The sequence below is a fragment of the Astatotilapia calliptera genome, chromosome 5 (genome assembly GCF_900246225.1).
Source record: "Astatotilapia calliptera chromosome 5, fAstCal1.2, whole genome shotgun sequence".
NCBI lineage: Eukaryota > Metazoa > Chordata > Actinopteri > Cichliformes > Cichlidae > Astatotilapia > Astatotilapia calliptera.
This window is the reverse complement of record NC_039306.1, coordinates 30,766,869-30,885,020: the sequence shown is the minus strand read 5'-3', so window position 1 is coordinate 30,885,020 and position 118,152 is coordinate 30,766,869. Positions and strand designations below refer to the sequence as shown.

The window sequence follows — 118,152 nt, the reverse complement described above, 5'->3', positions numbered from 1 at the left end:
CCAAGCGAACCATGACATTTTCTCCACGGGGGTCAGTGTCCTCATTTCCTTCATTATCAATAGAAAGTCTTGTCTCTAGCTTGACATCATGTTGTGTACTCCAACAGTGAACTAAAACTAATGAAAACCAAAGGTGGGAAAAAATGTTGTGTTCTTAGAAATCTAATTTATTCGAAGTATGTCTTTTGGTGCTTTATTACAAGTAAGAAGTATAATTAGATTTCTGACTCTCACTCACATGTGTTAAATGACAGACGCATATGGAACACAATGATATGGCAGGAGGCTATCCTTAGTCTTCCTGTGGAAGCCCAAATTTTCCGAGGTTGTAAACGCTGCAGCGCAGCCGCTGAGAAACAGGAAGCATGAGTTGTGATTCAGCCATTTCCATGTTGTAACTTGGATCTAAAATTGGTGCTTTCCTTCCCTGACTGTTTCATCACCTTCTTGCACTTGGATGATCTGACTGTTGAGTACCTTCACAGAAGATTTTACAACCCAGCATTTGTCTTAATCTGTGTGAGTACAACAATTATCTAGTGAGTTTTTGGAGGCCTGGTATCCTGTGGAGAAAATAACTTGAAATGATTTATGGTTTAGTTTTTGGGATCAATTGTCAGAAGAAAAAAAAACACATCTGGTGCAAACAAAATCCTGCTGTTTTGCCCTTTAGCACATTAAGTTAGCCACAGACTGTAAATATGGTTTGTCAGATGTGTTTTGCTTCTTGCCCCGCCACCCCCCATGCGTAACTGAGTTAAGCATACAAATGAATTTTACTTGTTGGTGTGTGAGGATGCAACTTGTTACAAGCTTAGTTGTGTGCACACAAAAGGACAATTCAAAGCTACATCTTGTGTTCTTCCCCAATGATAATGGATTATTCACAGGATCTATTGCAGAATAGCACAGATAACGCTTCCTTTTCCTAGCCCATCAGTGTGTGGTCTCGTAACACACAATGCCACAAGCAAGCACTGTGCTGTAATTCCTTAGGTAGCGCAGAAGTGTCTTCTAAATTTCAAGTCGAATAGAGAAGAATACAGTAAAATGCATCTTTCATTTGTCAGACAGACCCTTCTTTGTCCTCTTTATCTTTAGTTCCTGTGTTAGGATTCCCTAAAGGTTCGGTCACGTTTCAGCAGCAGTTTATGGGAATGTCATGACTCCAAGTACACTCCAAATATCTAATCATTCCATGTGTCAAAGTGAAACAGCAAATAAATTAGAGTGTAAGCTGTACTGTTTGTACTAAAGTGGAAGTACAGTGTATCTGAAGCATGTAATGAGAGTAGAGCTAGAAATTTGATTGATAAAGGGATTTTCTTCTTCTTTTGGTAAAGTAACAAGGTGGTATTAAGAGTTGAAGATGCTAAGATGTTCTTTGGGGGTTACCTGGATGAACCTGGATGGATGAAGATTAGAAATGAGCATATCACAGGGACAGTTCAGGCTGGACACAAAGTTAGAGTAGTGAGGAACAGATGGTTTTGCCCAAGTGCAGAGGAGCAATGGTGAATATATTCGGCAAAGGATGTTGAATATGGAGCTTCCAGGCTGGAGGAAAAGAAAAAGAGCATAGCCGAGATTCATGGATGTGGTAAAGGAGGACATGCAGAGGGTTGGTGTAATAGAGGATAAGGATAGGATGAGATGGGGGTGGCTGTGGTGACCAGAGATGGGTAACGCGTTACTGTAATCTGATTACTTTTTTCAGCTAACGAGTAAAGTAAGGGATTACTATTGCAAAAATGGTAATTAGATTACCGTTACTTTCCCGTAGGAACGCTGCGTTACTGCGTTACTAAAACCGTGATTTTTTTTGCGAGAATGTCTCATGGCAGTGACGTAAGCGAGTGCGACGTTCGTGACAACAGCTGTGTGCAGATCAACAATGGATCACATATCGAGTGTGGGAGAGAGTATGAGCGTGCAGCGTTTAAAGCGTGGAAGTACTGACCTTACTTTGAGTTTGATTCCGTAAAAAGTGACAAAAACATTAGCGTCCATTGTGCGTGGGAAGAAAACGTCTTTTTAAAGCGAAAAAACCCCCTAAACTTCCAAGCAAACACCGACGTAATGGGAAACTCACAGAGAAACTCGCGGATTCTTCCACTGACCGCTGCGGCACACCTGCACCAGGGTAAACCTCCGCCTACCGCAGTCCTGCTTTACAGGTGAAAATAGAGCAACAGGACCGCTGAGTCTTTGACTTTATTTATTTTCTGCTGTGTTTTACTTGCATCTATTTGAAAGAGTGAGTGTAAACACACACACAAAAAAAAAATTTTATGTGCTGGAATGTGCAGAAAATAAGTTTAAATGTTAAACAAACTTCTTCCAGTCAGTGAATGGTGCATATAATTAAATTTTTGCTGGATGCATAAAGTTAAAAGATTAAAACTAATAAAACAAGTTTTAAAAAGAGACTTTTCCCTTTGATTACATTTTGTATGATGGATTATGCAGAAAAAGTAGAATTGGGCTGACAGATCTATCGCTTTATTACCTATTCAGGTTGTAAATCGTGTTTTTAAAAAGTAACTAAGTAACTAATTAATTACTTTTGAAAATAAGTAATCAGTAAAGTAATGGGATTACTTTTTTGGGGAAGTAATCAGTAATTAGTTACTGATTACTTTTTTCAAGTAACTTGACCAACACTGGTGGTGACCCCCAAAGTGAACAGCCAAAGGAAGAAGAGTGATGTTTTATTAATTAATTAATTATTTACCCATAATTACCATGGTATCAGTTTGAGTTTGTTACCATGGTATCAGTACTCTTACAGGATCACAGTGCAATAGGCTAATTTAACAAATATTTATACCTTGACCAACTACCCAACTGACACCTTTCTTAGTGTTGACTTTTAAGTGTAAGGTAAGACTCGACACTGGGGAAACAAAAGCCCATGACCTTGATGAAGACCAATCGGTGTCTTAGGAACTTCCTGCCAAGAAGGTTGCAGCTGTAGGTGTGTTTTACATGACCGTTGTCACTGCATTTTCTTGCAATGACAGGAATAATATCATGAATACATAACAAGCCAAACTAAATGCTCGCTGGGTTTCAAAGCACATCACATTTTGGCTGTTTTCCCTCCTTGAAGTTGTTGAACTCCTGTAGTCCATTATTTGTAATGCTGCAATCAGTCAGTAAAGCAAAAGAAGGTACCAGTATATATTAGCCAAGAACAAATATATATGTTATCTTTTGCCACTTACTAAATACTCAAAAATAGTATGATGAGGAGCAAAAGAGTTAAACAGTTACGGTATTTTTTTTTAAAATGAGGATTTCTTTGTTGTAACCAATCCACGAAGCCATCAGCTGGTCTGCTGACTTGGTGTCTGGGGCCACGGGCAGTTTCTCAGGGCTTTCCATTTACGCAGTGGTTTTTAAGGCCAAGACATTCAGTAACACCCGCTGGTAAATGTTCACGAATGCAGATATATTTGGAAAAACCAATAAAAAGTGAAATTGTTGTTAAGTGATAGCTTCTGCTTTTATAGACTTTGGACGGATTTATGTTGCCATTGTTGGAGGAGCCGTCAGACTCAGTGCTTCTTTACACTGTCTAAAGTCTTTGTGTTTCTCTGGTGAGAATCTATAATAAATATAAATTCTTACAATATTATTTCTTGATTTTTTCCCCCCAAGTTTTTATTGCAAAATATTTTACAGTTTCATTGTACTGTGAGCATCAATATAGTTTGATATTTTAAGAAAAAACTGAATACACCACACGACTCCGTAGCTTTTGCATCATGAATTTGAAGTAATCATTTTCTGTTTGACTTTTAAAGTCTCACATTATTGTGAAGGAATAATCCCAAGCATGAAAGATATCAGCAATGATCTTGGGGAAGTAAGTTGCAGGCCATCAAACTGGGATGAGTTATGAGGTCATTTGAAGTCCATCATTCCACCGTGAGAAAGATTATCCTCAAGTGGGTCATTGCTGCCAATCTTCCCAGGAGTTGACTTCTCAGCAATCACCTGCTTCTCCAATCACCTGCAGAGTATTTTAAAACAACTCTTTATCTCCACTCACCTTGATTACTGCGGCTGTTTCCCTTTTGTTGTATTTCTTCATTTCTTTTACAACATGTTGAGAATACTTTAGAAAGGCTGAACCTCTTTAGGCTGTAACACTTCACCATGATTTATATGTTTAAGAACAGTGAGACAGTACATCGATCTCATGTTGCATTAGAAAAAAATGTTCTGCTTTTTGGCATCTTTCAAATAAGCACTGAATTTTAGAACAAATATAAGTTACATTTTGACATGTGATAGCTGAAAAACCTAAAACAGATATGTGGGACATACATTTATAAGCATTCAGGTGCCACTATACAAGCATAGAGCATAATAGCAGTTTTTACTTTTCATTTTTCTTCATTACCCACTGGCATGTTTTCTTTTTACTGTGTGAAAGGTTGTTGTGTAAGACCGCTGTTGGTATGTCACATAGCTGACTGCAGTGCACATTATCTTGTAGTCAGGAGATAATGTTAAAGGCTGTGTGAGGTTACTCAACTGGTACAGAAGTACTAGAATAAAGCAGCTCTGTGTCAGTGAGTAGGTCAAACAAACAGTTTCAGGTCAATTTTCACTAGAGGGCGACAAAGCCAAAAAAAAGCCGAACAACTTCACTCCTTTTGACCTGGAATGTTGTTTAGTGTCTAGGTTACGTTTTCTTAATATTGTATCTGAATAATATGACCTCTTGGGATTTGGACCTAAAAAAGACTTTGTTTTCAATTAATTGATTAATTGTTTCAAAAGAGAGTAGCAGCAAACAGAGGAAAAAGTGAGAAAATAAACAGAATTGTGTGCTTAGTCATTTAATTACATCAACATTTACCCCCATACCTTCAGAAACGCAGGCTAAGTGAATGTTGATAATAAGCTTCTTTGCATAATGGAACTTTTATCGGCGTTTGTTGATGGCACAAGGAACCGCGTTCACACACAGCGATTTTTGGAAGTGTTCCCAAGCCCATGCAGTGATTTGCATGACTGGATCATGCGTGTTTTTCATAAAGTGTCACCTGAGAACTCAAAGATCCCCAATGTTGATTTTTGGTATTGCACAAAGAGATTTCTCAAGATTAACAGGGAGAGTTGTTGGAATATTATGTACTTCTGCTGATAAGGCATTTTGATTTTATTTAAGTTTTACATTGAGGAACATTATTCTGAAATTGCTCCACAATTTGTTTTGCAGTTTTTTTCTTTGCAGATTTGTGAATCTTTGCCCATCTTTACTTCTGATAACCTCTGCCTCTCTTAGATGCTCTTTTTATATCCAGTGATGTTACTGATCTGTTTCCACTTAACCTGATTAACAGTAAAGTTTTCCTCCAGCTGTTTCTTTAAAAATATAAAATATGAGCTTATAAAATTTGCAGATCATTGGATTCTGTTTTAAGTGAGATTTTGTGCACCATGCCAACGTTTTTGGAAGTGAAAGTGTGTGATAGGAACTGATTTGTGTTTTGTGTTGATAAGCTCCTATCTACATTTAAAGCTTGCATTACACATCTAGTCCACATAGTGGCACTGCAACAGCGTGTGAATGCTGCTTCTCTCAGTACAGCTGTTGGATTGAAGTTAAAATTTATTTTAAAAAAATCTAGTGTTGCACATTAGATAAGAAAACAATTAGAAAAAGAACACATTTGTACATAGGGCTGAACAACATTATAACACACAGCATGTGATTTTGTCCTGTCAGTGTGAGTGCTCTGTCTTTACTTGGCTTCCTGTTGAGTCAGTATCTCTCCAGCTGCGTCCTAATAATCTCAAAAACCTGCAAAAGGTTTCGATTCTCTGCCAGTGTGATCACATGAGATTTTGAAGACAAAGAAAAAGCAAAAAGATGTTTTTCAAGGGGAAATTACCCATCCCATACTGGCTTACCTTTAGTTTTTACTACATGATGATGATCATCATCACCTTTATGTATAAAGCACTTTAAAACAACCACAGCTGACACAAAGTGCTGTACATTGGAACTATAAATAAAATTACATGAGATATAAATAAAAACCAAATAAAAGAAAAGTAAAATAATTAATTAAATAACTAATTCAATTAAAAGAGAAACTAAGTCTCACTGAGCAACTATACAAGATATAAAACATGACTTTCTTGATACAAATACATAGATAGCCTGAAAAACATACACTAGAAGACATTAATAAAGGGGTAGAAATACATTAGGACATCGCTACATAAAGTGGCATCCTCATATCTCAGGGTTTTGTTTTTTATGCACATTTGTCACACTTACATGTTTCAGATCACCAAAGAAATTATAATATTAAACAAAGATAACTTGAGTAAGTAAATATTCAGCGTCTAAGGGATTACTTCATTTGTTAAGGGTAAAACGCTGTCCAAAGCTATTTGACCCTGTGCGAAAAAGTAATTGCCTTTCTTTGTTAAATTATTAAACAACTGTTAATGTTACATAACAAAATTACTCCAAGACTGCACTGACAATTCATCCAGGAGTTCACAAAAGAACAAAAACAAACCAAAAAAAATACGAACTTGCCTTATATTTGCCGGAAAACAAACATCTTGATGATCCGCTAGACTTTTGGGAAAATATTCTGTGGACTGAGAAGACAGAAGCTGACCGTCTTTGAAGGTTTGAGCCCCGTTATGTCTGTTATAAAAACAATACTCCATAAAAAGAACACAATATCAACAGTCAAACACGGTGTTGGTACTGTGATGGACTCACAAGCTAGTGTACTCATAGTACTGGTGCCAAGATTGGATAAATGGAAGCGGTGTGACAGCAAGGACAGAAAATCTGTACCACATCAAACTGGAGATCTGTCAGCTGTGGTGACGCCTCGGGAAATAAGGGAGCAACTCAAATTATCTACCTGTGTGTTGTGCATGAAGATTGCTGGAAGCCTAATTTTACCCTAAAGAGTCATCTCCCCTTCCCTAAAGAAATAATTACACAGCCTATAAACTGCATGTTTGCCATGAACGTTGAACAGCTAGCAGAAAGGAACGTGGCAGATGTTGGCAAATCATCAATATGGTTTGAGGAATATAATAAAAACAGCCATAATATTTAAAAATGCAAAAAGGTTTGTTTTTCTTTTTCTTGGCTGGTTTTGATTGTTCTTTAAATTTAAACTTCACTGTCTATACACAGTGTCTGTGTTCTATGATCTTTTTTCCCCCACAACAACGAACTAAAAAGCCCTTCATTTTTACAGAATATGTGGGGGTTGGGTTTCATTTAGTGAAAACCCACTTAATTAATTCACCCTGACCTGGAAAATACTAAAGACACGCTGAAAAGGCCAAGCTGTGAGGAAGAATGATAACTGGTGGCACAGGACCACGGCACAACAGCTTGAAGGTTTAAAAGAGGGGAACGGGAGGGTCAGTGCTCGTTTATTGTTGACTTTACTTATTGTCATCCAGTCTTTGTTCATATCAACCTATTCATGAGCATGTGGAGTTTGCTTGGAGAGGATCTTGGAAGTTGGCCGGAGTTAATGTCTGTCAGAACATAAAGGAAGATGACATTAGCAGCCCATCAAGGTCAAGGTTGGTGTTGGGTGAGTTAAGCTTTACTGGAGGGGGTGGGGGCAAAATGCAACCAAAGACCCAGAGGACAGGATGCACACCAACAATGGGCCAATAACTGTGTGACAGTATGTCAGTCAGAGGCCACTCTCAGGAGGGTAGACTTGTCTACGTGCTAACATCTGTTCCACGAGCACAACATAATCCCTTTGTGTTTAAAATCCATGGCTTCCTCCCTGTGCACAAACTAAGGCCCTCTTTAGAGAGTTTCCCCATCTTGTCAGTTGTTTAACTTCAGCTTCAAATCAGCTGCTTCGCATTTATTTGGCTTAAACAGATACATTTTCAGTTTTCAGATCTTCAGTTTTCTGTGAGGTAAAAATGAGTTCATGTACTGCAAATAAGGGTTTTCTTATCTTGGTTATTCCATTTTCTTTTTACATGTATCTGCTTTCCCTCTGTACTCCATATAGGACATTTTTTTGTTACTGTTTTTCTTTGTCTTTTTTAAATAACTGGGTAACACAATGGTGCTGTTGTATTACCATAATGAGAGTACAGCTTATTTGAAGTGTCATCAGAACAATAGTGGGCTAATCTCAATGGGAGCCAAGGCCAAGCAGAGATTTGGTGTGCATGTGAGGAGGTTTGGGGGGGTTTGGTGCACACATGGCACTGGGGTGAGCCTAATCACAAGCTCACAGAAATCCTCACAAATAGGAGGGGGGTTGGGGATGTCCCTGGGGTTACTCATTTAGGTTTGGTGGGCATTTAGCTCCAGTAGCACAGCACGCCTTCGTTTAAACATGAGGACCTTTTTTTTGTTCTCTCCTCCATGCATATACAAGGCTGAGGTAGCCAAGGGAACGTCACCTTATAGCAACACCAGCATGTACTTCAGCTGGTTCATAATAAAATGGACAGTTTCATCCCTCCCATTTCCTTTCTCCTGGAGTTTCTGTGGATTACTCAGCTTTCCTATTGTTGAGCCAACCCCATGTAGGCACAACAGTGTGGCACTCCTTTCCTTTCCTGTGATCACTGGAAAGTCTATAATACACTGGTGTTCTTACAGGCCTGCAATCTAACCTCAACTCCCTGCACAGTATTGCAAATATATTGTGATGTCAGATGGATAAACATGATGTGATGAATGAGAGTGAACCAAAGCATTAAAGCAGCCTGTCAGAAAAGCAAAACGGTGAGTAAAAACATGCTAAAAGGCTCCAAGGAGAGGAGCTGTGGGAAACTGGGGTTTGGATAGGGTTTCCCTTTGAATTTGGCACTGCAGGTGCTCCATTTGACATGAGCAACTAACATGAGCAAACATGAGCAAAATAAAAATGAATGATTGGTTATATCAGAAGTTGTTGCACCTGGCCGTCCCCAAAATCTACTGAAAACCTGGTGCTGTGGAGCTTTTTCAGCTCTCACCGCCAAAGTATTGTTGTTGTTGTCATTGTTTTATTGATTTGTCATGTGGTGTTTTGTACAGCAACCTGTTTGGATCGGTTGGAGAAGACATTTAGCTGCTCGTGGGCCATTTTGCATCCCTGATCCTTTTCTAAAACTCACATTCATTTTTCCGTCGTGTAAAAACTGAGCTGTGGGAAATATATAACACTTTATTCCACTTCGACAAAACGCTTCTCTGACTTCTGGTAAAACTCTCATATGATCGCCATAAAAGCTGCTTGCTATTTGTGTGTCTATTGTGCACAGTTAACAACAACATAAATATATTGGGGAGGTACAACCGCCAGTGCGAAGGGATTAACTATGCCTAATGGACTAAAACTGGCTAAGTCTGGTGCAATAGGGAATACATTTAAAATTACAGCGGTCTTACGAACATAAATTGCTGAATCGCTTTTTAAATCTCCATTACTGAAAGTAGTTAATCTTGGGCTTACTCTGATACAGTGTTTTGTTTTTAATTGTCTCTTCCGCTGAGCAATGGTGGATTTGGGCAGCAGAGAGCGCCTCTCTATTGGCTCCCAACAGCAGCAGTGGGAAATTCATCTGCCCCATCAGGGCATCAGTGGAAGGTAGCGAAGAGGAGGAGGAAGCCGGCAGGAGGCGGGGAGTGTGAATGGATGGGACTCGCCGTGTGCGTGGAGTGTGGTACAGAAGGTTACTATGCCGAGCAGGCAGCAGCCTCTTCTCCTCCTGGACTTTTCAGCACGACTTCCTCTGAAGCGGCTCCTCATTTTAGCAAGAAGTCTCATTGTGAAGAAGCACCCGCTTTTAATAAGGAGCGCGTTTTTTTTTGTCCTTTCAAACTGACCGGTGTGCGCTCAGACGCTCTGCGGACAGACAATAAGTAGGAGCGATCACATCACAACAAAAGAAATACGGTAAGAATGGTTTCATTCGTACGGGAACATACCGCTTAGAACCGTTTGTTTTTTTTCTGGAATAATCTAATGTAAACACAGTGTGAGGGGACCTGTAACAGGCTTTCTGGCAGCCACACCGTTTGTTTTGTTTGTCTTGGATTATCAGTATGTGCTCATGTGACACCTGACAAGATGTTTGCTCTTCACCATACTCCAAGCTTGTAAATTAAACACTTCATCAACTCTTTGAAAAACTATATTGTGTGGCAAAAGTTTAAAAACACAAATCTTATGACTGTGACTATGACTGGATCCTATGACTGTGCAACCCGCCTGCGTTTTCCGTGACTACTACTGACCCAGTGTCAGCTGGGTGCTGAACTGTTGACATGTCAACGTGAGTGACTTGCTGGTGTGTTTATGACGTTGTCAATGATTAGTGTGTCCCAGTCAGTAACAATTGTGGTGCGCCGTCAGGTCAGCATAAAACTGAACTCGTGAACATTTTTTTTTTTAAAATGCAAAAGTCTTAAAGTACTCTGTGGTCAGCCGGTCATTCTCCTGTGTGTGAATATCCTGTTTCCTGGCCAAAACAAACAATGGTTATCCAAGCACGTGATATCCTGTATGGGTCTCATATGAGTGTATTGTGTAAGTGTGTGGATGGTGAAAAACAAAAATACTTTAAACTGAGCCTCTCTATATAAGAAAAGAAGTCAAGGCAAGAGTTTCTCTTCTCTTAAAGTGGAATTCATTTGTGATGATACAGCTCTGGCATGAGGAAACCCAGTGACAGGAAGTGTGTGAGTGATACAGAACAAAGGCACGGGGCTGCTTTGTATAGGTGACTATATTGAAATTGTGCCTCATGAGTGCAACATGTGCTGCCTGTCTTTCTCTTTTGACTCACATACAGAGGCAAACTGCAAAGGCAGCGCTGCTTTGTGTTGACTTTTAGTCTAGGATGTTCAGCTGCTTTTAATGGGGTCAGCGCTTCTGATTCAATAAAGCTATTAACTGTCGCAGAATATTCCAATGCTTGCCTCGGCAGATAGGAGTCATTTGCCCATTAGAGTCCATTAACAGCCTTAACCACAGGGCCGGTTTTTTAAAGGGTAAACAGTAATAAACACCACGTCAAGTCCACCTGTGCAGTGTGACCTAAGCTGCACAGGTGCACGTCATTGAAGAGACGTGTTCTCACCTCTCCTCAATGAACCTGCTTTGTGTTAAAAGTTGCTCATCAGCATTTTTTTCTTTCCCACGCATCTAATCATGCATAGGTATGAATGATAACATTTGTCAGTTAGACTATGTGATACAGTCACCATGCAGGTTCATGCAACCCAGCACTTTCAGCAAGCAGAAATCCTGCCAGACTGGTCTGAGAGATGTCTTCCACTCTGGGAGATCAAACTTACTATCAAAGAGTGCCATGTGACATGATGATTTAAACAGCAATTCTTCCAAATTTTATACAGAAGTATAAAGTTTGCTTGCTCCTTTAGCAAGCTTGTGAAAACTTTTAAAAGCGGACATCAGGTATTTCAAGGGCACGAGATTCAGACAAAATATCATAAAACTAACGTAAAGTATATTTAACAGAGCAGGTGCCATCTTAATCTTAACTAGTATCGTTTGAGCACCAACAAAAATCTGCATTAGTGCATTAGGACTGTATTGACATGACATTTTTTAACACTTCAGAGGTACAGAATGCATTCTTCACTCATTGTAACTAAACGTGTGTAAATCCAATGCTTAGATAGCATTAGCTAACATAGTTTTACTGAAATGTTTAGATGCTGCCGGCCATTTACGATTTGTATCTACCAATTTGTGGTAGGTAGCATCAGTCTACAGAAACTCTAGCAGAATCTCTGTGTTTATGCTAACTTTGTTTTCTCCCTCTGTTAAAAGCAACAAATCACAGAAGAGTCTCTTGTGTGACTTGTGTTCAGATATTTCTTTTAAATTTAAGGAAGCTTGAACTCGTGGCCTTAAAATGCATTGTTTTTGTGCATCTCCTCATTTCCTTTAATTGCTACTGCATGAGGGACTTCTGGAGTCTCAATGACTGCATTAACTGGAAATGAGTGAAACTGAATTCTTCATTTGTAAAACGAGAGTTAGCTTTGCAGAAATTCCAAACATAAAATAGATGTTGCCCTTTGATCATCTGACAGTATTCAAGTGTTGGGTCAAAAAGATTTCTCATAACTAAAGCAAAAAATGTGTGTTGATTAGACCTCTCGGAGTGCTTGAGGCCTAATTAAAAGGTCAGACGCTGGAGTGTTTTTCAGTTCAGTGTTTGTGGGTCATCAGTAATCTATATTCACAGTGGAAATCTATTCAGATCACCAGACCTCAGGACATCTGAATGAAGAGGTCATGCGGACGTTTAGTGAAAATATTTAGTCCTAAATGTTTTATCACTAATGTGTCAGTCCTCCAGTGTTTGCAGTAAATGACTCTAGTTCTTTCCATAACATAATCACTGAAAAGTTGTGTCAACAGGAATCTGTTCCTCATTGGTAGTGAAACAGCTACGCAGTGTGCAGACATCTCTTTTCCTTTCAGAAAGGACATCCTGAGTAAAACAAAGAGTCTGGACCACAGTTTCGCATTCAAAGCACAGACACTGGGAAATTTCCCACTTTAATTGCCAGTTTCAAAATTTGCAGTACCAAAAATGCCACATGTGTACAGTGATAGTTTTCGCTTGGTTGCTGAGGGATGCGGTCCTTTAATGCGGTGTGCTCAGACTCTGTTTGTGTGTTTATTTCCCTTCAGAATAAAGCAGAAAACACTTGCATCAACCTTGGAGAGTGGATCTGAGCTGGGTTTGGTATTCCTCTGGGAGTCTGTTTCCATATCATTTAGATAAAAGAGACTGCATTAAAACAAGCTCCAATCTGTTTAAGGGCAGGCCCTTCCCAGTTTGTGGACAAATTCCCCCTCAAAATGCATCATTCAAGACCACCTCCTTATGAATTATTTAAAGGATGGACACAAGGTTATATTCACGGGTTACCCACGCGTATCAGTGGCTACTGAACCAGGGACAGGCACAGAATAAAAGGGTAACATTTGTGGTAAAATAAATCACAGTTTCAACTGTGCATGGCTATACCAACATAAGTGTGTTCAAATTGGGCGAAACAGGCAGTTGGCGACCGTCTTGATAAGAAAGCTGGTCCACTTCAGAAGACTTTTGCACAGTATAGCACAGCCCACCTTTTTTTAAAAATCTTTATTAGATATTGCTATATAATGTTGTTGTTTTGTTTTTTTACACACAGCTAATGTATATACACTCCAGTCCCAGTTCAAACTCCCAGTTAAGTCCAAAAACTAGCTGTGATGCATTACATTCAAACTCCTGCTTTCTGGGTGACACCGCTGTCCTGTCAGTTTTTCTACTTCCTCATTTGACAAGATGTTTATCTGGAGCATAACCCTGCAGGCTGTACGGGAGCCCAGTGAGTTAACAAATGACAACAAGGGGTCCCAACAGTATCTAAAGAGATAGGGTGACAAGGTGCTGTTAATTAGGCATCTGAAATGTTGCAGTATCACTAAAGTGTCAGTGAATACAAGCCAAAAATCCCATCTTGCAATTTGTCTACTTGTATCACCAAAAGTGTTATTAATTCATTTTTATGGTTATATTTCTGCACCTTTAAGGGTCATGAAAGGATTCTGTTCAGGATCTAAGGTTGTCCACTCCACTGTTTGGTGTCACAGTCCAGTGCTTTATTCATCCACCGTCAGCCTCATCCTCTTCCCTCTAACGTTTCTTTGGTACATGCTTTGTTTATCCAAAGAAAGTCATTGCCTGTGACCATAATCCAGCCAGCGATAATGTTTGCCAACCTTGTGTAATTCGGAGAATAACTGAGGGTGTACAGATAACAGAAGAAGCAGTTTCAGTGATACTTGTTTCTATTGCTGCAAAACCCTGTCGTGGAATTATTATTATTATTATTTTTACTATGATTCCAACAGCAAGCGGGTCAGTAATGTTCCCATTTATTCCAGAGGATAAACAGTAAAACCCACATAAATGTGTTCGGGAATAACCGGTGTCCTTAATAAAGCTTCCGGGGAGATGCATAAGCTAGAGCGGACTCACTCATTTTATGACAAATGTGGAAATTATGAAGCAGTGGATACCAGTTTTTTGGCATCATCTGATTATTTTTAAAGAAAAAGCGGTGCTGTTAATTTGAGCCAGATACAAACACATAAACTCAAAGTAATGATTCTTCATCCTAATTTTAAAATGCAAAATGCAACTGAAATATATAAAAATCAAAGATTTACTTATTCAAATAATTAATAATGAAAGAAAATCTGAATGTATACCAATTAAGTACATTTCATTTGACCTGATTTTAACTAATTTCATTACACAAGTACAGTCAGATATTTATTATTATTATTATTAATAATAATTTATTTTGAGTGTATAGACCAGGGATGTCAACCACATACAGCCACCATGAGTAAAATTGCAGAAAAAAGTCACAATAGTTGATTCCACAGACAGTAGGAAAGTCTGTGCAATGAACTATCAGGACCTTTTTAATAAAATATAAAGTTTTTGTTCATTTATCTTTTATTTAATTTGGTGGAGTATGAATGGTAATGGGAGTGAACAGTCTTCATCAACAGGAAATCGTTGCACTCCTTCATGGATTAGAGTTTTTGTCGGGCCAATTCTGGCCCCCGGGCCTTATGTTTGACACCCCTGGTATAGACAGACACAGGCATTTGAATGCCACGTTGGTATCAGGATAGGCAAATAACCATTTTTAAACAATGTCTCTCCAACCACTTACATTTCCTGGTTTTCCCAACTGTCTGTATTCATAAGACTTCTTGAATCATAACACTGTGTACTGCTGCTCAGGTGTGCAGTTGAGATGTGGATCTTCTAGCAGACCTGAGCAGAGGAGCGCCTTCCTCCTCCCAGTTTCAGCCACATCCTCGGGCATTTAAGGGAACCTTGAACCCAACAGCTCAGTGCACAGTTCCGCTCCAGAAGTGAACACCCCCGTTTCTGTTCTTCCTCCTGCTCCTCATCATTGCCTGTTTTTCCGACTAGAATATAATTGCTGTGAGGCTGAGAAAATGAAAATAACAACAAAGCAAAGCCCTCCACCACCTTTCTTTCTATCTGTGCTGCTGCTGTCGGCTTGCCCGGGAGGTTTTTTTTTTTTTTTTTTGGAGATATGGAGGGGAGTGACTCTCCCTGAAATGATGCCGCTTGTGCACCTCTCTCTATCTATTCAACAATCCCTCTCCTGTAATCATTCCCCATTTCTCTGTATTTCACTCCTGAATACACACTACACCCAAATTACACATTAGGAGAGCTGCGAGGTGGTGATGTAAAGGCGGGTGCTTAAAAGCCTGAATGTTCAGAATGAGAGTCCCTGCCCGGCAAATGTGTGTAAGGTAAAGGCGGAGGGATGGACGGAAAGGGCTTGAGTTGCTATTATTATCCTCTCAGGCACAAATGGAGAGGTACATGGTGGTGGAGCTGGAAAGAAAAAAGCAACCGTGCTTCCCAAGCAGACATACCCCACAGCTTCATACCCACAATGATCAATACTCCTCAGCTCTTAAAACCCCATGTGAGTGTTTCACACATTTAGTGCCAGAAGGGTTAGAGGCATGTTAAAGACACACACTGGAGACTTCTGTGAATATGCGATGCCCTCATAACTCCTCACAAAGTAATTTCCTGCTGAATTGGTTTGATTTTTTTTTTTCAAATCATATCTCTATAAATTTATTTTGTGTGGGTCTGTGGCCGTACAGAGTGTATATATTGATGGCTGGATACTGCAGGTGCTCGCTCACTAGAGCGTAGCATTCATCATTAATAGAGGGGTTACCTGAGCTTCCTCTTGTACTGGGTTAATAGTGGAAAGCAACGCCCCCGCTCCAGCTAATACACATGCAGACACTAGCTGCTCACAGATCGCGTGAGTTTAGAAAGACAGAAATCATCCAGCTGCGGTCACCTTCACCATGGCAGCTTGGGATGAGGGGAGGAGTTGGGGGCAAAGGGGGTGGAGGGTGGGTTAGAGCGATCTGCAGGAAGTAATTATCACCTGCCCTGTGGACCGAAAACGAGCATCCTGCTGGTTCACTCAGACAGATCAGACTGAGCTTTCGGACATGGATGAGCGTCTGCATTTTAGCTCTAACATGCAGGAAAGATTTAGGAGTGTGACACAATGACAAGGAAACTGCGTCATAGGGGGAAAACCTGTAATTCAATAGAAAAATACGACTTTGATCTAGAGGGTTTTTTATTTTCAAGGTTGCATTGTGTTCCTAAGAGGCTTGTGTACTGGGTTTGTACAATGTGAGAGTACCCTTTAACCTACTTTATACTATTGTATCAGCCGTGTGCTTACTAAGCACTTCACAAAAGTGTGCTAAGCAACAAGTTGAGGTCTTCCCTCAGCAATGTTACCTGCAGAATCAGACCTGGACTAGAAATAAATGATGTCAGGACAGCATTTGATGACACTCTACACTGGACTTGGATGGAAAGCTGATATGGGGGTTGTGTGCAGGGCACAGTTATAACAGGTGTCGAGCACACCGGGAAGAAAGATGACACTCGGTGTCCTCAGGGGCAGCGGTGGTTGTCATAGTGGCGAAGATGATCAGTGGTTTAAAATTTGTGTGGTTACATTTAAATGGTTTTCCAGAATGGACTTCTGAATATCATCAAAATTAATCACATTACATTTTAGGCATGCCAGAAGTACCAGACATTTGGTAGTTTGTGGTAGTACCAGTAGAACTGCATGAGTCTCGATATCAAACCAAAATGTATCCCATGTACTTAATAATTGTAAAAAAAAAAAAAAAAAAAAAAGTAGACTGGGTACTGTACTGTAGCGTTAGCAAGTTTAGCGTCATTAAGCTAGCTTACGCATTTAATGTTAGTCATTACAAACATTTTAGCGTATGGACTGCAGCAGCTAGGGGCAACACTAGCTGTCAATATGGTAAAGTGTATTTCCAGATAACATAAGCAGGATAATACTTTGGATTTTGTTGAATACTGGACTGAAACTTTGTTAAAAAAAATTGTTAAAAAGATCAAGATCAAGATCAAGATATAAACAGAAGATTTAAATTTCTAGTTTATAAAATTTCACTTGCAGTCGTCACCTTTGGAAATCTCTCATCTTCCTCTCTTGTCCTGTGCTTCTCTCTCAGTCACACTTTAACATTCTACCACGTAGAAAAACGTTGCTCCGTTTACATTTGCTGCTCTTCTGTTCTACTAGCATATTGCTAAAGTTCTGTTACCGCAACTTTACATCTGCCCCTTGAATGCATCACAGTGACGATGAGGGAAAAGGGAGGTTTTGAAGATGTAAGCAGGCTATGTCCTTATTTTCCGAGTAAACATCACCATGGCATCAGATGGAAAGGCATGAGAAATTAACTCATTTGACAGTATGAATTAACCTGCCCATCACATTTAATTGCTCATTAACTGAAGGTGTCAGAATGTCATTCCAGGCCTGTTTAACCTCTGGCCGTATGCAGCTTCCTTCAGTTCCAGAAGAATTGCTTCCCTGGTAGAAACGCTGCAATAAAAGACAAGCAAAAAAACAATATCAATAATATACCACTGTGTTTTCAGAATTTTGATATTGAAAAGTATTGTGCTATTTATTCAGGTAACAACTCTGATTTCATGTCATAAAGAAAAAAATTCAAACATTTGCAACATTTTCTGCCTTTATTACTTTTATCAATATTATTATTACAACTCACAAGTTATTTCAATTCAAAAGGTGACTGGGCACCAATAATTTGCACTTTGCTGACAACTTTTGCATGTTGTCTTTATCATTTTCAGTCAAGCCACAAAATTAGAGTTCAGAAAGACTCAGATCCTGTTAATGTTTCTGCTTTGATGCCCTTCGTGTTGTTTTCTTCTTGCTTCTTGCTCGCAGACCACAAAAACGGTTACATGTCATACTTAATGGTCTCTCTGGTTTTAGCTCAGTTTAGGTCTCCGCCTGCTTCACTCACTTCGTCTGATGTTTTTTGCTGTTGTTGGCATCTTGGTCAGTCTGTCATTCTGTTCTGTGGGTCTCTCTGAGTTTTTTGGCAAAGTTGTTTTTTGGAAGCTGCAAATACACAGAAGGAGAGCAGCAAGTGAGGACTTTCAAGCTGTAAAAGCAAAACGATGAACTTAAGAAATTCTCAAATTTAACACAGAGGCAGGTGGTTTGTTTGTTTTATGACCTCTTTTTTATTTATTTATTTATTTTTAAACCAAAGAGTTATTTAAACCAGTTTCAAAATGCAAATACGGATTGGTTCAGCTTTGTGCTTTGCAATGCAGCCTAGTGGACTATATTTTTCAGCTACTGCCTCATCTCTCTTCCTAATCTCAATTTTTGGATGCTTGTGTGTTTCTTTACCACAAGAACTGGGTTCTTTGTCTGAGCTTTGAGCACTTTTTCTGTCTTCATGGCAACTCCTAAGAATATTTACAGTTAAAATTTTAATTTGCTCTCATGTGGTGTGTTTTCAAGTCAATAAAATATTGAAAAGCAATGAGACATGTTTTCCATCTGCTGTGTAGCAGCTGTTTCAGAATTTGTGACCATATAAACAGTAAAAGTATTGAATTAGACATACTTGCAGCAGTAAAGCAGAAACAGATGCCCTGTTTTTTTTTTTTTATATTTAGGCTCTTTGCACTACAAACTCCATGCACATATAAATCCCCATTTGACTCGCAATGAACTCAACTCCACTTCAAATCAAGGCACCTCATGAAATTGCTCTGACAATGCCAGCACCTTTGGGAGCTCTCGGCCCGCTGAGAGCGCTTGTATTCATACGACAGGATAAAAATAGAGGTATTCTACCATATTGGTGGCTTAATACTGACAGTACAGTATTCCCATAAGACCTCCCATAAGTCTTTACTTTAAAGTGATGTCTCCGTGAGTCTCACGGGTTCTGCAGTGTGCCTGCGCAGGACAGGGGGGTAGACATGTGCACTTCACAGCTGCACATCTGTTGTGGTTTCTCAGACATGTGTTATATGGCCAGATAAGGCCATATCACTGATCTGATTATCTAGTCACTAAATTGGATTGGGAATGATAAGCCAGAGGGACTCACATGTACAGATGCAGATATCATCTGCCAGGTCTCTACTAATCGCGAACCGTGGCCACAAAATGGATTTAGACACTTCAGAACGGAAATGTTTTGATTTAACAGATGGGAACGGGAAGACTCAAAGGAATTTCTAGTGTCAATAATTTTACGTGTGTTAAGGGCACAATTTCTGTTATCAGATGAAAACCTGCCAATACATCAGAGTATCAGATCACTTACCCGGGGTGAAAATCAGATTAAGAAGCAACATTAGGAATCAAATTGAACATCCAAAAATAATGTAACCACAGATACTAAGAGTAGCATTAATGCAGGCAGGCTCAGCCACAGTACCAGCAGATCACATCTGCTGACATAATTCTAATAAATTCCTCTGGGAAATTTCTTATATAGGGCACCGACAGCTGCTGTACCTCTGCAAGCTGCTTGGCAACCCACCTTCTCCTTGCAACCTAGCTCTCCCTGTTATGCTGTATCCAGCTTAGTCAGTGTGCTGGGTCTCAGATATAAATGACTGCGGAGCAAAGATTGAAATGCATTTTTCAGCCAGCTGGTGAGCTGTTTTAAATATTTGCAAATAATTGTCTGTAAAGTGTATGAAATTTGTATGAGTTGTGTCATAATTTTCCCAGAGCCATCTTTTTAAATTGTCCAAAAGTAACTGATTGACAGCTGACTAACAGCTGTATTTCTCTTTAAATTCACTCGTGACTTCTGATTTCGTGGGGTTCCAAAGCATCATATTTCAGTTTTTTGTATTTGCAAAACAGTTCTTAGTGTTTCAGATCATAATACAGATTTAGATCATAATACCCTCTCAATAACTTCACCCCGTGCATGGCCTCAAGGCTCATTACAGACTGATAGTGTCTCCTCCCCTCCCCCCGCCCTCTGCTCCGTCCCTCTTTGTTTCACTGGGATGCCTGTGGTGATGTGCACAGTGGCCATTCATGTTTTTCGTCACTTGGATATGATATTGAAAACTTCTGACACTGGCTCTTTATGCTTCTTCTAAGAAATGCCTGGGCAAATCTGTGCACCCGCAGTCCCTTGAGGCAACATTTTGTCGTGGCAGTCAGTGTTGGGCTGTTGACTCATATTGTGGCCTCTAGGCCCCCTGCACCCTTCCCCCAGCTCCTGACCTCCTCCTCTTCATAGCATCTGGGTTATTCACACACATGGTTTGTCGTGGCCTGTGGCCTCCAGCGTGCCCCTAAGGGCCATCCTGTACAGCAAGAGGAGCTGGCCCCAAATCCCTAGTCACAACCCAAAAGCCAATAGGTGCATGGTGGCAGCCTGAAGCCCCGGGCCCTTGCCTCTTTCCCGGTCTTCTTTTCTTTTTCCACCCCCCACACTGCCCAAACACACACAGACACACACACGCAAAGCTTTTCTGTCTCACCAATGATTGCCAAATGGAGCTCTATCACACAGTGTTAATTGGCTGTAATTAAGATGTCTTGTGGTTTCTTAAACAGATGCGGTGACAATTTCAGTCAAGATGCATAATAGATATCTCTCACTTACGCTGCCTTGGTTGTCAAATCTGAAAGCTTTTGTCTTTAAAGGATTAGTTCTTTCTGATTTATTGATTTCAAGCCATGTGTCAGGGGGAGGTTAACAACAGTGAGAACACACAAGATGCATAACATCTGATAATTAGCGTAGCCATGCTTGCACTATTAAAGCCCTTTAAAAAGTAGGACATAGACTATGCATGACCAAAGATGGCCTTTTTAATGTTTTATGTTCCACATTTGTTCATCTGTGATGTATGATTACAAATCATGCTCTGATCGGGTGTCATGATCTCAGACAGCTGTGTCCACCTGCTAAATTTCTAACTACAACTGACAGTCGGGAAGCGTGATAAGTGTGTGTGGGTAGGGTCCTGTGAGGAGACGGTACTGTAAGTGAGAGTGCCGACCTGCGTGCGTTTGTATGTGTGTCAAGCGTACTGTCCAAAATGTCTTCCATTCAGTGTGTCAGCTGCAGTCTCTGTATGTGGCAAAGCTCGTCAGCTGCAGGCGTGTGTGGGTGACAGCTGTTTCCCTGCCCTGCTCCGGCTCTGTTCTGTTCACCGGGAGGCCTACCCCGTTTAGACTATTAATCTACCACTTACTGTACACGGTAATTGCCATCCCATGTTGAAAAGAGCCCCGGGACAAGAAACCGTGATGATCTTGGCAGCGTGGCTCCCCCTGTCATGCCCTGCCTTGTATTCTCTACAGATTCAAGCCTATTAACACGAAGCTTCAGGGATAGAATTTGGCTAAATTGTAACAACTTGCCTGTCTGTACTCTTATTACATTTTCAATCCACATGTCACAAGTGAAATAAGAGCTTTATGTGAGGAGAAATGGTGTGACATTGGCAAAAAAAAAAGCATGAGGAAAACCCTCCAAACAGAATAATTTACCACAAAAGGATTGCCTCCATTTGCCCCCAAGGGTTGTCTGACACCCTGTTACCCCATCTGCTGGCAATAAAGGTGCATTGCAGCGTCCGCAACAATGATCGTATTCTGTCCGAGGTGAAGTACAACAGCAGCTGGAAAAGAATGAGCCTTTAAGTGAGCACAGCCTTGTGAAAGCACATGACTAATTCAGAGTGACACACAAGTGACATCAGAGGGGGTGACGGACCATGCTGTGACCTCATGGTATTTACGGCTGCTGTGACAGTGGACGATAAGAGGGAACACAGGTGATAAATTCTCTCTGTGAAAGCATTTATTTAGCTGTCGAGTAATCACTTTACCTTGAACTGAGTGGACAGATTTGTACTTGCAAGCTTGTTTTGTGTGAGATTTCAGAAGTTAGAATGAGTGTGTCACTATGATCACCAGGAGACAAAGAAACCTATTTCAGGCATGCAGAGATCAAAGCTGGTTTTGTTGTCTTTTTATGTTGTTTTTAAGCTTCAAGCTCATTTGTGCTCATGAGTTTGCAGACACAAAAAGCAGAAGATGCGCCATTAGTCACGATTGGCCGACACCACAGAGCCCAAAATGCAAGTAACTTGGGAACATAATGGAGCAATTATGTGCTAATTAGCCACACATCCCCTCTAAGAGTTAGAGACTGAATGACTATTCAATATGAGATTTAGTATTTGAGTAGTTGTCACAAGGTGTATACAGTACTGCATCTGCCCAAAAAAGCAGTTATTTAAGATTTAACATTACTTACAGATCACACAGAGTCACAGAGTATCAGATAGATATTCTAAATATGTATCTACCCAACGGATGATATTAACTTTTATCTGGAAAAGTTCATATCAGTTAGTTCCTCTTTGAAACTTGGTATAGAGAGTAAAACTGTGTGTCTTAAAGACAGCATCTGCATGTCTATACACTGATAATTGTTTGTTTAACCAGTGTACCTAGCTAATTTATTGTTCACTCTACATAATGAATGTACCCACTACCAAATGGGTTCATTTAATTTTGCAAGAATCAAAGAGTGATCTTTTTTTTTTTAATGCAAGAAATTGTTTTCAGGCAGTTTAAATGCTTATTAACCAGGCAGTTTATGTGACATGCTCTAAGTGGAAAGTCAAGATGTTTACATGGCAGAAATGTGTGCCACAGATGCATAAGCCCCTGTTCATGTTTCAGAATGATGTGGACCAGAACACATCGGCCTCCTTTGCACACATGGCAAGCACGTGTGTGTTCAACAGCAGCAACAGTGTCCACCATATGTTTGGCTCTCTCGACCGCTGCCCTCCAGGCAGCTGTGGCTTTGCACGCCTGTCCGTGTTTATTATAGTTAGCTGCAACTTTACATTTAGGACAGTGAATCCTTTCACTTAGAAGTAGATCCATCTGATTCAAGTGAGATGGATTACAACATCACATGTATTTAATCCTTTCTGGACGCTTGAAATGAATGCAAGAAAATGAAAGTGTATCCCTGGCATGCTGTTCGGTACAGTGATGGCACATTACCAATCTTTTGTTTGCCAGGGGCTGCCAATCTGAAAAAAGATGACTTAAATGAAGTAGGAAGGGAGCTAAAACAGACAGTAGCCTGTGCACTTCCTGCACAGAGACGGTGCATGCATAGCTGCGCACACAATGCATTTTAGATACATGGCGGCTCCTGATGGGTGCTAAGGTTGTGTTTGTTTACACACAAACCTTCACTTCCTGCCCTGCTTTTTCATTGGTAATTAATAATACACAATTTTCACTAATAGGCTCCTTCTCTCACCTCTGTCTCCACCCTTCTTCTGTGTTGTCATTGCAGATGTAGCAGACGGTTACATTGATCATGTGCATTGAAACGGCACCTTGTTGTCTGTGGCCACTTTTAAATTTCTCAGAAACTGGGATCACATAGACAAACATCAGGATATTGCTTCGATGTGAGCCGCAGCACTCCCCCATCTCTCCTTTCGTGCTGTTTTTGCTCAACCTTCTCCAAGTTGTAGGTCTGACTCAGGTGTTCAGCTCACGCGTGAAGTTCACCTATTATTTACAGCCGTATGAAAGGAAGAAACAAGGCGTGTTTGCATCAAAGCCCTCCCAACTGATTTTCCCCAGACGGTATCACTTTTAGTTTTGCCTCGTCAGTTTTGCCAGCCATGCTGATCCAAACAGGACCAATTATTTTTAGTGTTTCTGCAGAATATAGAGGGTGGGAATGTCTGGACTCCTCAGGAAATTGCTCCCCACATCCCAGACAAAGTGACGGACCATTCCCACACCCTTTCTCAGACAATGAAACTGAAATAAATGCTGAAATAAAAAAGTAATGCGAGAGATGTAGTCATTCGCTTTTGCCCAATCCCCCCCCCCCTCAAAAAAAAAATTCAACATTATACTACTGTGAGCCACAGATGAACGAATGTGGGACTTTAGAGTGGCCAGCTGAGGTTTGTTCGCATGTAAGTTGTATTAGTATACAAGTGTGTTTATGTGGTGGGAGATGGAGCCTTTGCAGCAGGGGCTTTGTGGTTCTGTCCTGCCCTCCCCTGCACTCTGTGAGGCAGTGTTTTGGACTGGGGCCCAGGACCAAGCCGGAGGCACGCTGCTCTGCTCCAGCCTCTCCAGAGCGCCGACTCTCACTGACATTACATCAGCTGGGGGAGACATAGTAGACTAGTGTGTGTGTCTGTGTGTACTGGAGTGTAAGTGCTCCCTTTAAGCTTGTTGCTCTCAAGCAAAACAAAGTGGTCCACAGATCAGCTCTTCTACTCATTCTGAAAGTGCAAGGTGTCACCAGTAGAAGAAGAAAGAAAGGTGGCCAGCGGAGAGAAAGAGCATTCGGACATGGCTGTGCGTATCATGCGTGGGATGGAGGATCTGGTGGCATCGGGTAGCCAGCTTGTCTGGAGCCTGGCGCATCAGACACTGAGGAGCTGGTACAATCGTGGGCTGATGCCATGCAGACGCTTCCTAGAAGCCTGGTTCAGGATTGGGAAATGCTACCAGGTATGAGGGCATTAGTGTAAATATCTCAAGTGGGAGGAAGTCAGATAAAGCTGATTTTACTAGCTGCCTGGGCAGCACTTGTGATTAATTACTGTATTGGATTTTTATGGCCAAACTTTCCTCTGACTGAAGTGAGTCAGTGCTTTTTCCTCATCTGGCTCATTAGTGCATGCATGTGTTTATTTGTGTGAACGTGAGGAGGCACAGGCTGCCTCATGCTGAGTCACAAAGTCTGTTTTTTTAACAAGGGTCCCTCTCCCAGGACACGTGGTAATAATTTGGAAAGCAGCGTGACCGGCCGTTTGATCTCGGCGTCCGGGTAACAAGGGGCACTTCCAAAATTTTCTTTGAAATGCGTGGTTCCTGGAACACCTGAGCGCTGTCTGCGTGGTTTACGTATCTTACTTTCATGGACGTCATCTGGGCAGACTCAGGTTTCTCTCTCGGGTTTTGCTCTTTCCCTGCATGCTATCATGTGAAGGTAAAGTTCATTTGTGTCTTTGAAAGAGCAAACAGAAAACCTGACACTGACTTCTTTGAAAAGGAGTTCTGAAAAAAGACAGGTATCACATCCCTTTAATTTTAAAGCAGCGCTATTTTCATTTTCATAGTACTTGAAATTGACTTCCTCAACCCCCAAAATGCACATAATACAACAATTAAATGTAAGCATTCCTCTATGTCACTGAAAAGTTTGTTGTTTCCTAGAATTAATCTCTGAAGCATCAAAGTGGGCCTGTCTGTGTAGCTTTCAGTCTGTATTATTTGTTTAACCTCTTCATATATTTATAATATTATAATTTTGTTTTCCTTTGTATAACCACTACTTATCAGAATCAGAATCAGAAACTTTATTGTCATTGTCATGAGAACAACGAAATTAAGAATGGTCCCCGATCATTGCATCATCCCTAGCAATATCAAAATATAAATAAAACAATAAAATTCAATAAATAAAATAGATAGAATACTTAAAATACTAATAAGATATAACAGTAAAACATTCACATACATTCCCACACACATGCTTCAGACCGTGCATAGATTAACACAAGAGTGGCGTGATGGACATTTTTTTGTAGTATTCAGATGTGTTATTGCAGTTGGATAACAGCTGTGTTTGAGTCTATTAGTCCTTGCTCTGATTGCCCTGTACCGTCTGCCTGAGGGCAACAGTTCGAACAGGGAGTGGCCAGGATGTGAGGTGTCTTTTATGATGTTTTGGGCCTTTTTAAAACAGTGGGCGTTGTGTAGAACTTCCAGTGTGGGGAGAGGGCAGCCAGTGATCTTTTGGGCGGTGTTAATGATCCCTTGGAGTGCTTTCCTCTGAGCCCCTGTGCAGCTAGTATACCAGATGCATATGCAGTAAGTTAGAACACTCTCAATGGTGGCTCTGTAGAAGGACACCAGCAGTCTCTGTGTGATGTTATTCCTCCTGAGAATTCTCAGGAAGTACAGCCTGTATTATTTGAATGAACTGATAACTAGATTGGGAAACCATGGGTTAATTTAGTGAGGTGATAACCTGATTTTAGTCATCATAAAGAACGATACAAGACCTTGTTTCTGCTGTGCACATTATTTTACGGAGGACAGGATACCGTTATAGACACTTTTAACAAATAATTAAACATTGACACGGAGAGTAAAAACTTATGGATGAGAGGCTTTGTGTCCCACGCAGTTTTAGATAGTGAGGTCACTTTAACGACTGGCTGTGAGTTTAAAATCGGACCATTATCTAAAGACCTTTGTCCCTTTCTTTCTGTTTTGATGTCCCCGGCTTACAACAATACAGCATTGATAGATAGGCTCTTGGAAGGACTGTGGCTTGGACAGCAACAACAACTCATAAAAGGGTTGCTATAGTGATTAATCCCTGTTTAAACAATGGACATTACTGTCATCTACTATAATTCTTATCAAGGCAAATCTTGTTATGTGTGGAGTTCAGGAGAGTCCTAAATGCAAAAATGTGGCTAAGAGGTAATATAACAATATCAGCTTTAATACGACTTACCAAAACTGTTGCAAGACACAGTTCAAACATAAACCAGCAGAAGGTCAAACAGCACAACACCAAATCAGAAAGGCAACCGTACAGGTGGCCAGTAAACAGATAAACTGATGACTAACAAAGGGAGGACAGGAGTCTAAATACACAGGGAATTAATGAGACTCTGGTCAACGCAATCAAGAGGCATGTGACAATAACAAGGCTAGAAAAAAAAACCCCAACAACAACAAAAAGAGGGAGTAAAAACGTGACATGACGCACACGAAAAGATAAGAAAGAAACACTGACAGACACAGACAAGAAAGCCCAGGAGACACAAGACAAAAGAGAGCAAGACACAAAGAAGTATGAAAAGAGAACCACATAATGGGCAGACCACAACAAAGCTGCCAAAGATGTGTTTCTCATACAGTCGAGCTGCTGTGATTCTTTATGTTTGTCTTTGGCAGAGATTCAGAGGCTTAAACCTTTGGACACGTGCACAGTAGACGGAGGAGGTCGTTTTAAAATCTGGAACTTTACAGCTTTCAGCAAAATTATGGCACAATAAAAAGTTAGCATGACCGTACACACAACTGAACACACACATCCAGCTGTCTCTGGAAGCGTAAGTCTCACTGAGGTTTTGGGTGTTGAAAAACAGCAGCTTGGAAAAGCAGCCTGTGCTGTATAAAAGTGAAATGACTGCTCTGTTGTGGTGCTGAGAACGATATGTCCTAGTACATTTAAGGTTAACAAAGTGCCACAAGACGTCTTCCCTGCCTGTGGTCTCCCTGAATGGAGGTCAGTGTGACCCTCAGTTACCTCCAAAGAGGCCAAATCCCAAAAGTTGTCACCTCAAGTAGGGTAAAGACCCTGCAATGACAGAGGAAAAACCCCCAACAATCAGACAACCCCTATGAGCAAGCACTTGGAGACAGTGTGAAGAAAAAAACTCCATTTTAACAGGAAGAAACCTCCAGCAGAACCAGGCTCAGGGAGGGGCAGTCATGTCCTGCGACTTGTTGGGGGTGAGTGGAGGAAGGCAGAACAAAGGACACTGTGCGAGAAAGCCAGACTTTCAAAATAAAAGATGAAATAGCATAGTGGTGTGTAAACACGTGGAGAGTTCCAATGATGGAGAAATGCTCAGTGCGTCATAGCAAGCACACAGCAGCTGGGGCCTATTACATCTTAACTAAATGATCACCTGATCCAGCCCCAATGAGAAGCTTTAACATTATCACTATAAGCTTTCTTATATGTTGAGATTGTGTTTGCTGGCGCTTCTTCCCTCTAGTGTGTTTCACAGGCTCAGTCTACTACATGATATTACAAAAACCACTTTGGGCTGGTCAAACTAAGAGGGAATGAAGTTTTTGAAAGATGAAATAACATTGAACCATGTCAATGTTTCAGCTGTGCTTGTAGTCGAACTTCCTTTTGACAGTACCAAGCTAGCTGCTTCCCATTGTTTCCCATCATCATGCCAAGCTAAGCTAACAGCTGCTCATGGCAGCCTTATATGCAGCTACTCTACAGACAGGAGTGTTTGAATAAAGCCTGCAAATATGAAGTGTGTTCATAGTACATTGTAGCAGACCGATGCCTCCACTAGCAAGGAATAATATATGTTAACACAAGGAAATGAATATAGCAGTGTCGCTGCATTCCTCAGTGCTACATAGAAATCCCTTTTCTGTATTAATGGCACTTGGAGTGTGCACGTCTCAAATGATCAGAACCAGATCAAAGTGTTGGTGGCAGCTTAAAAAATTAAGTTATAAGTTATCACAAGACAATAATGTTTACGGTGCTCTGCAGTGAAAGACAGTTCTGCTGACTGCAACATAATGAGTCTTACAAACCATTCATCATAAACAATAGACTGGGAATTCAATTAAACTCTGGAGGAGGACATCATTGTCTTTCACTGCTCTTTCTTTACAGCAGAGGAAAAAGTGGGATGACGACATCTTAAATGTTTTCATAGGACTAGTGTTGATGCAGAGGAAGGATATGTGGGTGAAAAGGACACACCAGCAGACAGGATATGGGATCCTGTCTGGCGGCAAAAGAATCTCCATGTCTTTTTCTGAGATTCACTGTGGCCTTATAAAAAGCAGACCTGTGGCCAAAGTGTTGCCAGTGGACTTTTAAACAATAGTTCTCAGACATGTAAAGAGAATGATCTTGTGAAGACTTTGATCTTTGGGAGCGTGGGTCCCAAATGGGTGCTTAGCTTGTGGATTTTCTTACCTATTCACTCCTTCATCACAAAGCCAATCGTGACACTGAAGAGGACCTGAAAAGAGGCCTGAAACAGTGGAGGCACAGCTTTGAGCTGAGACGCACAGGTGGATGTGGAGACAGTGAGGTGTTCTGGTGTTGTTTTACAGGAGTTGTCTTTGTTTCTCCCCTCTAGATGACAGAGGGCCGCCTGTGCCAAGTTCACCTCCTTGATGACCGCAAGCTGGAGCTGCTGGTTCAGGTACGTCACCCTTTTAATTTATTTCACATTGTATTTATGGTGTTTTATGTTTAAAAAAATAATAGTAGTAGTAGTTTAAACTGAGCTCCTGCATATTATTTAAAACTTTACAGCCCAAGCTTTTGTCCCGTGAACTGCTAGATCTGGTAGCGTCACATTTTAATCTGAAGGAGAAAGAGTACTTTGGATTGTGCTTCATAGATGACACGTAAGTACATTTCCACATGTGTACACTTTAATGCAAAAGTGCACTTGAGGAAAATTTACTTTAACAATAAAAGGGAAATAATTGAAAAATAGCTGTATTGCAAAAATTATTTTCTTTTTTTTCTTTTGCAATTAATCCCTGCTCAGTGGCCAGAGTAACTGGCTCCAGCTAGATCGTAAAGTCCTCGATCATTACTTCTCCAAGACTTCGGGGCCTTTGGAGCTCAAGTTCCTTGTGAGGTGAGTGAGTGTTTTACTGGAAGCATCAGCCTATCATGTCTTATTGTTCTACACACTATAATAATGAGAGCCCCGTTTTGAAGCAACATCCACTGTTTCGTCATGACCAGCAGGTGGCAGTAATGGAACATGGTTTAAATCCAGCTGTATGTCTTCCAAACAGCATTACTGTGTTGAACATGATGATGTGCTTAATGCTCAAACACTGGCTGACTTGCACTGGCAATCTGTTTCTAGTAAGCCTTACTGACCCAAAATAAACTTTTCACAGGTTTTACATTGAGAAGATCACCCTCTTGAAAGACAACACAACAGTGGAGCTGTTCTTCCTAAATGCTAAATCTCTAGTGTTTAATGTAAGTGTTTGCGAGCAAAATGTGTTTTATATAATATATATGAGCAAAGAAAATCAGCTCACAGCAGGCTATGTGAAGTTGTTACATCTGAAGCAAAATATTTTAAAAAATTATTATTATTTTTAATATTTTGTATAAGGGTATCCAAAACTGGCATTTTAATAAATTGCACACAATAGCTGATTGCATTATGGGAAGGTGCATAACAGCTCTGGGTAATTTAATTTTGAGTAAATATTAAGAAAAAAAATCTACATGATGCACATTTTAAAAATAAAACATTCACTTTTCTACAGAATTAATATTGCCCATTTTGATTCCCTATTGTTTTAGCATGACAAATCACAAATTCCCATCATTTTGCTTCAGATGTAACAACTTCCCATAGCCTGCTATGCGCTGATTTCCTTTGCTCATGGTTCTTTACACTGAATTGTTGTGCCTACGTAATATTTATTCATAATATACTGTTATATCTCTCAGTAGGCCCTCTACCACTGCTCAAGAGCAGAATGCTGCTTTCAGTGGCAATTGGAAACCACCTAGTGTTGTTCTAATTTACTAACGGTGTTATCAAAGTCGAATGTTAATGTTTAGGGTACATTCAAACAGAACAAAAGGTTTCAACACAGAAATGAAAAACTCAGAGCTCCGGAGTCACTTTCCCTTTGTATTTTAGTTAAATTATTTATAAAAAAAAATTAAGCAAAATTATTGTGCTACTTGCTGACAAGAGTTAATAAACGTTAATAGATACTGGTGTTTGATTATTTTTAATCATTTTGAAATAAACTTAAATGTGTGAAGTTCTGCGCAAATTTGCTAAAAGAGGACAGGGGAACGTGGGGTATACGAGGAGCACATGAAGGCAGCACGTGATCAAACGTTGCGGTTGCCGTTTTTTCTTTTCGCGGGGAGAGCAGACTGATCTCCATGGGAGACGCAGACTGTTGAACCTGCTTTCGGACCGTACCACTTTGCCGAGGGGGCAGCAACTTCAGTCAGGGCATTAACCCAGGCTCTCTCTGCACTCCGGTGTGTGCGTTAAGTTTTAACGAGTAAACGACAGGATAAATTCGGGGACTGAAAAACATGTTAAATCCTCTTCACGGGCAGTTTTTTTTTTTTTGTAACACGGGGTTGACTTTGCGAGAGTGGTTCAGTCGGTAACGGTGGGACCGAGGTACGGGACGGGAAGGTTTTTCTCTCAAGTCAAGTGTTTCAAACGGGCTACACATTGTCTTTTTAAATACCCTTGCCAATTTTTTCTTCTTCTTCTTTTTTTAACAACAGGAGACCATTGAAGTGGAGAGTGAAAATGTGTTCAAGTTAGCCGCGTTCGCATTGCAGGTAAGAAAGATTTTGTCGCAGCCTTTCCAGGCTAAAGTGTTGTCACTCAGCCCAAACGAGGACGCTCGGTGGACTCGCAACATTTGAAAATAGTTGTCTCTTGAGGGGGTGGGGGGGCTACAGTCGGAGCTGTTGTTACCCAAACTGTGCCTTTTTATATCAACAGTGACGTCTAAAATCACCTTATGCTTCGACTACATGCTTGCTTTTAGCTATTAGCTATTGAAATGAATGAAATTCAAAATTAAACGTGTTGATGTTTACTATGTAATGTTGCCTTTGTAGTGACTGACCTCTGCGGTAATGTTAGCTACTAGCACAGTTTATTAAGTCTTGACTTTTCTAGCAATATTTTCACTAATTTCTTTGTTTTCCCATTTTTAGGAGGCCAAAGGAGATTACAGCAGGTAAGAACCCCTTGAAATATTGCCTGGCTCAAAGGTCTTTATTACATCAAGTTGATTTTCATTCAAAACAGTACTATCTGTTGAAGTTTAGAAAGATGTTTTGATGTATTGGATAAACGGATTTCCATACACATTTTTATAAGTTAAGTTATGCACTTGAATGCAGGCTTTGCATAATCTATAAAGTATTTGTTCCTGTCATCTATAAAGGAAGCAGAGTTTGCCAAGTTCATTGGTCAGTTCTGTTTGTTTAAACGATGGCTGTCTGTTAATGTACAACTTGCTGGCTCAGATTTTGTATTATGGTGGACTTATCTGAGTTAATAATTTTGTTTTTTCTTTTCTTTTTTTTTTTTCTGGTTGCTCTTGTGGCATTTACCTGAACCTCATGTGGCTTGGCATTATCCACATAGTGCTTTCAAAGACAGATTTACTATTAATTCCTGCCTTTGCGTATGCAATTGCAATGATGCAATGTGTTTGTGCTCTAAACATATGGAACACTTTACAGATTTACTTTTTGGCATGTAGTGATGGCGTCATCTATTAATAAATGTCACGTACCCTAACAAACATGGCCTGAATGACACATGTACAAACATGGGACGTAGTGTACACGATTGGGTCGATGACACTGGTGGGAGATTCTGTTCCAGAGCTCAATAATCTGTTCACTAGTTGTGATAATGCTTTCATAGTCAACTTGCTCTCAGAAGCCTGCCTAGTGATAAAGTGTGTGTGTGTGTGTGTGGGGGGGGGGGGGTTGTTTGTTTTTTTTTGTTTTTTTCCCCCTCCAGTCATAGAAGTGAAGGACATTTGCTGCCACTAGTAAACACTGGCCTGTCTGATTGAATGAGCAAGCAGCTTGAAGCAGCCTGAACCTGCATGTGTTGTCTCTTTGCTTTGCCTCTAAAGGCCTCTCCGTCCATTGTGCAGAAACAAAGATTTGTGCTTTGTAAGGCGAGTGCGCTTGTGTTGTTTGAATGGCGATATATATGCAATGCTGAAAATGCAGTTCAACCTCTTGTCAAACCTTTGCCTTTGTTCTCCTGCAGGAAAAAAAGGGAAAAACACAACTTGGCTGCATCTGCTTGTGCTCATTAACTTGCTCCATTTTCTTACAAGCGCGACTGACCTGATAAATATTAATTACCATTTATTATAGCTTCAATGCAGATTTATTCCTCTTGTGTTTCATTTCAGTGTGTTTTGATTTCAGGCTTGTTATATCCTTAAAGTGTAACATGCACTTTACTGTCTGAACTTTCAGTTCATGTGGGTGTAGGGATGGGCTGTACTTTGCCCTGACTCTGAAAGCACAATAAAAGAAAACTGGCCAACAAATCTGGAAGAATCAGAGAGGATGATGGGAAGTTTCCAAATCAAACAGTTCTGTTTTAGTTTTTTGGGAGTTTCGTTAGTCTGTATTTGCAGGGATATCTACTTGCATTGTGGTTGCTAGATTTTAGGCTGTAAAACACAATAGATTTTGTTTACTTTACACATTAATAAATAGAATGGATTTCCCTCAGTGGCAAAATACTTTTTTCCTTGTCTGACTTGATCATAGCACCCCCATCCCATTTATCTACCACTATTATTGTCCTGGTGCATCCCCCACTTCTCTGTGGAAGTATTTCTCATCCCTGTCAGTGATCTCCTTTATTTCTACTCCTGTGAGAGAATAGGCCAAGTAAATCCCCTCAGGAAGCATATGAATGTGCCTCCCATATACTGTATCAGCGAAGGGTCCTGGAGCAGTAAAGATTAGCTGCGGAGGAGTCAGGGAGCCCTCCGCATACAGACACAGCTGCCTTAAGAGGGATGAGCCAGACCCACTGTCCAATTGCAGACAACTTGGCGTCAGGAGGACTCACTGTAGTCATGCTTTTGTTTTGGTGTGGGCTGGCCCCCTGCTGTGATTTGAATTAATGCGCCATCAGGTCTCCCATTGTGTTCTGTGTTAGAATTCCTTTTCCTGTGCAGTATTGCATACTGATTCACACTTTATTGCTGTCCTCTCCGCACCTGCAGGTATAATTCACAGCAACAAGTTTCAGCAGTTCTCTGGGGTTTGGTGGAAGCATTGGAAATCACTGAACTGATTGATGGCTTTAATTATGCCTTACAGTTTAAAGAGCGGCTGGGGATTTTTTTTTCTTTCTTTTGAGTAATTGTAATTACCTTCAAACGTAATCTTCAGACATTTGTCTATTCATCTGTTGATGATTTCGAGTTAACTTGAGTGTCTGTTTAGTTCAAAATGTGCGGCGCATAAACCGGCATTACACCCAGACAGTTTTGGTCTTCAGTTCTATTTGCAGGTGTACCCTGTAGTTAGTGGTCGATTCACAGCAACCAGCTCTCTCATTGTGCTCTCTTCCAAACTCGCCATGTCTCAGCCCTGTGGAACAGCTGACACATGAGCATTATCGCTCCCACACTGGGTAGGCTGCTCCGGGTTGGGCTGCACTGGGTGTAGGAATTGCCCCCACGCTGCATTCTGCGGGAAGATAACAGACATAGTAATGAATTCCAGATTGCTGACACGGCAGTGCGGCTGCAGAGTAGATCACCTCGACAACACCAGGCCCCAGCTCCCCATAAAATGTATGCCATCAAACACACAGCTAAGTGCCGTGGCAGCAAAACCCAGTCAACCTAGGAGAGGTAACTACAGGGGAGAATGAGTCAGGAGCCTCTGTCCTTGTGGTGGTTCACTCTTTTCCTTTGGTTTAGGGAGCAGGTTCGCATAGCTGGATCGTTAGGGTTCCGTCTTACCGTTTGATTCCATTACTCTCTGAAGATGAGCTAAAGTGATGACCACAAAGTCAGCTTGAGGTTAAATGGTTATGATCTTAAAGTCATTCAATACTTATTTTCAAGGTTATTGTAATTTAGTTAGATAGCACAAGAACTGAGGATGTTCTAATAGCTTTATATTAAATATGGTGTGATCTACATATTAATATTATAGGCCTGTCTGAGAAGACATGGATTGTTTTGTAATAGGACTGGCCCATACAGTACTTTTCAACACAGGCAGAGGCTGCCAAGTGCTTGTGAATGGCTTTTGTTCAGGTCTCCAGTGGACTGGCCCGCCAAGCCTGAGCCGTTTTTGTCTGACAGAAACTGTAGACCCAGTGCTCCCATCTACAAGAGGCTGCAGTGACTCATGGTTCAGTATCAGAGACCTTGACAGTCAGTAACACCACAGTTCTGTACAGATAAAGTGATTACAACAGTTGGTTGGTTTGTGCATGAGAACACCCCTTCTTTGGCTTACCCGTGAAGAGGAATCGATATACTATTATTTACATGCAGTAAATTACATAACTGAAGTGGCTTACTGCGGAGAACCTGCATAGAACGGCTTTGATATTTTTTAAGAGATTATTTTTCTCCAAGCCCTTTGTGACTTAAAAGCTCTGCATGTGCTGCGCAAATGAAGTCTGGCAAGACATGAATAAAGCCCAAGTTTTGTCTTGGCGGGACGTTATACTCTTTCTACCTCAGATAAGAAAGATGAAAACAATATCCTGACAGTGCACCTTTTTTAAAGATCTACAAGGGTGAGTTATTGCTGCCATGCCTTAAGATTGAAATCCAAAACGCACTGTGAAAGTCCGAACATGTGGAGAAATGTTCTCGACACATTTTTAGACTTTGGGTTGAGATTTTTGCGTAAACACTGAAATTTTCTTTACTCATGGTCAACACAGGCCACTTACTTTAAGGCCAAAACAGGATACCTTGGACTTCTAAGCATGATTCCCATGTATAGGAAGTCTTGTACACTATTGTGTGTTAACAGGCAATAAACGGTGCAGTTTTGGTGCTTTACTGTCACACTGCCAGCAATAAAGGATAGCACAATAACTTTTTCTGTTACTGTAAATTAACAGAATTTTTTTCCCCCACTCCAGTGCTGAAACTGCTACATCAGACCTGAAACAGCTACCAGTCCTGCCCACCAGAGTATTAAGGGAACACCCGTCTCTCAACTACTGGTAAGATATCTGAGATCTTGTGGTCTGAGAAAACCACAAAATGCACGAGGATAATGAATGATTAAGTAGTTTCGGATTAGCACCAAAGAAACTTTTAGCCAACACCACAGCCCCTTTCTTCACGACTCTAACAAATCTGCTCACTGGTCAGCAACGCCTGGTTGAACACAGCAGTTAACTCTTCTGATGAGCTTTTTTAGGTGTCAAGGTTGAATGCAGACCTAGTCTCTTATTGTCAGAAGCTTTTTCCTCTGACAGTGTGACTCATTAGCGTCTGGGTCGTGTTAATTACGTTTGCTCATTAGTCCTGGAGAGTACTGGGAGGTGCTGACAGCCACAGACTGTCTGAAAGATCACTGTCTGCCTCTTCAATCCACTTTGCTCTTGCTTATCTTGGTCATCTGAGGCTGCTACAGTCTCTGAAGCTGATACAGCAGTTTAATATCCTAATTAAAATTACATTGTTATGGTGCTTGGGTGACCACATGTACACGTCTGTCGTTCTCGCTTTCTCTGTGTGTTAAGTTTCAGTATGTTTGCAGTGTGGCTGTTAAGAAATGATTACAATGGGATGTAAATGTGAGGCGTTTGCAGGAGAGGTAGACGAGAGCCATTAGCAAGCCAGTAGGGCAGACTGCATTTTCTGCATGAGCAGTCAGAAAGTGTGTTGGAGAAATGGCCCTCGCACAGCAATCCCTCTGTGGCTTCAATATGCTACACTTGATGGATTATTCATTAAATGTTTTATCTATCCATTTACAGTGAGGAAAAAGTGATTGAACATTACAAGAAGCTGATAGGACTGACCAGAGGGCAAGCCATTGTTCAGTAAGTCATGAAAACGTGTGTGTGTGTGTGTGTGTGTGTGTGTGTGTGTGTGTGTGTGTGTGTGTGTGTGTGTGAGACTAAAAATGATTTAAGGCTGAACTTCTCTTCTGCATTACAGCAGCTTCTACGTCAGGTCTTACTCTTTAACTTAACATGTCTGCTCTGTGGTGGCTGTTGTTTTAAGAGGTGACTGTCACCATGCCAGAATGTGTCATTAATTAGAGGAGGTGCTCTTAGAGTCGGCAGTTTGCCAGCCAGCCTTGGGAGAGTGTCAGCCCTGCACTGTTTTTCCCAGGACTGTAATTCTGTGCAACCCTGGGTCATTTACACTCCGATGATTTCTGCCCTTGAACTGATCAATGGACTCTGTCACAGCCCTGAAACAAATCGATCAGCTTGCCACTTCAAATGATTGTGGCTTCTCAATGGCTGTAGCTTAAATCCCACTCAGTCTGTTGTATTACAACAGCCAGATGACAGTGATGAAGTGTAAGTGGCTGAATTCCTGTTAACCTGTTCCTCTTTCACTGAAGGTATCTGGCCCTGGTGGAGTCCCTGCCAACATATGGAGTCCATTATTACCCAGTGAAGGTAATGGCAGTGCCTTGTGTCATACAGTAGCTTAACATTAAAACAAGCTTACGTCTACATCTAGTCTAAACACATCAATCTAACCCCTATTCCTACTTTTTTTTCCTATGATGGTTGAAATGTGAGCTTTTTGATTCAGCTAAGACAGCAATCTATCCATTCAGCTTTTCTCACTTTCTTATTCATGCACAGTTTTATTTTTCCCTTACCAAACCTAATTAAATCAAGGTGTGTGAGGAGATCAAACAGCAGTGTTGAAGTTTTAAGAGCTTAAATGTATTTGATCTCTTCTTGAGTTGCAATTGTTGTGAGCCTAACAGGGTAATTACTTTGGTAACAGGCCTCTTTCTTTTTTTTAGACACACCAATAAAGTTACCTCTAAGGAGTGAAAGTGTGGTTTATTTGCATGTGTGTGCTTTCCTGCAGGACAAGCAAGGAATACCGTGGTGGCTGGGAGTCAGCTATAAAGGCATTGGCCAGTACGATTGGCAGGATAAGCTGAAACCTCGACAGGTGGGTTGACCTCTCGTTATAGCTGCTGTATTTGCCACAGTTGCTCTTCTTTCTCTTGTCCTGTCTTTGGTGAAGGTATACTTGTACTGCATTCATCTGTTTGTCAGATGAATCTACTTTGCCAAATTGCATGAAACTTTATGGAGACACAGAGCCTGAACTAAAAAAGGGATATGTTAAATTTTGGTTTGGATCTGCGTTCCTATTTATAATTTACTTGTTTTACTTGTTTGTTGCTTTTGTTTGGTTTGCAAAGTTACTCAGACTAGCTTAGGGTGTGGGCTTTATAAATAGACCTGGCTTTCTTACAAGTGCCATTTAATACTTGATCAAGTCACTCATCGAATGTAAAGTTGAAAGCTCTTAAGTTTGTGGAAGTATGATGCATTGAGGGTCATTGAAAGGCTTTGTCTGATGACAACTCTGCTTCCACTCATGTGTTTCTTGCTGGCTGGTTAATGATCCATCCAGACTGTAAATAGGTGTAATTAAGCCTCTGGTTCCCATGCCAGTCAGGAGAAAGAGGAACACAGATAGGGGGGGGGAAATATTTTGGAGTGTCAGTATGTGCGTAGTGCTTTCAAGGCTGCAGGAGTAAATACAGTATGGACCAGTATTAGCAGGGGTGGAATGCAGAGTGGTATGGATTATAAAATCTGCTTGCTAAGTTTAAGTGGTAAAATACACAAAGACCTACACTTTGAAAAAATAGTGTCATAGTCCTTTTTTGATTAATTCTAAAAATATATCACCAGGCCAGTGTGTTAAATAAAAATAACAGCTCTTGCAAAGCTGTTTTTTTTCTATAATTTGTAGCTTACTCCAGTTATATAAGATTAGTGGCTTTAAAATTATACTTATAACTTGTACTGAATTTGTAGTGGTGTGTGTCTTAAAACATCACTCTGGTAATAATGTAGTTTGTATAGTATCCATTGCAGTTTAAAGATTCCCTGCTTATAGGGCAAACGTTCTTAATGTGTAGCTGTGTCCGTGATTGTTGTCTCCTTTGTCTGGGAGGTGTCATTTAATAATGTTCTACCCAGGCATTTTCACTGGCCTCTTTCTTTAGTCTCATCATAGCTGCTTTTATACAGTATGAACCTGTTGACATAGCAGGGTGTGCAGTACTGAGGCAAGGCATTAATGGGCAGACGCACAGCGTGGCTCTCCCAGCAGTCCTATAGGAGGGGTAATTATGGTGCTCCAGGGAAGCAGCAAAGCTTTGGGACCAGAGTTTTCTCCTCGATAGCCAAGTGGATAGGTAGAATTTGTATTTTGGGATGTTGGAAATGTTCATCCAAAGCAAGACTGCCTTTTTGCCTTTTCTAAGTCTTCTACTCAGGGCAGGAGCATAAAAACTTCATAAGAGTTTCCTGTTGGGGGGGGAGAATGTGGCTTTTTTTTTTCTTAATAACTCTTTTTGTTGTTCTTGCTGGTAATTAGAAGCCTCTGTTTCCCTCATTTTCCTTTACCTTGAAGGGAGGTCTCTATATCCGGGTAGTATTCTTGTCTTAGTTCATAGCCCTTGTATTCCACCCATCCCATCCCTCCTTGCCTCCTGCCCATCCCCTCTCAGCATGCTGCATTCATTATGGTAATTGTGTGTGTGTGTGTGTGTGTGTGTGTGTGTGTGTGTGTGTGTGTGTGTGTGTCAGAGGGAACACAATTGATCAAACAAAACAGTTATCTGTGGATGTGGGTGAGGTGCTGGATTTTAGTATTAAGGGGACCATCACGGCAGTTTTAAATGTAATTTTCAATTCTGTGTGAACATTTTCCCTTCTCAACAATGTTGCTTTGAACAGTTTTTCATTAAATAGATAACAGGAAATTAGTACTTGCTGCCATTGTTGTAGTGCTGATTTAAAGAGGACAAAACATTTGCTCAGTGCTGCTTTTTTATTTTTTGATTGTATAAGTCTAGTAAAACTAAAAAGCAGCTATGATAGCTTAACCCAATATTATCTTCTTTCCACACACCCCACTTTGATCACTTTTAACTGAATACCCTGAAACTGAAAAGGCCCCTTTCCCTGCTGTGCTTTAGAAAAGTGACATATTTAGTAAAGTGAATACTCTCCCGCTTCCATTATGCATACATAATGGAACTGTATATAAGCATGTAGATAACACCCACTGATTATCTATCCCAAAGATCTGAATGTGGAATGGGAGGAAAAAGATGCAGAATTGTAATTAGGAAGCCTGTGATGCTTTAATATGAAGGAGCAAAACTGGAGTGCCACAACTGTTTCTGGGACTCAGGCAGATGGCAAGTCGACATTTAATTTCTTCTTAAATTAAACCAGGAGTCAGTCTCCCTCTCTCTCTCTCTGCGTCACTTGGGCTCTCTCCCTTCATGTAATGGGACCTCATGCTGGTCCACACGTACGATGAGCCAGCAGAACCAAAACCAGTCTTCAGGTCATTACGAGACAGTGTCAGCTGGGGGTATAAAAGTGTTCTCACTCTCTGTTCAAGAAAAATAAAAACTGAACAAACTTCTTTTCTATGGTGTGTGTTTTTGTTGTTTTCCTATTTTCACTCAACTCACCTCACTCCTGTTATGAAATAAAACAGGATGTTTTTTGTTCCAGGAGCTACATTTTTATCAGTTTATCACTACTTTGAGCTGTGTGTCATGTTGTGTCATGCCATGGAAATGTACAGTGTTCAAGTAGAACCCTGGTATGTGACGTACTCTGTGATGGGTGTGGCAGATCTTTTTCTGTATTGGCATGTGAGTCAGGGCTCCTTTTTAAAATCCATGTATGATTTTTGAGGACTTGTGGCCCTGGGGGTCCTTGGGCTTGTGGGTGTGTCTCCATGAGAACAGCCTGATCCCATCTGAAACCACAGGCATTTCTGGCACACTTCCACCTGCCTGTAATGACACATTTGGCAAAAACAAGGAAGATGACAGAAAATGAAGACAGAAAATTTTTGTGTGCTGTTAATTCCGGTTAGTTTTCTGGTTTTAGCAAACTGATTCTGCTTTCTCTAAATGTGATCTGGGTGATTTCATGGACTGTTTCCTCTTTGAGAGGTCGCGTGATTGCCGAGTTTGAGGTGTGTCACATCTCTAACATTTTTTCGAGCAGTGGTTCTACCAGAAGCCGCCTTAGAGTTTTATTATGCGCTGGCACACAGGTGTGAAGTTTCTCTAGCAGAATGAGTGAGCCAACACAAGTATCAGTTGTTACTGTGTGATTGATGTTAAATGGTGGTGACTAGACAGTGGTAATTTTCGTGAGGACCTCCACAAGAAAATTAGGTCTTTAAATGTGTCTACCAGCTGCTAGGAGTGCAGTATTTAGTGGAATGATCTGTCATGCTGGAATACCCTGTTTGAACTAAGCATTTATGTACAGTTTCAGTATTGTAGGCTCAGGTTGTAGGGTAATTTGGGCCATGCTGTGTGCTCACTTGCTCTCACAATGGCAAAGAAAGCCACTGCTATTAATGATTATCCCAAAGTTACTTATTGCCAGCATGTTTTCTTGGTGGGGGAGATGGTTGTAGTGGATTATTATACATGGCAGTGCTCCGTCTTCTGTTTACAGTAAGGGCGGCAGAACACTTCCCACATTTAGTGTGGGGCATTTAAATGTCTGTGAGTGACAGTAAGCAGAGCAAAGGTGAAATATCTGGTTCATCAAATAGTTGTGTACAACCTGCTTATCTGGTTTGACCAAAAAGGAAGAGAGCTGCGTAGAAGAGAAGGGGGGGGGGGGGGGGGAAAGAGAGTGCAGAGCAGTACTAAGCACTGGAGGCTGCAGGAGGTGTCCCTGCTATCGTAGGAGGAGAGAGAGGTGGAGGAGGGGTTGGGGTTAAGGAGGGGGGGGGGGGGGGCGTGGCTATCTCAACCAAAACTCTTGCAACACCTATCTGGCTTCACAACAGACAAGAGAGAGTATTGTTCGAAGAAGCTCAAGCCCTGTGGGAAAGTCAAAGGATTCAATACAAGTCCAGAGAATTCCTCAGAGATTTGATAAGCACAGATACAACGTTCACGGTAAGCCATGTTGTGGTGTCCACTAGTTACCTGTCAGGCTGATTTAAATAATCTTTAAGTTGGCATGTTTTAGTATCTTTGTGCTCTTCTCTAGATTGTTAGTGTGCTGTGCTTTCTGTAATGTGTAAAGCATTGTGTCTGTCACTGCTGTGATGTGCTGTACTTGTTTTACTGAGAATAAACTCTGAAAATGGAACTGGATACTGGATTCTTAGCCCGAGAAGCATGTGTGTGTGTATATATATATACGTTTTTGTACAATGGGGCGTTTCAGTCCTTGTCTCGTGAGTTGGTATCAGGTAAAGCAGTTTCTATGAACACTGGCAGCCCCATTGTTTTGGTCTTATTATTATGTTTTTTCCTGTACGTGAGCAGAAAAGAGTTCTTGAAAGGCAACAAAAACTTTAAATCTGTTTGAGTTGTTTCCGTATCGGTAGAACAGATGTTTCTTCTGACACAGAGAAGTCGTGTCTGTTCTCTTCAACAGAGAGAAATGAAAAGCTGGCTTGCTGCCTGGCACAGTTTTGTTCCTGCAGTTGCAGCAGCTTCATAATTACTCTTTTGTTAGCCTGAACTTACACCTGACTGGCTGGCCCACTGAGTCCCATTCATGACTTGAGCAGTTATTTTGTATACGTTATAAACCGTGTTCACAGGCAGGCTGCTGTGGCTGAATCTAAGCCAGTTTTCTAGATACCCACCTCTCTGCTTAGTATCTTTTGGTGGTATTGATTCCTCTTTTTTGTTCATGTAATGCAAATCCATATTTCTATAGTGTTGTGTTGGCTGATGTGTGCTCAGTGATGTGTAATCTATCTCTGTCTGTCCCTTCCCCTCCTTTCCGCCGAACCCTCTCTGTGTCTCTGCAGTTGTTTCAGTGGAAGCAGTTGGAGAATTTGTATTTCCGTGAGAAGAAGTTTTCAGTGGAAGTGAACGACCCGCACAGGTCAGAAGACAAACCAACTTACTTTATCTTCACTTAACCTAATAGCTGCTTTCCTTGTATTCTGAAGTGTTCCCATTTTAGCAACTGCTCTTGCTTCCTTATCCTACACCTTACACACTGTGAAGGTCATCTGCAGCCACTGGCCCATTTAGGACACCTTGTTAAAGCCTTTTAACATGTCTGTTAAATGAGTCTTTTCCTGCTGCTCAGTGGCTGTTTATTATTCTAAGGTTGTTATAAGCCCTCTGCCCTTAACACAAGCTTTAATGTGCCACTTCCAGCAGTTAAAGCCATTATTAAACCTAACAGACAGCTTCAGATTTAAAATTATTCCTCATATCTACTTAGTATATTATTACACAGAGATCTAGAAGTTTTAATTATTAGTTTTAATTAGATTTAATAATATTTTTGTTCTCCTTGTGCTGTCTAGTTATTTCTAATTTCCTTTGATTTGTTATATAGCTGTTATGTATGTAACGGGTTCTGTAGTTGGATAACAAACACTGTTGCTGAACTACGTGAAATGCTTCGTTGACACTTGAGCCCTTACTTCCTTTATGTACCCATATAAATGTGTTATCCATGTTATCGCTCTGTAATCAGGTTAACTAGCTAGCAGCTAGTTTGGCACTCCCTTAAGCATAGAATGACTGCCTCGCATTCTCCATTTTCGCCAACTTGCTAGAGCTGTGTCCACTAGGTCTGACTTTAAAATGTTTCATCCACAAACAAGCATGTTCTTTTGCTGCCAGTAAGAGCTGACTTTTAGAAGTTTCTAATGCTCTCTGAGAAACTGAGCACCCGGTGGATTAGTTTTTGATGACAGTGTCCTCACAAGAATAGGAGAGTCTGTAGTTGCACTATGCTGCGAGCTAATGTGGCTGAAGTAAGCATTTGATCATTTGCCCACAGGCCAGAGCTAAGTGAGCACCGTAATACTGAAGGACAATCAAAAATGACTTAAAGATTGATTTGAAAACAATAAATAAGAATTGGCTGTGGGTTACTGTTTTTTCTCTTTGTGCTATAGTGGAAGCTAAACTTGGCTGGATTTTTTTTTTCTTTTTTACTGTCATTCCCTTTTAATATATATTTGTAATATAAATACATGAAAAACAAGTTGATTAAAACCTTGTGCTTTATGGGATGATATGACGAGTAGTCTTTTCTGGATACATACCAGATTCATACTGTTGATACCAGCCAACAGATCTTAGACCAGCATTAGTTTGGCTTATATTTCCTGGGACTGTTTGGGGCACACTGGGCTTTAGGTACACACCCAAAATAAAATGAGGAATCTTTAAATGAACATATTATAGGCACTCGAATTTAAGCAATTAAACAGATTGTATCTGCAATACAGCAAGTATTGGATGTCCATCTTATCTTCTACAGAAGAGCAGTGACCAAGCGAACCTTTGGACAGTCTGGCCTGGTTATTCACACGTGGTATGCCAGCCATTCACTAATTAAAACCATCTGGGTGATGGCCATCAGTCAGCACCAGTTTTACCTGGACATGAAGCAAAGCAAAGTGAGTGTCTGCCTGTTTTTTCTCCTCCATGATTCACTTTGCTTTGTTCACACTGTCTGCCAGTTTTTCTATTGTGAAACACAAAGAAACAGTCTACACCAGTTTACACCAGTAATTTACACTGTTTGATGTGTTTAGAGAATATGCATGGTGGTTTCTCGGAGTAGAGTCAATCATAAGATTGAAGAGACCATAATGGACTTTTTCCTTGTTTTTAGTTTTTAAATTTTGAATGCTAAATCTTCTTGTTATTTGCATGTTTTTAGTTTGTCTTGTGGTGTTGACCTATTTTCAGTAGGCTGTAAAAGGAGTAACCTCTAGATGGATTGCAACAAAGAAAAGCTTGCAGTCTTTTTCAGTTTGAACAGTGACCGAATGATGTTTAAACGGTTTGTTGTGTCACAGCCTTTTACAACAATGACTGTTCTTCATGTGATACACTGCCTGATCCGTGTCCCTTACTCGTGACTAGTGTAAATATCTTGACTCAGAGTTTATCGAGGGCTTCCAGTTTTAAAGTAAACAGATTCCATGCCATTGAGTTTTATGTTGGAAGGTTGTTAGGTCTTAAGTTTAAAAGCTGTTATAATTCATGTAACCAGACCCTCTCTAATTCACTTTTGCAAAATGAAACTGAAAGTGCACAAAGTGCTTGAAATTGCACCCCAGGAAATACTTTTATGATGTTGTGGATATAGTATTCATTATAGAATTGTAGTATTTTACGTATTTTTGTTTTATTTGTAGCTTAAGGTGGGGGGATAAGGGATAAGGCACATGTGCACAAAGAAAGTATTTAGTTTGGAAAGCACAGAAAAGTAAAATACACTGTGAATTAAAAGCAAAGATCCTGGAACAAGTGTTCAACTCTTCTGGAAACGCACACTGGGCTTGAGCACTGAGGCAGGTGTTATGTGTGTTATGTGCATTTCATAGTTAAGATGGTTGAGTGTGTGCGGTTGCAGTTATATGAAGTTATTCAGGCTATGTCTTGGAGGCGCATGGCATGTCAGGTTTGATGCCATGCACAGGAAGTCAATGAAGTCAATTGATGATAAATATTTAGCATGCCACTGCAGCTGTCATGATGCACTGTGCTATCAATAAAATTAAATACTATCGCCTTCCCTTTTCTCCTCCTAATCTTCTCTTTCCTCACTTACAGTCAAAGATGACCACTACCAGGAGTTCAGGAGACATCGCAGTAGACCTCACTGAGATCTCCGCCCCCCGGATCACTAAACTTTCCAGTATTGAGAGCAAAAATCACCTAATAATGGCCAGCAATGGAAGCCTAATCTCAACTGGTAAGCAGACAAATAATCAAATAATGACTTCTATTCTACATCAGATTGATAGGTGATAATGTATTAATTTTTTTTATTTTATTTTGTCCCTGTTCCAGGTTCTGCTGACTCTGAAGTCAGCGAGGAACAGAAGAAAGAGAAGATCGCTGAATTGAAAAAGAAGGAAAAGGAACTTCAAGACAAACTGTCAGCAAAACTTGAAGAACTGAAAAAGATCTGCTTAAGAGAAGCTGTGAGTGTCTGTCTTACTGGATTTGTTTCCAAAAGTGTCAAATTCTCAGCTGACTTCTGGCTGCTATTCTCATTTGCAGGAGCTTACAGGAAGATTGCCTAAGGAATATCCCCTGGCCACAGGTGAGAAGGTTCCTCACGTGCGACGGCGTGTTGGGACAGCCTTCAAACTGGATGATCTTTTCCCCTATGATGAGGTGAATGCAGATATTTGTTTGTGCTGTGGTTTTGCTGTGTGAGGCTGCTGTGACACTTGAAACACCATTAGTGCCCCACTGTTGTTGTTTAGCTACGGCTCATTTAGATCAGCTGACTTTTTAAAGTGAGGCTTTTGGAGTTCAGTTCTGTTTTTGAGGCCTACACTGTGTAACATATCATATGAGACTCTTATGGGGAGCTGTACCTAGTTTCTGTCTTTAACTAAAGATGAGTATATAAAATGACTCTAAAAGACTGATGTCTTTGTGTTTTTAGCTTTGAGTGCTTTATGTCTGTTTCTTTGTTCATATGGGTGCCTCTGCTCCAACAAGATCTGTGTGTTTTTTGGAAAGTCCCCATTAACTGTGTCAGTCTTGTGTTTTCCTACAGGATCCACATCTGAGGAATCTGGAGAGTCGGTTTGCCTTGCAGCAAAAGATTGTGGAAGCAGCCATGAAGCTAGCCAATGAGGCTGACCTGTGCAAGACTGTGAAAAGGAAAAGGAAGCACAACTATCTTGACGCTATGAGAAACCTGGAAGAGATTGAGAAACAGATCAACGACTACAGGGTCAAAAAAGGACAGAAACCCACTCAGAGAGCCTCACTGATCTTACGAGGTAGATTTCACGAACAGTGGCAGTGACACATACTTGCATATCAGAGCTTGTAGAACATTAGTCATAGTGAGACAAGACTGTGGATAATAATATCAGAGACATTTCTTAGAACACTTGTCTCTCTCTGTCCTCTGACCAGATGATCCCCAGCCTTCAGAACTCAGCTCGCTATCTGACAGCCTCACTCTGGATGATGGTTAGTGTGCTCAGTGTGCATGTGCTTCCTAAATCCCATCTCATTTATGAATGAGTTATACTTAAAACAATGACTTTTCATTCCCAGATGATGAGCTTGGCTCCCAGAGGCAGCGGTCTCGTTCAGTCCAATACTCCCCCAGACCACACCACGCAGACACTCTGGATGCTCATTACAATAAAGACAGACGAGCCTCTGCCAATGACCAGCTCGCAGACAGCAGGTATGCGACCAGCACCCACACTCATGGAGCATACTTTATTAGTGTCCTAACACTGTGACTGAAGAGGAGACTGAATGTGAGCAACTACACAACTCTGTTCAGACACAGTATACAGGCAGAGCTCAACACACAGGCAGTTGGAAGTATGCGTGTAAAATGCTAGAAAATAAAAACAAAGATACATGTAGGCAAGTTGAGAGAACCACTGGATTGATGGGTATGATGACTGATGACAGGGAAACATGGCTGAACTGTTTTTCTGTGGAGATACGCAATGCCTGTTGTTTCTCCAGGGGCCTGAAGCGTGAAGCTAGTACAGACCTGTAGAGTAGATCCAGAGCTACATTCCTGACAGTCAACCTCCTCCCTCCTTCTCCTGCCTCTCCAACAGTCTGCTTATCAGCCCAAACACACCGGCTTTAAAAATAGATGAAAAAACAACATGTCTCTGCCTGTAAAGGAGCAAACAACAATCCCAAGCTGAGAGGAAAAGGGAAACAGAAGGCGGTGCTGGAAATGTTGTTTAAACACCAGCTACTGCGTTAGTGTTTAGAGTGGTGCGGGTGATGTTTTACTCTCAGGTTCATTTAAAAGAAGGGTGGTAAAAGTCATAATGCTTGCTGCTGCATGAAAAGATTAATGGTCTATGCAGTGGAACTCATTCAGGTGTAAGGAATGACTAAAGTGCCGCAGTCGAGCAAACCCTGTTTTGTTTTTTCCTTTTTTTTTCTCTTCCTTTCCTAGATTTACTGTCAAGAAGATAGTGGTGTTAATCATCTGAACATATTTCCTATCTGTGTTCTAGATTACATTATGACCAAGACCAGGAAGCGCACCATTACAGTCACAATGACACCTTATCGGTCTACAGCAGCCCATGTAAAGCAGCTTCCAGGCAGCCACGTGATGCACGCAGCATGCCACCCACTCCCCTCCTCACCCGCAACGCATACAGCAGCACACAGCTGAGGTATGAGCTTTATGTAGTTCTTTCATTATTTTGAAGACCCGCTTCATAAACGGCTCTTATGCATTACATTCACTAAACTTTAATTTTAATTGCAGATCAGAGGATTCTCCACAACACTTCCGCCAGCGTAGCGGGAGTCTGGAGTCACAGTCTCAGCTCATGATCGAGACCAAACCATCCATGCCAACACTGACTGTCCCGTCAGCTCGACGCAGCAACAGCACCGAGATGCTCGATGACGGTTCCTCCTACACAAGCCAGTCTAGTGTGGAATACAGCGTCCCTGGTAACCACCACACCCACGGGCGCAGAGTGCGCGGGCGCCACAGAAAAGACATGTACGCCAACACGGGCAGCATGCCCAACCTGGCTCAGCCAGACACTCGGTGCTATGGCTACCAGCCTCGGGCTCGGCCCACCACAACAGCCTACTATGTCACAGGCTATCCCAACTACGCAGAACCGGAGCCTTACTCCAATGGAGTCTATGTTTACGACAATGAAATGGAGGGACACTATAATGTTAACCCTTCCTACCACCACACCCAAACAGCTTATCAAAGCCCCAGCGTGTATGGTCACTACGGTAATGACGAGATAGACGGTGCATCACAGAACGTGTACGCCACGATACGGCCATCCAGGCAGCGTCCAGTGCCTCGAAGCAACGAACAGATCAACAAGAACATCCAGAAGGCCCTGGTGGCTGAACACTTGAGAGGCTGGTACAAACGTAACACTGCACAAAAACAGGCTGCGTACGACTATGAGTATGACAGAGGCTCCCAGCAGAGTCTGGGCTATCCAACCACACATGCACCACAAGCCTACAGCAGCAGGAACCTTTCCTACTCGTCAGGTTAGACAATTTCACAATGTCCTCTGAATTATGTTTCTAACACTGGTTCTACATGTTGGTGGGTTGTTTTCTGACTTGTACCATTTTTCTGCCATGTCCTCAGTAGCCTCCAGTGGAAACTGGCACAGTCACATGACCGGCAGTGCTATGCTGGAATATGACATGCCCGTGCATGCACCGCAGTCTTTCCCTTACAGCACAGCCTCCTACGCCCACTCCACCCACAGCAGGTAAGATGGGAAAAACCTGGCCCTCAGCTCTTCTACTTATCCAATAAGCCACTCCCTGATCCTTCTTATCCTCAGAGTTAAGTGCTAGTGTTTAATTACCTAGAGGGAATGGCTACAGAAAACACGAGCTGCTATTTGGTGTTTTATCCCTTACACCCATCAGCAATGTGAAATAATGTGTTGCCAATTTCATCTTTTCTTTACCTTCACCTATAAATTATGAAACTGAATCCACAAACAGGCCAGTGTTTAATTTCACAGCCGTATTCATTGATGGGATTAGAGGATCTGTGCTGCCCGCAGTCAGTTCCTCCTAAGAGCTTAAAAATGGTTCTGCTCTCCCTAACTGTCCACTGGCCCCTGCTCTCTTATAGATATGGCGACTCCTGGCACAGCCCTGATGGCCAGAGGTGCTGTGCCTTTATCCCTGCTAGTTCTTCCTCCTCTGGTTATCCTTCCACTTCCTCCCTGCCCTCTTCTTCCTTTCCCTCCTCCTCCCCCTCCTCCTACTACTCCCCTGGCTGTCGGGTCAGGCAGGTGGCCTCCAGCCCTGCGCAGCCACAATCCTCCAGAGGGCACAGGCTCAGTAAGGTGTCTTTTTCTAAAGGTAGCTCATAGTAAGTAAACAGCATCGGCCAGACCCCGTGCAGTTGCTTCTTTTAGTGTGCCCGCAGTCTGACTCGTGAGTCTGCTTGTTGATGTTTTGAAGTGAACTTTGCATTTTTGAGATGTTTGACTGATCATTCAGTGTCATGTCTGATACTGTGATTGCATGGCTTCCTTAAGAAAAAATATAAAAAAATATAAATATGCTTGTCCTACTTCCTCCTCAACTGCCACATTGTCATCCAGTGGTCACATTTCTCCGCAGTCTTCCTTTACTGTCAAGATTTTGTTTGTTTTTGTTTGTTTGTTTTTTCCCTCCACTCTTTGCCCATGCGCTTTCATTCACCACTGACCTTTGCCCCCCTCTCATGCACAGATGTCTCCCAGAGTTTGAGTGGCGAGGATGTGATAGGATGGCATGCCCCCCTGGGTATTTAGAGAGGTGTGGTGGTGCTTCCTATGCTACTGACCAGGAAAATTATCCCCTCCCCCCCAATAATCAAAGTCACAGGAGAGAAGAAAGGGTGAGAAAGTGTAAAAACTTCCCCACATGGTGATGGTGATGTGTTAATTTTTATGCATAGCAGGGACTGACAGAAAGCACCAGATCATTTGATTTCACTGACGAACTTTGGTGCCTCGTGGTGGTGGTGGGAGAGCACTTGTGTGGCAAAGGGAAAATGTGACCCCTGAGCACTGTTGCATTGGAAGGCCATGTGTTTGTGTATAGACGGCTATTGTGTCTGTGTGCATCTGCCTTATAACTGGGTGAGAATGTTTGACCCTGGCTTTGAAATCAGCATTCACATTACAAAATCTGAAACACAGGTGATGGCTCACATTGCTGTTTTATATTGACATTTTACCTTTGTAGTTTAGATGCACAGCCCAGGGTTAATCGATTCTAACCCCGTAGTCAGTCACAGTCAGCAGTTTGCAGCCTAATGTGTTTGTTTTGTGTGTTCATTACAGATCCTATATAGATGTCAGCCAAATGGACTCCCACATCAACAGCCAAATGCACACTAACATGGACCCCGAAGAACAGCTTTACTGGCATGAAGACTCAAAACCAGGAACAATAGTTTAGCCGGATACCTTACAACTGTGCAAAAACTTCACCTTGACAAAACGTCACTGTGCCTTAAACTGCACTTACCTGTTTTGTAATTTCCTTGTAAAAGGAACCCAAAGAATGAAGGAATTTAACTTCTGTGGAACTCAGCACGTTAAATGAAGTATTCTCATTTCTGGATCTCTTGAACGCAGTTGCCAAACTGATGCCCATCCCTGTATTTTAAATCACAACAAGAACCCCATTGGAGTGTCTAATCATGGGGTTGCGAGTGTTTGTAGTGATGGGACCTGTGCACTGAAACTATACCAAGCCCTGCAGTGGACTGAATGGTATAGCAAAGGGTATAGCATTACTCTTTAGAGATACTGAACCAAGGACGAAAACTGTCTCTCTAAGAGGATACCGAGCGGCAATGAACAAAGAACATGACTGATCCTGTTGTGCTACTTGCACACTCATATGAACACTGTAACCATGAAGGATTAGACACGGATTTATAAGGTCATTAATGAAGCACTGAACTCGTTAAATAGGAGTCGAGAGAAAAGGCTACTTCCGGAAACATTCTGCAGTCACCTGATCCACGTTTCTATTACAACATCTGTTACCGTTCCGGTCTCTACACTCGTTTGTCATTTACAAAGTATTCAGTTTGCTTCACTGTCAATACTTACACCATAATTGAGCCAAATGCTTATTTGTTGCACCACTTAAGTATTACCTGAGTCACCAGTTTCGAATATTACTGCCTCTGTGGGAAGACAGAAAAACCAGTTTTGTTTTGTTTTGAACATGGTTATTTCATCCATGCTGGAAATCATGGACTGGTGCTCCAAATTTCTCTCAAGAGATTAAAACTGTGTAAATGTTGGTATGTAAATACACTGGCTTAGTCTTTTTTTATTATTTTAGAGCATTTTTATGTATTTGAAAAGCATGTAATATATAGTAAACAATTATTGTTAAGCTGGTTCTTAGTAATTTGTATAATTACAATGGTTTGGATTAAAAAAAAATTGAATTTCCCAGTGCTTTTGTTTGTGGGTGATATTTATTTAAAACTGAGCCTTCGAAGCGTCTTATCCCCCTTAGTGCAGGACAACACAGGATTTAAATCCAAATCCTTTGAATTAGCTAAATGAACGTCTGCTGGGCCAATTCAGTTAATGAAATTGGGTATAAAAGTGCAATAATCACCACTTCCAGAAGGAAAATAGGTAGAAAACCTAAAGTGTCATTTACATTTAATGACTGCAGAACACAACACAAATGAGTTTTCCTCATATAAATGGTTTGGAAGCTGCTTATCTGGTGTTCATTCAAGGAAGCAGATTATAGTAAGAGAGATAACTCTAAAGTACTGGGTTTTTTTCTTTTGAGCATCTTAAGAATGAATGAATACAGAGCTGCAATCACTCATAATGACAGTCAAGTGTGAATAAATGAGCCGGTTTTAGAAACTCACTGCTCTGCAGAGTTCTGTCGCTCTGCTGTACTTTCTCACTGCCTTGCTGTGTAACCAGGCGCTTTTTTGTGTGTGCGGGTTCTTAAGCTGTAAACTGACCAAACCAGTCTTTAAAGGCTGTCACACCCACTATGGGCTATAAAACCTCTCCTTGTGTCTTCTGTGTGAATGACAAGCTAGTGTTTATAGCATCAAACCCTCCCTGCAGGCATTCATGTTATGAGAAGTCTGTTTTACACATGTTATCCGAGCCCTCCTCCCTTCACATTGTACTATAACCTTTCACTACCATTCCCCTTCCTTTCCTTCCTGTGCTGCTGCACATTTTCTATCGATGTATCCTGCCTCGGGTCCCCTCTTTAAGACGGCCAGAGTTGAGCAGCTTTCCTTGCTCAGAGTGCCTCTCAGTTTTATGCTTCTTGAGCAAGCTCAAGGGAGGTCTTGGACAATTCCAGCTCCTCAGGCAGCGAAAGAGGGGGAGAGCTCTTCATCCAGCTGTCTCCCTGTCTCGGCCGCGCCACACCAGCTGTAGTTACACATCATGGGAGGCTGTTCCAGCTGACACTTCACTACATAAACAATAGATTTCTATTGACTTTCTCTTTATCTAAAACGCAACACACAAAACTCTTGTAATGCAGAGTGGATTAAGGCTGTACATGGACTCCAATACCTGTGTGACTAATGGAAACGTCAGTTACGCAAAGTATTGAAACCTGTCAAGTACTGGAAGTACTGGCATCAAATATCTGTATTACAAGTTCATTGACTGAATGGTTTCTGATTTAAACCTGCACTAAACAGTGTTGAATAGTGTATTAGATTACCATGAGAACCATAGATTGTACATAAATGATCGACACAGCTCCTGGATCCTGAAGTGCCTTAGACCTGCATTCTGCATAGAGGCTTATGGGGAAAAACAACCCTTGGGGCAAACTAGGGAAGAGAGTGGTTGGAGACTGCAGCACAACCCAAACTATCATGAATGTGTGTAATGAACTCCTCACTTCGTGTCCTTGATGGGGTCGCTTCGTAGACAGGGACCATGTCTACGACCACTTGCTGTCAGTTGGCTTCTTCAAAAAGACTTTGGTGCCTTGATGTGGTGATAAAATGATAAGATGGAGTCAGTCTGCTATCAGTTTGCAACTGAATGAGGTCAAGTGGCAGTTACAAGCAATGTGTGAAAATACTGAAATGAACTATAATAAACTGCAAATGTGTTACAATCAACAATGGGAACAGAAATTTCAAACAGCTCCAAAAGGACAGTGATCCAAGTGGAAAATGACCCGCCTGCTGGGCAGCCTTGCTTTATATAGGTAATATAACCAGTATAACGGTCATATTTTGTGTATGACAACTCATGAGTGGGTACTGTCCGTTGATTTTCTGTCAGGTCCCCCCCCCTCGTTCAGCAAGTCTGTTTCCAAAATGACAATAGCAATGGCGGAAACACACGCACGATGCCTGACAACTGGACTTAAATAAACAATGGGTGGCGTCATGGTGGCATGGTGTCCATCTTTTGTATACATTTTCTTTTGTGTAAATAAGTTCAAGGAAAAGAAAAACACCAAATCCCCTAAGCTCCATGGCTGTCCGTTTTAGGACCTTTCAGCTTCTTGTTTCCGCATTACAGCCCCGCAGCTAATATGTTTTAGTTCAGTTTCACTTTTTTCATTAATCCTTGATTTTCGTCAGTGCAGGCAGTTATATGATAAAGACTGTAATAGACCAGCTGTACACTGAGTGATTATTAAATATAGAATGTACAATGTTCCCAATGGTAGCACACACAGGAAGTGTCACACATGAAACACTAAACTGAGCAGCCACAGGGCTCAGCCAAACTGAGATTAAAATGGCTTGAAATCATGCTGTGCTTACTCCCCGAATCCTGCGACTTCCCCAGGATTCAGGGAGTAATGACTCTGACAAGCTATGAAAGGTGAACGACTGGATTAGCTGACCAGGTCACATGCTCTCACAGCTCATTCCTGTCTCTTCCTTCAAAAGGAGGCAACAGCAACAACAAAAAAAAACAAAAAGCCCATGGACAAACCGGAAGGTGGAACAGCTCACATGAGGATACAGCAGACTGCACAGGTCATGGTGGGTCATCATTAATGGGTCACATGATCGACTGTGGTGTAGGTGTAAGCAGCCGAGCTCTGCTGAATGACAGGCTGTTTGAGTTATGAGGCTAGCTAACCAGCTTAGCTAGCCACAAGCCAAAGCCTCTCAGGGAAAAGGAGGGGGGTGGGGACGCAGGGGTCAAGTGGAAGGCAGCACAGCAAGTACGCGTAACCATGCAAAAGCAAGCACTGTGTACTGTACATTGCTCAGTGACTCGTGCAAGAAGCGCACAGCAGGTGAAAGCAGCTGATTTTTGCCCAGAAATGCACAGAAACAAGATTTTGGTATTGTAGAGTGTAAAAGAGGCCTCACTCCTGGAGAGACTGTGAAGAAGAAAAGACCAAACACACACACCTGTTGGGTGTGCAGCAGCACACGTGCCGATACGATCTTCGCAGCAGCTGCATCAGCAGCTAGAACAAGGGCTTCCACTGTGCCCTCTGAGACATGACTTTACTTGACTAGACTGCCACCGGTGCTTATACTCACTCGTCCAAGTTTCACAATATGGATGCTGATGAAGCACCGCAGGACATAAATCAGTGCTGAAGTACAAAAAGGAGGGGAAACCCAGCAGCTGAGTCTAACTGAGCAATGCGAAAAGATCATCATCTACAGCAAACTTAGAAAGCAAAGGGTTAACATGGACCATCCTCTCGTTTTCCCCTCGCTGCCGCTTCAAACCGAATAACAGAGCATTAGGTTCTGGATGGATTCTTGTTATCTGCAATCAATTTTAAATGGAATCCAATAAAAGAGAAGCTGACACAGCGACTAAATCAGGTTTGGAGGTGAGTGAGTGCAGATGAATCTACTGTCAGCTCTCTGCACTATAATCTACTGCAAGCCCACTGATTAGCATTTGGGGTAAGTGGAGAGGAAAGTAAAGTTAACCAATCCATCACTGTCAAGATGAAGCACTCAAAGATTCAGAGGGAACACTGATGGTCACGGGTCACCTTTGAAGTCTTTATTTTACAATATTGACAAAGCAGTTTGACTTGAGACACAGCAGTCCTCTCTCTTTTGTCTACTTTTTATTTGGATGAGCATCGGGTGGGCTGGTGGACTGAAGCTGGTGTTACATTTTACGTGAGCAGATTATTCAATCCAGCCTCCGAGCTTCTTGGCAGTACAGCTAAACTGAGCGTGCACTCTTCATTCTTTGTTAAAAGGCAACACTCGTGCTGCTTTCGCAATTTTAGCTGAGTACAAACAGACAGGGCTGACGGCTGTTTCTGAGAATGATTGAACACAGATTTCGTACCCAGGGTTAAGTCTGCAGCTGGTTTTACAGGAACACTTGCACACTGCATAGCAGAGATGTGAGGCTGCACTCACACGCCCTCATCACTGTTCGGAGAAAGAAAAAAAAAAAAAAAAAAAAGTACCCTGACGAGTTCTGGGTAGAGTGACAGAAGCCCTGAGGTAAAGATAAAGCCCTTTAGATAACAATCTTTCATTTTAAATCACAAGCTGTGCATGAAACTTCAAGGGGTTTAGACTGAGAGAGACAAACGTATGAAATCTAAGCAAAATTTAAAAAAAAAAAAAAGTCAAAATCTTTGGCGCACAGATGTGCATTTGGTTCTTCTCAAATCCAGTCACTCTTTAACTTTTAATTCAGAAAGTTGTTTATCTTTTGAATGGTTTCCTCCTGCTGACCCAGAGAATCCAGCAGAATGCCCATAAACGTCTTCTTCAGTCCAAATCCATCCATCTTGTTCTCCAGCTTATTCTGCATATTGCGTTTGCGACATGAAGCATGTGCAAATATTACTGAAAAACAAACCCGTAGAAAAATGTCAGCTGTAATATCACACTTTGAGGATCTGGAAAATGTGTTTCATTGATTTTGAAACATTTCATGATGTCACAAATGCAGTGATCATTATGCTCTGAAGAATTATTAGACATTCAATCACCCAATCCCCTCTGAAAGCCAAACTTACAAGTCAGGGGTAAAGTGATGGCCCACATGAATACCAAGATGCTCCCCAGCATGGAAATCAATATGCAGCTGGTAACCATGATCAAAATGATGAACGCTGAAGGTTTCTGCTTCTTAAAGTTGTTGATCGCAGCTCCGTTCTCCCCCACCCACACCGAAACCACGAACACGACCGACACCACGACTATGGCTATGAGCGTCTCCAGAGGTTTCAGGATCCTGCAAGGCAGCAGCATAGAACATATGAGGGCAAGTTTAAATAGCTTTGGCATACTGCTGAACTTGACGCCATGGTAACGACGTACAACCCTTGTGTGCAATATTCGTCTGCCCAACTCCAGGTCCTACCCCTCGGGTTATACCTCCTTATGTGCATTTTATAATATGTAAAATAACTTGTGTAAAGTGCGCTTTTCTACTGCTCAGCTTCACACGATTATGACACTCAGGTATACACAGACATACACAGCCAGTAAATAACTCATGTTCAGTCCAAGCATGCAAAAGGCCCACTTTCACTGTGTACATGCTGCATATAATGTATTTTGTCAGTATATTTATGTGATTTAAGGCTCTTTTTTTTTTTTGCCTTAATGTCGTTATGCTTGCATAATGACAATAAACAGTCCCGAATCTTGAATCTGACATGCAGCTGGAGCACAGGCGCTGTTCTTGTGTGCTAACTGGCTCCATCAAGTGGTCAGATGCTGTGTGTGCAACAGCAACTGCTGAGTGGATCAGATTGGTTTACAAAAATCAAATCTCAGATTAGTTTAATTGTACGAAACAGCAGTAGGGGCAAATCAAGAAAAATTTAGCGAATAAAAAGAATTAGAATAAAGTCAAAATTTCAAGATTAGAGTCGCAATTCTATTTCGAGAAAAAAGTCGAAATGTGGAGATTACAGTTGTTCAAGACAAAATGCCACGGTTGCTCTGCCCTCTGAGTTGGTGAAACTACTTCAGAATCAGTTTTAGCAACAATGAAGGGAATGATTTCTCTTTTGAAACAGCTTGTAATGGACAGTTCGTAGGGCATCGATAGTTTCAATATCAGAGCATGTATGTTGTATCACACGCTGGCTGATCACTAACTCATGTACACAGGCAAACGTGGCAGTTTGTCTTGAAACAACTCCATTTTTCTTAATGTGCCCCTAATACTTATAAGTGTGTGTACACTTGGGATGATTAATATTTTTCCACTGAAACTGAGAAACGCCCCTTGCTGTTTGCAACCTGATGCCACTAAACCTGTTTCATAAAAGAAAAATGGAAAAGTTGTGAAATGCAAACAAAACAAAAACAGACAAAAAAAAAAAACCCAAACAACTCTGGTGGAACATTTCACACTAAAACTTAGAAATATGACTTGATAGAAAACAAGCATCCAAAACAGGTTGAGTTTGCCCGAAGTGTTGCTGTTAAAAGATTCAGAGAACACAGTCCAAAAGTGTGGGGGTGTCACCGAGTTAGCTGTGACCTCTTCAGACCCGTGCGCAACACTGCATAATAGCACAGGAACACTTCTAAAAACTACTGATGAGAAATAAATTTTAAACTGGTACATCCACAAATGCAAGTTAAAACTGCATATAAGCAAAACCAGAGCTGTCCTCTTTGCGCTGACCACATTCAAGATGGACTGGAAAACTGTGCTGTGGATATTCTCAGGGCTAAAGAGGAAAAGCAGAATCAGTGATGGTATCAAGGTGTGTTAGCGCACATGTGCATGCCTTCATGCATGTGTGAAGGCCCTGATAACACTTAACGATTTAAATACTTGGAGCAACATATACTGCTATGCACATGATATCCTTTTCTTTTTCTTGTTTCATGGAAACTACAGACAGTGCAAAAGATGCCAAACCACATTCTTCAACAGCAGGGCTGCTAAACTGGCTCGTCGGCGGCTCAGATGTCTCACACACTAAAAACATTTAGAGCACTATGGAACAGAAAATAGAATTAACTTTTGTGAGGCTGAAATCTTACAAATCCAGGATAGGACAATCTGAGCATTTATTACATTTTCAAAACACAATAACACTTCTCATTGTCCAAATTTGATATAATCACATTGTCTAAGGTTTAAATAAATCAGCAGATTGAAGCATTCTATTCTCATCTCCATCAAGACATCAAGATATCTCTTGTGCCTGTGCAGACATATTTGCTTTGTGATAGATCCAGCCTTGGCACGACGACAGTGATGCCACCAGGCCAAGTCCATGACCTCAGTAAATGTGGCTAGTGGCCTGCTAAGCAACTTAGTCAGGCTTTGTTGGATTACTGGCATCAAAAAAGCTCAAGAAAACTTCAGGAAACACGGCTTGATGAAGGTGGAAGCGGTTAAAATGTAGCATGATCAACTCATTGTCATATGCAGATGTTCGTCCTTTTATAGCAGAAAAGTTAATCTCCACAAAGTCCACAGAGGCTCTTTGGGCATTCTGTAGTACTTTTACTTGGAACTTTTCCTTTTGCAGTGACTTTTTCTTTTAATGTCTTGTTACAGTCACCTCATCTATACTTTGACGGTTTAGCTCTACTTCCTCATATTTAGCTCTATTGTTTAGTCAACATGGAGAGCTGATTTCTTGCTAATTTGTAGGAATGTTGCTCTAATCCTGAAAATCCTCTTCTTCTTGTAGGTTTGGTCTACAGGTATAATACTGAGTACACTGCACATAGTCCCTACTTAATCTGCCTACACTGACTTTTAATACTTCTTTGGTAAGCTTGCAAAAATGCCTTCAAACCGTACAAACAGTATAATATTACACTGATTTATCATATATCATATACAATAACACTATAAAACAACTGACTTTCACAAACACACAGCACAGAGACTGTTTGCTCTACACTGAATGGAAATAGCATCACAGGGTTTTCTGATGTTAAGTGGTTAAGCCATTCTGTCCAACTTGTTTGAACTTTGACACGTCTGAAAAACCAGACGTGTCAAAGTTCTCCCTGACAAATTTTCCAGTGCTCACTAATCAGGAGACTGGGGGCCTCTGATTAAGTTGCTGTTTTATCACCAGTGCTATCTGCAATATAACAGCTGACCAGAAGGCTTATGGGGCTTTCATGACCACAGCAACAGTGTTGTGGCACAGCTCAGTGGACATCATTATTTTTAGCAGGCTGGGCTTTAGAAGGGGGGGGGGGGGGGGGGGGGTAGTGAGAAGCAAAGCCAGGATGTTTTAGATCAGAGATAATATATGTCACATCTACCTTGTATGTAGTTACAAGATAATAGACGACTTCAGAAAATTCCTTTGCATAGGCACGTGTCTGTGCATGGATCTTGTTTTAAGTTATTCTACTTAAGTCCATTCTCAAAATTGTTTGCAGATACCTGTTTCACTGTTTAGAGCAGCCCCCACAAACGCAGGCTGTTTCTCAACTATAGAGTTAATATATGTGCATTTTAACACTGCTTAAATTACATTCTCATTTAATGATCGGTCGTTGGTTCTGGCACCAAAGAAATAAAAGTTCATATTCAGAATATAACAATAGCAGTGCATCACAGTCATTGTACTTTATGCGAGCTGGGTAAATAAACAAAAAAGACGAAGTTCTCTGATATAACATTACTTACCCGACGAGGAGGAAAACGGAGGTGACCAAAGACAGATAATTAGTTTGATAATAAAGCAGGTTGCTGACGACTCTGTTGTTCCATTTCGTAAAATCTTTGTCTGGTTTTGCGAATCTATTTGAGCCCGGAAAGAAGTCGGTCCACGGTCGGAGCGGTGCCACCTCCACCCTAGCCATCACTTCTGCCCCCTTTACTAAATCTGACAGCGCACAGAATCTGACAGACAATCGCCCTTAACTTCAAACCAGAATCTCGCGAGACTTGTTGTTGCACGTTCGTTAAAAACACTGCCTGACGAAACCTCGCGCTATTGGCTAGTAAAGTGCCCGGTATGGAAACTCTTCCGGCCAGCTTTCACGAGAGATAACAGGACGGTGTTATGGGAAATAGTGGCGATTTATGCGCATATAATCTCCTTGTTAAGTTGTAGGTCAGTTTTTCTGTTGTTTTTGGTTACACATACGTTGGCGTGGAAAAACATCAACGTGAAATGTTCACGAGAGCTGCTCGAGCGCAGGAGCATGCGTTCAGTGACTCATAGCTAGCTAGCTCGATAGAAGTAGTGATACACAACCAAGCAGCAGCCCGTGACAACTTGTCTTTTGTCTGTGCAGATGTGGAGCAGGTTACTGAGTCCTCGTGTGAGTGGTAGAGCAAGTTTGTGTTGGAGAAGCCTGTTTACCATGCAGCTAAAGACCAGCGAGTTCCAGTCCCTGTTCACTGATGGACTGAATGGATTGGCAGGTGAGGCACAGCTGCGGAAGGACACGTGCTAGCTGCACGGTCACTTAAACCTCTGAGTTTTCGCCTATTTGTGAAATGTTAATACCCGTGCACAATGACAGAGTGACTGACAACTTGATCACTTCCTATTAAAAATAAATGGGGACACTCGGAGAGCAGTTAAGTAACGAAGACCGCCCGTCGGTCTGTTACTTACTTTCTTATACAATTAATTATTAATGCAGTTTTTATTCAACATCGAGGTTTTTTATTAGGTACAGGTTTATTGTTTTAATGCATTGCGCTTCCATGGCGAGAAATTGAGTTTACTATACCGGAAAGAAGGGTTTGATGATGGTTCTTCTATGTTGATAGTAATAATTGCTTTATTTATTTAGTATTAAAACAGAAAGCTTGGAAATTGGGACCAAATATAAAACGGGATTTAAAAAGAAAATAAATATTAAGACAGAAAAAGCACTGCATCAGAAACGTATTATATTGTAAGAGCCAAAAAACACACGAAGCACTCTGAGAGCCCAAATCTCCACCAAGGCAGCTCACTCGCTGGACAGTAAGAAACACTTTTAAATAGCTCTGTGTAGCATTATTATTGTTTTGACCTTCAGATCAATCTACTAACCTTGAATGAGAGGTTTAAAGCCCAAATGGGACATGAAATTCTAAATCTTTATACAGTGCTAACCACACTTGTAAAAATCATAGTTTCTAAGTTATAAAGCTTTTTGTCAGTTTATGACCAACAAGTCATTAAGTTGACCTTGAAGACCTCAGTGGGTCTAAGCCAAAATTTAATGGATATCATAATTAATGTCAAACTTTTGAGCTATCGTGTTTACAGACAGAAATACACACGTGCATAAACAGTACCAGAAACACAAGCTCCTTGAACGAAAGCAAAAGAGAATTAAAAACCAAATGAGAATATAAAGCAGCAATAAGAGGGCGAAAGACAAACCAGAGAGATCAATGATGTCACAAAAGCAAGTTTATAAAAATGTGTTTTTTCTAGTGATTTCAAGTAGTCACCAATTTTACCTTATCTCCTTGGGCAGATTGTTTTCGAAAGCTTGGGGCTGTGATGGCAATAGCACGGTCACCTTTAGATTTAAGTCTTGACTTTAGAGCAACCAGAAGGGCCTCAGCTGCTTTAAAAGTGACTAGTAAAATAATTTAAAACTTTTAAAACACATTATAAAACATGTAGAGAGGTAGAAGCAGAGCTGCTGCATTTTAATCTGGTTGGAGGCGAGACTGACTTTTCATTTATGCCAGAATGATTGAATAGCCTGTGGATGTTATTTTGAAGAAGCCGGGCCAAATAGGTTTTCAACGTTTGCGTGAAAAGTCACCAAGTTATAAGAAGCTGTCATTCCCTGATGTTGTCCCTCAACCTGCCTGAATAAATCCTGTTGATTAAAACAGCCATAGACCCTTTTTTCACATATTTTGATGGTATGAAAAGCAGAGTTGGATTTAAGTGGGAGTCACGTCAGTAAAACATGATAGTGAACTAATCAAAAACAGAACATACCCCAGAGTGACTGATTTAACTGATATTTGTGATGATGGCTGCATTTCAAACTTCACTTTAGCATCTTTGATGCAGTGCTTCACAGATGATGCAACTGTTCTTTCTCTTCTGTGTCAGAATGTCTGCTTCAGGACCAAAGCAGTGTGTAAAACTTGCCCCCTTTTTTTTTTTAAAGGTATATTTAGACGAGAAAGAGATCATGAGATGTAAAACTCCCTGTTTTATTAACAGACTAAGGATGAAATAGTTAAAATTTTTAAACTTATCAGGTGATTTGCAAGATAGCAAATACACTGCAGAGGTCAAAACAACCTCCAGGCACAACTTCTGAAAAGTTTCCTGAGTGTGTTTGCACGGTTTTTCCAGAGGTGTTTGAGAAACACCAGCATGAGCTGAGGATAGCTGGAGGTGCTGTGCGGGATCTGCTGTCTGGGAAGCGGCCTGAAGATGTGGATTTTGCTACCACAGCCACTCCAGAGGAGATGAAGCACATGTTTCAAACGGCTGGGATCAGGATGATCAACAATAAAGGAGAGAAGCACGGGACTATCACTGCACGAGTAAGAGGCTCTGCTGTGTAACGCTGATGAAGTCTTTCATTTGTCTAAATAATGCTAAAAGCTGTTTTGAACACAGTGTTAAACTTAACTGTCAGCGACTGCTTAACCAAACTTGCTGTCCTGGTATAGTTATGGTAGCTAATGTTGTTTGAAAGGAACAATAACTTTATTACTGATTTCTTAGAAAATGTATATTTTCTGTCTGTTTTTGTCTAATAGAAAATAAAATGCACTTAAGAAAATAATAAGTATTTAGACAGCTACATTTGAAGTGTACTCTATAGATAGATGCTGGGTGTCATTTTTAAAGATTCGCATGAGGTTCAGATTTTAGAGTTGGTGTTTATGGTAAATATGGGTGAAGGGGAGGTCATGTGAGTTAACAAGGCAAGAATTAGTGAAGCTTAAAAATGCATCGCAAATATTAGAGCTAGTTTGTCCAAATCAACACTTGTGATGATTCTTAAAATAAAAACCAAATGAAAAAAAAACAAGCCAGTCAAACAAGGTTTTAGGCTGAATGAGCTTTCTTCATAATTAGGATTAAGAATTAAATGTTTTAAAATTTAAATGAACAAATCAAAAAGTTCGTCTCATACAGTAGCTGTTTTATATTTTAAGGTAAATAACCTACAGAATTACAAACTAAAAGTGTAATTGTCCAGATTCTTCACATCTGTTTATGACCACGTGGTCATGTGAGGGTCAGTTATAATGGTGGAATAAAGTAAGTGTGCAAATATAAAGTAAATACGTGAGCAAAGATTGTGATGATTCACTGAGCAGCCAGCTGCATCATCAGTCTGATCAGTCAAATCTTAAATCTTAATGGAAAGATTGTAATGGTTGAACGGCCCTGATGCATTGCATAAATAAGCAGCCCACTAACAGGATGATCTTGATGAGTGTTTCCTTTATTGGGTGTTTGCAGCTGCACAATGAGAGCTTTGAGGTGACCACACTGCGAGTGGATGTTCAGACTGATGGACGTCATGCAGAGGTGGAATTCACAACTGACTGGCAGAAAGACGCTGAGCGGAGAGACCTCACCATTAACTCCATGTTTCTGGGTAATTTCCCTTCTTCTCCACTGAGCCTAAAAATGGACTGTACAAAGAATTGATAACACTGAGCTTCTTTCACCTGTACCTTCACCTTCACCCAAAATCTAAAAACCATTTTCATCTAGCACGTTTTTTTTTTTTTTAATTATGATGTTTCAAGTATTGTACAGCTGTGATAATGGGACAGATTCACCATTTAAGAAATAAATCTGGTCTCCAGAAAAGTGAAGCCAAAATTAGGAATGTGTTCTTGGTGTTTTTCCTGAAATCTGTTAACTGATGCTTGACAGTGAGTTCAAAAGGAAGCTTAAGCCACAGGAAGCACTCGAGCAGGTTGTCCAGAATTTTCTTGGCAATCACAGAGCAGAGAACTTGAGTTTGTATTGAGAATAAACACATTAAAACAGTTTTGGAAGTACTTAAAATGTCAGAAATTATGTTGCTATATTGATATTTAAAAATGTCAAAACATCAGTGATGTGCATCTCAAACCTGCCATGCAAGCTTAAATTAGTTTTCATATGCGAAATCAATGTAAAAACAAACAAATTAAAGAGAACTAGAAGAAGAGTCGGTCTGAATTTCCCAGTTGCAACCAAAAAGTATTGTTTTTGCATTCCAATTTTTTTGTGACAAGTTGTGTGACTCTGCTTCCTATAACAGGTCTGGACGGCACATTGTATGATTATTATCGTGGATATGAGGACCTGCAGAACCGTAAAGTGCGGTTTGTTGGCAGCGCTGAACAAAGGATCAAAGAGGACTACCTGAGAATACTACGATATTTTAGGTAACTTTCTCATTTCTTTTTGTATCTACTTGAGACTGTGAAGTTTAAAAAGCAGATTGTCTTCCTTGTTTGACGTGAGCCTACTAACCACCTCACTCCCATCATTTTGTCGCAGGTTTTACGGCCGAGTTGCTTCGGAGCCCGGTGACCACGAGTCTGAGACACTGACTGCCATCAGGGAAAATGGTCACGGACTGGGCGCTATATCGGGAGAGCGAATCTGGGTGGAGCTAAAAAAGTTGGCGGTCGGGAACCATGCTGCTCACCTGCTACAGCTGATCTATAGCCTGGAACTGGCTCAGTACCTTGGTGAGAGAGGGAGGGCACGGCTGGGTGTCTTAATAATTAATAACTCCAGATAAAAAATGTTTATATGTTTATGTTCAGCTGTTTTTAAAAAGAAGAAAAGGTAAATCTGACATTTTAAGAGTTTTTCACATTATATCCAGCACTACCAAAGATGAATTAGAAAAATTAATTATTTAAAAAAGGAAATCATGATGGTTGCAGCTCAGATGTCAACATTAGTTTTTCCCTGTAGGTTTTTTTTTTTTTAAATTTTATGTATTTATTTAGCTGACGGTTACACATACACTCATACTCATAGAACTGGTTATTATTTGTGAAATATGCTTTTTGTAGACAACATTTTTTACCCAATATGGTCAAATTTGACCTCTTTGTGTAGAGCATGGTATCCCTTTTGCCTTGGCACGGATCCTTCTTAAAAGTGGGCTGAGGGGATGGCAGTGAAATCATTGTTTTCTTAGCATAGGTCTGGACATAATGGATCAAATGTGCCAACCTTTTTCTTGCAATTTGCAGCTGTTTATAACTGGGAGAAAGTTTTGGTTTCCTTCCCTGAGATAAAGAGGATTAAGTGCCTCCTGATGTCTGTGGTCCTCTGAGCTCTATTATTGTCTCGTATCTAATAAGGTTCTATTTCCTCTGATTTAACTCTTGTTAAATTAGTATTTAATAGGATTGAGGGAGAAATCATTCTACCAAACATTTTCTGTCTTGTTACACGTCAGTTCTGGTCACTCCCTCCTGTCCCTGCTGCTCCTCAGGGTTACCTCCAGATGGCGATATTGACGAGATGAAGCGAGTGTGGCAGAACGCCAAAGACCGCTCTCCCAAACCCATGACCATCCTGGCTGCTCTGTTCCGCTCCCCAGAGCAGGTGGAAAAGATGGACATCCGATTGAAGGTGTCCAGAGAGGAGAAGAACCTGGCACTGTTTCTGGTCAAATACAGACGGGAGCTCTGCAAGAGAGAAGATGAGCCAGACAGCCTCAAACCTTTCACTGACTTTATTATTGACGTAAGTTTCTTCTTCTTCCACTCAGTCTGTACAGAGAATATTATTTCCAGACCAATGTGGTCACTGATATTAGTCACATATGTGTTTAAAAAGCCAGTTTCACAGACATTAATTAACCCTTTGAGTCTGTGAATGTTCCCTACCATAGCCTGTGTCGCTAATGTTCAAGAGTTGCCAGCCTGCAGCCGTCATTCACAACAGACTGCAGCATGTTCTCATCCGACTGTTACGGCTTTGTTTTCAGAGGCAGGAAGTATTTAGGAAATGTGTGGCATCGTTAACCAGAGCTGAACCAAAACCACTGCTGATCTTTGATGAAATATTTATCTTTGCAATGTTTGTAGAATAAAAAAAAAAAAAGTTTCCAAAACACTCTGCTAGTTCTTTCTGTAGTTAGTGCATCTTTCACAAACCGTAGCTCAACTTCAGTTTTAGTTGTAGCAGTATTTTTTTAAAACTGTCATTGAAGTTCTTAAAGACATAAATATGAAATTGTGTTTAGATTTGCTAATTAGACACATGATTCCACATTCAAGCTAAAGTATAATAGACAATTTCAACACTATAAAGCCTACATTATTGACATTCTACACTTTCTTTATATTTCCATGTATAACTAGACATACATGCTGGGCAGTATTTATAAGGGAATAGTATTGTCTTTTATATGTAGTTATTTTGTTTTCTTTGTTCTTTTTAAATGTACTTGAAGTTTAGTGCAGTAAAATTAACACATTTTAGGGACTAATTGAAAAAAAAAAGTGTTGCCAATGCAAACAAAGGCAGCAGGATTTTACAGATAAGACATTTTATGAAAGTTTAACCTAACTTGACCGCAAAGAGAGATCAGAGGTACAAAGTACTGTGATATTTAGAATCCGTATATCAGTCGCTATATGCTTGTGGTCAGTACAAACAATGGTAGTAAGAACCATAGTTTTAAATGGCTCTATACAACATTATTATTATTACTTTGACTTTAAGATCAGTTTATTGGCCAGGGGTCAAATGCGACATATTTTAAATCTTTCTACAATATTTTCTATATGTTGAAACTACACACCGCACTTGTAAGTATTGTTTCTAAGTCATAAACGCTCCCGTGCTATGGAAATGTGCTTTGCTACCAGCGCGAGTAGTCGTGTCTTGAGCTGGTGACAAAACTAATTATGGAAACTAACAAACATACTGATTGTGACATGAAAGCCTCGTAAATGTCAAGATGAGGTAGATTTTTACAATGTTTTGTACACAGACAGTAAAGAGTATGACCATCAACAGGAAGTATCCTGAAGTTTAAAAAGAGCCATCAAGACATTTATGCAAATATAGCGAGTAAAGGAGGGAGTTGGTTTATTTCTGGTTTATTTAATCCAGTGACTCTTGCTTCATGTCATTCAATTAGTGAATGAAAATCAGCTGAACAAGTAAGAGTTTTAAGTTCCACCATTTAATGGTTGCAGCTTTCTTTAAAAAATAAAAAGTGATCGGTGCAGAGTCAGCTTAGGCCAGGAGGGCTGCCTGGTTTATAACATGCTGGTGGATCCCTGACTGTGAGCGAGGAAGTGAACATGTACAACACCTTGTAGGATTAAGCAATAATTGAAAGATGGCATGTTTACTGAATATATAAAAAGTCAGTTTGGGAGAGACAGTGTTCTGTTCTCACCATTTTTCTAAAGTTATTTTCAAAACCAAATTTAGTCGTTGTATCTTAAGCTGTCACTTTTTTTAGACTGTTTTTGTTCTTATATCTTTTAATTTAATTTTTGTTTTACTCAGGTTGACATTGATAAACAAAAACACAACCCTTCCATCACCAGAGGCACCACTGGATAAAGTAGACGGAGAAAGAACGAAGACTGGTTTCTCTGGTTTCTCACTGGGCTTGTCTCGCCTTATAGAGCAGATTTCTTTATTTGGGTTTTGCTGTGTGCATGTTGGTTTGACATCGGCTGAGAGTCAGTTGGAAAAATGTGCAGCTGCATATTTTTAACCACTCAGGATTTAAGAGAATTTGAGTCAAAACGGTGGCGACAGTTTAAGATTTGTCTGCTTTTGTTGCCAGACCGCTGTCAGTCAAACCTGATCAGACCACAGTGTCCTGAACAGTTCAGCCAAGTATTTACTGTAAATGGTAAACCTTTCTTACTGTTGCTTGTGACTGGGATGTTCTAGAAAATCCCTCTGTGGTTACTTCGATTCACACACATGTCGCATCCTTTCAGAGTCGGGAGCTGGATTCCCAGAGTAAAGTGTGCGAGCTGCTCAAGTACAAAGGTGAGGAGAAGCTCCTGTCAGAGCTGAGCAGATGGTCCATCCCTCGCTTCCCCATCAGCGGGCACGATCTGAGGAAGCTGGGCATCACCTCGGGCAAAGAGATAGGCGCCACCTTACAGAAGCTCCGTGACATTTGGAAGAAGAGTCATTACCAGATGGACAAAGATGAACTGCTGAGTTATGTAAAGCTATAAACAAGCAGAGGAGCAGAAATGTTTTTGTTGTGTTTAGATGGTAATCACATGGACGCTTGATGCTGCGACTGCACTGCTCCTGGGTATTGTTTGAGCAGCCTGATGCTCAAACAATCAGAAAGGACGCTACGGTGAGTGAGACATGAAATCGGGCGGAAAAATGCTCTTTAGCCTGAGCCTGCAGCCTTGGGCCACTATTGTTGATGCTCAGCCAGTTGAATTCTCATCTTTTGCAGTAAACTCGCTCTGACCTGTAAAGGACGACAACACATGGAATAAATTCAGTTTATTCACAGTAGATGTTAATTTTCATTGTTCACATGATGATAGGAAGCAGAGGAATGTTTGTGTCTGTGGCTTTTTTATGTTGACTGTATTTCTGTTTTCTGTACAGATCATTTTACACTTCTACTAAAAGGTTGTTTTCATGGCTGCCCTTTTCTGCATGCTCTGTACAATAAAAGGTGGCCCCTGTGTGTGAATGCTAATGTTTCTGGCACTGTGAGAAATAAATTTTTCTGTGCTGGAGTGAGATTGCTCCTCCCTCCCACAGAGATGAGACATAAAACCCGCTGATCTCCTTTACTACCGCTCTCTGTGTATGAAGAAGCTCAACAGTTGTTCAGCCCGTGTCCCTCCCACCGTCGTTTTTACATTTCGATGAAATCGCCAAGAGTTTTCTGTATCGTTCGCATGCCGCCTCTGCCGCTGGATTCACCTGGAGTGGTTATTTAATCCCCTCTGTGCTGCGCTTGGGTTGAACGCATGGCTTGGATCGGTGTAAATATCAGTAACGTCTCTTCGGAGAGTGCACTGATTGGTGACGATCCTCGGGATGAGCGCTTGGCGCAGGTGGAAATCGCCCTTCTCGCCATCATCTTCATCACAGCGGGGATCCTAAACTTTGGGATTTTGCTGGTGCTGTGGAAGCGCAGGAAGCCGCTTTCCAGAATGCGCGTCTTCGTTTTCCACCTGTGCGTCGCTGACTTGGTGGTCACATTTTTCCAAGTCTGCCCCCAACTCATCTGGGACATCACCGACAGGTTCATCGGTCCAGATGTGCTGTGTCGGGCGGTAAAGTACCTGCAGGTGGTCGGGATGTTCGCCTCCACGTACATGATCGTAGTGATGACTATAGATCGGTACCAAGCCATCTGCAATCCCATGGTAACTTTCCAGAGGCGCAGGGCGCGCTGGAACGGTCCGGTGTGCGCCGCCTGGTGCGTCTCCGTCCTCTGCAGCCTCCCGCAGGTCTTCATCTTCTCTCGGGTCGAGGTCGCTCCCGGCGTGTACGATTGTTGGGCGCAGTTCATCGAGCCGTGGGGACGGAGAGCCTACGTAACCTGGACGACTTTGGTGATATTCGTCCTGCCAATTCTCACCGTGATCGTGTGCCAGGTGCGCATCTGCCGCGCAGTGCAGCTTAACTTCCACATGAAGACGCACCACGTCGGGAAAGCGGTCAGCAAGCCTCCGTCATCGAGGGCCAGCAGCGTGGCAGGAGTGTCCAAGGCCAGGGTGAAGACGGTGAAGATGACCGTGGTCATCGTGCTCGCATACATCCTCTGCTGGACACCTTTCTTCACCGTGCAGCTTTGGTCTGTCTGGGACGACGAGGCACCCACACAGAGTAAGAAGACAGTGATCCCACAACACGCAAAAAGGGCACAGTCTGACATAAAAGTCACTGGAAAGCAAAAAAAAATTGTTATTACTGCAAGTTTAAGTGGCTACAAACGCCATCATGCTCAGGAAAACAATAGAGGAGGAAACTAGAATTTTCTGCATAATTGCTTTGAACTCATTCCACTTATACAATCCCGTTACACTTAATACATCCAGTAAATTACATTATTTCTAACATCTACACCTTAAAATCTCTTAGTATTACAATGAAAGTGAACTTTGAAAGTGAACTTTAAAAGTGAAATTACGAGGGACGGATGCCCTCTCCACTTGAATGAAGTCACTGTAATCGACAGACAGTACATTAGGTCAAAGGTTAATGGTCCTTAATTTCACAAAGCATCAACAGATAACTTAAAATAGCCACAAATCTGTAAGAGACAACCAAGCCCAAATAAAGTGACTCTCATGTCCTCCTCCTCTATCTCCAGGTGCAACCTTCACCATCTTGATGCTGCTTGCCAGTTTAAACAGCTGTGTGAACCCCTGCATCTACATGCTGTTTAGCGGAAAGCTACCCAAAAGGGTGGTCAGCCTGCTTTGTGTAGGTCAGCCTGACCTGAAGGAGTCCATGCAGGAAGAAGCCACTGTGGTCAGCTCCATGTACATCAGCCTCAAGAGCCTATCGGACTGCAGATGAAAGCCCCGATGATCACACACTGATTACACCTCATTTCACATGGTGTGAAAGTACGGCTCCCTCATGGTAAAGACTGAAACTCTTCTAATAAGTGTGAAGGCAAACAGCCTAGCAGTGTAATGTTCCTACTCTACAGATGATCACTGCATACAACGCTTTCATACAGAAAATGCCAGACACACGATCTTGCACATCACATTTTGAAAACATTTTTCAAATTAAAAGAACAAAAACAATAAAAAAAAAATAGCTGTGACTGAAATATGTCCTCAAGTACTGGATAAATTCACTAAAATCCCAAATTTGACATTCGTGGTGCTCAGAGGAAGAGTCTCTCTGCAAGCACTAACCTGAGCTTGAATATTACTTTGACTTTATTAGCAGGAAATGCTCAGATATGAATGGTCTCCAGCTGATAATAACTTGAGCAGTAGCGTTTTCGTCTGGCACCGTTATCAGGTAGGAGTTTTATTTTGTCTGAGACCAGCTGACGAGTAAAAACCTCGAAAGCCAATAATCACATCCCCACCAGCTTCAGTTGTGATTTGATTAAAAAGACTGTGGTGTATGACTCAAAATGTTGTTTCTGATATTTTACTGCGTTGAATATTTTCCACAAAAAGGTTGTTTATCAGCTGATCTTGTGAAATGTTTCACCTAAATGCGATTGTTCCCATGTCTGTGTTTAAATATCTCGTATGTCATCTGAATTAAATACTTCAAGCTCCTTTTACGCCCATGTGTACATACGATCATGTGTATGACAGTGTCCGACCTACACTCGGTGGCTGAAATAGTTAACAGGCGACATCAATAGTACTTATTTTCAGACACTCTGTGTTCAGTGCCCCTAGAGAGTCATTGATACATGTTGCCATTTTTCCTTTCATCCCCCAAGAATCTAGGGCTGTGATTTCTGATGACTTGTTTCTTTCTTCCCATCAGCACCGTCACGTTGAGAAAAGAAAAAATCCCTTTGGATTTAAAGCTCAACTGTTTATTTGCACACGGAGGCCTCGGTTACACATACTTCTGTTTGCTCACTTTATATTTAGGCCTCAAATTTTCTGCTGAAGATCACTTAATAGCGTTTCCATCTTCCACGTGGAGGATGGAATGCAAGCGTATGTAATTATTCAATCGTGCGCTATATATTATTATGCAACATATCATTAGAACTCACGGAGAGCGAGGTGGGAAAGATTAGCAAAAACCCAGCATGCGGCACATCTTTCTGAAGCGAGCGGTTGAAGATGTGCATCTTCTGTGTGTAATTTGCTAGCCAGGAGAACTTAATAAAACATTTCTGTGAAACATCATTACGGCCACAAGAAATGCGCTTCTGTGCTTTCATTAGGCTGCACAGACAAATCCGACACAAATTGTCCAACAATAAATCTGCTTTTACCCTCATCAGCGAGCACCCAGCAGGGACTCGGCAGGGACATTTAACAGTAATAAGAACAACGGCTGCTGGGCGCTCGTGAGGTCATTAATATTTAAACCAATCAGCGCACCCCCTAAAATATAAATGGTTCCCTACACCAAGACCAAAAGTTCACCATAGAACTTGATAAATAAAAATATTGGCCACCCCACTTCAGTTTTCATGCATTACAGGGTCGCATTTCAGTTCTGCTTGGTAGTGTTTATAGTATAAAACACTATGACGTGTCCTTATTCTGGGATTATACTGACCACATACCCAGCATTCAATTGGAAATTACTTACAATAACTGACATAAAATAACGAAACACTGACAGCTCAGTAATGAAATATATAAAGGCCTACTTGTAACAATTGTGTGTTGTCTAGAAAACCTCAATAAAGTTTGTTTGTGCTGGCCTGTGCTCCCTGACTTCAGTTTCTATCATCACATTCATCCGTCGTCGAATCCCAAAGCTATATTAATGTTCTCCAGTGTCTCATGATTGGTCACAACATTTACACTACTTGTACATGAGGGCATTAAAATAGACATGACTTGAAGGAAAAAAAAAATTATGCACCAAAGTCAGCACACATGTGAATGTGATTAACTCGTCTGTTCACTGTGTTATTCATCTCCGTCCTTTAAAAAAAAAAAAAATCAATCTCCGTCCTTTAATGCGAGTATTGAGCTGATTATTCTGTCTGATATTTGCTACTTTTGCGTCTTCTTTGAGGAAGCTTGAATGTGCATGCGTTAACTACTCACATCAGCGAAAACGATAATTATTACGAAGGTTCACTTTTTTCAGCATCCTCCTGTCTGTCTCAGATGTGTTTCAGCAAGAGTTTTGCAGATGCTCAAAACATTCTGCGCATTAAAAACGTACCACACCTGAGTGTTTTTGGGATATGTAGGAAATGAGCACATCTCAGCCATGTTGCTCAGCCTGACTGTAAACAATAGAGACAACTTTACCTTTGGTCTGTTAGAACAACAGAAATATTTCTGTGATCCAGCCCCTGGACAGGGCTCAGCACAAACAGTGGCCACATGAGGCCATTTTCATGTTTCCATGTTCCTAACAAGCTTGAAAGCCATTATTTGCTATGACCACTTTTATTCTTCAGCACAGTCTGAGCTCTCTTATGTAAGCTTTTCTTGTCTTTTTTCAGTGCTGTGTCAAACTCTGACAGTACCTTTCTGAGTTTGTAATTCCACCAATTTTGACAAGGTCCCCAGCACCACTGATTGACATGCAGCTTGATACCATGATGCTGTTGTACCTCTCTCTTGACTTCCCCAGTTAATGATATTAACAATGATATGAAATAAAAAGGTGAAATTTGGATCAATCACCCCATAAGCTCTTTTCAGCCCAGTGCTTTTGTAATTTGGCATACATCAGGGTTTTTTTTCCCGTTTCCCTTCCATTCAGTAATGGCTTCTGGACAACCACCCTTCCCCTGACACCGAAGTATGCCAAGTTTTCAGTTAATGGCTCTTTGGGAATCACCTTATTGGTGCATCAGTACTATTTTATGAGTGTCAAACTGTGTTATCGTTGACACTTTTCATAGATTTATCTAAAGAAAGTGGATATTTTTTCCAACATAGTAACAAAGAGTTAAAAGATACAATTTAAAATTGGTTCTCTGCTAAGTTCTCTGTTCATTGCTTAAGTTAAGGAACATTGTTTATTACTGAATGATTTGTAGGTCATTGGTGGTCTAAAAAGAAGCAAAAGCAAAAAAACACAACCCCCCCCCCCCGAAAGACCTTTAGAAAGCCTGCACAACTATTGCTTAAGACCACTTTAGAAATCTGAAGAAAATCTGGCTCCTTGGAAAAAAGCAAAAAGAAAGAAATGTGGGTTTGCTACATTCGGCTTTACTATAACTAAATCAAGCCTTATACGTGAAAGAATGACTTCTAGTCTCTTCCTCACAGGGAGGTATGCAGTTTACCGACTTGATAATGGTACATACCCAAAGCCAGGACACGTGTGTGTAGGTAGCACTGAAAAAACATACCCAGGCTTTCTGTCTTCACCCAGTCAAGCCAATCTTCCCTGGCAGAGATCTTCAATACGTCAGACAAAAAGCCTTAAATGACCCAGACACTTGAGATCCAATATGTCTATCTTTGTCACCACAATCGATTCTATCACTGAGCACAGTGTGTGTTCAAGAGGCATTTAAAATTTTCTTTCCTGCCTTTGTCTTCTTAAGGCTGTTGACGCCAAAACACGTAAATCTCAAAAGGTTGATTGAAGAAGGGTGTTATGATCGGGCCATTTACCATATGGTGGATGACAAATGCATTACTTAACAAACCACTTCATGTGCACAGAGAATAAACTGCTTGTGTCCTACAATTTAGAACAGATTTGAGAACAAAAAGCCTCAGAGATGTCACGAAGACACAGAACATATCGTCAACATTATAAAAATAATAATAAAAAAACACCACACTTAAGTGATACCTCATGTTCATATTGTGCGTGAGCGCAAATGTGTCAGGGCGTGACTCCTGAAGATGTTTGAAACAGTTGTGAAACTGTGAGTGTGAAATAAAACTTGGTGGAAACCACAAAAACTTCAATTGTTATGGATTACGTCTGGAATTTAAACAGAACCATTTCCTTACTTTCTCCTGTCCTGATGCAGTGAGCCAGTAAACACAACAAACAGACAGAGCACGTGCAAAACAGTGTATACCTGAGATCTATTATAGCATCCAGGACATGTGTCCAGGCTGCTGTCATTAGAATACCATACATAATCAAACAGATGTGCATTAAGGTGCTTTACAATACAACACTTTCCCATCACATGTGCCGATGATATTTGAAATATGGGAAAATTGCATTGGATTATGTAATGGAAGGAAGAGGTGTTTTGATCCAGGTGTGTCATTGTCTGAGGGCTTTTGCTATTGTCCAAGCACGAGTTTCTAATTAAACTTTTAAAGAAAGTGCAAAGATGAATAAAGCGCTTTATAATTCATGTGCATGACCTCAGCTTGATTAAAATAAAATGGGGCTGTGACTCCATAATGGCTGCTAGTCCCAGGAATAGGTCTGTCTTCTTATTATGGTCCATGCCTGAGGGGCTGTGTCCATTTATCAGAGCGGCTATTAGGCCCAGATAAGACAGCTCTATTCAGAGGCTTGAGGGAAGCAAGGTCAGGAAGTTCCAGTGTTGTTAGTATACTTAGCCTATATAATATGTGGAATATGCAATGTGCAATGATATAACCTAATTTTTGTGTTTATAAGAAGCTTAATGTTGAATGTGATCCCATTATTATAACAAGAAAATTTCATACAGATAACAGTGGACTGCTGCACATCTTACTCAACTGGTCTGATGTTCTTCTGGAGTCTAAAAGGTGCATAACACATATTATTGCTGAATAAATGATGTATTCAAAATTAATTTGAAAATCAAGAATACCTGTTTATCAGAGTTAGTAATGTTATGGGCAGGGTCTGCCGTGCATCTCACCCTGTGGTACTCCCTCAGGACACTAAACAGATGAGAAAACAGAGTATTTGCTATTTAAGATACTGCACTGTTTATTGCTTATGAATCATATATAAAGAATTGATGGCACAAATCATCTGAACTCCTTTATTCCTTTTCTTCATGATGTAACCACTGATTTTATATAAAAGATGTGCAAACCCAATAACTTAACAATGCCCATTGGTTGTCAATGAGTGGCACTTTTAGCATTTTGGTCATCACCAGGTTAGTTTACAGGGGCCACAAATGACCATATTTCGACAAAGAGGGCCGTACAAATGTAGGTATCTGATAACTAATGCAGATGAACAGTTTAATTTAGTAACATTAAAAATTTACTCACCAAACTCCCTGCATGCTTAGCACCCCACAGTAGGCCATATTATTCATCTGATAACTCCAATAAAAATGCTCCAAATGCACTGACAGCACAAATAGGATGCAAAGATTGAGTTCAGTGACTGGAATAAGCAGTGGTGAGGCCTAGCAGACAGGCAACTGCTACAGTTTCTTGTCTCAGCATGCCATAGATTATTAGAGCATGTGCACCCCTAACCATAAGCATTACCAGCGTCCGTACAGTTGCGTTGTCACGTCTTTTTTGAAGGACGTTTATCCACAAAAGCCATTTTTGTACCAGGTTTTTTACTGCTGTGAACTTGTGCATTTTAACAATGGAAAATAAGCGAATTGACTCAATTCTGAATTCAGCCTCAAGTGGCCACTTGAGGAATTGCAACCTGTTGATCATTTCTTTTTTTCTTTTTCTTTTTTATCCCACTTGATTGTATTCTTTCTAACACATGACTCAGATGACCATCAGGTGGAATAAAGCAAATAAGTAAAGGAGATTTGTTCTTCAAGTATATGAATATGATATACCGGCCACTTTATTAGTTACAACTAGCTATCACTGGATTCGTCTCCTTTCATCTTCAGAAGTGACGTCGTTGTTTGTGCCATAGATTTAACAAAGTAAGTGGCCTGTATTTGTATAGCGCTTTACTAGTCCAACTGAGGACCCCAAAGCGTTTTACACAACCAGTCATCCACCCATTCACACACACATTCACACACCGGTGATGGCAAGCTACATTGTAGCCACAGCCACCCTGGGGCGCACTGACAGAGAGGAGGCTGCCGGATACTGGCGCCACCAGACCCTCTGACCACCCAGTCTTGCCCAAGGACACAACGACTGAGACTGTCCAAGCCGGGGCTCGAACCAGCAACCTTCTGATTACAAGGCGAACTCACAACTCTTGAGCCACGATCGCCCTGAAGTGCTGGAAACATTCCTCAATCTATTTTACTGAGCTCTGGTGACTGTGGAGCTGACCAGTTGGAGCTCAGTCAATAAGCATACATGAAGTGTTGATCTTTCTAAGTGTACTGTGGCTAATACTGCATGATGTGTGTAGTACTTTGAGGCATTTTAAACCTATAAAACATGTTTATAATTGGTGCTCTTTATAATTAGGTGGCCTTTTGGTTAAGCTTCACTTGTTTAACCCTGTCTTGAGATAATTCAATGCAAGAAAGAACAGTCTGTTTTGCTGTAATTATTTGTCCTGCTTTCAGTGTAAAATGGCAACAAAGAGGTTTATTGTGGCAGCAATAAAGGAAACGCTGCTGCGTCATAAACAGTTGCTGTTTCATGGCAGAATAAGGAGTAAAAAACAAAGCTACTGTTAAATTAACTGCATATAACATTTGCACTTTCTCTGGAAAGCCTGCAGGAGACTGCTGTAAACTTGAGCATTTTAACATTTGAAAATAAGTGAATTGACTCAATTCTGAAGTCAGCCTCAACAGAACCTTGGCAGCTTTTCAGCTTCATCAAATTATTTCAACATAATTCGTTCAACATTAGATTTTTGATTGATTTTAAAAAATAATGTCTAAAATCTTAAAACAGAATACTTGTGGAAATGGAAACAACCGCAGCTCAGGACTCATTGTGAACAAACTGTATTCTAACACTTTTTAGACCTTGTCAGTCGTAGCACATCCTCTACTGAACACCATCAATGTAATTAATAGACAGTCCCTGAAAAGAATTTGATGGGCTTTGAATAAATGAATGTTCAAACCTTACTTCTTACAAATGAGATGGAGAATTCATTATGAATCTGTGATACGCACTGATCGTCAGCTTCATCTATTACACTGTTTGATGACTGCCTCGAATGCCCCACTGAGTTAAAGCGAGCAAATATTGATACAGATCTTGGCAAGATATAAGAGAAAATATATGATCAATACAAAGACAGCATGAGGATGTCAATCCTCCCTCGACCGTTGTAGACTTTGCACGAATCAGAGCGGTGGGATGGCAATATAATAAGACATGAATTCCAGATGAGCTCTTTCACACCTGAAAGCCTTCTCGCCATTAAAGGAACTTATTTTTTTATTTTTTTCCCTACACAGAGTGATTTTTCTTTTTTTTCTCACGACAAAAGAATAATCGCTCTCGCTTTCTTTTATCGTCACTCACATATGAGATGTATCCACTCTTTGTGCATTTTATAGAGCCACTTCCAGAACAGTGAAGAAGAAATGGCACTACTACCTTTTTTGCAGACACTAAATCAAATTATGCACCAAAAAATGAACAACGGTGACACCAGACCACAAGTTTAGCTTTAAATGTTGTGCAATTGTGTATGTATGTAATTCGGTCCCAGGTCTGTCTTTCCTATCAAGATGTCTTCATACTGAGGCTTCTGTGTTCTACTGATAACAGATAATTTCCCCTCATCTTCATATATATCATGATTTACTTAGTGTAAGCTGCTGCAGTAAAAAGTGAGAGGTCTGTATCCTTGTCATTGTTTTTCAGGTGTGTTGTCGCTTCAGAAAGTGTTTTACCTGCACCTCATTTCTTCACTCTGCATCGAGGTTGAACTGAACTGCTGTCAAGGGGAGGCGCGTGCCCAAAAATGAAGCACCAGCGAAGCTAGATTGAAATAGCTGCTGCATATAAATGAACAGGATGTACTCTGTGGAGCAAGGGTTTGTGCATGGCTGACTGAGTGCTGCACAGCAAACATTGACTTACATTTAATGCTTGTGAGGACTGATGTTTTAAACAGAGTGTGGTGCACAGATTTTAGCTTCATTGACAAGATTTCTGCTCTTAAGTTTTCATTTACAAACTCTGTTTTTCAGCTGCCCAGTCTGAGCTCAATTAATCTCCTTATTAAGTGAGGGAGTCGATCATCACAGTCTGCAAGGTGGCTCTGAGACACCGCTCCCACTCACCCACTCAAAGCTTTTTCACACGGGTGTATTTGATAAGCACATTAACTGTGGTTCCCTGTCACTGTGCAAAAGTCCCGAGTCACCGTTCATTTCTTAATGTCTCTCTTGGTTCGTCGGGTTCAGTATCAGAGTAACTTTTGGCTGCTCCTTCAAATTTGATATTGAGCTAAAAAAAAAAATGCTGACTTTTAGCCAAGTTAAAGGCTTCTTAGAAAAATGCAAAATTTTGTGGTTTTACTTCTTGGCTGCTGTAGTCGTCATTTTGCATTCTCTTCTTTGTCTGTTTTTAAGCAAATAAATAAATATATATATCCAGCCCTGATATATTTTAGTTTAGTTTTTAAGCAGAGATGATAGCGCACTGATCACTTTATTACAGAAACAGCTTCGTGCGCACTGCCTTTATATCCAGCCACACACACAAACCAAACCGCTGCACACTGTTGTTGTCACGAGCTGAAAGCAGGGACTCAAGCGCAGAGCAGGTTGATGTCTCAGAACACGATTTATTTACACACCCGTGCAATAATATATACAGTGACGGGAAATTCAGGGTTCCAGGGGATAGGGGAAGGCTCTCTCTCTCTCACGCTCGCTCACGTCCTCACACACGTTCGTACCGCGGGGAGGTCACAGGTCCGGGAAGATAAGCTGGAACAGGGAAAGGGAGACATCACTCACAAATCACGAAGGCATAAAGGTGTAAGACCACGGGAGCTGGAAAGGTAGACTAACGTCAGTGGCGCAATCATCCCGCGATGAGAGGATCTGTGACCCAGCCTCAAATAGAAGACGGATAATCAGCTGATCGCCAACAGCTGTGAGAGCCAAGGGCGGGAGCCAGCTGTGAGCTCCGCCCAGGCAGAGAGATAGGGGGAGAAAGAGAAAAAAAAACACAAGTGTAGCCTTGTGAGGCCGGCTGGGCAGGCACGGGGACCATGACAGTACCCCCCCCTCAACGGGAGCCTCCCGGCGACCCACCAGGCTTACCTGGATGCCTGCGATGGAAGTCCCGAAGCATATTCCTGTCCAGAATAGCCGCCCGAGGCACCCAGGAACGTTCCTCTAGCCCGTAGCCCTCCCAATCCACCAGGTACTGAAAACCCCTGCCGCGGCGCCGGGAGTCCATGATGCGGGAGATGTCATAGACCAGCTGACCACCCACAAGCCGGGGGGGCGGCGGGGGCCTGGCAGGAGGACACAGCGGGCTGGAGAGCACCGGCTTGACCTGGGACACATGGAAAACATTGTGAATCCGCATGGTACGAGGCAGCTTGAGGCGAACGGACACAGGGTTGACAATGGAGTCTATGGGAAAGGGGCCAATGAACTGAGGTGACAGCTTCTTAGACTCCGTCCGCAACGGCACAAAACGGGTAGGCAGCCATACCTGTTGACCGATGGAGTATTCAGGGGCCGGTGTCCGGTGACGGTCAGCGAGGGCTTTGTTGCGCTCCTTAGTGCGGAGTAGAGCGGCCCGAGTAGCACGCCAGGCCCGGCGGCACCTGCGGAGGTGAGCCTGAACAGAGGGGACAGAGTGCGCACCTTCGACAGCTGGGAGCAGGGGTGGTTGGTAGCCCAGGGATGCCTCAAAGGGTGACCTGCCCGTGGCGGCGGAGGCGTGGCTGTTGTGGGCGTACTCGATCCATGGCAGCTGTTCACTCCAGGTCGATTGATTGTGGGAGGCAACACACCGGAGGGCAGCTTCCAACTCCTGGTTAGCCCGTTCGGACTGTCCGTTGCTCTGTGGGTGGAAACCAGAAGAGAGGCTGACCTTGGCCCCCAATGCGGTGCAAAACTCCTTCCATACTCGGGAAGTGAACTGTGGTCCCCTGTCCGAGACAATGTCCTCGGGGATCCCGTGGAGCCTGAACACATGTGAGGCGAGGAGCCGAGCCGTCTCCAGAGCCGTAGGGAGTTTAGGAAGGGCGACAAAGTGTGCTGCCTTAGAGAAACGGTCGATGATAGTTAGTATGGCGGTGTAACCTGCAGAAGGAGGCAGTCCAGTGATGAAGTCCAGCGCGATGTGTGACCATGGTCGAGCCGGCGTAGGGAGAGGTAGAAGATGGCCCGACGGAGGTTGGTTTGACCGCTTGTTCTGGGCGCAGGCGGGGCAGGCAGTCACAAACTCCCTGGCATCCCTCGCCATGGTGGGCCACCAGAAGTAGCGTCGAAGGAAGGACAGGGTACGGAAGACCCCGGGGTGGCATGAGAAACGGGCAGTGTGAGCCCACTGGAGTACCTGGGAGCGGACCGCCAAGGGGACGAAGAGGCGGCCCGTTGGGCCGGTCCCAGGATCCGGTTCAGTCTCTTGTGCCTCCTGAATGAGGGATTCAATCTCCCAGGAAACGGCTCCAACCACCCAGGCCGCCGGCAGAACTGGTTCGGGTACCGACTCCTCCTCCGTGGTGGAAAACTGCCGGGACAGGGCATCCGGTTTCACGTTGCGAGATCCGGGCCTGTAGGTGATGGTGAAATCAAAGCGAGCGAAGAACAATGCCCACCTGGCTTGCCGAGAACTGAGGCGTCTGGCCGAACGGATGTACTCCAGGTTCTTGTGATCCGTCCAAACAATGAATGGGTGAGCAGCCCCCTCCAGCCAATGTCTCCATTCCTCCAAGGCGAGTTTTATGGCCAAGAGTTCCCGATCCCCGACGTTGTAATTGCTTTCTGCGGGTGAGAGACGGCGAGAGAAGAAAGCACATGGGTGAAGCTTACCGTCGTCCTGTTGTGAGAGAACCGCCCCCACCCCGGAGTCAGAAGCGTCGACCTCCACCACGAACTGCCTTGTGAGGTCCGGCTGCCGGAGGATGGGCGCTGAGGAAAACCTCTCCTTGAGCTGGACGAAGGCTCGCTGAGCGGCAGGGTCCCACAGAAAAGGAACCTTCGGAGAGGTGAGTCTAGTGAGAGGGAGAGAGATCTTATTGAAATCGCGAATGAATCTCCTGTAGAAATTAGCGAATCCCAGAAAACGTTGCAGTTGGCGGCGATTAGGAGGGACTGGCCATTCAACCACCGCACGCACCTTCCCAGGGTCGGTACGTAGATTTCCGTTCTCAACTATATAGCCCAGGAAAGCCACCGCAGGCGCGTGGAACACACACTTCTCCCCCTTCACAAACAGCCGGTTCTCCAAGAGGCGTTGCAGGACCTGTCTCACATGCACCTGATGCTCCGCGAGTGACTTAGAAAAAATGAGAATATCATCCAAGTACACAAAGACACAGCGATTAACAAAGTCACGAAGCACCTCGTTCACCATGGTCTGAAAAACAGCGGGAGCGTTGGTGAGGCCGAAGGGCATAACAAGGTACTCAAAGTGCCCCTGGTGAGTATTGAAGGCCGTCTTCCACTCATCCCCCTCCCGGATGCGAACCAGGTGGTAGGCGTTGCGCAGGTCCAGCTTAGTAAAAACAGTCATGCCCTGGAGCAGCTCAAAAGCAGAGGAAAGCAGCGGCAAAGGATACTTGTTCTTGACAGTGATCAGGTTAAGGCCGCGAAAGTCGATACACGGGCGCAACGAACCGTCCTTCTTGTCCACGAAGAAGAACCCAGCCGCAACCGGGGAGGAGGAGGGACGGATCAAGCCCGTAGCGAGCGACTCAGAGATGTAACGCTCCATAGCGACCCGCTCCGGCTGGGAGAGGCTGTACAGGCGGCTAGACGGCAACGGAGCCCCCGGAAGGAGATCGATAGCGCAGTCATACGGGCGGTGGGGGGGAAGGGACCGCGCCCGATCCTTGCAGAACACGCCACGCAAGTCATGATAGACCCGCGGAACCGCCAAAAGATCTGGGGGGTCGGACGGCGAACCAGAGGGCAGAAGCGGAATGGGCGCCGTGGCCGCCCGAAGGCAGGACATGTGACAATTAACACTCCAACCCAGGACGTCACCCTTCTCCCAGTCAATGTGCGGGTTATGGAGCACAAGCCAGGGGTGACCGAGAACCAGCGGAGTGAGTGGAGCCGTGAATGCAAAAAAACAAATCCTCTCCGTGTGATTGCCCGAGAGAGACAACGAAAGGAATTCCGAGACATGAGTGATATCGGGCAGGCGGTGACCAGAGAGCGCGTGCACGCGGAGAGGGCGTGACAAGGGCTCCAAAGCGATGTTCAGCTTGGCGGCGAGCGAGGTGTCAATAAAGTTCTGCTCAGCCCCAGAGTCAATGAGTACTGAAAGCGAGTGAAAAACAGATTGTACTTGAAGTTTGGCCGGTAAGAGAAGTCTGGGGAGAGGGTTTTTACTAAACAGATCGCCCACCAGCACCCTCTCAATCACTGGCGAGCGCGCCCTTTTGCCAGCGTCGGGCACGAGGAGACAGAGTGACCCTTACGGCCACAATAGACGCACTCACCGGCGGCCAGACGGCGCTGGCGCTCTGCAGGCGTTAGCCGCGAGTGTCCAAGCTGCATGGGCTCCTCCTCATCACCGGCGTCAGAGTCGCGCGGCCCGCGGCCGGCTGGAGAGGCCCCGTGATAATCCAGTGATTCCTGTCCCGTCCGTGTGTGCGAGCTCCGGTGTGCACGTACTCTGTCATCCAGCCGAACGCACAGGGTCATAAGCGCGTCTAGGGAAGAAGGCAGTTCACGAAGCATCAGTTCTTTCTTTATGTCTTCGTTAACATTAGAAAGCAAAGTACTTTTTAAAGCCTCCTCCCCCCACTCTGTCTGTTCAGCTAAGGTGAAGAAGTCAATAGAGAAATCAGCCAAACTCCGCTTGCCTTGTTTGAGCGCGAGCAGGCGCTGGCCGGCTGTGAGCGTGGTGGATTTTCTATCGAAGACGCCTTTGAACTTATCCAAAAAGTCAGAATACGTTATGTCAGGGTTGGCGTGAAGCACAGCTTGAGCCCAAATCAGAGCCCGATCCTGGAGTAGTTGAACTGTTTGTGACCCGTGGTAGGTACCTATTTAAAATAGGACAGAGCCGTAGGCGCACAGTCAGTTTAAAAGAGTTTAATTTTTTAATACAAAATAAAAGAAACAGTGTAACAGCGGCACCTCAAACCAATTAAAAACGTTACCTTATTAGAGACGATAAAACTGTGCGATTGCCCGTGAGACGGGACAAGCGCTGCGGGGAACCGTTTAAAAACAAATCGACATAGCACACAGGTTAAACATGGACGGCAACTCACACATGACCCCAAATGGGTAAAACACTATAGAAAAAAAGTCAAATCTTCAGTGCCGTCTTCACTCGGGCCCACCGCTGTGCATGCAAAAGCGGGGAGACAAAAAAAGGATTTGTTTTCCCTGCAGCGCCTTCACCGTCTGCGACAATATATATATATATATAAATAAAGGGGTTAAAATACTAAAAGGATCAATATCTGTGGTGCCTACTGATACAGAAAAAGTAAAACCAAAAACCAAAACCATCGACAGCCGCAGCAGTCAGTCTGTCGGCGTACACCAGTTTAAAACAAATTAAAACACACTGATGTGTCGGGTCCTTTGCCCGCAGCCAGAAATCCACCTGGCAAAGCAGCAGCTCGGTACTCTGTGAATAAAAGACAGGAGATCACTAGCTGGACAATAAAACACAGGAATATTCCTCCACTGAATTGGTTTTGTTACCTGTCCACAAGTTCGTGTCACACCCTAATAAATGTGGGTCAGTGGCGATGAAGTCCACTATACCGTTCTCACGGGAGCAATGTTTCCCACCTACAAGGGTGCAAATAACTGTAAACCTCTGCCAACAGCCAGAGCTCAAGTGGTACATTTTTGTGTAACCTACCGTTCTAACAGAAGTTTAGGGGAAGGACGCGTATCAGACTTTCATAATTAAGAAACACCAACTTGCCCAACTCGGACCAAGCACTCGCAGCTTCAGGTTTGCAAAGGAATACCCAATTGCCCACACCTGCGCTTATGAAAGGAGCGAAGACCAGCTCCGCCCACCAGGGGCGGTCCCAAATCTCCAGGTCTCACCTGTCACATTCATATGCAATCTTAGCACCATCGTTAGCAAAAGCTTGCGGTTGCTGACGAAACTGAAGGGCACATTGAGTGAGGAAGCCAGCACATTTATCAATTTCTCCGGAGAAAGCTTTCGGTGTGGGTAGAAATCTGTTAGCTTGGGAAAGTGAAGAAGCAGGAGGTGTGGCACTTACTGCTGAGGCCGAGGCTTCCTGGAGAGGAGCGGCGGCAGGTGGAATTGCCGGCAGGGGTGTTCGTTGGGCCACAGCCTGCGTGAGAGCAGCGAGCTCGCCACGGAGATGAACAAACATCTGTTCGTGTCGGTGTCATGGTCCTGGGCCATGTGGGCCCAGTATTCTTAGTTCTTTATTCTCGTATTTCGTTCCTTATTTAGGCCATGTCTTCTGAGTTGCCCTGTTGTGTTGTTCCCTAAGTGTTTTTCCCTTCATGGCTCTCTCCCCCCTGTGTGCCCTCTATGTATTGATGAGCCCTCGTCTCCCTTTGTGGTTGTTTCATGTTTCCCCAGCCCGTTATGTCTGTGTTTTCCCCGTGCTCTCTCTCCTCCTGTCGGAACCTCTGTGCCTCTACATGTCATGTTCAGTTCACCCCGCCCTGTCTCGTTATGATTATCAGTGTCACCTGTGTTCCCCGTGTGTGCCCACTTTCCTCGTTTACCCTCTGTGTATTTCTGTCTGAGTCTCCCTCTGTTCGGCGTCGTGTTCTCCCTCATGCTGTGTGTGATTCCCCCGTGTTTCCTGGTGAGCTTTACGTTAGTTTTTCCCAGTTTAGTTTTGTATCTCCCATTGTCTTTTGTCAGCAATAAAGCTGCTTTTTGAGTTCATCCCCGTGTGTGTGAGTTTTGCATTTTGGGTCCTCCTCCTGCCTGCCACACAGCCGAGCCATGACAGAAGAACGCGACCACGATATGGACCCAGCAGTTCACAACCCCTCCGCGGACCTCCAGTACGATCTGACCATGTCAGACCCAGCGGACAGTTCGGACGAGATTGGGGAGGAGCTGCAACGGCTCTGCCGGCTCATGACGCGCATCTGTGGGTGCACGGACCCCAGAGTGGTGTCCACCGGGTTGGCGGCCATTGACGCAATCCTTCAGCAAGCGCCACAGCTCCGGCGGTTTCCCCAGCTTTTTGAGGCGTTCGACTCTCTGGCCCCCCTGAAGGAGGAGCTTCGCGCTCGCACGCTGGCCCAGAGGGTGTTAAATGCCGCCTCCGCACCTACGACTCCGACCCGCAAACGGTTGTCGTTGCCGCTGCCTCGCGAGCCGGAGGCAGTCAGAGTAGGGACTCTGAGGCTCACCGCTGCACCGCCATCAACTCACAGTTCGTCTCCGCCACTGTCAAGCTACATAGCCCAGCGCACTGAGATGGTGGAGGCCACAGATTTCGACGATGATGAGCGACAGCAGGTATTGCTAGCTTTACGGGAGGACGAGCTTCGTTGGAAGCCCTGGCTCATTTCAGAGGAGGAACTCACACCTGTTGCACCGCCTCGGACCAGCCGCTCGCCCTCCCCACACTGCTCAGACTTTACTTCGCCTGCCTCTTTTCTGGCAAGGATGTGGGCGGACGACGAGGAGATCGCCGCCACACCACCCTCTGCTTCGGTGGCTCCAGCATCCATCGTACACACTTCCAGAAAGAACCGGCGTCAGCGCCGCCGTCGCGCACTGCTACGTCCTGTCTCGCCCTCCACGAAGCGTCCCGCGGACGCTGTGGGGGTCCTGGACGTCGATCACGAGGGGCAGCAGCACGCCGCAGGCGCACAGCTAGTGGAAGAGTTCGGGAGGGAGCCGTGGCTCGCTCCTGATCATGACGAGCGCTCTTTCCGGGGGTCTCGACTGGCTCTTGGGGGTCCCCGGAGTTGCCAGGGACTTCCACCGCTCACCCCGCCCGCTTCCACGGATAGAAAGAAGCGGCACTCTCGCCGCCGGCACCCTGAGCCTGCCATTTCTCGGACAGTTTTTTCTGAGCCTGCTCCTTTTCCTGCTCGTGTTTCTCCTCCCAGGTCAGTTCAGTTAGCTCCCTCGCAGCCACCCTCAGTTCAGTTAGCTCCCTCGCAGCCACCCTCAGTTCAGTTAGCTCCCTCGCAGCCACCCAGGTCAGTTCAGTTAGCTCCCTCGCAGCCACCCTCAGTTCAGTTAGCTCCCTCGCAGCCACCCTCGGTTCAGTTAGCTCCCTCGCAGCCACCCTCGGTTCAGTTAGCTCCCTCGCAGCCACCCTCGGTTCAGTCTCCAGTAGCTCCAGTGCCGCCTGTAGCGCAGGCCCCAGTAGCTCCAGTGCCGCCTGTAGCGCAGGCCCCAGTAGCTCCAGTGCCGCCTGTAGCGCAGGCCCCAGTAGCTCCAGTGCCGCCTGTAGCGCAGGCCCCAGTAGCTCCAGTGCCGCCTGTAGCGCAAGCTCCAGTAGCTCCTGTAGCCCAGTCCCCGATAGCAGTACGGTCCGCTGGTCAGCTTAACATCCAGCCAGGGGTCTCAAATCTCTCTGGCTCTGCATCAGCTCCTGCTGGGAGCTCGGATGAGCTCATCCAGGACTCCGCGGCTCCCACGCCGCCATCTACCTCGTCAGCTGGAGGGTCCGAGGGGCCCGTTCAGCCTCCTGTCTCCGCTGGAGGGTCCGAGGGGCCCGTTCAGCAACCTTCCTCGTCAGCTGGGGGTTCAGGAGAACCGCACCAGCCTCATGCCACGTCAGCTGGAGGGTCCGAGGGGCCCGTTCAGCCTCTTGTCTCTGCTGGAGGGTCCGAGGGGCCCGTTCAGCCTCCTGTCTCCGCTGGAGGGTCCGAGGGGCCCGTTCAGCCTCCTGTCTCCGCTGGAGGGTCCGAGGGGCCCGTTCAGCACCATGCCACATCAGCTGGAGGGCCCGAGGAGCCCATCCAGCCACCTTCTGCTACGCCTGGTCCAGCCTGTCCTTCGTCAGCTGCAGCCTCAGAGCCTTCGTCAGCTGCAGCCTCAGAGCCTTCGTCAGCTGCAGCCTCAGAGCCTTCGCCTAGTCCAGCCTCCGAGCCTTCGCCTGGTCCAGCCTCCGAGTCTTCGCCTGGTCCAGCCTCCGAGTCTTCAGCCTCGCCCGCCGCGGCTCCGGCCTGTGCCTCGTCTGCCGCGGCTTCGGCCTGTGCTTCGTCTGGTCCTGTGCCCACCGGGCCATGGCCAGCACGCCTGACACTGGAGAGCCGCCGCTGCCTTCCGCGCGGCCGGCCCCCTGAACTGCTCCGTCGTCTCCTCCGCCGCCGCCGCTGCCTTCCGCGCGGCCGGCCCCCTGAACTGCTCCGCCGTCTCCTTCGCCGCCGCCGCTGCCTTCCGCGCGGCCGGCCTCCGGACCAGCTCTGCCACCTGTGCCACCCGCCTGGTCGGCCCCCCGACCGTGTGACCCGTGAACTCTTGTTCCTGTGGGCTCTGGGTCGGCCCCCTGAACTTTATTTTGACTATGGTCGTGTGCTCCCGTGTTTTCTGTTGTTTATTTTGTTTCCCGTTCTGGTCCCTCCGTCCTGGTCCCCCGCCTCCCGCCCTGGGTGGGTTGTTTTCTGTTTTTGTTTTTGTTTCTCGGGTTTGGGCTGTCGGGAGCCAGTCCTTTAGGGGGGGGTGGTGTCATGGTCCTGGGCCATGTGGGCCCAGTATTCTTAGTTCTTTATTCTCGTATTTCGTTCCTTATTTAGGCCATGTCTTCTGAGTTGCCCTGTTGTGTTGTTCCCTAAGTGTTTTTCCCTTCATGGCTCTCTCCCCCCTGTGTGCCCTCTATGTATTGATGAGCCCTCGTCTCCCTTTGTGGTTGTTTCATGTTTCCCCAGCCCGTTATGTCTGTGTTTTCCCCGTGCTCTCTCTCCTCCTGTCGGAACCTCTGTGCCTCTACATGTCATGTTCAGTTCACCCCGCCCTGTCTCGTTATGATTATCAGTGTCACCTGTGTTCCCCGTGTGTGCCCACTTTCCTCGTTTACCCTCTGTGTATTTCTGTCTGAGTCTCCCTCTGTTCGGCGTCGTGTTCTCCCTCATGCTGTGTGTGATTCCCCCGTGTTTCCTGGTGAGCTTTACGTTAGTTTTTCCCAGTTTAGTTTTGTATCTCCCATTGTCTTTTGTCAGCAATAAAGCTGCTTTTTGAGTTCATCCCCGTGTGTGTGAGTTTTGCATTTTGGGTCCTCCTCCTGCCTGCCACACAGCCGAGCCATGACACGCTCCAGCATTGCGGCCAGGGTGGCGAGAGTGGGAGTGGAGGCCGCCGAGTCTGCTGAGTCCATTTCCTGGCGGGATGATTCTGTCACGAGCTGAAAGCAGGGACTCAAGCGCAGAGCAGGTTGATGTCTCAGAACACGATTTATTTACACACCCGTGCAATAATATATACAGTGACGGGAAATTCAGGGTTCCAGGGGATAGGGGAAGGCTCTCTCTCTCTCACGCTCGCTCACGTCCTCACACACGTTCGTACCGCGGGGAGGTCACAGGTCCGGGAAGATAAGCTGGAACAGGGAAAGGGAGACATCACTCACAAATCACGAAGGCATAAAGGTGTAAGACCACGGGAGCTGGAAAGGTAGACTAACGTCAGTAGCGCAATCATCCCGCGATGAGAGGATCTGTGACCCAGCCTCAAATAGAAGACGGATAATCAGCTGATCGCCAACAGCTGTGAGAGCCAAGGGCGGGAGCCAGCTGTGAGCTCCGCCCAGGCAGAGAGATAGGGGGAGAAAGAGAAAAAAAAACACAAGTGTAGCCTTGTGAGGCCGGCTGGGCAGGCACGGGGACCATGACAGTTGTAGACCGTCCTGTTTAACAGAAACTGTAGCAAAACCTTTATTGTCAATCACTCACAGTATTAGACTCCCCACAGCTGACCTCCCGTCCATCTCACAGCTTGATTTTATGACTGCTTTGTTGTTTTTATATTTGTCTGTGTTTTTTCCCCCGTACTCCAGTCAACTCTATTGTGTGGCTGGTTGACTTAATCTTTGCTGTGCTTTTACTGTTCTTAATACGTCCATAGGTGTAGTTTGTGCTGTTGTGTGATTTTGTTTTGGGGTTTTTTGCACTTTCTGAACTCTTTTGAGAGTAAATTTGACCCTTTCACAGCAGCTCGTAAATCACACAGAATGGCAACATATCTTCTGCAGGGATTATTCTGCTTACTAATGCATTTGGTACTTACTGTGACAGGGAATACATCTGCAGATGTTTATGGTTTGCATGTATAAAACCCCATTCCCTCATTTGGAAATTCTCTTTCTGCCTGAATGTAAACAACATAGTGCACATTTATGCAGGGCAAAACCTAACTGAGTTCAGAGTGCCGTGGGGCGTCATTTTACATGCACGCCAAACTCTGGCTGCTGGAAATAATGGAACTCCATTTGCATGTTGACCTAAGCTGTGGCTACAGCTGCTGTGTAAACATTTTTTATTCAAAAACTAGAAAAACACTTTCTAGTTCCCTGATAAACAGAAATACTAAACACTCTGTGGTACACCTTGATGTTTTAATTACTAACAGAGCCCAGGAGGGGACTGAGAAGAGATGTGGAAAATGGAGATATGTGTGGGAAAAAATACTCAGAGAGGGAAGAGCGAGGCAAAAGGTTAGCCTTTCAGAAGTATAACTAACTAACTGATACACTGGTGATGGACACTATACTACTGCAGGATGGTTGATATCTAATTTAGATTGACATAATGTCTTGTTTTTCATCTTTGCTAAAAAAAGAGGAAGGAATTTTTGTGTTCAGATACCTTCCAAGGATTGTGTGACTCTGGACAAAACTTGAAGTACACTTGGACAGGTGTAGCGTCCTCCCCGATTCTGTACTACCCTTTAAATGGCAAGCTGAGCTGTGCGTAGGCCCGTACAGACAGATGTAATTGTCAGAGTCAATACCTCCTCACGTATCCACACCAAGCTGCAAACTATTGAGAGAGACAGAGCAGCTGGACGAGGCAACGGGGAGCATATAGATTTCCTCTTTCTGCTGAGCAGGAGGAAATCTATCCGATTGTTAAGTGATGACGCGACGAATCCTACTTCCGGGCCTAAAGTAGTCTGCGTTTAATATGGCTTTTGTGTTGTTAACATGTTTAATGTTTTGTATTTTCTTCTATTTAATCTCAAAAAGCTCCTAAAACAGTCAGTGATCACTGTTGACCACCCTCGGCTTTTATTACCGCTAATCATTTATTTAAGCTCAGTTTTTAAAACCTTAGGATGTAACTACAGCCCAGCCCATGCAGCAGTATATGAATGACTAACCTCGTATTGTGGATGGATTATCTCAGTTGTTCTCCTGGCTGAAGTTTGGTCCTTTTACAGCATCCTGCCATGCGATTACATTTGTTCCTGACCACTGAGAACACTCACGTTAACTTTTATCGAGCGGAAAAAAAGTTAGCTTGTGTATATTAAGCTAACATAGCTGTGTCGCTAGCGGTCACGTAGCACATCATTATATAGCAGCTAGCCAAACTTCAGTAACCCTACAAACGTCACTGCTGTTTAGTTTCCTGTCTTCATTTATGCTGGAAGTGATAACAGAGCTGTACGTTTTAATTTGTTTCCAAAACCCCGCAGTCAGGACATGCTATATTGTATTTAGATAGAAGCTAGCAAGCTAACTCCCTGCTAACTTCTATCTCCGTTAAATGTCATAAATTCCGTTTTTATGGATGCCTGGATGTTAAACTCAATTGTTACACCTGGTAGAGCAGAACGCGTTTTCATTTTATTAAAGATGAAAGACTTTAGACAGTTTTTCAACTCTCAGTAATGCCATAGTGATCGTTTGATATATGGACCTGCAGCGGAGTTTAGGTCCAGACACGGCTAGTGACGTCAGACTGAACAACCGGATACGATCTTCCTCCTATCAAAGGCGATATTCAGGTACAGTTCAGGGTGTCACTTTGTTTGCAGAACAGCAGACTGAAATGCTCGCTACTAAAGAGTAGTCGCTGTGGTTGTTTGTTTGAGTGAGTCTTAACCAGCCCAAGATTTATGGATTTTAAGAACTGCTTTTTGCTTTTCTGACGTCTTTTTTCCTTCAGTGCTGAGAAAAGGGCCAGTCCAGTTGTTTCTTTTTAACGATGACATTTAGCTTGCAATAGCTACTTTTTTTCATTATTACACTCGTCTCTTCTGCGTTTCTCTGTCTACATTTACTGCAAATCATCCCTGTCTCCTGTTTAGTGTCTTTTTGTCTTGTTTTGGTTTTTATTTGTTCTTCTTACTTTCACCAGTTTCATGCCTCTCCTCTGTCTCATCACTAATCAGTCCATATTTTTAACTTGTATATTCTTCTTTAGTGGATCATTATTATATAACGTGTTCTCAATGCATTCGTTAGATTATTTATTTATTTATTTGTGACTGACTCTTTATGTTTTGGACTTGTATTACATCTGGCTCAAGGGCTTCCTTTCATCTTACCTCACATATCTCATCCATTGAGTTAGGTGCCTTTTTTCTGCTTAAATGACTCTTAGGTTACAGTTAAGTATATTAAAAAGAAGCAAATAAAAGCACTTCTCTGAAAATGGTTATGTACAAGGAAAAAGCAGCCAATGCCCAATGGAAAACTTTGAAAGATCCTCAGAAAGCCTGAAGAAATATTACTCAAAACTGCTTTAAAAAAATCAGAAGAGAGTCTGACTCCTTAAAAACAAAATATAAAGAAATGGCTGGTGGCTCAAGATTTTTGAACAGTAATATATCTCCAAAATGGAACTGAGGTTTAAGCAGAATAATGTGCACAGCTGTAGAGAGACCCCCGCTGCTTGCGAAAAAGCTAGCGAGATTAGTTTATTGATTCGGGCAAAGCAGCGAGGGAAAACAATAGCTGGTTTCTTTTCCAACTTTAGCTGCAATTATGGTTCTGAATTACTAATTGGACTCTGAAGAGGCCATTTACATGGAAATGCTGTCTGTGGCTTTTCTGTGAACTTGCCCCTTACCTGTGTTTTTAGATTTCCTGTCTTGCTTGTTTAAACTGACAATAGGTTCCCAATGTTGACCAGATCACAGTGAAACAACAGGAGAAAAAAACTGCAGAACGGACTTCACTAGGGAGTCATTCTTAACAGCAGCTGTTTGTGGGGTCAGTGCTGCTCTTATCTAATATTTGTGTCACTGACGATGTAACTGTGGTCCATCCAGTCTACTTTAAAGCAACACCTAAAGCTTTTTCCACTTTCAGTCTAAGGCTAATCCACCTTTTGCACTGTTCCTTTGTACATGACAATAATCACTGTATTTTTTACATCTTCCATATTTTAATCAGTCTTTCAAAACTTTGTATTAACAGAACTGTAAGGGTAATCTTCTACAACAATGCCTCTTTTTAGTCCTCAGACCCAGCTATCAGCACGCACATCCTTAGACAGGAAATATATACAGAAGCAGTCCAGCTGTTCTACACTGAAAGAATCCTATCTCACTTTGCTTATTACTAAGGAAGTGTTCCCACTGCATGCGTTTTCCTTTCAGTGGATGTCAGCAACTCTATCATGCATTGTTTCAGAGACTCGCTGTGCCACATTCGGGACACATACAAATGACTCATCTTTGACACAGAAGACTTTTTAGCTTTGTTGTTCCTGCTGGTAAAATCATTTATTGTTGTCACGATCTGTGAATAAAGAGCTTTCCACGGGAGCCTTCTGTTTAGCTTTGTAAATACAAAATTGTTTTTGATGTGATTTTTCTGGCTTGCAGCAACATTTTTGTAGGTCATGAATTTTAAAACAGCACAGTTCCCCCTCCAAACAAAAAACAACTAAAAAACAGTGGTTACTGTGCCAGAATATCACACCAACTTAAAACTGATGGAGAATTTGTTTATTACTAGAGACAACTGCTGTCTTGCAAGGAGTAGAAAAACAGTACATAAAACCGATGCCTGCGTTCAGCCACGTGAACTCAGGCATGGAGTAATAATAATTATTTTTTTAAAAAAAAGTGGTTGTGTTGTAATGTATTGAGAGCTGACTTGTTGTATAGTCTGATGGCACTAACAAGCATTCCTAATGCTGAGAAGGCTGTGCCGCCGCACACTGTGTACAATATAATGATGTTCCCGTACAAGCAGACTGCTCAACTACATCTACATCGGATACAGCTTCTCTCCACAGAGGCTTACATTTCAAAAGACTGAAGTCCACATAAAGCATTTTGGAGGCATAACTTACTTGACCGTCATCCAAGAGACCAGGTTTTGATTGCATTTTTTTTTAACTTACTTTACACATGCTTTTTTCATAGCTTTGTTGTCTAAACCTTACCAGTTAACAATAATACAAAATCAAAACACTGGGCCACTCATTGCAAAAATCTACTTATTTTAAAATATATCTATTTCAAATATTTTGCCTTATAATCAGTTCAAAACTATCTTTTGTAGGCCGAATTTGTACAAAAAGAGATACAAGAGACACTGAAGTCAAAGAATCCTGAACTGAAATTTCCAAAACAAATTCCACAACAAAACCATGTTGGTAGAATTACAAGTTCCTGAGAGGAAAAAGCTTTAAAGTCTTAAGGCAAATCCAGAGAAGACTTTATGCAATTTGTAGCAGACTTGGCCTGGTGATCCTATGATGGAGTTATGTTCCTGAGACCATTAAGTTTATTTGATAATGCATCAAAAGAAAAACCTGTACAAAACCAAGGTTGAATCCCTTCAATATGACTGCAGAGTGATGAGACTTGCTTATTGAGGTTTCTGTGACATCATCCATACATTGCTCAAGAATTGTCCACCACCAGTCATGAGGGGAAAATGCATATTCTGAATGCTTTACTGCTAAGCGGTTTCTGGAGTTCACAAGCAGCAAGGTGAAATTAAGTGCAGTATTATTTTAGGGTGTTGAGGTGACTGTTGTTGTGATTTGGTGCTATCACAACAACAGTCGCTGTGTATATATAAACAAACGACCTAAATTGAATTATTGCACCAAGAACCTCCTTGTGATTGCTTTGGTTTCTAGCAGATTGGCACAGCTCAGGTAACAATGTTACCTCTTGATCTGAAGTATCATTAAAGTTGAGAAAAAATGAATGCTGGATCAACATTTAAATACCTGATGAAATGATTAAGCCTGACACTGTCATGTCCTGGTGATGACTGCCAATAAGGACTTTTTTACTCCTAAATATTCATACTCCTTGAACTTCATCACATTTTGCTCCATTACAACCATGATCTTAAATATATTTCATTGTAATTTTTATGTTATAGGCCATCAAAAAGTTGGGCATAATTGTTGAGCAGAAGGAAAATAATAAGCATTTTTGAAGATTTTTCACAAATAAAAATCTGAGAAATGTGCTGTACATTTCTATTCAGCACTCCTGAGTCTACATATTGTTGAATCACCTTTCACTTCAGCTTTTGCACATTCTTCTTTGCCAAATTGCTTCATTTCAGTCAGTTAGAATAGAATAGAATAGCCTTTATTGTCATTGTACAGAGTACAACGAAATTGGAGTGCCACTCCCTTGGTGCAAGTTTCAATAATAAATATAAATGTAAAATATAAAAAGTACAAAAAAAACAATCGTAAGTACTCAAACAATAGTATGTACAATATATACAGGATAGCAGCATTAATATAATGACAGTATGAATAGCAGCATAATATAATGACAGTGACGGTATGGAATAGGTTCAATTGTTTTTGTGCTTATTTACTACGGTGATAGCTCTGGGAAAGAAGCTATCCCTGAATCTGTTTGTCCTGGTTTTATGTGACCTGTACCGTCGGCCTGACGGTAATAGTTCAAACAGTTGGTTGCTGGGGTGAGAGTGGTCCTTGATGATATTGCCAGCTCTGCTGAGGTACCGAGAGTTTGCAGTGACCTCCAGGCTGGGCAGAGAGCAGCCAGTGATCTTCTGGGCTGTGTTGATGACCCTCTGCAGTACTTTCCTGTCTGCAGCTGAGCACCCTGCATACCATGTTGTTATGCCGTACGTTAGGATGCTCTCTATGGTGGCTCTGTAAAATGTCACCAGCAGCCTCTCCTCCAGGTTGTTCCTCCTGAGCACTCTCAGAAAGTGGAGACGCTGGGGACTTCCGGTGGTTCGTAGCACCGCATGGCCGCATAGAGAGTGACCTCCGGCACCAACCGTGTGTTTCCCCGGACTCGAGAGCTGTATTAGGGCTACATTGCCATTTTTCGACTCAAGAATGAGTGGGGATAAATCTAAAAAGGGAGGATACGGGCTACGAAACATTCTTGACTGTGAAATGGAGAAGGACACCGCGGCTAGTGAGGCAAGCCTCGCATCGGGACAAGATGGCAACCGAGGTGAAGGTCTGGGTTGGCTTCGGGATGCTGTGAGTAGCGTACTGGTGGCCGAAATGGCTACATTGCGAACCGAATTGAAGAGTGACTTCAAAGCATTCGGTACGGAATTTCGGGAGGATGTAAAGAAGCAAATGGCCGAACTCTCTAAGGAATTGAATCAAAGATTACACGAGATGGCGGATCAGGTGGAGGAGATGACTGGTCGGCTAAAGCACGTCGAGGACAACATGGCTGACTCGGAACGCTGGGACATTGGTGTTAGGGATACACTTGTGCAGCTGTTGGAAAATCAACGGGCGCTTCAGGAAAAGGTGTCCGATATGGAGGGCCGCGCTAGACGCAAGAACATCCGGATCTACGGCGTACCGGAAAACTCGGAGGGCTCGTTGGTGACTACCTTTGTTGAAAATCTGATCAAAGAACACCTAGGCGAAGATTTCGGCCCGGACCGTGCTCTCGGCATTGAGCGCGCACACCGCGCGTTGGGACCGAAACCACCCCCGAACGCCCCACCACGCTCAATAATAGTGCGCTTCCTCCGGTTCTCTGTTAAAGAAGAGATTCTCCGCACGGCGTGGAACAAAGGGGTACATATCCAAAACAAACGGGTGTATTTCGATCATGACTACTCTCTGGAAGTGCAGAAAAGGAGACGGGAATATATCCCAGTTAAGAAGGCTTTGAAGGACAACGGGATCCGTTTCCAGACACCACTAAGTAAGATGCGAGTGTTTTATGCGTCAGGCAATGTCCTATATAATACCGCGAGCCAAGCTGCCGAGGATTTAAGAAAGCGGGGAATAGCCGTGGGTAAGATCACCTTGGGGAACCAAACCAACAGGATGACAGAGGACACGATAAAGCAGCTACTTCCTTGGGAAACGCAGACAGCACACTGCGGGGGCGGCTTCCAGCAGCACGTGCGGGAAAAACTCCAAGCATTCCGGAGGGAGCAAGAAAAAGTGTCAGCAGACAAGTGAACAGCTGATGGCAGGACAACAGTGAGATAGCTGGCGGTAGAGTTTTGATAATCTAACTGCAGGAACACTGACTTTCGTATCCTTCAGAATTCATATTTCTTTAGGTTGGTGCCTACGGACATGGTTAGAGAACCACCACGTTATGTCTAGTAGCGATAAGAGACTGTTTCGTTTATTTTTTGCCCTTTTTTGGCTTTTTTGTCGGTCACTCCCCTCTTGTCGGATGAGGGGCCCCACCCTGTGGCCAGTCCCCTCAATGTCAAAGGATACTGTTATATCCTTTTGTGGCGAGACGAGGTTGGGATATAAAGTAAATACTCTTCAGTTTTAAAGAACGACAACGCCACCCTGGGAATTTCACCCAGAGAATACTGGAAATGACACTAAATCACCAAAAAGGCACTTAGGTTCGCTATACTCAGTCCAGAGACGAGGTTCAATGATCAACAAATTCACAATTTATTAATAATTATTTAAAACACCATATAAAAGCACAATCATAAATATTCAAGTACAAATATGCTTAAAAAGGTATTCAGAGCTGAGGCTTACCAGTGGAGGGGCAGGGATGCCACACACAAACTAAAGAAAGAAAACACACCCAAAACACAAGTGCAACACACTATCACACACACACTCACACTAATAAACTAAACAAGGCAGGTGTGTACACTCAAGGGATCCCACCACCAAGGCACCCTAGTCTCCTCCACGTCGGCACTCCGCATCTGAATAAAAAGAAACAAAGAAAATTTTAATATATTACAACAAACTAATGTGTAGCACCGGGGGATAACCCAACTGCAGGACCACACTGGTGATCCACAGCTAGAAAAAGGGCCTCCCACCAGTGGTGTAACAAAAATCCAAACTACAAATCAAAAGCAATAAAACAACATACAATCTGAATAAAACTCTAAAATCTGGAGCAAACGGAATCGCCGTACTGCTCCAACTTGCCGTCCACACGACGATAAGTTAACAGTCAATCAATAGGCACGCCAGCTGACTCCGATAACCGGCATGCATATGGCCGTTGTCCACGCCGACGTCCACTGTAAAAGCTGACAGCAGCAGGGAAGAATTCTCACAACGGGAACAGACGGTAAAAGCACAGCAAGGCAAAACAGCAGCACTTCAGTTCGTGTAGCTTGGCGCAAAACTAAGGCCCACACTTCCTGCGAAACATAATAAATAATTACTATAAAAGAACAATAGAAGGCAGAGAGCGTAACAAAAGTTGGTTACGTACCAAGTAAGCCGGGTCACAGAATGTAAGCAGAATAGCTCAGAGGAGGCTTCTATAGCTACGACCAGCCGCGATGGAGACTTTAGAGGAGTAACCCACAAACGATCTCTACCACACCGAGGAAGTCAGGTGACCAAAAAGGAGATCACAGGCAAGCGATGCAGAGACACTCAAATGGCCACTATTTATACCAGCGCCCCCTAATGGGCCAGGCTGAAAGTGGGTTGGACCGAGGGATAACATTCATCCTGCCACACTTTGTATTGGAAGCTCCTGTTAATGTTTTGTGTGTTTGCTGTTCAGTGAGTTCTGGTTGTGATGTTCTGAGGTCTGGGTTGATTATGTTGTATTCCACATATCCACTTGATGGCTTATAATTTCTATAAAATGCTGTCACTAAATGTAAATGGCCTGAATAGCCCTATTAAAAGAAGCAAATTAATTGCCAAATTGAAAAAGGAGACAGTAGACTTGGCATATTGGCAAGAAACTCATCTAGATAATGCAGAACATGAGAAATTAAAAAAGATGGGTTTCAGACATACATTTTATTCATCGTATAGGGCCGGGAAAAAACGAGGAGTAGCTATCCTTATCTCAAATAAAATAAAATTTGAACATATATCTACTATAAGTGATAAGGAAGGTCGGTTTGTTTTAGTAAAAGGTAGAATAGAGAATAAGACGGTCACACTATTAAATGTCTATGCACCCCCAGGAAGCAACGCAAACTTCTTTAAGAAGATATTTGATTTGATCTCTAAGGAAACGGTGGGAACTCTTATTTGTGCAGGAGATTTTAATTTACTGTTAAATCCCAGATTAGACTCAAATAATAGGGACAGGAAAAGCACGTCTGGAGGGAAACGGGTTAAAGGAATGTTAACGGAATTAGGGCTTATTGACGTGTGGCGATCTATCCATGGGTCAGCGTCAGGATTCACTTTTTACTCTGCTCGACACTCAGTGTATTCGAGGATAGATTACTGTTTTATGTTTAATAGGGATTTACACAGGATAAAAGATTGCAGAATAGGTCCAAGAGATGTCTCTGACCACAGTGGACTTTATATAACGTTACATTTGGACGGGACACGGAAGACAACTTTGTGGAGACTAAATACCGGTATGTTAAATGACCCCGCTTTTGTGAAACAAATGACAGCCGATCTTAACTTGTACCTGCAGGACAATGATAATGGAGAGACAAATCACAGTATTGTATGGGATGCAGCCAAAGCTGTCCTCAGAGGTAAAATAATTGCGTGGTCGACCATGATTAAAAAGAAAAAGTCACAAGAATTGTTACAACTGCAGAATAGATTAATGGCCTTGGAACAGTCAGGTCTAAAGGATAAAAATACTACAGTAACCCACCAGATCAGACAGATTAAGCAGGAGATAGATAAGATATTGAGCGAAGAAGTAGAGAAAAACATAAGGTTCATGAAACAGAGGTATTATGAGGCGGGGCCTAATGCGGCGAAGCAGTTGGCGTGGCAGATTAGAAAACAGCAAGCTGAAAATAATATTTATAAGATTAGAGACCCGGTTGGTAACAATGTTGTAACTGACCTGGATAAAATTCAAAAAGCGTTTGAAAAGTATTACAAATCCTTATATAGTCAATCTACTCAGGGTGATGTAAATAAGATGACTGACTTTTTGAATTCCTTAGACCTGCCTACGATTGGTCGAGAAGCAAATAGTAAGTTAACGTCCTTAATATCTCGGGAAGAAATAATTAAAGCTATCTCCAGCCTTAAATCCAATAAATCACCAGGTACCGACGGGCTCCCTGCCGAATGGTACAAAACCATGAGGGAAAGCCTTCTTCCCCTGTTGGAAACTAGTTTTAACTACATTTTGAAAGGAGGTCTGGTACCTCCCTCTTGGAAGGAGGCCTTCATATCGGTTTTGCCAAAGGGGGGACAGGATAGACTAAACTGAAAATCTTATAGACCTATAAGTGTCCTGAACTCAGACTATAAACTATACACAACTATTTTGGTGCGAAGAATGGATGCTGTAATGCCTTCTTTGATTGATGAAGACCAAACGGGTTTCTTGAAAAATAGACAAACCCACGATAATATTAGACGAGCTTTACACATCATCGAACACATTAATAATAAGAAAAAAAGCTCAATTATTCTTAGCTTAGATGCTGAAAAAGCATATGATTCAGTGAATTGGGACTTCCTCTTCCTAGTGATGAAAAGATTTGGTTTCTGTAGCGAGTTTATAAGATGTTTCCAAGCTCTTTATTCTCTCCCTACTGCCAGAATAAAAATTAACGGTAGCCTCTCCGATACTATTTTTTTAGAACGAGGATGTAGACAGGGGTGTCCAGCAAGCCCCTACCTCTTCAACTTGTTTATCGAACCTCTAGCCCAGGCTATACGTCAGGAAACATCGTTGAAAGGGATTGTAATAGGAGGGGACGAGTACAAGGTGTGTTTATATGCAGATGATGTCTTGGTGACAATCATGGATCCCAGCTCAGGTATACCAGTATTAATGGGGATGTTGGAAACATATGGCCTGTATTCAGGGTATGTCCTTAATGTCAAAAAAACTCAAGTTCTGTCATTTAATTTTTCTCCGGACCAGACACTACTGGCAAAATTCAAGTTTAATTGGGAGGCAACTGCTATCAAATATTTGGGAGTGTTTCTGCCTAGAGATCTGACACAACTGTACGATATTAATTACAGTCGTATTAATAGAGAAATATATAGCGATCTCAACATTTGGGCCTTGCTCCCTCTCGACCTTGGCAACAGGATACAGATAATTAAAATGAATATTCTCCCCAAACTACTCTATCTTTTTCTTGCTTTACCTATTCAAATTCCAGAGAAGCAATTCAGGGAATGGAATAAGCAGATTTCGAGATTCATTTGGCTTAACAAAAGACCACGGGTGAAGTTCTCTACTTTGCAGTTGCCGAAAGACAAAGGGGGCTTGGCTCTACCTTCATTAAGGAATTACTACTTATCTGCTCAGCTGAGGTCCTTGGTGTGTTGGTGTAATCCATCTTTTTGTGCGAGGTGGAAGACTATTGAGATGTCTCTCTCAGACACGCCAATCCAGTCTAGACTTGGTCACGCGGCTTCTGATTTGGACGATACCTTGACGCCCAGCCACTGGGTCACTTTTACATTAAAAATATGGAGGGGAGTGGTCAAGCAGGCGCAACTCCAGGAAGAGATAAAACTTCTGAGGTGGCCAGCGTATGACCCTGATTTTCTACCTGCTTCCCACGATAGTAGATTTAAACAATGGGTGTGGCATGGAATCACTGCTGGGTGTTTGGTTATTGTAAAATCTAAAATTATGGCTTTTGATACCCTATGCAAGACTTACGATCTCGGGAAACAAGACTTTTTTCGATACTTGCAACTCCGTGACTATATTGGCAAAAGACTGAAGAGCTGTGTCCGTGGAGACTTCTCGATTGTTAATATTTTCATTGATGCTTATGACTCTGGGAGTAACAGAGCCTTGATAAGTAAACTGTATAAATGTCTGACTAAGCTCAAAGGGCACTCAACGATTTACATAAAGCAGAAATGGGAAAAAGAAATGGACATTGTGATTACAGAAGATGGGTGGGCACGGATCTGGGAGACACAGTTTACCACGACTAACTCCAACATGTGGCGGGACTTCTGCTGGAAGAACATTATACGCTATTTCATAACGCCTAAACAGAAGTCTAAATTCAGTGCTACACCTGCGTTTTGCTGGAGGAATTGTGGGGAAGTCATGGCTGATTACGGTCATATATTCTGGTCCTGCCCACTCATACGACCCTTCTGGACGGAAGTTATAAAGATAATTACAGAGGTGTTGGGATTCCACGTGTCTTGTACATTTACCTCATTGTATCTGGGGTATTTTACAGACGATTTAGTTGCAGATGATGTTTACCTTCTGAAAGTTCTCTTGGCTTCTGCAAAGAAGGCCGTAACAAAACGCTGGCTCTGTAGAGATCCTCCCACTGTAACACTTTTTACCTCTATAGTGGAAGACGTCAAATTGATGGAATGTATGACTTTCACTCTGCGACTGCAGGGAGATTTGGGAAGGAGACGGTGGAGAAAATGGCTGGACTTTACAGCTTGTGGCAGCACCCTTTGATGCATAGAATTAGCAATGCAGACTTGTTGACGTATGTATGTGTGGATGTGCAGATGTATGTACAGGTGTATGTTATCTTCCCATGACCTCATACTGTTTCTGTTTTTTCTTTTTTCTTTTATCTTGTTGCATAAAAATGTTCCTAAACAAATAAAAAGTGTCAAAAAGAAAGTGGAGACGCTGCTGGGCAGTTTGAACTGAGTGTCTGTGAACAGCAATCTTCAAGTGTTGCCAGAGATTCCCAATAGGATTTAGGTCTTGACTTTGTCTGGGGCACGCTAACACGAATGATGCTGCCATCACCATTTTTTACGGTGGGGATGATGTGTTGAGGCTGACGCCCCCACCCCCACCCACCCGATCCCACCTGCCAGATATGAAAACGTCCTGCATTTATAGTCTACATTACTGTACCCTAGAAATTTCATCTGTCAATACACAAAGTAAGAATTCACTTACTGTTTTATTATATCTGAATTGTGCAAAATGTATTTTATGCATATTGTCAAACACTACATTCAGTGATGCATACTGTAGACTTATAACTGTCACTATCAGATGCTTCTTAAATTTAATTTACTGAAATTAGCTTTCTAATATAACTGAGAATTTAAGTGATGGAAGGATTATATTAGCTGGGATGATTTAGGGAAAGAAAGGCAAATATTAGGGAAAACCCCCAAATCTGAGCAGAACATGCTCCTTGCATATTTTTTTTATATGCATAAGCAAATGGCACTTTAGTGGCACTCTGAGAATTCTCCTTTACGTACAGGCTGTTCACAGCTCTGATCCAGACCAGGTGGAGGCAAGTCGTGGTACCAAGTAGGAGTGAATTCATCAAATGTGATTTTAAAATAGTAATGATTTGATAAATTAAATAAGTCAAGTGGCTTTACTGTCATTCCAACCATGATTTATTTATTTTATTTAGGACAGTGCATGTTAATGAACATAAATGTAAAAAAAATTACATGAATGTAAACATACCAGATTATAGCCAAGGGCTAATTTCCATCTGTTGTCCTTAAGCATAAAAAATAGACATAATAATTCATAAAAATTCATCATTCATTCATAATAAAAACGCCATCACCAAACTTACACATACACACCATTCTGTTCCCAAATAAAACATTAAAACTATACAACTCATACATGATCACATACTTGATTTGTCCATAACCAGTTTTTAACCTTTGCCTTAAACAAATTGAGTGTAGAGCATTCTCTAATGGGTTGAGGAAGACTGTTCCACAGATGGCCTCCCTTGACAGAGAGGACGTTCTGCCCAAATGCTGTCCGTCTGTGGGGACAAGTCTCCTCGCATTGAAGCTCGAGTGGTCCTGTCTGAGCTTTCTTTATGCCTAATGAACTGCTTTAGTGGTGGTGGAGCAAGGGTGTAAGACTTTATATATTAAACACACTCTTTTAAGTTTCACTAAGTTATTGAAGTTCAGTAATTTATGTTTTTTTAACACATGACAGTGGTGGTGGGAAGTCGGTTTTTTGTCAAGTAGTTTTAAACTTCTTTTATAAACGTTTTCAATAGTTTTAAGTGTTGTTGGACAAGCAAGTAACCAGGACGTCAAACAATAGTCCATATGTGCAGTGGTACAGAACACAGTGAAACAAGACAACGTTCCTCCAAGACCCTGGTGCTACATATGACATATAACAGACAATAAACACAGGACTACATAAAGTGCAAGTGTGCCAAAACTGCAAAAAACCAAAACAAAGACAGTGCAAGACCAGACAGAACAGAACGATAAAGACACAACAGTGCAATAGAAATGTGCAAAAGACTGTGTATTGTGCAAAAAACACACAATAACATGTTTTTCCTTCTAACTGATGTCAAGGTTTTTGTTGTTATTTACAGGCCAGATAGAACCTAATATTTAATGATAAAGTTCTAAGGTTATAATTTGATACATTTTAATCAACATGACTGGAACATTTCTTCTGGCCGTAGATAAAGAAGTACATGTCCTGCTGATCTTTAGTAGTGATGTCGGTGCTGTGTCATTATTAACCGTCAGCTGAAATACCACTGGATCACTGTTTATCTTTGGTCATGAATTCAACATTACTTCAATATTAACTGCAAATGCAAGCAAAAGGGATTAAGAATTTTGGTTGGGGTTTAATGTTATTCTGGTAAATTTAGTCTAACAGTACAATCTAGATTTAATATAAGTTTGCAAACTATCAGTATTGTACCAATTTTACCTGTATACTCACTTTTACCTTGAGACCATTCACCATTAGGCTGGGGAATACAGACTTTTCCTTTGGGCCTGTATTCGTTGCCACTACAGTGTCAAACGTCCAAAGAGACGTTAGAGTCCATTGGTTAGTGCTTACACAGGAAATGTTAGCATTGTTAGCCAGTCTTGCAGTACAGCAGTACATGTAGCTTTGGAAAGTCTCAAATGATTTGGCATTTATCTGTTTCACACACGTTTCACAAACCATCAACCGCACGTTACATTTACAACTGACAATACTGACTGACATAATCCCAAAGCCATAGATTTGATTGTTATGTATGTGTAATTCACAGATCTGTCTTTTCCTCTAGGCCATGTGACAAGACCTAAACATAAACTGACACATAGCCTTAACAAATGCTGCAGTGTTGCTATGGCAATAACAGGAAGGATTATGATTGTGAGCTAGGGGTTTTAAGGTCAGCAATCCTTGAACCCGAATCTAATGAAAACACAGAGTACGTCAGTTTCTTTGTCTCCGGAAGTGTCATGTTGTGGACAGAGCTCAGTCGACCAGGCTTGCATATTTCTGCTGTATCTCTAATAGCAAAGCATTTACCTTGTAGTGCACTGTGTTTGAGCTTTACCATAAATGAGCTTTTTACACCATCAGATAGCTTTTCACAAGCCCTAATTTTTCAACTCTAAAACCGTAAATAACCCAGCATGAATAATTCAGCTGAACGATATGCATAGCCACAGATTAATTTTAATGAAGTCAGCTTGACTAATGAAGCTGTCATCAAGTGCTGTGTCTGCCTGGTCCAGATACACAGAGGGAAGCATGGAAACAAGCCCAACCCGGCAGAGGAAATCGATGGACGGCTTTTTAAGCCAACAATTTTATGCTGGTGAGCAGCCTACGCTCAGACCCTAAAAGTCAATAAAAGACACAATTAAGGTAGTCGTTATGTGCACTGGAACACAAAACACCACTGTCTCATTAACTGCCATCAAAAACTACAGATGATATCGAGTCACCGCACCATACTCGGCAAGATAGAATTTCAGGTTCAGTGTCAGCCGAGAACTTTGCAAAAAAACAAAACAAAACCCCAAAACAAACTCTATTATCCAGTGAGAAAACAGTGGCTTATTGTTTCTGAGAAGTTCCTCTTGGTAAAAACTAAGCATCATTTGCAGAGTTCTTGCTCTAAACCCACACCAATCCCACGTACACTACCGTATCCTACCACACTGTTTCAATTCAAGGGAACTTATTTTTTTTTAAACGTTTACAAGTTTTGTAAAACAAACAAACAAACAAAAAAAATCATCTTACCTTTTATTAGTGCTATGGTCCTACCTTTGATGCATGTTCCAAACTGGGGCTGATTATTTTCTGTAGACCACCACGTCTGAACATTTGATATTTGCACAAACATGCAACATGCAACATCCATTAGTGTCATATTTTCTAAGAAAGCTGGATTGCTCACTGGCTCGCCTTAGTAACTTAAACAGTGATAGTATGTACATGCAGTGGTTGGTTGGTTATTTTTCAGCATTTTATCAAATACAGCATAGCCTAGGCCAAACCATACACAGCACAGACATGGTGTTAGGACCTTTGGTAAATGGTCCGTGACTTTACACCAAACAGCTTTGGATTGCCTCAAGCAATTCACAGATAATTCCACAATTGCAGCCCTCATATTCTGATTCACCTGCTAATTTTATTCCCACAGAAATTACCTTAACTTCTGCTCTTCAAAGACACCAAGAACAGTACTAGATCCACTGTAGCCCATGCTGGTATCTGATATTTATTCTTTCAGTAGAAATATCCAACATTATTTCTGTGTATCACAATTATGTCGCTGTTTTCCCAGTTTAAATGGGGTAACAGTAAACATAACCTGGGTAGCAATTATCTTATCCAAAAGCTATAATTGCTAAAACCATTTAGCAATTATAGCTAGGTCTGTGGATTATTTTTTTTTTCCATTTCATGAAGGCAAGCCAGCACTGATGATTATCTCTGTAATGGCTTTGATGGACTTTGCTTTTCTTCCAATTAGCATTGACTGCATGGACCGCAGTAAACTGCCGAGCAGAGATTCATGACAGAAGATGATTTGTGCTGCACTGTAGTATTATCGTCATCAGCTCAACATTTTAATTTGTCTAATTCTTACTAATGACTAAATACCATTAGCCCCTAATGTACTTGTTTTATGTGTTTGCGTTTATTGTCAATTGTTTAGAATCAAACTTAATAAGCTGGTGAAAGGATATCTGCTTAGTATCAGTACGTTAACATTATTATTGTGAGTAGCAGCGCGCTGACATTAGCATTTAGATGAAATCCCAGTTGCATCTACATCCAGCCTGACAAGCTGTTAGCATGGCTGTTGTCTCTTGTTTAAATGTAATTTCCATTGCTTTGAATGCACACCATACATTTGCAGTGGGTAGATACTCAGACGGAGCTCTACAATCAACATTCCTGCTTCTGATCACACACAGTCGATGAGTCAGTAGACATGTAAAATTGGCTCGTCTTTCATGTCAACAGTGGGCTTGATTCAAAGCAATCTGCCTGCGACACTCACCCTGCATTGCTGTATCTACTTTAATGTTCAAAGCACCAGGCAAACTAACATGGCTGAGAGTGTGCTTTCCTTTGTAGAAAAGTACAAATTTCTGTACTAGTCTTTAATAGCTCAGTGGCTTGTGGAGTGAGTGGATTTGACATGATATAGACAGATACACAGACCTGATGCTTTTTCTTCTTTCTTGTTTCTTGAAGGTTAATCCTATCTTTGCAAAACTAAACACATTGGAAAAAATAATTTTAGAATCGAGTGATAAGATGTACTGTATTGAAATCTGATACTTATTATTAATATTCTTCACTGTAGCTTAATTAACACCAGACACAGCAGAAAACACATGGCAGGTTATGTGTGTGTGTGTGTGTGTGTGTGTGTATATATATATATATATATATATATATTAGGGGTGCAACGATATTCGTATCGATATTGAACCGTTCGATACAGCGCAGATCCACTGAGCGCTCCACACAGACAGCATAGTCAGAAGGAAGAGCGCAGGGCAAGCTAGCGTGACAGAAGTTAAGCTCTCCTTGCAACATGGCAAATTGAACCTCCCCCACCCTCATTCAGATCTGGCGTTTGGAATTATTTTGGTTTTCATGTGACGTGTGACCCTGAAGGTAAGCGAGTCATGGATTAAGTAAAACAGTATGTTGGATGTGCCATGCAATGCTCAATTACATGGGTGGGAGCTAGCGTGTTAGCGCAGTTAGCTCGTTAACGTGTTGGCTGTCTAGCCCCATGCACGGGGCTATCAGGGGTAGCTCGTTAACGGAGATTTGCCGTGTTGTGGCGTTAAGGTCATTTTAACGAGGTTAACCTGAAAGCACTAGTGGGAACACAACGAATATGACTGCACATTTACGCCGACATTATCCTAGTGCAAAGACAAAAACAACAAGCATGCATGCTACAAACTTTACCCGAGTCATTTAGACAGCCGTTAGCACAGGATTCTCCTTATGGGGACCTGATATGTTTAATATGCTGCTGAGAATATAGCCCAGAAGAAGCGGATAGTATAGCTTTTATTTTGGAAAGAGCCATTTCTCTGTAATAAACTCTCTTTTCCAAAGATGAGTGATTCCTCAATCAGATACAGGGCTCGCAAAATCGCTAGCCCGACGTCCTGGGGCTAGAGATTTTTCCAGTCGGGCTACCAAAATCTATCTCTTCCCTATCGTAGGAAGGAAAAATATATGTCAATGCTTTTGCATTCTTTCAGAAATGTAGCTGGGTAATTATGTCATTGGCATCGGTGAGCCACTGTCAATATGTGACATATTGAAATCGCGTTTGAATTTGCGCTTGTTTTTTTGCTTTCACTTTGCAATCGTGCGAACTGTGTATAGAGAGCGACAGCACTGATCTGTGAGTGATGATAATTTGTGCACCAATTCCTCTGACATTGTCTTATTAATCGTTAGCTTACTACGCAAACATGACAAGTGAAATCTCCCGCAGCAAGCTTAAACGTGAGAGGTTGATCGCGCAGAGAATCGCTGAGCTTATGTGAGTGCGTGTGTAAAAGCAGCAGGATATATATTTCAGTTCTGCTGAGACAAATAAGACAGGTCAGGGTGAAGAAGTGACAGCCAAAGAAAAGCTTACCGCAAAACGGAAAAGTTATGACAAATCAGACTATAAGGCAAAAAGAAAGTGCAGCTTTATGGTTTCATGGACAAAAGAATTTCTGTGGCTGCAATATGACGAGCTAAATAACCAGGGCTGCACATAAGTGGTCTGCAGGTGCGCATTCGCTGTCAAAATAAAAAACACGCACAAGGGTTACGGTTAAATTTAAAAACTGTACTTTTGAGTTAAAATATATATTTATAATTTTAATAAATGACAAATTAAAAAGGCATGAACATTTTATTTTGTATCGAAAAAATATCAAACCGTGACACCAAAGTATCGAACCGAACCGAACCGTGAATTTTGTATCGTTGCACCCCTAATATATATATATATATATATATATATATATATATATATATATATATATATATATATATATATATATATATATATATATATATGAATAAATGTTGGCGCAAGCCAGAAAAATCACATCAAAAACAATTTTGTATTTTAAAAATATAATATAACATATTAACTATTGTTACTGAGACAATACAATTACCCAGAAGGAAAAGCTAACAAAAATGATTATGTGGAAAGGTCGAGGCTGAGCGTAATAGCAGTGTGCTTCTTCTCTGTCTATTTATGCCAGTAGAGAATTTATTTTTCTGTCCTGTTCTGCATACTTTATATGCAGCTACTTCCGTTATTAAGTTAGCAGTTTTTACTTAGTGCTGAAGGGAGTTTTTCCCATATTTGTACTCTGCACACTAATGCTGGGCTCGGCATTAGTGATTGTGGAAAAGCAGAGGACATTTTACAGTCTTTCCTACATAACCTTTTGGGCAGAATACTTCCAGCAGACTGTTAAACCTTTTAAATCAATTCAGTACAATCTGCCTGGAAGAAAGGTCTAGAAGAAAAGACGTAAAATTGAATTAGCATTACCCTTGGACATGTTGACTTTATTCACTTTATTGGTTGCTGGAAATGGGATTGAATTCCTTTTATCAGCTGATGTACCCAAATCTTTAATCTTTAATAATTGTATACACAGTCACGGTCAAGGATACAAGTCAATTTGATTTTAAGCTGATGATGCTCTTTTGTATCATTTGTTGAATCCCACATGTACACTGACCAAGGATTGAATACTAGCTGCTGTAATTAAAATCCATTTGTCTTAAACTATAGAGAGCAGTCATCTCAGATAAAGCATAGGTCAGCTGATCGCTGCAATGCCCCCCCCAAAAAAGATAAAGAAATATCAGTGCAAATTATTTTGTAATTTCCATGTCTCCCTCTGCACTGCTACACTAGATCTTAGTGTTTCCCAATCTACCAAATTCCACATCAACCCCTGAGTTTAATTAACAATAGTGTGAATTAATCTGAGTCATTATTCAATATGTATTAAAAAGTTGGTGCAAAGACGTACAAATAAAAAAGAATCAAGCAGTAATGAAGAATCCATTTCTGAAAATCTGATTAAAATGTACTAAATGTTTGAGAGACATATGGATATAAAAACTTTCAACAAGGCTTGGAAGCAAGAGTGGAAAGAAAAGTATAAAATAACAACAACTCTTTAACTGTTCAGAAATGGGAAAATGCAGTTAGGTATTGCAATTAAAGGATGAATACAGCTGTGCATGTCTACACATCTGGTGATCAAAGCTGGTTCTGATCGACTGCAAAGATGTAGCCATGACAGATTCTCTCTTTCCTTTATGCATGTTAGTTAGAAGAGGAAGAGGCCATTCAAGACATACAAAGCATGGTAGATGACCAAGAGACCAGCATCAAGTAATCAATGAGGGGACACTGGTTTATATGGTTTAATAAGCTCAGACAGCAAAGTTTCTACAAATTTCGCTCTTGTTTTACTGATAATTAGTGAAAAGAAGCCAGACTGGTCGCTAATTAATGCAGTTTTAAACTTCTGGCTGGATTCTAGCTTCAGATTTCTTGTTGGGTCAAAGAGTTTGAGTAGACGATCTACAAAAACACAGCACCAGCATTTACACTTTAATAGAATGGCTTCAATTAGCTTTGATACAAGACACGGATATAAGATAACAATCAAAAAGAACTCCACTGGCTTTGATGGTTGAGTTTCCACACTTATGTGGCAATCTCCTGACAAGTTACGAGGTTATTACTTTATTATTCACTTTATTACTTCTTAATTACTCTTAATAATAAACGAACTCTATAAAGTGTTAGGAGTTGTTCTATACTTAAAGTTTCCAGGGGAAACACTTCATTGGCTACTTTTCTGCTTACATTTAACTTATTCTGTCTAACTGCTTGTTCCACCATAATGCTGCTGCTGGCACCTTGTTTCACACTTTAAATGAGGTAGTCTGTCATCAGTGACGGTAAGTTATTGGAAAAGAAGGATGGGAAATGTTAGTAATTTACTTATGCTTAAAAATGATGCTGCCTGCAAGCGTCGATATAATGTTATGTTTTTTTTTAATAATGAAAATATCATTACTGCAAATTTTCTTGAAATGTCCTGATTTTGTCCTAATTTTGAGGTTGTGCTGCCCACCCCTGGGTACACAACCAGTTCAGATCCTGCTATTTCCCATGTTTTTGTGTTGCTAATTTTGTCATGAAAGAATCTGTATTCTTTGTTTTAAATGTTTCATCTTAGTTATACTGAAATATTTACTGTGACAATGATGTTAGCAAAACAGAAGCATCAAACGAGCCTTCATATGAGTAAGTGTATGGTGAGCTTCAGTTGTACATTGTAAAAAATCACAGGCGTCACTATTGGTAACTTAGCTTTAGCTCGCTAATCAGTTAACAGCCAAGTAACCATATGTGCTCTTCATGTTTTAATCATGTTTCTAAGCCTTTCACTTATTAGAATATCAGTTATAGGAAGTTTCACTCTAAAGATAACCCGTCACTAGTTAGTTTACTTTTTTCTGCAAATGTAATTAGATTTTTCCGAACTGGGGGACTATGCTAGTAACATGTAAGGGATATTCCTGGATCCTCACCTTATCCTGGTCCCAGGCTGAATTATATCCCATTGCTTTGTGACAAGCATCGTCTCATTATGAAACAAAACTTGTACTTCATGGCTCTGAATTACTTTTTGGAGTTTTTGCCGTTATATTTGGTAAGACCTGTTCTGGATGTTGTTGTTTTGCTTATTCTGACCTAAATTAAACTCCATCAACCTTTAGGAGCACTGTTAAAATATTTTGGAACACCAACAACCACAGGTGAGTTTTTCCTGCCAGATGAATATGGACCAGCCTGTCAGATACTTTTAGCATTCATTAGTATTTATTAGTATTTGTATTTAATATGACATGGGTTTTTTAATCCATTGGTCAATAACAAAAATACAACTCAATACTTTGTAACATAACCTTTGTTGGCAATAACAGAGGTCAAACGTTTACTATAGGTCTTTACCAGGTTTGCACACACAGTAGCTGGTATTTTGGCCCATTCCTCCATGCAGATCTTCTCGAGAGCAGTGATGTTTTGGGGCTGTCGCCGAGCAACACGGACTTTCAACTCTCGCCACAGATTTTCTATGGGGTTGAGGTCTGGGGACTGGCTAGGCCACTCCAGGACTTTCAAATGCTTCTTACGGAGCCACTCCTTTGTTGCCCGGGCGGTGTGTTTTGGATCATTGTCATGTTGGAAGACCCAGCCTCGTTTCATCTTCAAAGTTCTCACTGATGGAAGGAGGTTTTGGCTCAAAATCTCACGATACATGGCCCCATTCATTCTGTCCTTAACACGGATCAGTCGTCCTGTCCCCTTGGCAGAAAAACAGCCCCATAGCATGATGTTTCCACCCCCATGCTTCACAGTAGGTATGGTGTTCTTGGGATGCAACTCAGTATTCTTCTTCCTCCAAACACGACGAGTTGAGTTTATACCAAAAAGTCCTACTTTGGTTTCATCTGACCACATGACATTCTCCCAATCCTCTGCTCTATCATCCATGTGCTCTCTGGCAAACTTCAGACGGGCCTGGACATGCACTGGCTTCAGCAGCGGAACACGTCTGGCACTGCAGGATTTGATTCCCTGCCGTTGTAGTGTGTTACTGATGGTGACCTTTGTTACTTTGGTCCCAGCTCTCTGCAGGTCATTCACCAGGTCCCCCCGTGTGGTTCTGGGATCTTTGCTCACCGTTCTCATCATCATTTTGACCCCACGGGATGAGATCTTGCATGGAGCCCCAGATCGAGGGAGATTATCAGTGGTCTTGTATGTCTTCCATTTTCTGATGATTGCTCCCACAGTTGATTTTTTCACACCAAGCTGCTTGCCTATTGTAGATTCACTCTTCCCAGTCTGGTGCAGGTCTACAATACTTTTTCTGATGTCCTTCGAAAGCTCTTTGGTCTTGGCCATGGCGGAGTTTGGAGTCTGACTGTTTGAGGCTGTGGACAGGTGTCTTTTATACAGATGATGAGTTCAAACAGGTGCCATTCATACAGGTAACGAGTGGGGGACAGAAAAGCTTCTTACAGAAGATCTTACAGGTCTGTGAGAGCCAGAGATTTTCCTTGTTTGAGGTGACCAAATACTTATTTTCCACCCTGATTTCCAAATAAATTCTTTACAAATCCTACCATGTGAATTCATGGATTTTTTTTTCACATTCTGTCTCTCACAGTTGAAGTGTACCTCTGGTGTAAATTACTGACCTCTGTCATCATTTTAAGTGGGGGAACTTGCACAATCGGTGGCTGACTAAATACTTTTTTGCCCCACTGTAGTTAATTTGGGCTGTGGTGAGGTGGGTGGTAGGAAATGTCTTTAACCTGGAGTCAATCCCAAATCAAATTCTGAATGCCCATAACACCTGGGGCAGTTCTGCCTTGGTTCATTGGATTAAATTGGAGTCTCTGTTCTTTATTTACCTATTGCCACGGGGAATCCTCATATTAAAGCTCCATTGATGATGGTTTTGTTGCTCAACGCACACATGCACTCAACTCAGCCAAACAAACTCAGAGCTGATTGAACTCTGAGATATCGGTTCCAGAGCAGCCAATCACAGTTGCTGATCTCAAAGTTAATCAACTCAAAGTTTATGATAGGACTCAGTTTGTTGAACATGCTTACATGTTACTTATAAAAAACAACAACAACAACAAAAATACTGACCTGAATACTGAAATTCAACAATAATAACTTTATAGAAAGAGGAGACTGAATGAAGGAAAGTCGCGATTACAGATCTGCTCCAAAGCCTCCTGTTAGGATCCTGATCACCACAGAGGACAGATCGCTGCTGTAGTGTGAGGACAGGACAGTGATGGACGCCTCCGTCCTGCTGCAGAGCCACAGGTGTCATACAGAGGAGACCGCTACTACATCACCACTGTGACCAAGACAAAGACCAACCTCTTCCTCTGTGTAGCCACGCTGAGGGATCAGCCATGTGACTGATGACGAGATCCACGTGCATTATAAACAAGAAAGAAACTGAAAAGAAACTCAACAAACCAGAGGAGTAAAGAAGGAGACAGCAAAACCAAATGAAAGTCTATTGAGTTCTAGAAGATCATGTTGATCATCTTCAAGTGTTTAACTCTTTAAAAATAAATCAGGGACTAAAATCAAAAAGGCGATCTGAGAAATCTGGAGATTTTTTTGTGCACTCAAAGAAATTTTATAAAATGCAGTAATAGTGACTGATGTGTTGTTGATTAGTGGTTAATAAAGGGGTGAAAAGACCTGAGGGATGGAGAAGAAGAAGAAGCACATTCTACTTTTGTATGAGGTTGTTTTAAACATCAGTGCAGCACAGATTCTTCCTTCAAGGGAAAAACAGATTTAAAGGGTTTAGGGGTGGAAACAAAAATCAGCAGCTTTCAGTTGCTTAAACAGGACTCGGCTTCACGTTAGGATGCACTTTTCACCATCGCTTCAGTTTTTCGTTTTTTTAGTGCCTTTTGAATGGATGGTCATAAAAAGAAGTCTGAGACAAAGACTCATTGTTTCTTCTAAAACAATCTGAATGATCACATAAAAGCTTTAGTATCTGAGGTTTTCACTAAAACAACCCTCCTTGTGTCTGTTGTGCATATTTGTGTAGCGCTGACATTCCCAAACGTCAGACTGTCACGACTCATTTTGAGGTGTGAAAACCTTCTGCTGTCCTCCTTTAAGCACAACACTGGTCATCACAGCAGCCTCGGATGATTTTTGTTGATTCATTTTCATTTCTCTTGATCTTCTCTCCTCTTAACAGCTTTACCGCTAAAGTCAGAGGATCTTCATACTCAGCAACACGCTGCCATCTGCTGTTCAAAATGAACAAAATGTCTGATCTGCTGTGGGTCTCTGAGCAGCTTCACTGGTTCTAGTACTGGGTGTACGGGGCACTCGGCCATCCTGCTGCATATGCTCCACATCTGAGGGATTCGGGTTCTTTTCCGGGATCAGATTTTAATTTTATATAAGATATAAAACTATTTAAAATTCAAATCCTCCCTTAGTTACACTGCAAGAGGTGTAGGCTGCTGGGGGCTTCTCTCACACTGAGCTTATTTTTCTAATTAAAGTTTCTTCCTGTTAAAATGATGTTTTTTCTTTCTACTTTCACCAAGTGCTTGTTCATAGAAGGTTGTCTGATTGTTGGGTTTTCTCTTTATTACTGTAGGGTCGTTACCTTATAATATAAAGCTCCTTCAGGCGACTCTTGTGATGTGGTTCACTGGTCCACAGACTGTCAAATTCATATTTGATTCGTGAGTTAACATGTGAGTCCGTTTTTTACATTTAAGACTGTCACAGAGAAACAAACACAGCATCAAATAATTACAGTGACAGTGTTTGAATGTCATTCAGCTGCCTCAGTTATTGTGGTCTGCTGTCAGTTATGCTGTCAGACTATTATTGTCCTTTCAGTGACGCTCTAACTGTTTATATTATAACTAACAGCTGGGATTTTTATAACAGGAAAAATCAAAAGGAAAATGTTCTCCACAGCCACAGTGTTGGAAAACACTGTTGTGTCAGTGATCTATTGCAAAATCATCCATGAAAAGGAGTTCTCACCTGTGGAAAGTCGGCGGCTCACAGCCTTATTCTGGCATGAGTGAGTTTATCTGTGGTAAGGATAATGTTTTAGTTTCGATGATCCTTTATTTTTATTTTTTATTTTGATGTCTCACCATGACCAGTGATTTGACATTAGTTTTAGTTCGTCCGCACAGCTTTTTAGAGCCATTGGACAAAAACCTAACGTTCTTTTTTCCCCCATTTCTTGACCCATTGTGGGTGACATATAGCTCTAATTCATAGCAGCACTGAGCCCGACACTCAGTGAGAGTGTATAAACTGAACTGCAGTGCTTTCAAAGAGGGCTTGATCGATTGTGTAGTGACATATTTTTCTGATTGTTTTTTAAGGCCTCAGTTACATCCAGGACGTTAGTGAAGACCTCAGACCTTTTGGGGGTGACGAGGGAAGTTAATTTGACCTATTGCTCTTAAATATAAACAGCAATATAAATACACATTTATCTTCTTTTGTCTCGTGTTGTAGTTATAATTGCTGCAGAAAAATAAAACTATTAATTCTTGCTGCTTGTTTACCACAAGCTCATAGGTCAGATTATTCTGTAGTCGTTCATTTCACAGACTCCAGATGTTGAGCAGCTCCTCCTTTTTTCAGTCAGTGTGCAGCCGCTCTCAGAGACGAATAGAAGTAGATGGTTTTAGTCCACGTCAAAAACAAAAACTGTGGTGCAAAAAGAAAGCGTAAGCTTGCCATTAAAGGGTGATGTGAGGATCAGCAGAAAATGAATTCAGCTCAAGCTCAGCCTTCATCATTCTTCTCTGCACCACTTTCTGCTCAACGAGTGTCTGTCAAGTAATAACGTGTACGTGTCTCCTCGGCTGCTGAGTTCGTTATTTGCATCCATCACTTAGAAGAAAAAATTTAAACGGGCCATAAAAAGACAAAAGCCTTCATTTGTAGGGGGACATTGCAGGTTAATAAACCAGTTTCAGTGACAAGTCATTAATACAACATACACAAAACACATGTAGCCTTTAACGTCATCGTGTATGTGGCAGCCGTGACAGCCTCAGTGTCATTTTTAAGGTTTCTGAGCATGCACTGGTGTTCAATTTCTTTCTGACTTTTACGGGGAGACCACAGACTTGTCTCCAGAAATGAAAGTCTTGGAGCTGACATTTAAAGGCTCAAACTGTCTCAGTACTGACCCCTCTAGGTTACGCCCACACTACTGTAATACTGTGAAGCCAGATCTCATCACAGTCAAAGAATCCACCGTTTGCTATGTTCCAGTGAAACTGTTTAAAGGCAGAGACAGCTTTTACAAACCGAAGATCGCAAAGAACCAGGGCTTTGAAAATTAAGTGGATGAGCACATTCACTTGTTGCAGGAAAAGAAGGTGAAGAAATGCAGGAATCACAGTTTTTTTCTTCAAAGCATTAAACGTGTTGAGGATCCCAACCAAGATATAAAGGTGAGCCAGCCACTAAAAATCGCACTCACGGAGACCCTGCCTGACACTTAGGAGAGTATGTTAAGGTGTTAATAGAATAGAATAGAATAGAATAGAATAGAGAATAGAATAATCCTTTAATTCTCCCACAAGGGGAAATTTGGTTGTAACAGCAGCCAGAAACAAACAACAAACAGTACACAGAATAGAAACATACACAATTTTTCTTACATATTTACATTAAGGATAATGGTTACTATAAACAGAGTACTGTACAGTTATTAAATAAAATAAAATAAACTACAGATAAGAGGCAAACCAGGTTGTAGTGCGAATCGGTTGATTAAATTATTGCATTTACAGCGCAGATGTAAACATCTATGATTGTTGGGAGCAGTTTTGATTGTACAGTCTGACAGCTGCAGGGAGGAAGGACCTGCAGAAACACTCCTTCATGCATCGAGGATGCAGCAGTCTGTCACTGAAGGAGCTCTGCAGTTCAGCAACATTTACATGCATGGGGTGGGAGACTCTGTCCATCAGAGATGTTATTTTGGCCACAGTCCTTCTGTCTCCCACCACCTGCACTGGGTCCAGGGTGCATCCCAGAACAGAGCTGGCCTTCCTGATGAGTTTATCCAACCTCTTCCTCTCAGCTGCCGATAAACTGCTGCTCCAACATACAACACTGTAAAAAATGACGGATGCCACCACAGAGTCATAGAAGGTCTTTAAAAGCGCTCCCTGTTAAGGGCTCCTTTGTGGCCTGTAGCCTCACAGCCAAACAGATTATAAACAACCTCAATCCTGCTGTGAAATTTGCAGATGACCACAACCTTTTATGCATCCATATAGTATCAACATACAAAGCATCAGCCAGCTCAAGTTCAAGTTCAAGTTCAACT

At 42.1% G+C, this 118,152-nt stretch overlaps 4 protein-coding genes and 2 long non-coding RNA genes across 10 annotated transcripts; 3 read left to right on the top strand and 3 right to left on the bottom strand.

Moving 5' to 3' along the window:
• Window positions 1–9,592: 9,592 nt before the first annotated feature.
• Window positions 9,593–51,583, top strand: frmd4ba (FERM domain containing 4Ba). Of its 5 annotated transcripts, none has more exons than XM_026168878.1 (24): window positions 9,593–9,929; window positions 28,963–29,028; window positions 29,142–29,236; window positions 29,383–29,475; window positions 29,747–29,831; window positions 31,125–31,181; window positions 31,566–31,588; window positions 35,515–35,598; window positions 36,361–36,426; window positions 36,960–37,017; window positions 37,445–37,531; window positions 42,419–42,495; window positions 43,897–44,035; window positions 45,201–45,342; window positions 45,441–45,574; window positions 45,654–45,770; window positions 46,162–46,390; window positions 46,530–46,586; window positions 46,674–46,809; window positions 47,615–47,779; window positions 47,875–48,638; window positions 48,742–48,868; window positions 49,243–49,475; window positions 49,851–49,976. In XM_026168878.1, exons 2-24 carry the CDS (start codon window positions 28,963–28,965, stop codon window positions 49,910–49,912), a joined length of 3,096 nt encoding a protein of 1,031 aa, XP_026024663.1. In that variant the 5' UTR covers window positions 9,593–9,929; the 3' UTR covers window positions 49,913–49,976. The 5 variants fall into 5 exon arrangements, with proteins under 5 accessions (XP_026024663.1, XP_026024660.1, XP_026024661.1 ...); XM_026168875.1 differs by lacking the exons at window positions 9,593–9,929; window positions 49,851–49,976 and adding exons at window positions 24,218–24,541; window positions 50,447–50,510 and having other exon boundaries at window positions 49,243–49,485; XM_026168876.1 differs by lacking the exons at window positions 9,593–9,929; window positions 49,851–49,976 and adding exons at window positions 24,218–24,541; window positions 50,447–50,508.
• Window positions 51,584–55,107: 3,524 nt separating this feature from the next.
• On the bottom strand, window positions 55,108–59,961 carry arl6ip5a (ADP-ribosylation factor-like 6 interacting protein 5a). Its single transcript, XM_026168882.1, has 3 exons — window positions 59,723–59,961; window positions 56,112–56,329; window positions 55,108–55,938 (listed from the first exon to the last, which is right to left on the bottom strand). The coding sequence occupies exons 1-3, from the start codon at window positions 59,896–59,898 to the stop codon at window positions 55,778–55,780; spliced, it is 555 nt and encodes a 184-aa protein (XP_026024667.1). The 5' UTR covers window positions 59,899–59,961; the 3' UTR covers window positions 55,108–55,777.
• A 69-nt stretch (window positions 59,962–60,030) lies between these two features.
• trnt1 (tRNA nucleotidyl transferase, CCA-adding, 1) lies at window positions 60,031–68,780 on the top strand. The gene is made up of 8 exons (XM_026168881.1): window positions 60,031–60,152; window positions 60,337–60,466; window positions 62,367–62,560; window positions 63,492–63,630; window positions 64,288–64,414; window positions 64,530–64,723; window positions 65,485–65,738; window positions 67,967–68,780. Exons 2-8 carry the CDS (start codon window positions 60,337–60,339, stop codon window positions 68,210–68,212), a joined length of 1,284 nt encoding a protein of 427 aa, XP_026024666.1. The 5' UTR covers window positions 60,031–60,152; the 3' UTR covers window positions 68,213–68,780.
• A 197-nt stretch (window positions 68,781–68,977) lies between these two features.
• On the top strand, window positions 68,978–72,377 carry avpr2b.1 (arginine vasopressin receptor 2b, tandem duplicate, 1). Its single transcript, XM_026166453.1, has 2 exons — window positions 68,978–69,842; window positions 70,330–72,377. Exons 1-2 carry the CDS (start codon window positions 68,978–68,980, stop codon window positions 70,536–70,538), a joined length of 1,074 nt encoding a protein of 357 aa, XP_026022238.1. The 3' UTR covers window positions 70,539–72,377.
• A 10,181-nt stretch (window positions 72,378–82,558) lies between these two features.
• On the bottom strand, window positions 82,559–84,700 carry LOC113022930 (uncharacterized). Its single transcript, XR_003272471.1, has 3 exons — window positions 84,506–84,700; window positions 84,343–84,432; window positions 82,559–84,265 (listed from the first exon to the last, which is right to left on the bottom strand). It is a non-coding gene; the product is annotated as an uncharacterized LOC113022930 (long non-coding RNA).
• Window positions 84,701–88,985: 4,285 nt separating this feature from the next.
• LOC113021736 (uncharacterized) lies at window positions 88,986–89,459 on the bottom strand. Its single transcript, XR_003272343.1, has 2 exons — window positions 89,235–89,459; window positions 88,986–89,150 (listed from the first exon to the last, which is right to left on the bottom strand). It is a non-coding gene; the product is annotated as an uncharacterized LOC113021736 (long non-coding RNA).
• Window positions 89,460–118,152: the final 28,693 nt, after the last annotated feature.

Excerpts from the sequence above, each read along its gene's own strand:
- avpr2b.1 (XM_026166453.1), top strand. The coding sequence starts at position 68,978 with ATGGCTTGGATCGGTGTAAATATCAGTAACGTCTCTTCGGAGAGTGCA. Across the intron at positions 69,843-70,329 it reads CGACGAGGCACCCACACAGA|GTGCAACCTTCACCATCTTG; the intron begins GTAAGAAGACAG and ends CTCTATCTCCAG.
- frmd4ba (XM_026168875.1), top strand. The coding sequence starts at position 24,380 with ATGGCTGTGCGTATCATGCGTGGGATGGAGGATCTGGTGGCATCGGGT. Across the intron at positions 29,237-29,382 it reads TTGTGCTTCATAGATGACAC|TGGCCAGAGTAACTGGCTCC; the intron begins GTAAGTACATTT and ends ATCCCTGCTCAG. Across the intron at positions 29,832-31,124 it reads CTAAATCTCTAGTGTTTAAT|GAGACCATTGAAGTGGAGAG; the intron begins GTAAGTGTTTGC and ends TTTTAACAACAG.
- arl6ip5a (XM_026168882.1), bottom strand. The coding sequence starts at position 59,898 with ATGGCTAGGGTGGAGGTGGCACCGCTCCGACCGTGGACCGACTTCTTT. Across the intron at positions 56,330-59,722 it reads TCCGTTTTCCTCCTCGTCGG|GATCCTGAAACCTCTGGAGA; the intron begins GTAAGTAATGTT and ends GCTGCCTTGCAG. Across the intron at positions 55,939-56,111 it reads CATCACTTTACCCCTGACTT|TAATATTTGCACATGCTTCA; the intron begins GTAAGTTTGGCT and ends TTTGTTTTTCAG.
- trnt1 (XM_026168881.1), top strand. The coding sequence starts at position 60,337 with ATGTGGAGCAGGTTACTGAGTCCTCGTGTGAGTGGTAGAGCAAGTTTG. Across the intron at positions 62,561-63,491 it reads ACGGGACTATCACTGCACGA|CTGCACAATGAGAGCTTTGA; the intron begins GTAAGAGGCTCT and ends GGGTGTTTGCAG. Across the intron at positions 63,631-64,287 it reads CATTAACTCCATGTTTCTGG|GTCTGGACGGCACATTGTAT; the intron begins GTAATTTCCCTT and ends TTCCTATAACAG.